A 119,623-nucleotide genomic window follows, 5' to 3' on the forward strand; every position below is an offset into this window, starting at 1 on the left:
TATAGTTTACTGCAGTTTTCGTCAGTTTTACTTTCCTGCCGTGAAAGTATGTTACTGCTGGAATCTAACATAGAATATACTGAAGACAGCTACCAAACTGTACAAAGCCACAGCTTAAGGTGAGTGTTTGATATCAAAAATGAAAATTCCCTCCCTGCCTACATCCTTGTTTCACTAGATGGTGCCATCCTCCTTTGGATACAGCCTAAGGGCTATAGATGTTTTTGATGATAAGGAATCCATGAAATTAAGTTATGGGTTATCTCGGAGTTAAAGGGGCACTAGGAAAACAATTTAGACACAAAACAGAAAAAAATTTACAAGGTAATTAATTCTCTCACAACTGATGTCTGTTTTTGCTTCTTAACTAAATTAGTTAGCTGTAAAGTTTGGGTCAGACAGTGATTTCTTCCTCCCAATCGAGCCTAACGCTAGTCAGCCATGAGCCTGTGGTAGAATGAAGGAAAACAATGAAAACTGAGCAAACTGGAGCTGCTGAATATCTAACACAGGCATAGTTTTCAGTCAGGCAAAGTTAGTATGTGCATCTGCACATACCTTTGTATGTATATTTCACCGAGACTGGAAAATGCCTTACAGGAATGTTCTGGCCATTATTAATACACGTTTCTGTGCCAAAAATAGTCTGAGAGCAATTATTTTGTCCAGCTGTCCAGAATATTCTAATACTCAAATCAATCTGAGAAAAATGCTTCCCTGTGAAACTCAACTCTACCGATCGTGGCTGGCGCTATACCCCATAGCCATCACACACTTCGGTCTCCACAAAAGGGCCACAAACCACATACCCAACACACACACAGTCAAAATGAGAGTTAACTCCGTCAAAAAGGACAATCTCCTGTATGCCTGACCCCCATTTCCTCTTCCAACCTCAACGTCTCAGACCGAAGGGGCGGTTTCATCATGTGGTAATTAATATTCTAGGGAAGAGTGAAGCATCAGGAAACAATTATTCAATAGTATATGGATGTAAATGCACACTGTGTCCACACAAAAACACATGCATGCACCAGCGCATATATATCATTGTGATCGACTCTTCCAAGCTCAGGTTACTCTTAAACATTTAAGGCAACTGGAGCAAACGTATTGGAAGAAAGATAAAATCTAAAAGCACCTAAAATAAATTTTTACTATACATTAGTAGAGTGAACAATTATAAGTTAACAGCATCTATTATAGTTTCTATTCTTATGGAACTAGAAAAGTCTATCATGTAACAGTTCCCAGAAGTTAGCACACACCGATGTAAAACATCTTTTAACAGCATATTAAGTTTCCCTGTTTACATCAAACAAGGGAAATAGAAAGTAAGCAAACTGCCAAGTTTCACAGTGAGCAGCAGTACTAGGGATGAGCCGAGAGGTTTATAGCCAGCAGGGCAATACATACTAAATATGATGATTATTGACAGATGGACAAGATATGACATGAAATGACAGTTACATGATACAGCAAGATACTGTATATGTACTGTATACTTTTTATGACAAATGACTTAATATGAAAAAACTGAATGAAAGAAGATAAGATTTGATAGCATAAACAGAGTGCTAAGATGTTGCACAACATCATATCACAGGACACAGCCTGAGTCACGGTTTGCTATAAAGTGACTCAATGACATATTCTGCAGCTACATAGTGCCCTCTAGAGTTTAAGGGACACCACAGAATAAGACTGAAACTACCACATATGTAAACTAAGTGATTCAGACTTATGTAAAACACACTGAATCGCCTTGATTTTGAAAGGTGCCATATAAATAAACATCTTTAAACTAGACTCTGTGTGCAGCAACATTAGTTGCTGATTTTTGACGTACATTAAACAGGGAGTGTAAATATGTATTTTTGTGGAAAAGCAGTGTTTAAATAGGCCCATAGATCTCAGATGTCATATTTATATGCTCCAATTCGGCAGTTTGATAGATTGCAAGGTGGCTTTCTAGTTAGATTCACACTGTGGAGAAACCACATGTTGGATCACCACCACAACTTTACGGCCCACTAAAATGTTCTTAAGCCAGACACTTAACCCACACATACTCACACATAAGACACTTTAGCTAAAACTAGAAGCATAAAATGTATATGCAAAAATCATACTGGTTATACATGTGTGGGGCTTGCATTAAATTACAGGTTATTTTTTTATAACTACAGAGCACATCTTGCACAGTGACAGGAAGGATGGGCAAGGTGGGTCATGTGGGGCAGCCATGTATTGATTTAAACCAAATGGATGCCACATTCGGGTTAAGCAGCCCATCCTGCTCCCCACTGGAGACTGACACACAACTCCTGTCTGTATCCATACTCTCCGCTGGCTCTGACCCAGTCTGTCTGGTAATTGGGATCAGATGAGTGGCAGCAAAAACGAGGCAACCTGGGTTCTCCGGGACCCACAGTAACCTGGAAGCATTTATTTTATGGAAAAGATGTTTAGTTAAAGTGCAGCACTGCGGCCCAGCCCCTCTAATGACTCTCCAGTTCTTTAGCCCTGGCCTGGAGACAGAACTATGTGATGGATATGACTGGTGAAACAGGGACACACACACACACACACACACACACACGCACGCACGCTTCCATCACCATGCGCTCTGATGGATATGACTGGTGAAAGCTCTGAACACTGTTTCCTGAGTCCTTCACTTCCTTCCTCCCAGGCCTCAGTCAGCCAAGCTCAGCCGGGTTTCACTAGACTCAGGCAGGATTGGATTGCAGATTAACAGGCTTCCTGTCCAATCCGTTGGCTACATTCATCTGCTTATCTAACGGTCACTTTTATTTATGAGCGAGTGGTGACACTATTGAGGATGAATGAGTCTATTCGGGATGGATGAGATCCTGGAAGCTGGGGGTGTGTGTTTAGATCTAGAATGTGACAGCTGTCTATTGTGGAAATAATTTAGGAAAAATTAAAAAATCTTATCCAAAAGAACGCTGTGTCCACGGGTGTCCACATGCATGCATTTTTTTTTTATATTGAACAGCTTCCACCAGCCATTCACTTGTGTATTATGTTTTTGCGTTGTTGAACTTGGGCAGACAGGATTTAAATATTCTTGAAGCAGCTTTTGTGCTGTATATTAACAAGCCATATTAAGTCCTAAATGTCTTTTAAAAAACAAACAAACAAAAATCTGCCAGTGTAGGAAAATATTCCCACTATACAAATTCAGTACAAACTCTCTTGATGCAAGAATTTTCAAGTGTCAAGTGTTTTTCTTTTCTTGGTTCTAGTGGAACCATCTGCCTTCTGTCATGTTTGAATAAACTCAATAGGATTTTTATTGGAAACATTTTGAATAATTCTTCAGCAGTGGCAGATTTTTAAAATGTGAAGAAAATTACCTGATAAACCACTTTTTACAATAATATATATTTTTTAATAATAATAAATTCAGCAAATATTTCACCTGTTGGAGCAATCACAGGAAACATTTCCCTGCCTGTGTTTGGTCAAAGACACATCCATTTAGTCATCTGAACAAGCCAAAAACTAAAAAGGACTGGATATTATTTTCCAAAAATACTGCCAGAATTTAATGTAAAATGGTTAATATTTCAACAAACAGTAGGTCATGCCAGACAGATTTTCTTTTCATTAGTTTTTCTTCAAGACTAACTCTTAGTACAAGTGCTTTTTTTAAGCGGTTTAGACACAGAGATACATTTCTACATTGAGTCCATTGTCATTTCCTCAACCATCCTATAACTACAGGTCTCCAACACCACCCTCCCCACACCTCTCATCTTCCTCCCTCCCTCTTTCTCCCTCTCTCCTGCTGGCAGCCCTTGATTACACTTGTCTCCTGGGGGAAGGTTTAAACTCCTCAGAGATAGTAATATCGAGGGCACTACTGGCTAGTCACTTCAGATCAGGGTGGGGGGAGGAAATGGCGACGGACATAAAGCTAAATATATAATTCCTCCCATGCCGGTAATCACGATGTCCAGACGATTTGAAATGACAGTTTAACCACTTTAGACTGAGGAACGCTTTGTTCAGATCTGAGAAGCAGGAGGTGTGTGTGTGTGTAAGCGTGTGTGTTGGAGAGTCTGGTTGGTCCCTGTGATGGTTGGGGAGCCTCCTTGTGGGTACAGAGGCTCTCCAAAGGGGCCCGTGTGGTCCTCTCTGGATGCACGTGTAGGTGGAGGGGGGCGCACGTTCCATTGGCTCACAGACCAGACAGGAGCAATTCTGTGAATGACTGACACGCCAAGAGCTCCGGAAGGAAACACTCTCGCTGCCCGGTATTAGTTTACCTGATTATTAGGATATCCAGCTTCCTCCTAAAATGGCCGCCCATTTCCCTGTTAGAGGCTGTAAGAGCACCCACCTGGATTAGTCCCAAACGTGGTCTGCATTACACCAGGCACACCAAGGCCTCATGCCACACAGCTCAACCAATTACATCTATAAATATTAATAGGCTAATCTGCACATATTCTTTTCCTCTGAGCTTGTTACTACATGACTGAAAGGGTCAGAGACACTCTTGTGAACATCAAATCCATTTAAATTTTAAGTTCAATTTGCATATTCAGAGATTTTTCGCTCTCAGTATGTCTTTTCCCCATCATCACATTGCAAGAGGAGAGTGCATTTTGTATTCACGCGCTGATTGGATCCTTGATGAGATCTTCAGGGTGGCTTCACACACTCTGGTGCTCTTTACACTCCAGAGGTGATGAGAAGAGAGAGAGAAGGAGGGGAAGGGAGGTTTGAGTGTATGTGTGTGTGTGTGCAGGATCGCTTCAATTCGTTCTACACTGAAGTGGCCTACTCTGTCGTCGCCCGGCTCTGGGGCCTACTCAGCGGTTCAGCTGAGCAACGCCGCACGGCTTTATGTTTAGTGTGTAATCACAGGCAGCACAAAGGGGGAGAGAACAAGCAGAGGGGCATCATATATACATTGTCTTCTATCTCACACACACACACACACTGTACAATATAATACAGGTCTTTCTGACATACTAGTATTAGACCACTGTCACAAGCTTCTCTCAGTGGATATGAATAATGCAAAGAACAGAAATATACATGAAAGGTAGCGATATGGGATAGATTGGAGAAAGAGGGTGGAAAGACTGACATGGAGAACACTTGAAGATCCTGAGTTTTTTTCTTCCACAGTATGAGATTCATGGCTGTATCTGATGTATTTGTGTTTTCTCATAACAGCAAAGGATTCTGTAAGCACACTGCAACAAGAATACTTCTGAAAATTCCCATATTGATGATTTAAAGTGAGACTTATGTAGTTTCTCTAAGACAGACTGTTTTTCATTTATAATACATTAAGGGGGTTTTCTACTTCACTCATAGTTGGTCTGGTGTGACCAACAGTTTACTATATGTCAGCAAACTTCAAACTAGATTTACATTTGCTGGGAATGTGAATTTTATTTGCCTCCAGGAATCAGACATTGATGTAAAAATTCCAGCTTTTTAAAGAGATTTTCCAAAGTTCAAAGCGTGTTAGCCTGGTTATCTTTCTTTAAATGCACCGGCGGTGGATTAAAGGCTAGACTATCAAATCAAATGTTTACTGAGCCAATTTAGACGTGCATATTATTGTGAAGAATCGCCAAAAGACACCCGCGAGCTTTCACACAGACAAATCTCTATTGCTCTTTTGCTCTCACAAAAATACAGTCATGCACGCAATGCACACATACGTACGTCAAAAGGCAGTGCTAGTAGTAGTAAACATTTGAAAGGAACAGGGGTAATTCACTTGATAAATGTCAACCAAAATGAAGCTATCAGCTGAAAGCAATTTCCTTGTGCTTGGCTGTGTTCTGCGCCAGGGACTTGGGAGATTTTCACCCCTCCATCGATCATGAAGCCTCTGTTTTAGGCCAAGGTACACAATGCCCTCAAATTGCTGACATATGGACCTAGAATCACCACAAAAACCTGCCATTTCCACCCTGCCCCTCCTCTGTCCCGACCCAGCCTCTCCTCTGCTAAACTCTTGTTTATCCAATGACTCTAGTCTGTTTAGGCCATTAAAGCAAAGCCATTCAAGGAGATCGAGGGCCAAGGCAAACGTAATAAAGCCACAATCTGTAGCGTGCAACTTAGCACTGCTGCCATGTACCAAAGATGATAACAACCACCATGAAATCTGCATCACCACTGTGTCAATTTATTTTCTTTATTTTAAAGAAGCCAAGCAGCATTTAGATAAAGTTGTAATTAGGAGTTTGCAACATTGCAGTGCTGTAATCAAATGTCTAGATGACCATATGACAAAGTGTGTGGGCAAACTTTTAAAATGAAGCCTGTTTGCCATGTGGGCTCTCTGATACCAGTAGCAGAGGAAGCAAAATAAATCATAAAGATGATGACACCAGCCAAATAATAGCACAGAAAACCTCTAGCTGGTTTAAACAATGCAATGGATGGAGGCAGAGCTATGTGTATGTGTGTGTGTGTGTGTGTATGTGTGTGTGTGTGAGTCACTGCGTAGGATTCCCATTCAAGCATTTCTTGTTATTGATCCGGTTTCAACAACTGCTTGTACTGCAATTTCTGATGGCGGCTTTAAAAGTGCAGCTATTTAAAGTCAAAATAGTCCAAGTGCACAACATTAAAAGTCTCTCTTCCTAATGGACAATCATGGTGCCAGCAGCCAGGGCCTCGAGGTCTGTACACAGGAAAAGTCCATTATCACTCCAACTAATGGAGCAGGAGGCGACTTCAAACCAAAAGTGGAGGAAAAAGAAAAGAAAACAACAGAGAGAAAGATGACGCACATGGTACAGAGCAGTGTTACTTTAATGGAGTCCATCAATAATACTAGATCCCCAACTATACCCTGTTTAAAAGCAAATAGTCATATTATCAATCTTAGACATAGGACAGAAATGAAAGAGCTTTTTTTCTTCTCAAGTGCATTTTTAACAGACTCAATGTGAAACAAATGTTTGGCAACACGCTAATGATATGTGTTTGGTAAGCTTCAGCGTCTCTCTCCCCCTTCTGTCTCGGCTTCACCCCCAGCCAGCTGACATTTCAGATGGGTGTGGTTGTTCTATAAAAACAGACAGCCATGGTGGCAAGAGGTTTGATTAGAAGAAGCACACAAATCCCATTAAAAGTTCATTTGTCCCCTACTCCGTGTTTGTTTGAAGACAGGACAAGAGTAACAAGGAAGGAAGAAGGTGGTTGGCAGTCTGGAGTTCCTGTGCCAATTTTGGTTAAACAGTGCAGTGATGAAAAGATCAGCAGTATCCAAAAATGGACTATGGGACCAAGACTTTTTCTCACTGTGACTCAGTCACTGTCCATTATCAACATGATGAGACTGACATGTTCCTTAATTTCTGTGTGTCCATCTGTTCTAGATTCACCTATAATAAATGAACCTGTTTGGTTCTTTTCCTTGTCACAGTCAACCTAAGAGCTCCTTGGTCTTTGCTGCGAGGTGTTTGTCAATGTCCACTGCGATGTTGTCTGCCATTTGCTGAATCTGTGAAGGCAGAGGGAAAAGGATTTAATAATTTTGAATAGTTTTTTTAATTTTTCAATTTGATTTATGAGTAATACCACTGTTGTGTTTTTTTCTTCTGTCCCGACCTGTTTTTCTACAAGCCGTATGGTGTCCTTGGAGTGTCCTTCCTTTGCCTTTTTGACCTGTGTGATGGCGTTAGAGCGGACTTTCCTCAGTGAGTCTTTAGCCTTGTTGCTGAACTGTTTGGCCAGCTTGGTGAGGTTTTCCCTGTGTTCCCGTGTCACTCTGTGCATGTAGGAAGGACATGAGATGGGAGAAAAGAAAGAAGACTGGGTAAGACAAGTAAATGGATTATACCAAGTAAGGGTACACACAGCTTCTTCCATGCTTTGTATGTTTCTGTATACTGCTATGTACAGAAAATACTAAACATAAAAACACAAATGTGTAGAAACAAAATGCTGAAAAAAAAATGTCCTCACTTGTGCAAATGGGGATGCTAAGTGCTTGTAGGCATGAAGTCTAATCATTTTAGTTCTGAATCGTACCAACCATCAAACAACAATCACTTCACGCGATCTTAGACCAGAGCTGAAACATCCGTCATCCCAACAACTCTGCATTCACTTTGCATTTGTTAATCACTCAGAAAATCCTACTTCCCATTTCACTCTCCCTCTTTGTCCTTAATTGGCTTTTTTTTTTCCGTTGTTTTTGCCTCGGGGACTATTTGCAAACAATCCAAGTGCAGCGTGTATTTACCGCAAACAATACGGCCTAATTACTGATTCCAGGGCCAATCAAGAAGCGCCTTCTCTTTGGAAATGCAAATGGAGACTTGGAGCGTGCCGAGACTGATTGCAGGGGGAAAGCAGTCTGACTCTTGTGTCCCTCCTCTGCCAGACTAACACCTGCTGCTCCATGCGCAAACACACATGCAGGAACTTACCGCAGATGCACATAAACACAGACTGCCACTTACACATCCACACGTGTGTACATGTAAAAAACATGCCGTATATACACACAGAGCGTTTTAGTAAGTGACGAATAGTTAAGTTGTTTGACTTGGCAAAGAGAAAAAAGAAGAGCGAGAGAGAACTATCCAGAACAGAGAGTGACCCACCCTCACATCAACACACTGGGGGTCTCTATATATCCACAGCAACAAATCTGTAGAAGACTAGGGGATAACAGGGTCAAGTACAAAAACATGATTAAGACGTAGTGTAAAGTTGACTATGACCATTTAAATAATATATTGATTATGATTTACTGATTAATGATTGTGTATAAAATGTCAAAATAACGTTAGATGTTAATGTTAAATGTCTGTCATTGGGAACAGGAGTCCAGGATTAATGAGGCACATGGTACAGAGGGTTAAATTAATGTCTGAATAGAAAATAAATCTTCATCTTATAAAACTTCAACTACATTTATGTCAGTTTAGTAAGTGACTTAGCACCCGTTTGTCTCAGAAACTAAAATTATGGAGAAAAAAAAAGTTGAAAGAAAAATTTGGAGAAAAAAAAAAGGGAAAGCACTAATAGGAGAAAAGTGTTTTGCCCTTGGGTCTGGGTCTGTGTGGGTCTGTGTGTGTATGTGTGTGTATGTGTGTATGTGTGTGTGAGAGAGACAAAGAAAAAAGACTCACTTGGGAACGGGCACCTTGATGATAGTCCCGTCTACTTCTGGGTTAAGGTTCATGCTACTCTCTCTCAGGGCACGGGTGGCTGCCTCTGTAGCCTGGGGGGACACACATACAGACACACAAACATCAGTGTGTTCTTGAGTCAAGCAGTGGTGTGAATGCAAAGCTACAAGTGCAGGTAGTGGCCCAGCTCCAGCTGGCAATCATTAAGGTGTGTGTGTGTGTGTGTGTGTGTGTGTGTCTGGGGACAACCATGCACTATGGAAGTGCCTTGGGCCACTGTCAGCGCTAAGCCCTGTGGGACAGGACTGAGAGGTTGCAGGGCAGGGCACTGACCCCGGTGACCTCACAGGAGAGTCTGCTTCTGCTTGTGCATGATACATGGATACACACATACAAATGCTCACACAAACACAGGGACATATGTGCTTTGGAGTTTGTATGCATGTGAATTTAACTTTGACATATGAACTTCCAAATAGGAACTCAGCTTTTTTCGGTTATTTATAAAAGAAGGCCTGTGGACATGAGATGCAAGAAAAAAGAGAGAAGACTGTAGGACAACTGAGAAAAAAAAAAAAAACACACAAGAGAGAAGGTAACAATCTTAAATGAATTATAAGGTATAATTTATATACACATCCATAACAGTATTTCATGGAAAATGTGAAATGGTGATTATCTGAAGATGCTGAATGTAATTACAGTAGCACTTTATAAATGTATTTGCTTTAACAAAAAGTATAGATAAACATTATTATATTGTGGTCTGGCATTGAGGACAGCTTATTACTTATGTGGATGTGTGATCTCCACTTATTTGGGAAAATAAGACAACACATTTAACAAATGAACACATCATAATTCACAATGATACTCCTTTATCACAGGTAATAAACCACCTAACCACTATGTTTCCTTTGGCTAAAAATGACATGCAATGCAAACAGTAGTGTTATTAGGACTGTTTAAACTAGGGATAAATGGACATGGATCACATATATTTGTGCCTTACGCTGCTTTTTTCATAGAAATCATGCTTTATTCTTGCCAAAATCTATCATGCATGAGACTGTATGGAGAAACAGCAAAACAATCTCAGGGAAAAATGCAGCAAATCATTTAATCAAAAGACATTTTCTTGAGAACACAAATGTGAAAATCTATAATCTATCTATAATCTATCTACAAAGAATAACTTTCCCACTGCAAATCTGTTCTGTCAAAACTATTACTAGCACTAAAAATTGCCTACTTCTCAGCTGTTGTCCCAAAAATGTTCTTGAACAACTTAAAAAAAAAACATGAATCTAATATTTCCCAACCAACATCTGTCATCTTTATAGAAGGACGGAGATAATCAGAGGGAAATGAAAAGAAGAGCATTATGTGCTTTGTGAGGAAACAGGCGATCCAGTGTCGATGTGGACACTGGCTGGAGAGGCAGCTGTGCTGTAAATGCTACATGTACTTGGAGAATATCAGTTAATTTATCAAATGGCTTCTTTGCAATTGCATTTAAAAGTTTATTTTCATTTGTTTAACAGGCCACGAGGCAGGCGGAAGAAGAGGTTTGCATGAAACTCAAAGGTAAATATTAAAACAACATTCACATGTGTAAAACATAAAGACATTATCCACCATACACAACAAAATCCCTCAGTGCAGCAAACCCTACATTAAAACCAGAGAGCTACAGTTAAACAGAGCATATACACAAGGGGGAGGAAGCCTAATCCTTTGAATTACTGAAAACAAAGTCGCACTCCTTTAAATCAATTCTGCAACCACATGACAATTCCCTTAGTTGAGCTTTACAATGTGTGTAAATGTGCAATGCTAAGAAAAAGAGCATATCATTTCCTCTTTTTTTTTAGAAGCCCTTTCTACCCTACTCCCTTTTCTCCACGGCTCATTCTGGCCTCTTCCGCTGAGGGAAAGGAATGGCAGAGAGATTAAAGGAATTTATTTGTGTGCATTAAATTAATTCATGCGGTTTCTTTTCCTTTGTTAGAATCATCCGGAGTGCAGGCCTCTGGTTGCTCTCTGAGTGTGGGGTGATAGATTTAGCCCATACCTATGTTTGATTGTTCTCAGCATCAAATTCATCACCGTTTCCCCTCTCAGACGACCACTACCGTGGTTGTGGAAAACCAAGCGGGAATTTTTCTGGAAAGCTTGGGCAGGTTCTGGTTAATATGTTAGAGAGGAAGAAAAATTACACTGAAGTTTCACATCAAACGCTGATGACCCGGTTCAAAGGAGAGTGGAGAGGAATGTGTGTGAGAACCTGTGTGTGTGTGTGTGTGTGTGTGTGTGTGTGTGTGTGTGTGTGTGTGTGTGTGTGTGTGTGCATGTTTAACAAGGGGAGTCCTGGAGAAAACATTTTAACAAGAGTGGTGTGATGCTTAAACATGCACATAGACACACTCTCACATGCTAATATGTATAATATGTAGACTTTACGTTAATTTTCCATGAGAATTACCCTTACCTTGACCATAAAGACTACTTACCTAACCCAAACCTTTACTCGAACCTCACCCTTACCTTAAACAAAGCCATCTCTCTAAAATTCAATAATATACATGCTGGAGATGAGCATGTGGTCCCTGATAGGAAGGCAGAGTCTCCACGATGTGAGCGTGTAAACATGTTTTGGTCCCCACAGTGTGAGGATTGCCAGGCATGCATACGTACCCACATTCACAAAGACATACACACACACATGCATAATGAATGAATGGAACACAATGGTAGGGCCTCCTCAGTGCATGGTAATGGATAGGTATCATTATAAGCCTATTAGCTTTGGGGACTGAGGACTCACCTCTATGTGGGACATGGGTAATGTAGGGGATGATAGGGTAGCATGTGTGTGCGTGAGTGTGTCTGTTGCTGTGTGTGTGGTCTGTAGTTGGAGATTCTGGGAAGCAAATACACTCACCAGGCAACTCATGTTGAGGAGTGGATTTACAGATATATGATGATGATAAATACTTTCGGTTTGCGTCCTCTTTTGTGATATGGGTACAAAGGAGAATGACGAGGTGAAACCACAGCCCTCGGTGTCACAAAAGCTGAACGGTAAAAAACAAATACAGTGGAGGAAGATGGTTCCCAAAATTGTTTTTGTTTTGAAACACAAAGGTGGCTCTCTAAGCTCTAATGGTCTCTAAGCTCTACCACTATATCAAGTGAGATTAAAGATTTAAAGATTTAAAGATTTTTGCAACTTATATTAGTAGCTCTACTAGCAGTGTGGCTTCAGGGATGGCAACATCAGTCCAAAATTATGGTCCAGATTACTGGATGAAATGACATGACTTCATGTATAACCATGCACATGAAAAAAAGAAAAACAGTTACTAACAGTTGTATCTCATGCAAAGAGGGAAAGATATGCAGAAGATGAAAACAAAGCGCCATGTACTTGTACTGCCGGTCAGCTCAAAGTGTAATAAGATCAAAGAAAACTCAGAGAGAAGAGAAACTGTGTAGATATAATTGTATAATTCTGCAATAAATGCTAAAAGAGCATATTTCAATTTTCCAGACCACCAGAAAGTCTGGTTACTAAAACTTTGCTTTGCCCCATGGACAAAATCTCTTTCAGGGGTTGTGATTAGTACCGCACTGGATCAGCTATGAAGGAAAAAAGGGAGAAGAGAAGAAGTGAAAAAAGAAAAATAATCCATTCCTTCCTAACCTGGGGGTAAAATGAGGTCATTTCCTATTCTGTGACAACTCACACGAAGACGCAACCACATCTCAGTGCATGCACACACACAGTTCAGATTCTTGTTGCTATCTTCTAAGCCAGAACAAAGGGCTCCCTGAGTGATCTATCAATTAGCATCTGAGACACAGTTGGGGAGAGAAAGACAGGTCAGGTTTCTTTTCCACAGAGTGATGTAGGATTCAAGTTCTGGACTGGCTCAACTTTCCTTCTGTGAGGACCATCTATCTGTCTGTGCACTGGATTATTTTTATAAAGCTTTCAGTTACTGTGTGCATGTCAGTATGAGACAAACAAATACTGGTAAGGACAGTCTGTACTCATGTGAGTGTTCTTGTGTTTTTATGGGTGTATGTATGATCGCCTTACCTCAGGGAAGCTGCTCATGTTGACCATAATGAGCTGAGGTGATTTCATGGAGATCTGACCCAGCTGGTTGAGAGGAAACTTTCCATCTTCAGTCGTCACCACAATGTGATCCAGAGCTCCTAAACAAATACGGATAGATGGAATTATTCATTTGCTTTATTTATTTTTCTACTTTGACAATTCAGACTATTAACTCGTCATGTGCAATGCAGACACCCTGACTTTATGCATCTATACATATATCTATCCAATATTAATTTCTAAACTGTAAACTGCAACAAATGTTTTATTTAGGGTGTATTTTACATTGATTTGAAGTCATTTTTCTCAGTTAATACAGTTTCCATGCAAAACATGTTTAGTCATTATTTGAAAATAATTCCATTTTTCAATTATGTCTAGTGTTTGAAAATTGCTGTTATATCTACAGTTACTGTCGATACAGTTTAAGGTAAAATATATTTACTCAGGTTTTAATTTATTAATCTCAGCGATCCTTATTTGTTGGTATCACCCCCAGTAACCCTGCATTGGTTGTTTTTCTGGTTTGATGATACTATTTCCATGCAAACTTCAAAAAAGGGAAACAAGCACTCAATCATTCAGTCAAACAGACAAATGAGCAAATAAACAGACAGACAGATGAATGTGCAACAGAAGCCACAATATGCATGAGTAAGGTAAAAAAAATAAAAACTAGAGAAAACTGTCCGGGTGTTAAGAGTTTCCATGATCTACCGTCTGCCTTCACTGTCAACACAGAGAGAAGCAGAGTTAAGGTTGCCAACATGAGCTGACTGCTGTCGCCCCCTCCCTCTAACGCTCACTTCGTCTCTCCATCCCTTTGCCCTTCGCTCCCTCTGCCTCTGCTCCATCTGGCTAACCTCAGACGCAGTTGTTTCCTTCTTCTCCACCTCTGCCTTACATCACTTGCTTACCCAGTGGGGGCTGTGCTGCTGCTGCTGGTGTGTGGAAAAGGGGACAAGGGGAAGGTTGACCAATGGTGTAATTTTCTCTGTGTGATCAATTTATCATAGGATTTCAAGGGCAACACACACACACGCACGCGCACACACGCACGCGCACACGCACGCACACACGCACGCACACACACACAAAAGGGGTCAGATATTAGATGTAGGAAAATAAATAAAAAATACAAGATTGTAATGATGTGATGAAACTGATACCCATTATTTAAAGGCTGCACCCCAGCTGAATCAGAGACATAGTGTCTACCTACCTGCCAATTATTCTGTCTCCCTCCTTGACTTCAAACATCAATTTTCCTGTCCTGTTGTCTCCTCTGTCTATATGCAGACACTTCATGCCCATATCTGTGACCTTCTGGCTGTCCATCTTTGTTACCTGTGCCTTGGCAATAAGCACCTACACATCAGCTAGTGTCTTAGGAATGCAATCAGACAGACAGCCATTTAACTAAAAAGATAGAGGAATAAAAGACAACACTAAACTACACATATTTTGTTTTTAATCTGAAAAGGATGCTATCCAGTTCTGAAAAAACAAAACAATCGTTTGTAATTTACCTATAGGCGAGTTCCCAGCTCAATTTCCCCTAAGTTTCCCAGTTTCTCTCCCATCCTGCCCTTCCTGTCACCTCTCTAATGTCCACCTGGCTACTGTAAGTGTTACAGCAGCACAAGATCACTGAAATATCAAAGGAATGCAGTGAAGTTATGCAGAGAGCTAAACAGACTAGTAAAAATTAACTTTAAAAATATAAAATACACAGAAAGAAATAGAAAGAGCATAAAATATACAAGAGAATAATAAATACTGTAATATGTAATACTACGCTTTGCTGTATATAACTGCGAGGTGCTGGTCATCGCAAAAACACCTTCGCTCTGCATCCACATATCTATAACTTATTGCTGTTTTACTAACCCCAAACATGTGCACACATACAGTATGCATTTATGGCACCAGACAACAGTACATACAGTCATCTCCTCACACACACATACTCGTGAGCTTAATGAGAGCCAGATGAGAGCTTCATGGAGCAAACACACACGCACAGAAAACACACACACACACATATTCGGACAACTGACGTCATTCCATTCCACCATCTCATCTCTCCTGTCAGCCCTAAGTCCTGCTGCCTCCCTGGATTACTGTGCAGCTGGACAGAAGAGAGAAGGCTGGACGCAGCGGAGTAGAGCAGTGAGGGATACACAGACAGAGAGCGAAGGCAGGGAGGATGACAGGATGGAGGGACGAAGGCAAGAAAGACAAGAAAAAAGGAAGGAAAATTGAAGATATGGAGGAAGTGAAGTAGTGATTGCACTTATTTTTCTCCCCGGTGAACACATTTTTCCCTTTAGGTTAGTAAGAAAATGTAATTCAAAAGTAAGACAATGATTAAGAACAGTATAGCATATAAAGTGGGGGATTGCTGGTTAAACAGGTAAGTAAATAATGGAGGGATAAAGGTAGGAGTTGAAGACAAAACCACTCAGAGCAAAAAAATTGGATAGAAAACAATAGTAAAAAAGTTACAGAAAGACACAGAAATTAATTGTAAAACTGGCTTGGTGCTTCTGTTGCCTGTATATTGTGTAAAAGCAAAAAATATTACACAGAATGCAGATCAAATGTCACAGAAAGGGAATTTTCATCCTGACGAGGAAAAGCAGGAGAAACTCAAGACACTTTTAGTTTGAAGTCTGATTCCAGCAGCTGCCTCCTCCCCAAGGAGCTCCCATTATACACCCCACCTCTGACTCCCCCGAGCCCTGCTCCCATTTGTTAGAACCCAGAGGCAAAGGGTCATGACCTGGATGTAGTTGGGGAAACAGAGGTCAAACTGGGGTCAAGGTAAGGTCACACTGGCTCTCTCCTCCCTCAGCCTTTAGGCACTTTGTCAGGGAGATGCAAACAAAGAGGAAGACTTACTGGCTTATATCCCAAGGTGGTGTCACGTTACAAAGGAAAACCTCATGCCTACATTACATTATGCACATGAATAATACACTTTCACACTACACTCTCCGAGTTACTTCACTATTATTAGAGTCGATGCACAATTCACATACCTGTTTGGTATTTTTAAAGTACAATTCAACTAGCAATGTCAAAGCCCCATGTCATACATAACCTCAGCACTCTGCATGTTTTTATATAATTAGGCCATGACTGTGAAAATATAATCAGAGGTTTAAAGGTGTTCAAAGGTGTTTTTTTTTTTACTGCCTTGCATGTTTTTCTTCTTTAATGATCAAGTAACAGCAGTAGGAAATAACTAGCTGAGTATACAGTCACTGACTGTATTATGCTGACATTTATTTCCACTAAGTACTAACTGCCCTATCTGGCAGCTTTTATGTTAACTTTTAACTGTTCTTTTTTTTTTCTTCCAAAAGTGTAACTAACTGCTAAATGTGTTAATAGTATTTATGCTTTTTGTGCCTTTTTAAGGAACAGTTCAGTGCTTAATTAAGATTGGGAATTGCTAAAAACAAAACAAGGGTGATGTAAGGGCAAACAAGTATACAAGGAAACAGAGAGAAATGCTGAATACCTGGCGAGGTTCGGATGCTGAGGTTGCGTGTGAAGTCATCTTTGAGCGTACTGAGAATGGTGGTCATATCCTCCTTCACTTCATCCAGATTAATGATGTCTTCCACAAGAGATGAATTGATATTCACCTTAGCTGCCTGTCCCTTTGCATTGGCTTGGAGGACAAAGACAGGGAAGTAAGGATGGGGCTAAACTGACAGACTCTTATCTAAGACAAATAACATCTAACCAAGTATTCCACATTGATGCCAAGAGACCTATAAACACCGTTTCTGATCTCCACACTGACCTTTTGCCTTCTTGGTGGCATAGAGCCTGGTGCATGCAGCAGGGTAGCAAGTGGTGTCAGGGCACAGCAGTGGTGCACTGATCCTAGAGGCAGCTAAGACGGGAGACCTGACCTGTCGCACCAGGGACCGACACAACAGAGGTCGCAGCAGATGGTTCAGAGCCATATCTGAGCATTGTTAGAGGAAGAATAGAAACATGGTGCCACTGACAACATATCTGATTAAATTTCACAGAATCATAAACTATCCACAGGTCAGTTGAAATCAGATGTAATGTCAGTTGTAATATATTTTGAAAATGAAGTAATAACTCATATCAGCCAGTAGGAGGTAGACCTACATCTTATACCAACATATAACTGTACCACAATCTATCCGGTGATGATTTGCAGCAAATGATAAAAAGAAATTACAGAAGAAAAGCAGTGCAAATTTTGCTTTGCAATGTCATCCACGTCTGTTTGCTGTCTATAAGAGTAACATTTTTCCCTAAAGGACCGACGTGTAAAAGCAAAAATGTCATCAAAAAAGTTCTAATACATCAGACAAAGCTGAAAAGCCCTGACAAAATAATTGCGGCATCTTGCACAAAGAACGTAAAGAATAAATAAAAAATATCATCACATTATTTTTCCCATTTTTTAAACTAACTGCTTGTTTGTCTAATGGCTTCCCTGCTTGGGTCACAACCTGTGCTTTTAACAGAATTTCTCAGACAATACAAATGCAGAGGAGGAAAAGAGGCCCTTCTAAGTCCAGTCAAACACCACTGTTGCCGAACTTCCTGCACTCAGCTGAACAGGCAACATTATATGCAGTTACACTTAGTCAAAGCCAGGTTCTTTCTCTTCCTCTTACACCCACAAATCTATGGGATAGATCTGCACTCAGCCCATGCACAGTTGTTTGAGCATTCCTAAAGGGGAACCTCCCATTCAAAAACAAACCAATATGAGAGTCACCACAATCTATACTATGGATAAATCACCTCCCACCTTGAAATCTGGCTCTCGACTGCAAACTGTTGTCACTGAACCACAGTGTATACACAAGTGGAGACAAACTCTGAGATATCTAAGCTTACAGACACACACACACTAAAGCCTGTCTTTCACAGTCAGTGGCTGTGAATAGCTCACAGTGTACTGCAGCTTGACTGACACCCTTTATTGTTCGGTGTCTATTTACAACTGTTAGCTGTGAGGAGAAACATACCATATTGCAGCATTAAAAACAGTCTGATCACAAACACAAGAACCTTTTTTTGGGAAATGGTGAGGGTAGAGAATTAATTTCAGTTTATAGCATAGCAAAATGTAAACTATAATCTGCTGGAAGCTGAAGATGTCTGTTCATCTAGGAAAAAGTTCTGGAGGAAAAATATAAAATCCCATTACTTCATTCATTTTTACATTTACTTACTGCTATTACTTTTTAAGCCAAAAAATGTATTGGAATCTGCCTTAAATCATAATTAGTGTGTAACTGTACATAGTCAACAGTACTGCTACTAGTCCCGTAACAATAACTCCAGATATTAACCATAATCCAAATATATTCCAGTAGTAATATTTAGGCTAGACCGTGGATCACCACCATCTACAGTACAAACACATAACAGGCAGCCGTGGCTGGCAGGTTTCCTGACATGCTGATATGACACGACGTACTGCGGCAGAGCAGATAGGCTCACATGTGGGATGGTGACAGATTTCTTTAGAGGGGACGTCAGGCAGAAAAGGTGGAACACAGGTGTTCAGTGGGATACTGTAGCCTCATATCCTGTAGATTTCACACACAGCAGCAGCTGCAGACACACCCCTGCTTCTTCCAGTGGCTGAAGCCATCTGGTGAGCCCGCATGGTTCCTCCTCTGTACACTTCACAGTAGGAGTAGAAAATACCACAGACAATGCTCTGCCTCATCAAAAAACCTGATCACACTGGGGCTGTGATGAATTATTTATTTTAATCGATGACTGACATCTCAATTTTTTTATGTTCAACTGATTTTGCTGTTCTGTTCATGCCAGAAGATGACAATTTATTATCTCAAGTTGACAAGTTGCTTTTTTTTGCCCAATCAAATGCAATAAAAGAAAAAAAAAATCATACCCTCACACTTTATTACATTGAACCTGTTGATGTTAATTGTTTTGCTTGGTAAAAGGTGTTTTTCATTGATTTCCAAGACCATGATCACTTTAATCTGAGACAGGTTACACTATGAACACAGTTTTAATTACACAACATATGTCATCATTTTCACTTGATACCGATTGATGCCCAGTGCATCTTTCATGTGCCTATTAAAAACCAGAAAATTGAAAATGACAATTAGGTTTGAATTTTTATCACTATACAAAACACTGAAAAAAAATCAGATGTGAAAACCTCATGTGATAATCCATGCTGAACAGATATTTAGCTATTAATCAATGTTATTACTATTAATATGTTATTAGTCTGTTTATGTCATTCAGGCCTGAAAGTGGCTCCAGGTATATTTTTTTAATTGATATTATTGAAAATTAAGAAAAGGAGTGGCTGTTGAGACAGACACTATATTACTGACAACACATACAGATTTAAGATAACTAGCTCAGAGTTTTAGTGAATGGGAGTGAAGTGGTGTGAAGGTCGGTGCGTGCGATGGGGCCGTGCGTGAAGCTTTTTCAGCAGCTTCTACACGTTACCACTGGCAACAACTGACATAAACCGCTACAAACGTAATGCTGCCATTAACTTCAGCTCCCGTCACAATCTTCGGCTGTAAACAATCACAAAAACACACGTACCTTAACGTCCAAAGTCCTCACAGAGACTCCTCAGCTTGCAAACATCAGGAGAAAGCCACATTGGACTTCTCGTGTCGTCATCATCACGCGCTGACTGTTAGTGACATCAGGGGAGGTGTTGGAAACCTTACACGGGTTTTACCGAATGAGCGGGGTTAGACTCGAAGTGTAGCAGCTGCAGCTGCCGGCGACGCCAAACGTTAAACCGAGCGCCTCCTCCGGACTCCGCAGGCAGCTAAACAAACCACAACATCACCCTGCGCCTTTGTTGTCAGACCGTAAACAGGTGACTGTCTCTCCTTCGGGATAGCAAAGCTGGTCTGCTGGTCTGGTTTGCAGAGGAAAATATTCCAACCAGCTTGAAATGATTAGCGTTAGGTTTTGACCCATCAGAGCCGTCCCTAAAGTGGGATCAGCAGCAGGTTAAGTCCAAGAAGTCAGTCGCCATCAAAGGGGAAGTTAGACCGACGAGGTAAGTTGACATTATCTGAGCTAACAGCTAGCAAGTTAGCAGTCCACTGGTGGTCCTACACGGACTGTGAGGCGTGTAGTGGGTCCATTTAACTACCCGTGGGTGAATGTGTTATTCCCTAGAGGACCTAGATTAGTTTTACCTCACACAATCGGCTCCACATTAACCAGCTGACACTGCGCGATGTGTCTGGCGGTGGGCCTGAGCTCGGCTAAGCTAACGTTAGCTAGTAGCAAGTTTCCTAAGGTTTCCTTAAAACATTTGAAATTTTCTTTAATATCCGTAATGTTCATAAGGTTAGTTCCGTTATACCCAACATAATCCTGATGGTTCCAGACATGGTTCCACATGCAAAAATGATCACGTGTCTGTTTATTTGCTTTGTAAGCCTAATTTCTCTGGTTTCCACAGAGTACACATGTCTTCTGCAGCAGAGACGGTGGAAAATGCCTCCATCCTTTCAGAGAGCGTGGCCCATGAGGGAAACCGCTTGTGGATAGGCAACATCGATCCCAAAATCACGGAGTAAGTTACAAGTTATAAGAATTAACAATAAATGCGTGTGTCAGTACAGAAGTGTATGAAGCAGGTGGCTGGATGAGCAATATAATGTTGGTTTTAGAAGAGGTATCTATTAGGGAGTCTGAATCTGAAGCAGTGCCTTCTAACTAGGCAGTGCATTATGTGTGCACGTATGATTGATTAACTTTGTGTGTGTGTGTGTGTGTGTGTGTGTGTGTGTGTGTGTGTGTGTGTGTGTGTGTGTGTGCCTGTGTCACAGGTTGAGACAGAGCAGACAGGACTGGGTGTGTGAAAGAGAGGCAGCGAGGCGTGGAGACCTGCTCTGCTCAGGAGCAGCCGTCATTCCTCACTCACCTGCCCTGTTTACTCTCTCTGTGTCAACCTGGACCTGACTGTGTGTGTCTGAGAGTGTGTGTGTGTAGGTGTGCTGAAACACACGATTGATGTTTGGGTGGTAGCTGGTAGAGGTGCAAGTTTCAACACACTGAAGTGTGTGTGTGTTCAGAATTAGTACATGTTACTTAACACATCACATCCATGCAGACATCCTTCACTTGTATTTGTATATAGGGGTGTGTGTACACCATCTGAAATCACAAACCTCCAAATGTGAGCGAGGAGAGCATTGCTGCGTACAATGTGATGTAGAGAAGGTAGTTTTTCAGGGTCGGGGGGCGGGGTGTGTTTCTGTGCCTGTGGGGGCTGCTGGAGATCGTATGGACTGCAGCTCTGGTGGGCGTCTAGACAGGCGTTTCCTCCCGTTCGTTACTCTGCTCTGCTTCTCCTTAAATAGCCCCACTACTTCACAGTGTGGAGGGAAAACAAGAGAAATGCCTATGGCTCCTGTTGCTGATTGCGAAGATTAATTAGCTCCAGGATAGCATAGGCAGTACTCCCTCTGTTTGTTTCAGCAGGCCAAGCTCAAGCTGCAGAGAAGGGGGGGGGGGCATGTACCTAAAATGCAAGGTGCTTATAATGAGTATATGAGTTTTTAAATATAAAATGCATAGTGAATAAAAGTTTTTTTTATTGCACAAGATGCTTTTGTACTTCAAGTTGTGGTGTGAGTCACTGAATTTGGACAAGTATTTTATTTTCTTGAGGGGTACTGTTTCATACTTTGTAATTTAGGAGCACAATTTGTTAATTTGAATATATAACAGCGTTAAATGGCTGTAATAATAATATATTTGTCCTCGTTTTGCTGATCAGTGTGTGTTTTGGAGGCATCCAGTTCTGCTCTGGTTGGTCAGGATGATGAAGTATTAGATCGATTAGGGTGCTATGATGTAAATGTGCTGCACTTTGATTTTGTGTAATGTGTCCTCTTGGAGAAAATTTTGGCCTATGTTATGCCTGATCTTGAGTTTCCTCATTAAAATGGGTAAAACCGCTCATCGGTTACAATTTCATGGTCATCACTGGAGCCAAATCTACCCCAAGAAGGAAAGAACTCCATTCTGACAAAGCTACAGTCCTCTGTCTCTTCCTATTTTAAATGCTCATTAAAGATTATTCATATTTAGTCTCATGTGACCAGTAATCATCCACTGTTGAAATTATCTTCCCTGGACTTCTCATAACTGATATAAGCCTCCCATCTACTGTAGTAGATGTAGTCAGATTTGTCATCGTTCCTTGCGTGTCTCCCACAGCAGAAGCAGGGTCACACTAGGTGTAACTGCAGCTTTCGACACATATTCATGTTTCTGTGCTTTTGGCTGCTCAGATAGGGAATTTCTCTATAGTGGTAATCCATCACCTTTCCCTCTTTGTTTTCCTTCGGTCCCTCTTGTTACACTTTAACCTATGTATCTGGAAGTTGTCATGATGTTTATTAAAGCACTTGAAACCATCATCTAACTCACATAACAGCTAAATTGCAGTTATTTCATTGCCTTGTCAGAAATCCCCCCTTTCCTCTTCCTTCTCCTCCCTGATTTTTGATCTTCTTCTGACCAAACCTTTTGTCCTGTCTTTTTTCTGGGCATCCCCTTCTTTTTTTTCTCTCTCTCCCTTCCTTCCTTCCTTTTCTCTGCTTCCTAGCTCTTGCATCAATCCTACCTGGCTTCTACAGCTCCTCTCTCCTTTTTGGCATCTCCTGCTCTTCCTCCACCTTTCACCTTGCCATCAACATCCCCGCTCTGAACTTTCCTCTCCCTGTCCCCCGCCTCCCCCTCTCTCCTCCCCTTCCTCCGGTGGTTTTTACAGCCCCCAGGAGGAGCAGTCCATTGTGGTTCACCTCACCAGCATCCAAAAATGTTCTTAGAGTGTCTGCCATATAATCTGTTTCACATTCACCTATATGCACCGACATGCAGTATGCATTTATTTGAAAAGTGAAAGTTAATATTTGATAGAGTTTTTTTTTTTTAACATAATTGCTTTAGGTTGCAGTGATTATCATTCTCATTTGCTGATAAGTGTTTCCGTGGTGCACAAAGACAAATAGTTTGGGTATGAAAGTCTTAAGAGTAATGTTATCAACTTTATTTCAATACAGGCTTTCCTGTGTAAAGGAACCTCGTGCAGGAAGAGTCACCTTCACATGGGGGGCTTGTAGGGTGTTGTCTGGGAAAAGCAGAAATTGTCCTTAGCCTGAAACTCTCCGGGGAGTCGTAGAGGGTGGAAGACATTAGCACAACCTGTATCTTAAACCCACACTTTACCATTCACATCCCACATTGGGCCTCATTCACACACAGAAAGGAACCCTTGCACGTTAACGTCATGCAGTCTTCTTTGTGGTCACACACAAACACACAAACCACTTTAGGATTAAAAATAACAGGCAAGTAAACAATAAAAGGCTGAAACATGAATTCCTTTTGTTATAAAAAAAACACCTGGGTTCATTCTGGGGCCTGGACAGTCACACACGGCAACAGCACTGAAACAGGAAGGTGTCTGATGATTTATTATTATTATTTTTGTGCATTTTTGCATGTCACTCTGTCATGACTTATGGGACACTTGAATAGAATAATGTAATTAGCAACACTTGTTCCTTTCCTGCTATAACAAATCATATTGTTTGCCTTTAAAAATGTCTATCACAAGATCTGTCAAACAAACGATGCCCGCTAAATAAATGCGCAGTAAGAAATGCAAAAGCCTGGTCTCCTTCCATTCAAGAACCTAACAAAGCATTTAAATTTTTTTTCACATCGGTCAGGACAATGATCATATGCAAAAAAACAATAATATTGCACATCGAAATAATCTCAGACACAAGAACTTTGATAAAATGGAAAAATGAAAAAGTGCCTGCTCCTCAGCACGTGTTGGAAACATTCACTCAGCACCTGGTTATCTGCAGGAATATTGTTGTGATGGTTCAGATAAACCCTGAACTCTTTGCTCTTTTCCACACTCTTTCCCGCCCCTGGCAACTAGTGGACAGTTACACGCACACCCACAAACACTGCACAGCTGCCGAACGATCACATATCTGTTCTATCGCGTATCATCTGCAGGCAGATCTACACACTCAGTGGATGTTGTTTGTGCAGAGCTCGGTGCTCAGAGGGGATCTGAGGCTTCCTCTGTTTTATTCCCTTATTGTCCTGCTACTGTATCCTCAGCATTGTCTCAATAAAAGATTTACTGTCAGTGGCCTGTCACCCCATCTGGCCTGCTGCTAAAAAGGTGTTAGGAAGAGAAAGCTGTCATTCTCATTAGCGCCACTTTAAAGAGTCACAGGCTGTCACGATGGCAAATACACTGTGGAGCAGACCTTGTAACTGTTTCACAAGGTCTTCTTACTGCTGCATAGTGTTGCTCATAATTGAAGTAAAGGACAAATTTAGTCTGATATGGAAACATTTTTACAAAATATTGATTTTTACATTTACAATAAATGCATTCTTGTTCTTTTACTCTTCATTCTTCTGTATTTGCCTCTTCTCACATTATTTCTCTTTTGCCAGGTACCACCTAGTGAAGTTGTTAGAGAAGTTTGGCAATGTCAAACAGTTTGACTTCCTGTTCCATAAATCTGGGCCTCTAGAGGGACAGCCACGTGGCTACTGCTTTGTCAATTTCAGCACCAGAGAGGTACATGCAAGTTTATATTTTAGATTTTTTTGTATTGGATTTTAAATAATGTGCTGCCACTTTTATATATTTATGTGTACTTTTTTAAACTGTGACCATGCTGTTTGTCACTAATTTTGTGAAACTCATGTAAACAATTGGAATGTTAATGGTAATTGATAAACTTCTAATTGTACTGACAAATGCATCTGTTAATTACTGGCAGCAACAATAACATTAGGTCCATACCAACTGTCACAACAGTGGTCCTAGGTCAATATATATTTGTTTGTTATATTGCACATTTATCCCCAACTTTGTATGCATTTCAGCTTCTTGACTTAATAGCATTGCATGGTGTGAGGTCATATGCACTTTTAAACCTTATGCATATGGGTGATTAAATTTGCACGTTGACTTCTTAGGCGCAAATATATTTTATCACGGGAAGTCCTTTTATCGTGTGGAGTAATGCCTCCTGTACTCAAACGGCACAACAAACTTTATGAGATGTCATCAAGAAGTCGAGACCTGATTGTACTGAAGTGGACCACATTTCTAAAACAAAAGGACTTAAAAGGAGCCCCGCTCAGCAAGTCCAGCAGGCAGTATTTGTTTTAGAGGGAGCCTGGGGATAATGATAAGCATCTAGTTTCACAGCTAGTGTCTATCAGTGCGATATGAAGCCCTCCCAGAAGGATTATACAGAGGAAGTGTGTGTTTATCCTGCACACTTACACACACCTAGATACTTACACATACATACACACACATATACACACACACATACACATACACATGAAGTACTTCATTAATGTAATTTAGCATCAAGGCCACTTACTCATTTGATGCAGCAAAACTGCATTTGGGTCCCAAACACACAACACACCCACAAACACACACATCAGTGGTGGCATATCTGCATTCAGAGTGGCACATCATCATTTATTATTGTTTGTGCCGTCTTTCAGTTGTAATGGCTAATGATTTAATGACTCTGGTGCAATCATCAAGGCTGATTTTTAATCACAAATCGTAAAAAAAAAATCTGTTCCTCTTTGTTATTATCTTTTCTTTTTTCATTATTGCTCTCTGTGAATATCTGCAGGAGGCAGAAAGGGCAATCCAGTGTTTAAACGGGAAGCTAGCTTTGTCCAAGAAGTTGGTTGTGCGCTGGGCACATGCACAAGTAAGGGTAAGTATACATAAACATCTATTCTATTTTCTATTCCAACTTAAAATTATATACGTCTTGAAAGCTAAATTGATTAAGGCTGCAGAATGTGGCCACCTATATAGGTTGACCTGCTAATATACATCTGAGCATTAGAAAAACAACAGTATTGACTTTCAGTGATTAAGAGAACAGTGTCTTCTGCAGCCAGAGACAGAAACAAAGCTACTACAGAAATAATCAATAAGTCATTATCAAGATAAGGGGCGTTTTTGACTGTGCCACAGCATGTGCCATTGGTAAACTATTTCCAGCATCTGTTGGTTTGCATTTACGTTACCACCGCAGGAGTGAGTGTACGGTGAGTAGTGGGATCCCAGCACAACCTATGCCTGTCTCTTAACAATAGACAACCTACTGGCAATGGGTGAAGGGATATCCTGTATAGAGACGAATCACGCCCTACACACACACATGCACACAAACACATAGTAGAGCAAGGTCAAGGTCAACCCTGCGCCTCTAAGACAACACATTGTCGGATAAATCTGAGTTCAGTCCACCATTCTGACCTACAGTAGTAGCTATAGTTATTGATGCTTTTATAAAACTAAAGTTTTAGATATGTCAAACATACCCCACTGATACTAGCCTGTCTTCTCACACTTGCCAGTGGCCTCTGTTCATTCCTAATATGAATGGTGTTTTCTCAAATTTAGTACAGTAGAAAAAAAAGTTGTCTGGTGTTCACCATGAGCTGCTTTTGATACATTTTTTTGATACACAGTTTTGCTGCCTCACTGAGCTATAGCACATTCACTGTATCTGTATCTTTGTCTCCTATATTAAAACCATTTGTATGGGAAGAAATGGGTTATCTTTCCTTCTGTCTCGGCGAGTGTGTCATCAACAACTCTGACGGAAAGTGATTTGATGCACGCCCTTGTGTGTTTTTGGATTTGTTGAGCGAAGAAGCGACTGAGTGGCAGGAGGGGAATCTGTCTTGTTGAATTGAATCTTGAATGTGTTTTTAGTTTTGCAGTGCACAGCTGGTTCTGTTAGGGCGCCTCTATTACGGATTGAGTTCAACTTTAATTTTACAGCCTGCACAGAGTTTTAGCAGTGGGGATTACCATACATATACAGTATAGCACCACAAACCCACACCTTTACCTCCTGCAGTCTGGTCAGCAGACAGGGCTGTCAGCATGGATTTGAATTTTGTTCTGGAAAACCACTTCTGGTTTCTGTACCTTCTTTTTGTTTTTGTTTTTTTTTTTTCATAAATTTGTTTGACTTGACAGTTGAGTTAACCCAAAAGAGTTGCATGCCGGACTGTTCCAGCTTCAGTCTCTCTGGACAACAGGATCCTTGACAGATGTAAAGAATGGTTAAATATAATGTTGCAACCACATGAGCCAGGTTTGAGCAAACGCTGCGCCACAGGAATATGTTTCTTCTTCCTCAGCATCAATAGCAGTAGCTCCATCCAGCCTGCTGTCAAGCTTCTCACTTGTGGACCAGCCTTTCTGGTTGGTGTCCCAGCTGACAAAGATGAGTCGTGAGATGCGTAATTTCATCCTTTTGACCTGCTTTAACAAGCTAGAGATGAATGCATTAATCAGAATTATTGTTGCATTGTTTGACACAGCCTATGATCATGGTCACTGCAGAGTAGCAGGGGGAAGATAAGGGGTTTGTGAAAGACATGAGCAGATTAGCTTGTAAACCTGCTACTGTCACCAGTCTTTATTACACCAGTAAAATTTAATGCAGCTTTTCCAGCAGTGCATCCAGGTCAAGTCCAGACAAATATGATTTTTTTTATTTTTTTATAGTAATCTTAGCTTCACTGACTCCAGCTCAGATGTGACATGTCGGGATAAGTGAGTCAGAGACAGTTGGTGTTGAAATCCTTGTCACATTTCCAACCTTACATCTTGACGTTATTACGTTGCTTTTACAGAGAGGCAATCAAGCTGATGAACGTTTAAGTATTGATGTATTCAGCCCAGCTCCTTACAGAGATCCATGGCTTTCCAATTTTACTATTTCAACAGCTTAACCACTGTGTCTTTTTTCATTATTGTCTTGTTTTATATATCAATACACATGTATTTTAGTCTCTTATGCATGATATTCACTTAGCAAAAATGAGCTCAAATTATTTTCAATATAAAAGTTCAAAATAGCCTATGAAAAACCTCTAACCTACAATATATAAAACCTTTATTTGAACCCTTATTGAAGGTTTTAAATGCTAAATCTAACTGGGAGACTTCTGTTGTGCGGAGGGTTTAAAATCTAAAGTCCAACTATTGGGCCACATATATGCATTCCAGCTACATGCCTTTAGGAATAGGTGGAAGGGAAGGGTCCTGGCTGGTGGAATGGTCATTGTTTTAGACCTATTCTTGGCTAAACATGTTATTTATTTCCTGGGACAATATGTAAGATTGTGTGTTTGTGTGTTCTTGTGTGCATGTATTTAACATGATGTAACTTCAGTAACAGTTCCACTACCTGCAAACCCTTTTAGATGATCTCTAAGCATCATATTCCTTGCAGGAATAGCTGCTGTTGTTGCATCAAGTGCTGGGCCCGCTCATACCTGTCATGTGACTTTTTCGATTTTGTCTTTTCTTTTTTCTCCACAGGTTTCAAGAATTCTGTGTTGGCTGGTGGGGATGTTTTGAAAGGAATGAGTACAGACATTGGTTGTAGCTCATCAGCTGCTCCCGCTTTATCCTCTGTTTGACCAGACATTTAAAAAAAAAAAAAAAAAAAAACGCAATGCAACAGTTTTAATAATGTTCATATTTGTGGGAGGACGCTGGAGCTGGCTCTCCGCAGAACTGCTGTTTGATGGTTTCTAAATGTCTGGCTGATATGATTGTTTCTTATTCACTGTCTACTTTTCTTCTATCCAGCACTCATATTCCCATTGACAGTGTTATGACTTTCACACAAGCCCTGTTTTTTTTGTTTTTTTTTTAAAGGAGCAAGTGATGCACATGTTAGTGTGTTTTTAGCTGGAATGAAAATTCCAGTGTATTATAATACTTTTAGATGCATTTTAATGTCAAGTGTGATGCAAGGTACAGTGATAGCTCCGCACAGGACAACTTCAATCTTTTACCTCTCACTGACTGTCTGCTTATGTTTTCCTTGTGTATTCCTGCTTCTGCCTATTGTTTTACTTTTGTTTGTCTTTCTCCGTCTGTCTGTCCATTCACTGTGTTGTGGGTCCTTTTTGGTTTTTTGGCCACTTGTGTCTTCTGCAGAGGTTTGAAGGTTTCCGTAATGACAAGACGATGCCTCAGAGCCTGGAACCGTCATGCAGTAACGCAACAGAGGAAGGATATGTAACAACCAACCATCTCAGGTTGGTGCCGAACACACACAACACTTTTCCTTTTCATTACTCACACATTTGAATCTGATTTCATTTCTATGAGCCAGACGCCTGCAAGGGGGAAACTGTGGGCTTGCAGTTGGACTTGTGTTCATCTGAGTACAACTGGACTAACACTTTGGTCCCAAAAACATCAGGGTGGAAGTGTTGAAGAAAAATTTAAACATGATCCATTTTTTTGTGGCTGAACCTGCAACCCCGCTCTCACATATTCACATACACACTGTAGGTATGAATGCGAAGCTGTTAAGGCCTCTTGTGCTGACAATGCCAACAGTCCGGTGTGCAACAAGCTATTGGCCGGCAGTGTTCTTCTTAGGAAAGGCTGCACACTTCGACTCTAGTGTAAACTTCAAAATCACTCTCTCCACACAGCACAAGAGAGGAAATATAACCACTCGTTTCTCCCTTTTTCCCCCTAATGCCTCCACTAGATGGTCTCTTTCAGTCGTTCTCACATTCACTCTTCTTCTCACCTGCACCATAATTTTTCTTACAACCTTCTCTCACCTGCTCCTTCAACTTGTGTTCCACTATTTTAATACAGGTATTCTTCGTGCAGCACAACCAGCAATCTCTTGCTTTTACTTTTTTTTTGGTTCCTTAATTTGTCTCTTGTAGTACTAAGAGGTCTAATACCTCCTCTTCTTTTTTCCCCTTCAGCCAGAGCAAAGATCTGTCCATCACTCAGTCAGTCCCTCTCCCTCAGTCCCAGCACTGGTATTTCCCCCTCACATTTCCTCTCTCTTCTTTTTCTTTTTTTACCCCCTCTCCAGTACGAGTGCTAAAATCCGCGCCATTGAGGCCAAGCTCCAGATGATGGAGGAGAATCCAGATGATGAGTACTCGGGCCCGTCGGCCTATGTTTACAACAAACCGCCAGAGAGGAAACGCTGGGAGCCCTACTCTAAATCACACCACAATAACCAGAGCAGGCCCTTCCGCAAGTTTAGGAGATGACCCCATCCTCCAGCTCATTCTGGAGATCCGCACCACCACAACTCAGCCCCCACGTACATGCAAACAGACTTTACACTAGATACGCTACAGGCTATACACATCCTATCTGGGGATAAAAGATTTTTGAAGTTGTTCAAAGTACTTCCAGCACCTGGACTGTTTTTTTGGGAGTAATCACAGCAACCATGATCAAGTACTTAAAGTGTTTTTAGTTATTTTGGGTTACTCATACAGCTGTGAGTCACGTGTAACACTGTAAGGAAAGAGAAATGTTATTATAAAGGAATTTAAATGCTGATTCTCTTACTGTTCATGTTTTTACGTTCGCATCATGTTATTTAAATGAAAAAAAAATGTTTTTTTGAGGGCTTTTCAGGACCTCAAGAACTGATTTGTCTTGATAGAGATGAAATGCCACAAGACACTTAGCAACACTTGCTATAGCTCCAGTTGGTTTGTGTAAGGTTTCTTGCTCTTTTCCTTTAAAAAATTATTTTTTATTATTTTTACTGCAGTCAAACTCTTTTTACTGACTTTTTTGTGGTGTGTAGAGTTTTGGTATTTCCCTCGCCACAGTCCCTTAATTTCAAAATATTAAATACAGCAGCTACTATGTGTTTTTGTGACGTTTCGTAAATTTCTCTTAATGTTCAGGGTTCAGTTCAGTGTCAGCAACATTTAAATACTCATACTCAGTCCACACTCGCTTACTGATATAATGATACCCGCTAGTAGGAAACCTTGTTAACCAGCTGCATCTCATTAATGGCAGATGGTTCTTTAGCATACAAATATAAGCAGAGCCACCATTATTCACTGGATCAAAACATGTATGCACTCCTAAAATATCACAGAAATGTTAAGGACTGCATAGAATCACTCCAGTGGGATAACTTTTGAATAATCTGAAAAGGTTAGTTATCAAACCATCCATTATGTTCAAAAGGCCCAGTTTTCCTTTTTTTTTCCACAGACATGAATGTTAAGTATTAATTTGTGTGCTGTAAAACAGTTAAATAATTTGTAGCTTTTTTTGTGTATGGGTTTAATGTAGAAAAATATTATTTTTAAATGTTAAAAGTTATTGTCATTATAGTAGACCACAATATTTTTTATGAGTTGTGTTTAATTTTTTTGCCCCCCCTCCCCCTCCCCAAACCCCAACTTCTTCTTTAGAAGTAAAAAAAAAAAGTCTGAATTTATTTTCGTTAAGAATATATTTGCCAACCAAAGGTTCTTTGCAGAGCAAATTTTTTTGGAAGAGTTCAGCAGGATTATTTAACTCGCATATTAGCTTGGATAACACCGCAGCACGGATGGAGATAGGTTAACTAATTGTACGAGATGAAATGAAAGAGCAGAATTTCATGCGCACTGAACAAATAAATCCTACCTCTCGACGTTACTGTGCACTTTTCATTTCTTTTATTGTTGGGAAATCAGTCACCTGCACGAGTCTAATGTGGGTCAGTCAAACTAAAAGGTTTGTGTATTTTTCTGTATTCACTAAAAGGCCTATGCGGTAAAATACCCGTTCATGTTGGTGAAATAAAGTATTTTATTTTCTCCCCTCTTTAGGATAATTAAGAGGCCTCCTAATGTTTGTGTTTGTTTTATTTTGAAATGAAGAAACCAGAATTAGATGTACAGTTAATTAAATCGTTATAGATATAGATTGACAGATTGATCTGAACCCGGTGTGTGGTCTAATCCGTGTCCTGCGAACGTCCTTTTACCTGAGCATTTAGTTTCATCTGCATCATCTGCTCTACTGATTTCATACATTTATATCAAATGTTATTTTCTATGTTCCATTGTTGTTGTATTTGTTTAATAGGCTTATTTGGTCTTAGACAATTGTATCAAAAATAATCGACTAAAACAACCCTGACTTTTCATAAATCTCTAGCTCGTCCTGTCGTTGGTTATTTTTTGTTTTATTTTTTAGTGTTTCTGCCGTGAAATAGTTTTATCTGCTTCACATTCAATGTGCGTGTGATGTTACATAACAAGCTGGATTTGCATATTATTGGATTATTCTAATAATGGAAACAAATTGTTTAGAAACTTGAAAAAAACGAATTAGACGTAAAAAATAGGTCGGAGCACGTAGCTCCACTGAAATGATTTAATAATAACATTGTAGGCTGTGGAACTGAATCTCTTTCTTTTTTTTATCCTCAGTGTTTTGAATAGTCTGTCGTCATTTTTTCTGTTCTAATATAGACACTGTTGAACCTGAATGTGAAGTCCAATCCCACTTTATAAATGGAGACGTTCATTAAAAAAAGTTCTATTTATACGCCCAAATATGAACGTTAATTACTGCGTTACTGCCTATATACAGCGCGCACCAGTTGTATATTTCTAGTAGCAAATAAATGGTAATTATATAAATAACTATAATTTAGCCACTTTTTTTTCCTCTGGCAGCCGAGGCTGAGATATCAAACATACACCAGCCGAGTTTGAGTAAGTTTCTGTCATAACTGTTCCAAACTGTGTCCACCCTTCTCACGCATATCAAACTCTTCCCTCTCCCTCCCCCTTTAACTATAAGGCAGGCCAGAGAGCCACACAAACTTTCACTAGAGCTCCTCGGAGACACTCTGGTTCTCAGCTTGTTGCGCTCTCGTCTTCTTTGCAGCCCCGCAGTCTCCCCCCTGCACCTATGAAGCGTCGGAGCAGAAGCTGCCAACCCCTCAATCTGATTCACTTCCTGTAGTCAGACTCCTTCCCCAAAGTGGAGAGAAAGGGAGGAACGGGGAAAGGGAGAAATCTTTCTGTGTTAAATCAGGCTCTGTGAGGAGCGGCAAGCAACTTCTCGTCTCCGCGCAGCTTCAGAGCTTTTTGTAGTTTATGTCATTGGACGTCAGGTCGTCTCCCGCAGCAGCTTTTCAGAAACGTTTTGTGCTAAAAAACCAAAAACTGTGCGTCAGTTACACCCGAATCCATGAGTGGTACGGATGGTATACAAGTTTTGACGCCCATCGCCGACTCTTCCCCTGATTCCTGGCACCGAGTTTGGAGACACTGTTCGCTGTGAGACTCCAGGGGTTCATGTACTGGAAAAATGAAGTTTTGTCCCCTCTGTCAGAGGGAAATAAGATTCTATCCGAAGGAATTCCCACGAAGCAGGTACTGACACTGTGGAAACAGCCGTGTCCAAGCTGCTACTTTGTGCGTAAAAGCTTCATATTGGAGATGTAAACAACGTACACACCGTTTGGGCCTTTACGGTTCAGATAGAACAGATTAGTTTTTTATGTTTTGAAGTATAACGATGCAGAAAGTGTGAAATTATTTCGATTTACCAAATTGTTCGTCTTCATCCTCGAGCTGATCTTCTGTTGCGAAGGCCTGAGGTTTGTTAGCACATCAGCTTCGTGTCTCTGTGATGTCATGAGAATCACTGCTTGTGTACTGAGATCAGCTGCACGCGCCAGCCGCCGTGAAGAGCCACGCGCCTCTGTGTTATGAATAGCGTGATTTGCGGTCCGCGAGCCTCTCCAGCGCTGCCAAATCGCCCGAGAAAAATTACATTTTAATTACAGCCATTAAAAATCAAATTTGCAATTCTTTGTGTGACCCGTTGCCTTTTTCTGATTGACAGTTGAAATTGACACTCCGGGTCCCTCTTATCCACTGCGTTTCAAGCTATTTGTAATTACAGGTAGTCCCCCCCCCCCCACCACCACCACCACCCGCAAGCCCAACCACCCTCCCCCCACACCCCCTCCTCCACTCTCGTGTCCTGGATTGCGAAGAAAATACTATTATTCTGAGAGGCATGGGTTAAGGGCAGGGAAAAATCAATCCAAACTGAAATAGCTTCATTAAAGTGTGCCTTTTGTTGCGGGGGCCCTTTTAACAGTTTTAACCGGGGTTTATTGTCAGGACTACTTTATATATGAGTAGCCCTGAAGAGCTGTCTGCAAATGCCTCCTGAGGATTTCTCAGCTGATGGTGAGACGGGGAAAGTGATGAAGACTCGCCGTTTCTGAACGTTGTCTTGTAGGTGATCTCCACGGAGCATCCGAGCACACCGGGAGCCTTGCGCTGCAGTGTGGACTCTAAACAGACACCAATGGTGAGAGCTTTATTTGTCTTTATGCTTTGAAAACGTGTGGATCGTTCAGTGCGCCTGTTGCGCGCTGAATATCACCGACTGGCCCGTGCTGGTCCAGAGCATGTGGAAATATTGTTCATGGTTCATGCAAATTTAATCTGAAATCTGTGAGTTTTGCGCGCAGTGCTATAGACTCCTACATCATGGAAATGGCGACATCTGCACGACGGCACTGTGTGCATGAGGACTGGTGTATGTGTGTGTGTGTCTGTATGTGTGTGTGTGTCTGTGTGTGTTACTGAGTTGTACTGATGCCCTCTTGCAGTCTCACTCGGACGGAGAATCCCAGCGGTCCAACATGGAGCGGGAGGACACTCGCTCTTCTCCGAGCACACCGTCCACCCCGTCCGTGTGCTCGCCGACCTCCACCACCAGCTCCGTGCCGTCCACCGGGAAGAACATGTGCGCCAGCTGCGGTCTGGAGATCCTGGACAGATACTTACTGAAGGTGAGAGGCCGACCGTAACCTTGGTGCTGCAAAAAGAGACTGGTTATTTTATTTTGGACGCGTCTTGTTTATTTTTTTGCTTTTTTTAACGTCGGCAATAATACAGACAACAAATTCCGTGTGTATACACAAGACAACTAAGAGCGAAAGAGGGTGCCATGTCGACTCTGGTCCTGTTTTGGTTTGGCCCTGCGGTATTTCTGTGCAGATGTACAGGAATGAACAGGAAAAACTGCACAAAACATAAATAAATGATTCACCTCTAACCATCTATAATTACTAAATAGAACTGAATACAGAAAATACAAAAACAACATATAACTCAGCTTATGTTTTAATTAACTTATGGCTGCAACACGAAAAAAGGTGAAACCCCTTAGATCATAACTCTAAATTTGGCCGATGTTATCTGCACCGTAACATTTTGGGGAAACAAAGATAATGCGGCCGCAGGCAGCAGGGATGTTTTAGTTCGTACTCATTCGCAGCCTGTCATGTGGCCTGAGCTCCGTCCTCCCACACAAAACAATGTTTAGGCTACGTGTTTTGTCAGGAAGTGTGAAAATCATTAGTCCATTATTTGACCATTGTCTGTTTTGTTCTCAGAGACTGTATAAGCGAAGGCAAAAACACCACCAGTCTAAAAAAAAAAAACATGTTAACTTTCAAGTTTAAATTAATTATAAGATCGAAAACATTTTATTTTGTGTGGACGCCTAGGCCTGCTGCAATATTATCTGTAGCCTAATTATATTATATTACTTAGCCTATCTCTTTATTCTTTTTATATGACTGAAGGGAAAACATTATTTTGTAAATTGTAAATACGTTTTAAAATTATTGTGTTAGAAAAGACAATTTCAGTATAACAATCCAAACTCCTCCGTGCAGCACGTTTTGTTCTTATTAATAATAAGCCTATTTCCTCCGCTGTAAATAAATATATCTATAAATAATAAATAAATATATCTATATGACTGTGAGAAAATCATTTTCTATTGATTTGGAGGAAAATGGTTAAAATAGCCTAAATTGCGCTCTGTTGGATGGAACATTTAAAATAGCATAATGGTAATGAGCTGCATTTTAACAAAATCACATTAAGACACAAGTGTTAACGTGGTGACGCCGTCTAGAGCTTTTCTAACTGTTTATAGACAGACCCCGTGAAGTTTCGCTGGAAATAACTGGGATAGTTTTGATTTTCATTTAAAAGAGAGGAGACTGTGCTGTCGTCAAACCTTCACACTGATTTCAGTAAATTCATCACTCGGGTCCACTTGTTTTTTTTAGGCCTGACAACTTTACTAGACGACTATTGCAATCAGTTAAAATAATCATAAAATGTTGGTTAAGGTCAATATTAATAAATTATAGTAGGTCTATATATAAACAATAGGCTACATGCATTTCAGTAGCAGTATTACTCGTTATAGACAAAAATTCAATTAGGTGGGACATATTAATTTCTGAAGCAAAATCAAAAGCGACCTTAAGATGTTACGTAAAAAGCGTTAGATCGTGAACATAACGTATTATAGGACCCTTTAAAACCAGTTAGGCACCACAGAACATGTAAATATTAAAATTAGGCCTTTACTATCGTAGAGAAAGTTACCTCTATGCCCATGATGACTATAAGCCTCATTATTGAGCATATTGCTGTAATAATATTCCCTTAATATTTAAAAGGTAATAAGCCTATGTATTACCGCGTGACTATAAATAAGACGAGATAAACGTTATTGACCCAGTTTGTGCGAGAGAGGCGCGGTCACTTTGTATAGGAGGCTTTGAAAAGTCCTCTTCAGTGTGTCGGTGTCATTACTCAGCACTTGAAGTCATTTCTGCAGAGGTTTGTCATCGGTGTAGTCTGACCCCTGGGTGCTGTCGCTTCACAGGTGAACAACCTCATCTGGCACGTGCGCTGTCTCGAGTGCTCCGTGTGCAGGACGTCGCTACGTCAGCACAGCAGCTGCTACATCAAGAACAAAGAAATCTTCTGTAAAATGGATTATTTCAGGTAGGGTAAGTTTATGACCGTGTTTTCAAAATACCACGTCTGCTCTGCCAAACTCTCTCTCTCCTTCTATCTCTCTCTCTCTCTCTCTCTCTCTCTCTCTCTTACTCTTATGCACACACACGCACGCACGCACGCACGCACGCACGCACAGTCCTTTGAGAGATGGATGCGGGTTGCCTCATGTGTTCTTGAAAGACCTTTTCAAAAACAGACAGTCTGTAACAAAATAAAAGGCTTTACCTACAGTGAACAGCTGAAAGACCCACAGTGTTGTTATGGCTAGCCAAAACACAACATCTCTAGTAACCAGGCTGCTCAACACAAAAAGCAAAGGAAAAAAACAACAACAAAACAATCGGACCACATAGCTTGAAAAGTTATTTTAAAAAGTTTAAAATGTGGTGGCATACTGTGAATTTTGGCGTTTCTGTTTTAACTGGCTTATTTAGACTAACTGTGATATTTTTATTATTATTTGTACCTATAGATATTTATTGGAACCATTTTAATTGGCCGCCACATGATAATATTTCCCAAAACCTGAGCGCTAAATAAACACACGCTCATCTCTCACGCACCACGTGCCACGAAGCGCGCGGTAACAGAAATGACCGGAAATGCCAGTTTGAGTGAGTAGTTGAAATTAGACTGCATTGCTATTTTCTTGCGAAATCAAAATGTTTAATCTTGGGAAATAACCTGGAGCTAAAGACTATTTAAACTCCGTGTCTCTTAAATAATTTGGAATAATAATCATTTTGATTTCCAACTTCACCTCGTTTGCATTAAATACATATTGTATTTGTATTTGCATGCAGCAGAGGTGGATAAATTCTTGGGTGATCGATGTGTCTATTTTCATTGTTGTTTTTCTTTCACTTTTTTGGAAAAAAAAAGTGTGGACTGTGACGTTTGGGAACCTGCATGAATCTGAAGTGTGTGTGTGTGTGTGTGTGCGTGCGTGCGTGTGTGTGTGTGTGTGTCTACATGTGTGGTATCCGAGGTTAAATGGGGTTCACACACCAGCAACAACGTATAGTAAAATTCTTTTCAGTAGCAGCTGGTGCATGTATTGGATGTGCACATGTCCATTTGTGCACATCAGTTTGTGTGTATGTGTGTGAGTGCTTGGAACTGAGAATGAGCTTTGGTGTTTGTCTGATCGAAACCCGACACCAAGCCTTCGCTCTGAGGTTTATAATCACCAGCAATTAGTTGTCCTCCTCCCCAGACCCCCAGGCCTCCAAGACCAGCAATTAGACTGCCCCAAGTGCCCGGTCAGCATGTTTCTGAATGGGACTCCTGAATGTGCAAACTGAAAATTCATAGATATACTTACACATGGGCACATACCTATGTGAAAACCTGAATATTAAACATTTATATACATATATTAGTAGGTATGAACTGTACATGCCTCCTTTTACAACTCAAAAGAATGTTCACACACTCGAACACGGACACAGCCGCCCACTCATAAACATACACTGAACTCTGTGTTTATTTATGCATGTCCTGCAGCTGCCAATCATTTTGCTCATTTTTTTTCACGAAACTGAGATTTTTGTTTGCTCTGCCACATCATAATAATATTTTACCTGATCCGTCTTCATCTAAATGCTGCTTCACCATTCACCCCTCTCACCCTAAACACTTTGAGCCATTATTAAGCATGCAGAGTCAATTTTAAATATGTCAGAGCGTTACATCTCCACAAAGACTAATGAATGGTACAGATGTAGCTGTCACAGGGTCTCATATTATACTCATCAGGCAAGCATACACTGTAATTATATGAAATACAATAATTGTGATTAAAAAGCATGTCTGAATATGGACGTTTCACATATATTCACACTGGTTATGTTGACCAAGGATTAAGGATTCAAAGTTTCAACATAAATTTCCAAAGGATTATTGGATATTAAAGACACACTACAGATTGCACATGTCCATATAGCAGTTTTAGGTCAATTTGAGTGCAGCAGTGAGCTAAATGTAATCTTGGCCACATAGATTTTAAAACCAAACTGCACGAACTAAAGACAGCCCCAGCTAAAGACATTTCTTCCTCACAATCTTGTTCCATGTTATGGTAAAATGTAAAAAAAAAAAAGAAATAAATGTTTAACATCTTAGCAACTGAGTTAGTTATACTACATACATGTAGACATTAATTAATCCCACTGGCCTTGCAATAGCAGTAACAACCTCTGCCCCAAGTGGGATTCAAGTGACCTGCTATGGTACAGCTACACTTAATTACTTTAGAAAATCTGGTTCAAATTAACCAAAAACCTAAAAAAACAAAACATTTTTGGAAAAAACAAAACAAAACTTTACTTTTACTTTTACAACTTTACATCTTTACAGTCTTTAGTTGACAAAGTCTCCTCAAACTTGAAATCCTTCACTGTCTACTTCCCTGGTTGTGTAGTTCCTGTTCCCTGCCTTTATAAGGCAGTATAGCCATTCACCTAAATACTATGATTGATAGATAGATAGATAGATAGATAGATAGATAGATAGATAGATAGTTAGATAGACATGACCAATTTATTCATTTGTATAATACTATATTTTGTGGGACATGCAAGTTGGAAAATTAGAAATTTGAAAAAAAAACCCAGCAAAACTTTGCTACACGATTGGGACCTGTACAATGGTCATCTTTGTAAATATAAACTGTAAATGTAGGTTTAGGCCAGATTTAAACTAGGCTAAACACCACTGAAAACCCAGATCCTCTAGGCTGGTTTTAAACCTCTGGAGATATTTCCTCATCTGTGTCAGCCTCTCATCTGGGTTTGGACTGACAGCTGCTTTAATGGGACGTAATAACAGGAAATCAGAGTGGGTTTCCCTCCATATATGTGTGTGTGTGTGTGTGTGTGTGTGTGTATGTATGGGGAGGGGGAGAGGAAGGTGGTGTGTATATGTCAGGGAAGGGGGTGCAGGTCCGAGGCAGTGCTGTGCCTCTCAAGCCCACGTTAGGCTTAGGCCTTAGGGACTTGCTCACTCACACACACACACACACACACACACAAACCATGTCTTTATCAGCCTCCTCTCCCCCCGAACCGTTTGCCTTGCTGCGTAGAAACATCATCCTTGTCCATGAGCTGCAGGCCACACAGGAAGCTGCATTGCTGCACTAATCAGGGGCACCCTGGGATCCTGACACTGTAACCAGAGTCAGTATATGCAGGGAACTTTATGGCTAAGATGTGTACATGTGTACAAGTCTCTTTGTGTGTGTGTGTGTGTGTGTATTGTAAAAATAATTACTAATCAACCTACCTCTGGTAAATGATTAGGTCTCCATGGCAACAAAGATGAGTAACAGGAACAGAGAGAGCGTGGGTTTTTATTAAGAGCTGACTCAATTAAAATTATAATAAGACATCTGTCACACATTTAAATAAAAACTACTCAGTAATTCAACAGACTATTCTTTATAACAAATCAGAATAGAGGCCCCAAAGAAAATCATCTTGGGTTACTGCAGTGTATTTCTAGAAAGTGAAACAACCCAGAATAAAAAAATGTCAAGATTTCTTTTGGGTATTTATTTTTTAGAACCTGCTAATATGCTAATATGGTTAAAGAAGTTGTCTGTAAAATACTCAGATCACTTCTCTTCCCCACCCATCTTAAATTTCTATATTTTGAGCCTAACATGAATCTCAACGCCTTATAACCGCACACTCAAACACTCTCCCAATCTCTCAGGACAAATCTAATAAGATTAGTGTATTCTCATAGCAAATCAGGAATAATCCAAAAAATGTGGACCTCCTTAAACCCCTTTTTTCAGCAGCAGGTGAATTACTGTACAAAAACTAAAGATTAGACAAAAGAAGGGGAGCAAATAGGAAAGGCCTGGGGGAAAGGGAGGCTTGCAGTGTATGATTTTCCTTTTTGTGAGTGATACAGTGGCCATGAGGATTGACGTTGTTCCAAAATAAACACCAGGTTTTTGGTACAGAGACAAAACAAAATACATACAAAAAAAAAAAAAAAATCTAGTAGGAGGCGGAGAAGGAGGAGTTTAAACAAGGGGAGATTTGCAGCTTTTCTGGGTTCTGTCTTAGAGCATGAAGCTGACAAGCTGTCATGCCAGATTAGCTCTAATGTTCCACAATGTTTCCCTCTTTACTGTAAAAAAAAGAGGCTGGAATTCTCCATAACAATCTGAAATGATATGTACATATCGTTCACTAAGCCATGGAATTGATTTGTCCCTGGAATGGCTTTATAGGGTTATAAGAGGTTTTTTGGTTAACTTGCACATATCTGTGACAACTTAAGGCCTCTGCAAGTGCTATGTGGGCCAACTTGACTTTAAGGTCACCACAAAGACTTTTTCTCATGCTCTTATTGTTTTAATTCTAAACTGAATTAGTTTGCTATGATGAATGCCAGGCTTGGTAAGATGCAGATGATACATATTCATTCGGTCGTTGCTTTAATGCAATATCATTTATTTATTTCTGATACTTAAAACTAAAAAGGTCAAAAAAGCAGATGCAGAATCAGACAAACTCTCAAACAGTAGGCATTAAAAAAAAAAGACATAAATATTCTCGGTCATACTACATGCATGAAAAACAAACCTCTGGCCAACAAGCTCATATACATAAGAAGGGGTAAAAGCTTGTGAGATGTCAGGGCTATAGTATGCTTTCATCCCAGATAGAGTGGACTTGAGTGCACTGATACGCTGCCAAACCCACTCACTTGGCAACCCTGCTCTCCTGCACCCCCATCCTCTTGCTCTTTCCCTGCCATCAGCGCTCTTTACATTGCTATTTCCCTCAGCACTACAACCCTCTGCCTCAGCCACTTACCCTCTCTCTCTCTCTCCATGTCTGTCCCTCTCATCCATGCCCTCACCAGTCCTTGTCTCCATCATAGCTTTCAACTAGCGACTGCTCTTTGAATTCAGCCCTTGTTTGTGATGTGCATGAGTTTTCTCTTTATCTCTGCTTCCTTTGCTAAAATAAGGCACAAACAACAACAAAACAAGTAGCTTCATGCATTAGTGACGTTGATGGAAACATTGAGTCGGCCCTTAGCCTTGATGTCTGGGTCAGTCCCTGTTGATGAAATATTTTCCAGTTTAAGCTAAAGCCAATTGTAAAATATAGTCCTAGCCTGACATAATATGCTTATTCTAAGCTTCTTGCCCCAGTTGTAAGATTGACATAATGCTTTCTATCAGGCTGCTTTAACATTCTGCCTCCTTCAGCTGAACTGACAGCTGCTGACCACAACATTGGCTCTTAACTTAACCATAACTGTCTCAAACTTGAGGTGTTTTACACCCAAAATGTGCTCTTTAAATTAGGAGCTTAAAGCCTTTTGATTCTTGTGTAACACCGGAAATTGGTGTTATATTTTATATATATTAAAGTTTTTTTGGATGTTTCTAGCTGCTCAGTGAACCCTAAAGATATTTTGCATGTTTTTTTTTTTGTTGTCACCATGAAAAGATCAAGTGTAAAAATCTATGAGTCCTATTAACAAGTATTTTCCCATATAGATTCCTCCACCATGCTATAGACCTTTATTGTTCTCCAAAAATATTAAAAACATCAATGAAGTATTACAGCACATTACCATGAACATGGGCACCGTTGTATATTTGGAGTTAGTTCTACCTAACTCCTAATGTAAATACTCCCAATGTGTATTACTCCAAACCTGAAGTAAGCTTTGTGTAAGCTCCAGGAAGGAATAAGCGTACCTATGGCTTCAAAACTACAGTACTTTTAGGAAATTACTTATTCTTTTTAAGAACAAATGACCCTGTTGCGACCCGTTTTTAAAGACATCTTTAGCAGGATTATTTGGTTATGTGCCACAGACAGGGAGAGAAATCATGGGATTGGCTGACAGCAAGAAACACATCATGTAAAACATGCCTTATCTTTTAAGAAAAAAACAAAATTTTATTCATTTATCTCTGCGAGAACATGAACATTAGTGTAATTAAACCTGCGTCTGCCTTTACTTCATCTCTGCCCTTTTGCTCTTCCACAACTGTGTTTTGTACATTTCTGTTCACAATTACATTTACAGAATTCAAATTTTTCAAATGAACAGGACAAAGTTTTTCCAGTTATTGATCTTTTATTTTGAGCTACTCCAACAAGTTGATATTCAACCTGTTCCCTGCTCAACCTCTGTCTGTAACTTTCTGTCCATTTAGCTCTCATCTTCTCACCCCTCACCCCCTCACATCACTCGCCGACCCACCCAGAACAGTCAGGTGGTTTACGTTTGTATGCCGCCTGACCTCACTGTTGCTATCAGTTACAGCAGGGAGATCTAGAGTGATGTCATGCAAGTCTTTCTTCATCTTCTACTAAACCACCCTGGTTTATGTATGTGCTGTGTGTGCGTGTGCAAACGTGCATATCTGTCAGAGTCTTCATGCATCAGCCAGGAAATTGCAGGTGTTGGTTTGTTTGCATTCAAGGCTCAGCTTGCAGCCACAGTCAGGAGTTTTTTTTTCTTTTGAGGGCCACATCCTCGTCCAAGGTTTCTTCCTTAAATCCTTTGAGTACTGCCAAAATGTTAAGTTTAAAAACACTCATTTTCAACTTCAGCTCACCTAAAATATTCTCAAAGATAATGACATCTGTGCATGTTGTATGTTTTAGTATTCTGTGTGTGTACTACCTGGATATGGCTTTGGGATAAAATTTGCAAGGTCACTTAGCTGCAATTGTCTCTGCCAAAATATTGCTTTTCCCCTACCTGCAAACCAATAATTCATCATTCTGTTTCTCTCTCCTGCTGCCCTTGCCTCTTTTTTTTCTCTCCCTCACAGTAGGTTTGGTACTAAGTGTGCCCGCTGTGGGCGGCAGATATATGCCAGCGACTGGGTGCGTCGCGCAAGAGGAAACGCATACCACTTGGCATGTTTTGCCTGCTACTCGTGTAAGAGGCAGCTGTCCACAGGAGAGGAGTTTGGCTTGGTGGAGGAGAAGGTCCTGTGCAGGATTCACTACGACACCATGGTGGAGAACCTCAAACGGGCGGCTGAGAGTGGTTAGTAGCAACATTTACTGCAGTGCTTCTTAGTGGTTCCCCAGATGTTTGCTCAAGAGTGTCTTTTCAAAACAGGATAACCCAAATTTGTGGATTTCAGTATGTTTTATATTATTCAGTTAATACCTTCAAATATAATCATTAAATAATTCAATTATTATTAATTGAATATTTTTGCATAGACTAATGTTAATATTTAAATGCCTGAAATCTATTATATTTGGTCTGTTTATTTTCCAGTGGTTCTGAAGTGTACACACAGGAATAGTAGGTCATATTACGAGAGATCAGGACTGGTGTGTTTCTCAAATGCTGGTCCCAAACTAGACAAAAAAAGAAAATGAAGTTCCCTTAGGATAAAGTAATTGAGTCCTGTGTTTTAAATATGTCTCTTAGGATGTCTGTGGCTGCTTTAAATTAAGATACAACTAACATGGTTTGCATCTGATGTTTGCTGCTATGTTTTTCAGGCAATGGTATCACATTAGAAGGAGCAGTTCCAACAGAACAAGACAGTCAGCCCAAACCGGCCAAAAGGGCACGGACATCCTTCACTGCAGAACAGCTACAGGTCAGACACACACATCCCACACAATTTAAAGCTCACTTTGTAAATTAAAACCCATGTAGAATATCTGAATCACACTCCATTACTGCATCAACCTTGAATATACTATTTCATGCCTTACGGCTCAATGTGATTTGGTAATTGTGTTTTGTCTCAATATGTAGATCATGCAGGCTCAGTTTGCCCAGGACAACAATCCAGATGCCCAGACGTTACAGAAACTAGCTGACATGACAGGCCTCAGCAGGAGAGTTATACAGGTCAGTACTCAGACATCCACACTCCTCTGGTGCTAATGAAAATTCTTATAGTAAAAATGAAACATGTATACAGCAATAATGGATAAAATCAGAAAAAAAACATCTGATGCTTATCAGTAATAGTAAAATGTATAGATTCTCATGATGTTATTATATTTTCATTTTTTTCTGTCAAAAAAAAAATCAGTATATTCTATTTAAATGTAGCTACATGATGTCTGGTTACATTGCGTCTTCATAGGTGTGGTTTCAAAACTGCAGAGCAAGACACAAAAAGCACACGCCCCAGCACAGTGGGGCTCCCCAAGGTCATCCCCAGGCCAGGATACCCTCATCCCTGCCCGATGAGCTGCATTACTCGCCCTTTGGCAGTCCTGAGCGGACGCGCATGGTGTCCCTTCACGGGTACATCGATAGTGAGTTGTACTTTACTATTGTGCAGCATATAGGCATGTAAAGCTTTCAACTTTTCCTTTAATGACTTTTGGATACTTTTCTAAATCAGCCTACTTTTTTTTTTTTTTGGTTTTTGTGTGTTCTTCAGGTCATCCCTTCTCTGTGCTGACCTCTCAGAGTCTCCCTCACCAGGCCATGTCATTGCCCCAGCTCCCCCTCAGTCGCTAGCACTCCACAATGACCCTAGTGACCCTCGATCTTCGAACCCTAACCTCTGATCTCCCATCACTGACGTCTGACCAATTGATCCAGTGGTCGAGCAGGAGCAAGCTTGGAGAAGAGACAAATCTTGCAGAAGCCCTGCCCAAAAATACATAGAGGAAACCCGAACAGCTAAAATACATCATCATTACATATTTTTTTTCTCTGAGGACAGGAAGCCCACCTGCAGCCAGTCTGTCAATGATCATGCAGCAATTATTATTGGCAGGAACTCACTGACTGTATTTTACACCACCTAAAGGACCCCTCATGTTTCATGTGTACAGCATCCTCCACACTACTCATCCACGACCTGATGTAAAGGTGGAAATAGTTTTAACGGGACGAAACTAATCAAGCAAGCAGGACTGAAGCCTCTTGAGAGCTGTCAGAATATTGAAGATAAACAAAGAAGGGAAATTTTAAGGGGGAACTGTCATTGTGGTCTAAGTACACACAATAGAGGTAAGACTCCTCCCTCTTTCCTCTCTAAGCAACCATGAAGGAAACCTAAATGAAAACAAAATATGTTCACAGTTGAAATATTTTCTTTAGGAATGACACAGTGCCCTTGTGACGTTTCAAAAAAACACTTCCCCAGCTACATTTTTCCACTGAAATGCCTGAAAGAATCTGGTAGCTTTTTGGTTAAAGAATGAAAATACTGTGTGCCTTATCTTTTCCATTATTAACAAAAAAAAATGCAGAGAATTCAAATTCAGCCTGTAATTCATCACCACATAAAGATTTGAGTGCATTTTTTATTTGACTAACAAAATGTTAAATTTTCCTTTGGTTAAAAAAAAACAAAAGAAACATCACAAATCTATTGTAGCATGTTGGCTACTTATCATGAAGGAAAACCACAAAGCTCAATGTCTGGGCCTGTGTATTATTAAATTAAGACTGTAACATTAGAAGCAGAAGCTAACAGATTTTAGACTGTGACAATTCTGTTACATACCGTTAAACTGACAGAGAAACAGAGGGAAGTCTGAGATGGGCATGTTAGTCAAATTACACATTCCTACAAAATCCAAGATGTTATAATTTACATATTTTCATATTTCCAAACAGCTGTGTTGTTACTTATTTATGACTTTTCATAAAAGGTGGGAAATGAAATACTGGTACAATTTGGACAATATGAAATAGACTGGGTTGTACATACCAAGATGTGTGTGTGTGTGTGTGTGTGTGTGTGTGTTTCTATGTATGTGTATGTATGTGTGTGTATTACTGGCAGGGGTAAAGAGTGTGCATCTGTATTTTAGTGCCATGGCCATTGTGTGAAGAACAGGATCTAACAAAACCTCAATGTCCTTGTATTTATTGAGATGATAAAATCCCTGTAAAGCACTTTTTTCCCTCTGAAATTGTTTTGTTTTGTTAAGAAAGACATGAAATAAAATGAAACAAAAAGTTTATTTGATAGACTGTGCATCAAAAAAATGTTTTGTGTACTTAAATGCAATAAAAAAAGAATGTGATATTTTTGTGGTTTTGGATCATTTCTGGGAATAAAATAATCGGCTATAAGCGGTAATTTGTTTTATTTTCTAAAACATGTGTGGCACAAAGCAAATAAATTAAAAAAACGACATAAAAAATAAAATGACTTGGCAAATGGCAAAAATATAAATAAAATCAATAAATACTGAATAATTGTATCTTTTATGTGTTTTTTTAAAAATCAAGCCTGATGTAGTGTCTCATCAATTCTTGTGTGTTTGGTTCAGTTATGTCTTGTTTGATGTTGTATGCATGTCTATGTTTCCTCTTAATTTAGTGGACAATTCTGTGCATAGTGTGTGTATTTATGTGTGTGTATCTGTGCACTTTTTGAAATTTGGATTTGCTGTGAAGCAGGAGGGGTGCATCATGGGAATTGTGCAACAGACTGCTGCCTTTAGGAATGATACATTTCTCAGTTATTGATGTTACTTTTGACTTTTAAACTAATGTAAAGTTGTTTAGGTGAGGTGAAAGGGTTTTATACCATAACAAATAACTTTCTAACAGTTTTTGGTGATAATACTACAAGAAAGATTTTGTCCAAAGCACTTGGTATTCAGACGTGTCCATTGTTATGTTAGTTGCACATTATCGATCATGTTTGGAACATGTATTGTGGGAACATGTATGCATCTCCGCTGATAGTCTTATGCCTTTGGCATGAAGACTACATGAATCCTTTTTACAGGTAGACTGGGAATCTCATGTTTATAATGATATTTTGAATATTACAATATATCTACAGTACATTTTGTCTATGCAGGGACATTGAATATGAATATGCATGTTTGTAATATATCCCAAAAAACATATCTAAACTGCATCAAAAAATGTGTACCATTGTGAACCAATGACAAAAAAACAGCAAAGGTGCTGTAGATATCTGTTTGGTTGCAACTAAATCAGCTCTGATTCAGGGTTCATGACTTGCAGTTTGATAAGGTTAAACCAATTTTCTTTCAGGATCAAGCTGTGTAAGACTTCTGTGCTGTAGGAAACTGAAACGTTCAGCTAAACACACAATCTAGTATGAAACAATACAGGAAACATAAGTTGTATATATACAATATAATATGCTTATAGACAATGCTGAATTCAAATATTACAGTATAATGGTACAACCAACAACTAGACACATTTTAAATCACTAGTGTGTTTAATATAAACTGGATGAAAGACTAGAGACTGTTTTGCACTTAAATTCTCTTTCTCTCTCCCTCTTATACAGTTATTGAAATGAAAATAAATGGTGAATGCAAAGGTTAAAACAGGAAAATAAAATATATTTGTGAGTGACCATAAAAAACCCAATATAAACCTAATATTTTGCTTTTGTCAAAGACAAGGCCAAAAATCAAGATCTTTCTTATAGCTGACAATGCTAAAACAGGACAGTTGTGAAATTATCAGTGGATATTATTGGGGTCTTCAGGCTTCTCAGGCTCAGTGCCAACAACCTCATCCTACGCTTTTCGACAAGTCCGCACAATCCACTCATGTTCTGTGTCATCTGTTGGAAAGATTTACAAGTGAAATGATTTAAAAAGTTAAATGATTGGGAATGTTTTTTAATGTTACAACACAAGTTTGGTAAAGTAAATTGTTTTTTTTTTCTGAATGTCTGACCTATGTTCAAATGAGAAGAAAAAAAAAACAACTTGCAGAGTGAAGTGTAAAAAGTGCACAGCAGGTTGCAGTTCTCATATTGTTGAACATCACTTGAAACGTTAAAATCAAATCTGTATTAACCGGTAGCATGCATAATTAAACCACAGGTCATTTTGTGTGTGAGGCTACAACAGTTGAAGTGCCATTCAAGTCTCGGGTAAATTTGTCAAATCAAGATAAGCCTGACAATTAGGAGAAAATAACTTCTTGAAGCCACTTCAGACACCAATAAATAATAACCCCCAAAAATGGACGCCAGTTCTTTTTAAACCAAAACGACTGCCAGAGGAGCTGATAATAAACCAGTTTTTCATTGTTAAAACTGAAACGAGTAGCTAATTGCAGGGGAAGTGAGCTTTCTCTGGAGCGCGCACAGCTGCACGCACTTGAGTGGCTCGTGGGCCTCACCCCCAGGTTCCACTGCGCGCGGGGCTCCATTGTACAGAGGAGCAGGTCTGCAGCTCTCGGACTGATTGTGTGTAATTGCCAGCAATGGGCGTCAACACTAACAGCCACTTCAGCTATAAAGCACCCCATTCCCTCTTTCACTCTATCCCCCTTTCTACCTGCTCTGATCTGGAGGTCAATTGAACATATCGGACATGCGGACAGCTGCCATGCAAACATTTCCATCAATCTTTGTGTCACACTTGTTACTGGGAAAGGTAATTACTGGAGCCTATATATCACTGTGTTGCCATGAGGCTGACCTCAGTTAACCACAAACCACAACCTGCTTTAATTATAATTAGATTGGGACATTTTCATATTTGCTGTAATTCTGCCCTCTTGAGATTGTATAGCAGCGTTTATCTCAGGATTTATGTCAAATGTAATTGCTGCACTGAGTGATTTCAGGGCACAGGTGGCTGGTATTTTTGAGTAATTCCATGCAATCTAAGGACAGCAGGATGTTTTTAAAATTTAAATTTACCAGTCAATACATCTAATGTACAGTAGAGACTGGGAATAGGTGGGTAGACAGCACAATGTAGAAATAAATGAATAAAATCATATTTGGTCAAGTACTATCACAAGCTAGACACCTTTCAGGAAATTTTTTTGCCTGTATCTTGAAATTGATATTCAGTGAAGTACAGCACAAACAAATACACCAGTATTCCTCACTGATACCCATCTCAGCTGAAGCAACCTGCATGGACAACCTTTGTGCAATGTACACAGGAGAGAGAGGGTGTGTGGAAGCGATAATGGCACCTTGTTAAGGTCTGTTTATCTTAATCCTTAAAATACACTCAGAGGGAAAAGTGTTTCCTTCCAGCCTAATAGCAGTGAATTAACACACACACACACACACACACATACACACACATGCTAACACAAACACACGTACTCACAAGACAGAAACACTAAGTTAATTAACAAAATAAACATTTGTTTTCTTCTACTATAGCGATTTCATGGATTTAATTTCTGCTGGGTTGGATGGTGAAACAGAAAAATGGCATCATAAAAGCCAGAAGAGCTATAACTCTCTGTGATGTCATCGAGAAACAAACTGAATACGGTGCACTGACAGTGGCGAGAAGTTCAAACTGAAGGATGCAGTCATAACATGCAGGGCCATTATATGCTAATAGAGACACATTTTGTGGTTTTCTAAGTTTCTACAGTAAAATCAAACTTACCTAAATGTGAAAGCTCAAGCAAACATTCAAATGTGAACGTTTAAGTCATCTGTCTCCAATTCACTGCAAACACAGCAGCTCTTGGTTTGTGTCTTGATGACATCATTGAAAACAGTGGCAGCTTTCTGGTTTCTACCTTTGCAGGAGAGATACTGATCTTTGAAATTAATAATCCATCTGTTACAGGATTAACTCGTGAATCCTGTTTTAAGGTGATTTTTTTTTTTTTTTTTTTTTGTCTCAAAGATGTACGACAAATGAGAGTTTCAGGAAAGGCAGTGTGAGGATATGTTCCACTCCCTAGGGCCCCGACTGATTTTATCTGTCTGTGAAACACCTCAGCTGGACGCGGACAGAGGGTGGGGCTGCGGTTTGGTCACCATGAGTGTTTTCCTTGGCAGAGGAATGTTTTCAGTGTGGAGCTCTTTCTGTGCGGACTTTCAAAGGGAAGCGGTTATTCCAGAAACAGGAAAGTGCTACAAACAATATGGCAACGCATGGCCCCTGCTGGAGCTGCCGCCGCCTCCTGCACCGCTGCTGAGTGTTGCTGCCTGTTGCTGCCTGTTGCCAAGAAAGAATATATACAACTATGTGTGTTGTGTGTGTGTGTGTGTTTGTGTGTGTGTTTGTTCATAATAATAAACTGTCCCTATGTATCTTTTCCCTTCATTATTATTTTTAAATTCCAATTTTACATACAGATACATACAGTAATAATGCAGATGTTTAATATTGTCCCTCCAAACTTAAACTAGCAACTAGCAAAGACAAATTAAAGTACAATTATGTGTCTCTGGATTTTTGGGGAAAGCAGACAAAAATAGCTTTCTGAGTTATTTAAATATTTAGCTGGTTGATTATGCGATTCAGCTGCAATCATTTCATTGTGTTTCAGTCTGCAGGCTTTATTCAAGCTGGGTTAACTATGCCACAGTGAGGTGGCAGCAAGAATTGTTTGCAAAGCTGTTGTATCATAAAATGCAAATCTTAATTCAATGTAATGCAGACATGAAAGCTCACACGCTGATCTCTGCTGACGAGGAGTATTCATGAAGACATAAAGCATTTTGTTAACATAATGCAACAGTGTTTAGTTAGTCAAATAAAGTGAAACGCCATCAGCTGCACAGATCATGTTTAAAATGATGCATTAGTCCACCAGCTCATCAATTATGCTAACCGTGAGAGATGAGTTAAAGAGATGCACAAATGCTTTGACTAACTGCTGTGCTAGTAAAGTAGAGGTTGAACATTGATGCAGAAGGTTGGGAAGAACATCAGCCAGATTATGATATTTGAATGTTCATCTTTCACTATATGCAATCACTCATCACTGACACACACCCACACATAAATACGGTGCAATGAGGGCGACACACACCCTCAGACATTCCTTTCTTTCCCTCTTCTGTATATTTCAAAAGATGAGTCTGTATCCAAATGACCTTTCTGACTCCTGCTGGTCATGCTGGAAACCCCTTCAGTTTGTGTTGTTCCAGTGTCTCCACACCAAGAAAGATGTTGGACCAATCATTCAGATTGTTTTCCAATAGATTGTTCAAAAACTCTACTCATGTCCACCATCCAAACCAGAATAAAATTGCTTTATAGGACAATTTTCTCCTAAAAAAGAAAATAGGAAATAACCCATGTCAGCCAAATGGGTTCATGTGTCAGTAAAGGAGGCCACTGGTCATTATTTATCATTTAAAAAGACTGCTCCCTTTGCTTGCAGTCATTTTTTCCCCCTCTAACCCTGCTCCTGCTCCTTGCCTCAAAGAAGTGAGTATAATCAAATATATTTTTCATGCAATCAGCATCAGTCTAGATAAAACAGGATGGGTATACTATGGCTCACTGTTAGTGATAGATTTTTGATAGGAGGGTCTCATTTAATGATCCCAAGTGACACCACTCCCTATTTCCTCTTTTATCCTTGGCACAATTCTACATGGTGTACCAGGATTCTTGACAAATCCCCCCATGCAAATAGAGTATACTATTGTGGGCAGCTCCTTGATGACAAGAAATCAGTTCAACTCCAAAAATAATCTATACCTCTTGGGGAATATTAGCAACAGATCCTATTGTTATGCTACTTGGCACTAGTCCAACATGGGCTGTTTGTCCAAGCAACAGTAGCTAAGGAAGGAATGAACCAGAGGTCATTCAATATTTTTTCAATTTTAACCAATGAGTACAGTTTGATATTTCCTAGCAATGACATTCAGTACAGGAGGGTAAAACCTGAATTATCTGTGGTTTAAAACAGTTCCATATGCATCATTTTTGCATTTTGTCTTTGTCTTCACTGGCTCAGTTTTTCCTTGTTCTGCATCCACCAGTTGTAACTACTACATGGGGAGCTCCTTCCTCTTTCCTTTTTGCAGCAAATGTCCCCACTGGGTGGGTGGGTCTTCCCTGTGTCCCATCGTCCTCACAGACCTCATCCTGGGCGGAAGCCAAGAGGCAATAAATTCTGTCTTCACACCCACTCTGACAAATGTGCCTTCACCTCCCAGGGATGAGAACTAAAGCTACACAGGATACAGGAGAATTCTTCTCAAGATTTGTGTACCAAGACAAGGAGATCACATAGATGGTGTAGGTGATATCTCTCCACTTGCATGTATAAAAGGCATTAATAGAGGCTTTTTCTCCATCTCAGCTATTGTTCCTTCTCACCCTTTCTTGTTCTTTCCTCCCCCCCTCTATCATTTCACTGATCAATACCAAAACCTAAGTGACACTGAACAACTTGCATTAAGTAAAGAATCACAAAACATATTTTTATCTTCTTACATATGGTGATAACATCTGGCAAGGATGTGGATCCTCTCCTTTATTTCTTTCTATCTCCACACAAATGTGAATGAGATTTCTATGGTTGTGGAACTAATCTGTATTATGTTGCAAGTAGCACATCTGAATACAAATATTCTTACCAAAAACAGACTTCCACCTCAGAGAGCTTGTAAGACATGCCTCAACTTATCATATCTTGACACACATCTGTATTTGTAATGTAAAAAGCAATCAACTCAATTTACATACAAAATAAAACAGATTCAGGAATCGTCATATGAGAATTTAAATCAAACTGGACTGGATCATACAGTCAGAACACCAGAAATTCTCTGATTTTAGTAATGCCTCCCATATTTCTGAAATTAAAAACGGCTTTTATAACATTTCCACACATCTAGTTTGTTAAGGCCTGCAGAAAATGCCCAGTAGTAAGAGTCTACAGCAATGCCAGTAACTCAGAAAACACCATGGGTTTACTCATTCATTAGCTGTCGAGAGATTTCAGTGATAACCAAAGTGGTGAACCAACTAACAGAGCAGGTGACTGCCATCGCCAGAGTGAAGCTGCTAGCGGGGCTAAAAATGGTAATGTCAAACACCCAATACAGCAATACAACTGGACTTCAGCCAAAAGCAACTTTGAAATTGTTAGGGTCATGGTTTCTTCCATGTGCATCCACACTGTCTTCTCTCCCAGGTACACAAAAAAAAATCTGATTCAAACCCCACTGCCTAATTCATGGTGTTGTGTAGTAATGTAACAGCATGGTGGGGAGACATGACCAGCAGAGGATGTCAGAAATCGGGAATTCTTATCTGGACACCTGACAGACTGCATTCACTTCAAATCAGGAGTTCCAAAACTGGGCACTCGTTCAGTAGAAAATGTGTCTTGAATTTTCCACTTCTGACAAATAACAAAGGAAAAAAAAACATTTGAAATGATGGCAATAGCCTATAGAAGCATACTTATGGGATGACTTGTAGTGTGCTTCCATCAGAGAATCCAGAGAAAATCCATTTAACACAACCCTATAGGGTCATTGTTATCAAATCCTTCCCATATGGCCACATTATACGCTTTAATGTATGCAGATTATTAAAACATGGGCAAAGACAGGAAGGTTCTGCATAAACAAATTCAATACAAGCGCTTCACCATGTCTGAAAGCAGCTTCAATCAGACGTCTTCTCTGTGGCCAGTTCTCAGAAAAGTCACATTGTTGAAAAGTAGACATGATTTTACACAGAGCAACTATCTCGTATGACAGGGCAACAACAGTCACAACACTACAATATGATATTACAGTAATTTGGATAATTGTGTAAATTTTAAATCTGGATATTAAAGTATATGCCTATATTTCCTTCTTCGTATATTCCAAAGTTTTCAACCAACAACTGCATCATTAATATGATAATAAGAGCCTACACTCATTTTTAAACCATTAGTTCAATCATAGGTACAATTTTCTGCCCTTTGTAAACACCCTAAAGTATGCATGTGTAACAGTATTCCTAGATCTGCTCATTATGTCTAGGAATATATCTATTAAAAACATGCTGCACTGCTCTATAAAGTTACAATGCAAATATATTTAATATACAGCAATCTATCATTGACAAGTATATGTAAAAACAAGTGTGCTTCATTTGAAATGTAAATTTGTGTTCATCTTACCTGCATTCCTGAGGAAGCTGCCTGTGTAGGCAGTAACAACTCTGGTACTGGGGTCATAGAAACCATCTCCACAATCATAACACCCATCAGGAATGACACGTGGAGGATGCAGATCAGTTATGTGAGATTCTCCTGTGTGGACCGAGCAGATATTTGTATTGAATTATATGCTTGTTTACTATTATTAGCTTTGTTTATTAGTGGAGCAGTGAGCAATGGTTAGCAGTGGTTAGTGGTTGATGGCTTCCACTAAATGTTAATGTCAGTTTAGTTTATCTATATTTTGGAGAAGTGATTGGTATAGACCTTGTTTGGGTGTACTGCAGGACGTATGCTTGCCAAGTTAATGGCTGTTACTTCTCTTAGTGTTTTTTAATTCCAGGCAACATGAGATGTGAGTATGTTTCAATGAGAGTGGGACAGAGATGAAACCTGACTGAAACAGCATATGCAAGAGCAAAAAATGAAGGCCAACCTGCAGGTCTGAGCCCATTACATAGCTCACTGTAGAAGCACCTGTCACAACCATCACAGTAGTCCCAGTCCTTTTCCTGGTACTGCAGACCATCAGCAAAGACAAATGACCCCTTGTGAGAAAGCACAAATGCAGAGCACAGTGAAATTTTCTTCCAGTTCTGCCAAATCTCAAAAATCTTTATGTCATTTGCCTTAAGGGCATGCATAAGATGTTATGACCGTCTACCACCCTTGTACAATGGAAGTAAATAGGATTGAATTTGTATCTCTCAAAGCATTATAAAAACACCAAAAAACAGTAAAAAACAATGACCTCACTGCTGACAGTTTTAGTGGGACTATTTCTTTGGCAGAAAATAGTTCAGTGGAAACTACTGAAAGCAAGGTCCTGAGGGTTATCTCATGTTCCCAAGATATGGTTTCTGGAAAGATAAGTTGCTTTTGAGGTTTTGAAATGTAACTTTTCAGTGCTTTAGGGACCTCAAAAGAATTCAAACTTTCCTCCATTGTCTTTGGGTTGAGGCATTGAGGTTTTGAGATGAATATCTGAAAACCTCAGTAGATGAAACCAAAATTGTCTGCATAAATACAGTGTACTGTATATCACCAAGGAAAGTGGGAAATATGTTCTGGTATTTTTGGCTGAACTGACACATTGAGTGTGTTCATTTGTATGAATGTGTAGGTTTTTCTGAGGAATGTTACAATAAAACTACAGAACTACATACATTGATAAGTAATTAAGTGTATTACACATAACAATATACTTTTCATTAATTGAAAACACCATTATTTTTGATTATATAATGTGGAGCTTTTTTATGAGAATGAAATAGTATTTCGTATTCATATTCATATTTTCCTCATCTTAACTATAGACATTTTCACAGTACAGAGTTGGAGAAGTACATGCAAGTAATAACAGTAACAACGGCTCAGCCATTGTGCTATTAGGCCACATCAGTGAACCTGCATACACAGTACAAGGGTCCTGAAACTAAAACACTGAATGTAGTGAGGAAAGAAATCTCAGCCTTGATTAAGGTTATTGAATAGCTACAATGGTGCTTTCTCTGCTGTGACTGCACATAACAAGGTAAAGAAAATCCATGCCATAACTAGGCATAACTACTGGTAAGGTTTGTCATTACTGCCCTCTTTTGTTTCTTAGCACATTTAGATCAACTTTAAATATACCAGTTGTAATATCCCACTTCAACCACAATAAAACATTATTGCTTAAACTACTTGAAACATTGGATCTCATCTGTTTAAATGTGCAACTCTTTAAACTACTTGTTAAATCTAATTAGTATTTATAGAACATGGGGATGCTAAAGACCTATATACTGTTGCAAATAAGGGATGCAGGCTACAGCATGTGCCATAAACTACTAGATAAGAATTGTTAAGGTAAAATTTCTGAGTTTATTGGATTCTTTGGGTCTGTTTTGAATAAAAGTAGGTTGTCTTTGGTTGGCATAGATGCAGGTGCAGGGCAGTCTGGGCCAAGATTAGTCATGGTTCAGAGCTGCTATCAATTCAAATGAACCGCAACTGCATTGATGATAATAATTGCAGTGATCGCTGTTGTGGCAAAAGCCCATGAAAGATTGCATCAGAGCAGGAGAAACTACAGCCTCATGCAGGAAGAAGGGAGAGAAACCTAATAACAACGACAATAATTGTGAGTGATTGCTAAAAGAGACCAGATGTAATATCAGCTATAACCAATGTGAAACACACAGCTATGCATGTGGATGCATATATTCTGACATGCATGCAGGGACACACACACACACACAGACACACAGCTCATCACCTGTTTAGCTATGCCATTTTCCCAGATGGCCTCATATTTACTTCCATTTGGAAAGTGCAGTACTCCTTTGCCATAGAACATCCCATCTTTCGTCTCGCCCACATACGTGGTCTCTGTGGGAAAGGTGTACTCTCCTTTTCCTTCCATCCTGGCAAAAAAAAAAGACATGCCCTGTTTGCTTTCCATAGATAGCGAACTATAAGCCACAACGTGTTGTGATTCATTTAGATGTATAAAGCCTGCTTCTACTTTATCAAACATTTTAGTTTACCTGCCATTTTTTGTATCTCCTTTGTAACTACTTCCGATGAGCTCCATTTATTTTGTTTCTGATTTCTGAATAGACAAACTAAGATGCACAGGCAAGCTTACCGTCACCATGGAAACGTGGCAACATACAGACAGACAATGTGGGGCATGGTTATAAACTTATATATATTTGTGATGTAAATACAACAGCTGTTGTCATGTTGTCACAACAATTTTGAAATAATATGTAATAAAAAAATAATAAATTACTCCAAATTTAAAAACTTTTCTTTACAGTCTATAAACTGCGCATGCACTTGCAGCAGCTTCGACTTTGTTTTGGCGCACTCTTTGTTGCGTCATCAGTACGCGCATCCCAGGCGAAGCAGGCGCAGAGCTGACCTTCTTTACGGCCTCGTCTCTCATCCTGGAGTCGGGCGAGGACCTTGAACGACTTAGAGTAGCGGTGACGGACTGTGTGAGAGTTTGTTTTATTGTACAGACATGCCCACAACTCTGGACGTTCCTACTTTGCAGGAGCTCAATGTGGATGAGGTAAGTACCCTGAGAAGTGACACGACGATATAACATGCTAACTAAGTAGCCGCTAACGCTAGCAGCTACAAGGCTCAAGAGGTGCCTGACGTTAGCGTGGTAGCTGCTAGCATTTGACATTGGAGTTATTTTGTGTCACAGCAATGAATGAATGTGACTGCAAGTAGCGAAGAGTTTCATGCTGGCATCTAGATAGCGTTAGAGTCAAAATATGTGTCTGAAATGTTATAGATACCGGAGTTTATTGGCTGGTTGACCTTGTTTTTGTTGTTTACACTGCATCTACACTGCATAATGTCTGCAGAAGCTTTAGCTGGCACACTGAACTTGTCCTTGGTTATAGCTGCCAGGTGTTATTGTCTATGGGAGCCTCAAGCATCCACTGTGTGCAGGTTCCTTTAAGGTCACTTGTGTGGTACATATATAAAAATGACAAAGCTTAGTGTTTTAACCTCCACACTAGGAACTTCATAATTATGTGCAGCTTTGTATTTGAAGTCTAAGCTGTCGTGTTCACAAACACCTCCCATTATATGTTTATTTCCATCATCAAGATAGTATGATTTTATCAACTACACTTTATGTATTCAGATATTCTGTCCTACTACACAATGTTAGACAAGAATTTGCTGAACAAGATGAAATTAATAAAATGAAATATTAAGAAAATATCTGACTTATTATGAAGGGAATAATAGACAGCCACACAACCCCACCGACTTGGCAGAATTCTTGTAGTCAAACATATGTTAAAGAGATGCTTTCAAGAAGAATAAATGCATATTTTATTGTTCTTTTAATGTCTTTAATGGGTCAGAAATAGAAATGTGGAGTTGCACATAAGCATAACCGTCTACCTAAAGAAATTATGATTTATGTGTTACTGTATCTTTTTTTTTTTTTTTATAAACTCAGTATAATTGTTATTCATGTGTATGTGTCGGTCCAGATCAATGTGTCATCTGCAGTGCTGAAGGCTGCTGCACACCATTATGGTTCCCAGTGTGACAAACCCAACAAGGAGTTCATGCTGTGCCGCTGGGATGAGAAAGACCCCAGGAAGTGTCTAGAAGAAGGGAGGAAAGTCAACGAGTGTGCACTCAACTTCTTCAGGTAACGCACATAAACAGATTTTATCTTTTGTGTGAAATATTACCGGTTAATTCACCAGATGTATCAGAGACAGTAAATGGGCACTAATGAGCCCAACACAAGCACATGAATAAACCCTGTACAATGTTGCAGGTTATTGCCAGAACCAAAATTCAGCAAAACAAAAAAATACAATATTTTGGTTAAATATTCAGTTCTGCTTTTCTGAGGTATTTGCTAGATGTTTGAAAAGTTGTCTGCTGACAATAGTCTGCTGTGTCACAATACTACTGTAGCAGCTGTTTATGATTTTTGATTCATTATATTATCTTATTGAGTCAGTGGTCTTAAAAGGTGTTTTTTTTTAATTTACTTTATTTCTTTTCTGGTTAATGAATAAGAGATATGTCTTCTAATACCTCATAATTGTGTGTTAACTCAAATTGAAATGAATATAAATTAACCAGTAGCAAAAACTTGTTAATTTTATACCATGAATAATCTAACTATAGGGCATATTGTGTTTATAAAAGTGTCACATGGGGCTGTTTGAGGAAGTGGTCTGGGATTTTTCACGCTGAACTGCTGTGTCTGTGTTTACTGAAAGTTGTAGTCTGGGCTTTGCCCATGCAATAACTAAGGTGCTTTTGTGTGTGCCTCTAACAAGTTGTGTTTTTGGATCTGGGGGGAAAAAAAAGCATGACCTGTAATTCAAAAGCAGAACCAACAACTGACTAAAGATAAACTGTGTGTTACTGTGTAGGAGTCTCTGTAATTATTGTAATGAGGAAAGTGTTAAGAAACTTTGTAATTACACCTGATACCTGGTTTGATTCTTGTGTGCTTCTGGCAACTGCCAGATGCCTTTAATTCACATGACCAGTTAAAATGGTCCTTATTATGTAAACCTGCTCGTACCTGTTTTTACTGGTGGAAAGTCATAAACCACAATTCAGTAAAAGGTCCTGACTTGGTTTGATGTCTGAATCTTCAATTTAAAATGGTTGTGCAAATAGGATACATGTAATTTATTTATGAATTCTTGCTCATGCATAATGACCAAGTGCTCTGGAGTATTTTACTTTTAGTTTTTTTTTTTTTTTTTTTTTAAATTTAAGTCTCTATTTGTACTGCACCTTGTAGGCAAATTAAGGGAAACTGTGCAGAATCCTTCACGGAATACTGGACCTGTCTGGATTATTCAAACTTGTTAGAATTGCGTCATTGTCGTAAGCAGCAGCAAGCCTTCGACAGCTGTGTCCTTGACAAGCTTGGATGGGAGAGGCCTGACCTGGGAGACCTGTCTAAGGTGAGACTTGTGAGGTAATGGCTGTGCATTCACAGTGGGAGAAGCTTGGTTGATGGGCTGTATTCTTGCTGATTGTGGGCTGACCAAGGGTGATTGATTGCATCTGTTTAGTGGACTCAGCTTTGAGCAGTCACATTATGTATTTTTTGTTGCTTTGAGTTTTCTTTTTATAAAAATGACATTTTACAGGGCTAACATAACTCACTGTTCTGTTGAGCATTAATTTGTTAGCGGCAGTCAAAGCAAGGCCAAGACCTGATCTTGCCAATAGCAATCTGGCCCATTTTTCTGTAGAATTAAAATACACTTATAGAAAAACCTGAGAATATGTGAATTACTGTAATCATCTTTCTTGCCATTTACACTTACTTGGTGGAGCTGTTGTTTGGGGAGTCAAGTCACATGAGCAGGGAAACAAATTAATTCAGATTTCTGTGAAAAATGTCCATGTTGATTATTCACACATTGGATGAGTTTCTGTGGTTCCTCAGCTCTATAAGAAATAGTTGGAAGATTTGAGAAAGAAGACAATGACCTGTTTAAATAGGAAAATATCTAATGTTGAAGAAAGAAAGTTATAAGGTTCTAACAGAGGGACAAACTAAAATAGGGAGGGGAAACTTGACCCAGAAATTATATAGAAGGTGGGAAGAAACTGGAGAGAGGGTGGATGATGTAATGGGGAAAGGGAAAAAATGTTTGTTTTATTGATTAGTTATTCTTTTAATATATGGTAAGCCACTGCTCTACAATGGGAAAACATGTGCATATTCTTTGGTTATTAGATCTGTCACAGGCCTGATCTGTTTTTAGGTTTTTAGATTTTAAGGTTTAGATTTTATGGTCTGTATATGTTGTGAAATAAATTCTGTTTCATGAAGAGTCAAGCCCTATATGTCTACCAAATATCCTCTCCTTTCATTTCAATGTGTTTACACTGTGTATCTCACAAGTTACAGCATCCATATTTGTCTTGTTTCATAGGTGACCAAAGTGTCAACCTCACGGCCCCTCCCTGAGAACCCCTACCATTCTAGACCACGTCCTGAGCCCAATCCGACCATTGAAGGTAAACTGGAGCCTTCAAAACATGGCAGCAGGTTATTCTTCTGGAGCTGGTGAGCCAGGCCCAGAAAGTCTGTCACCTCCCAAAGCCATGAGCTCTGTTTAAAAACAGTTAAGTTCATTTGACCATTAATAAATTAATGGTATTTTGAAACATTTAAACCTCAGGTGCATTGCACAAGCATTAAGGATTCTGGTTTCAGCACCATTATGTGTGTCACGTCTTGGGGTTGGTTTTGGACAGGGCTCATGTCCTAGCAGTCTCTGCCGGCAACAAGCACCTCTTTCCTGATTGATTCTGTAAATGTAATAACATGCTGTTATTGTTGTTGTCACAAAATAAAGAGATAAATTATAGTACTGAAATTTAATGTCTTTTTTTTAAGACTTTGTTTTCTTGAGATAGGATTAAGGTTTAGACATTACCTGATATTAAAATGAGCAGCTGCTTTATTTTAGCCAGAAAAAGTTTAAAATTAGTAAATTGTAGGCAACACCACCATGTTTGTACATCTGTGTTTTGTCAGTGTGTGCATTGTCACACTGTTGGAGGGTGAGGTTGGAGGTCAAGGCTCAGGGTCACTACCTGCAGCTAGAGCGGCTGCTTCTGCTTCCTCCTTTTCTCCCAGTTCACTTCCTCTCTCTGACCTGGACTGGACGAAGATGAGAGGACGAGCGGAGACATTTCGTAGATGCACAGTGAAGTATGTTGTTGTTACTGCTGGCACACGCATGCATGCGGTACTCATGACCTTGAATAGAAGGAGAAGCCAATTCAAAGACTCTGTCCTGTGGAACATAGAGAACTGTGCCAATGCACACGTGCACTCGTGAGCCACCGAGACATTGTCCAAAGTCAACGTTGAACTGTAATGTGATGAGATACTGCACATGAGCTTACCATAAAAGCTCAGAATAGCATGAATAACATTTGTCTAAACTCTGTAGTAGTAGTAGTATTGGTGAGTTGAATTGCTGTTCTATGAATACCAGGTCTTTAACCTCTGCTGCATGATTGATTAATCTGGGGACCAATATCAATGCAAGATTCACCACCCTACTCTTATTCACTAGCAGACATGTGGACCCAGGAATATGATGTAAAAATGTCTTGTAGTGTGCAAAAGCACAGGAGCTTGACTTGTAGGGGAGGTCATCAGTTATGTGTCAGTGTGGTGCTTATTCTGCATTGTTTTTAATGTTATCCCCATAAACTGTCTTTTTCCTACAGCCTGCAAATTCAAAGTCACACCTTAATGTCAAAAACAGCCATAATATATGTTTTTATTGTCTACAGTAGCTCCATGTGTGTATGCAGTGTGTTTATGTCTCCATGTTTCTATAGGGTGTCACTGCCAGTAGTTGCAAAAATCCCCTCACAAGGTGTGGTCTGGACCTGCAGCTTACACAGGAAACGCCTGACAGACCTTCTTCTGACCTGGACAGTGGGACAAAGGGAGGAGGGAAGGAGTGTGGACAGAGGGAAATATGGAGGATAAGGGGTGAGGCACAGACAAATAAGAAAATAGGGCAGGGAAATAGAAGATGGATGATTGGATAAAAATGAATGAAAAGAAAGTAAAGGAATGGAGCACACTTTAAAGCCTGGAAAGAAATTACAGAAAACAAGATAGAATTAAGGAAAAGTGAGATCCAGAAAGGGTAAGGTGGGAATGACATGAAAACACACGGACGGAGTGGGGGCTAAGAGGTTGTTCAGTGGCTGGCGGTGAGGCCCCAGGGCTCGTGGCAGACCCGTCTACATGCGACTTGCAGGAAGCAGAGGGTCATCGTTGTTTGACACAGCAGCGCCACAGGAAACGGGCTCTGGCACAGGAAAGAAATACAATACAGGGCTTTCACAAAGCTACAGCCCGCCTGGGAGCCGATGCGCTAAAATACTCAAACAACCTGGGTCGTTCATAACACATGACTGTCAATATTCCTATTGTTCAGTATCAGGTTTGACATAATAAAATGAATGTTTGAAGTGGTGATGAGCATCAACAGTCAAAGCTGGGAGATGTTTTTGTTCCGTCAGGGCCACAGTGTTTGAAATTGAAGATAGAGTTTGGAGTTTTGATTTTCCACTGTTTATTTCCACAAGCAAATTTGTAAGATCTGAAATCTTATTGAATTTCCATTTTCTGGAATAGATTATGAATGCATTACTTTTATTTTTATAAGTCTACAGTGCACTTCTCAATAAGCTGTCTGCTGCATCCATTCCGTTAAGAGCCCCTACCATGTGGGTGCATTTGGTTTGACAAATTCTGAAATGTAGGCCACATAGGTTTGTGTGCCTTTCTTGTCTTTTTTGCACTGTGATCTTTTAGACAGTACACGTTGTAGAGTGCTGCTTTCATGTCTCTTCTCATCCTCTCATACTGCAGTGGCTTTGAACTGGCAATTCATGCTCCAAGTACCAGTAGAATCTCCATGACCACCACTCATGAAGATTAATAATCTGAAGGCTTCAAAAGGTTAAAGTTTGCAAGGGAAAAAAAGACACAGATATTTGCAGATTCTGCATATGTTGTTTTGAATCTTTGTGTTATCTAAATAGGGTTATGCAGACATTTTACACAGGCGTGTTGTGTTGATTTCGACAACTTTTAAGTCCCTGAGGCCTTGGTCACACCAGCATTTTTTTGTGGACAAAACTCAGACAAGAAATAATTTAGTAAATTGAGTACACATTTTGAAATATATACAGTACATTGCAGACTATTCATTTTAAGAAGATTAGGAATTTTTGCATTGAGGTGAGCAGAAAATAAAACTGACCTTTTAGAGTCAATAAGACCAAGTTATCATTATTAGTTACCATTTACACGTCCTGCATATAGGGAGTCACATATTTGTCCTGATTTCCATGGGTGAAAACAGACCAAGCCTCTAAAGAGATGGCTGCTGAAAAGTGAGGGTTATCATTCACCTTTTTCTGAATTTACTGAAAAACAGTGAAAGTGGGTCAGGTTTTCCTAAAATCCTATAGTTTAAATTGCATCCTAGAATTACCAATTCAGATTGTATTTATCTTGTTTAAGGCTTAAAAGATTGTCTGGCTTTGCTAATATTAATCAAACTATCTGCAAACTCATTCTGTCTAGCTCTTTAAGTTAATCTAAGACTGCACTCTAGATGTCTGACTCAGAGATCTTCCAGAGAAGTCTGTTGCACATGCAACACTTTCCCTCCAAAAAAATCAAACACAAATTGCCTCAATTGAAATGCTAACAGTTGCCAATTACATTTATTATTGATAGATATTATAAAACCTTGGAATTATGAGTTATAAAGTCAGTCTAAGTTATTAACTGTTTTCTGTGACTCAGCCAGCCTGTAAGCAAAGGTGGTTACTGGATGTCCCGGTCCCCTGGTGATGTTGAAGATCCAGAGTACCCAGGGCAACTGTGGCACTGTGCATTCGGGTGAAGGTGCGCAGAAACCGGCTAAGGGCCACTGGACATCCCGATCCCCTGGTGGAATTGAAAATCCAGAGTACCAAGGGTGACTGTGGCACTGCGCATCCTGGCCAAGGTGCTCAAAAACCGGCTAACGGCCGCTGGACGTCTGGTCCCCTTGTGATGTTGAAGATCCAGAGTACGAAGGGCAACTGCGGCACTGCGCATCCGGGCGAAGGTGCGCAAAAGTCGGCTAACGGCCGCTGAACGTCCCGGTCTCCTGGTGGCGTTGAAGATCCAGAGTACCAAAGGCGACTGTGGCACTGCGCATGCGGGCGAAGGTGCGCAGAAACCGTCTAAGGGCCGCTGGACGTCCCAGTCCCCTGATGTTGTTGAAGATCCAGAGTACCAAGGGCAACTGTGGCACTGCGCATCCAGGCGAAGGTGCGCAGAAACCGCCTAACGGCCGCTGTAAGTCCCGGTCCCCTGGTGGTGTTGAAGATCCAGAGTACCAAAGACGACTGTGGCACTGCGCATCCGGGCGAAGGTGCGCAGAAACCGTCTAAGGGCCGCTGGACGTCCCGGTCCCCTGGTGGTGTTGAAGATCCAGAGTACCAAGGGCAACTGTTGCACTGCGCATCCGGTTGAAGGTGCGCAAAAGTCGGCTAACGGCCGCTGAACGTCCCGGTCTCCTGGTGGCGTTGAAGATCCAGACTACAAAGGACGACTGTGGCACTGCGCATCCGGGTGAAGGTGCGCAGAAACCGCCTAACGGTCGTGGGCCTCCCGGTCCCCTGGTGGTGTTGAAGATCCAGAGTACCAAGGGCAACTGTGGCACAGCGCATCTGGGCAAAGGTGCGCAGAAACCGTCTAACGGCCACTGGACGTCCCGGTCCCCAGGTGGTGTTGAAACTCCAGAGTACCAAGGGTGACTTTGGCACTGCGCATCCTGGCGAAGGTGCTCAAAAACCGGCTAACGGCCGCTGGACGTCCCGGTCCCCAGGTGGTGTTGAAACTCCAGAGTACCAAGGGTGACTGTGGCACTGCCCATTCTGGCCAAGGTGCTCAAAAACCGGCTAACGGCCGCTGGACGTCCCGGTCCCCTGGTGGCGTTGAAGATCCAGAGTACCAAGGGCAACTGTGGCACTGCGCATGCTGGCCAAGGTGCGCAGAAACCGGCTAACGGCCGCTGAACGTCCCGGTCCCCTGGTGGCGTTGAAGATCCAGACTACAAAGGACGACGGTGGCACTGCGCATCCGGGCGAAGGTGCGCAGAAACCGGCTAACGGCCACTGGACGTCCCGGTCCCCAGGTGGTGTTGAAACTCCAGAGTACCAAGGGTGACTGTGGCACTGCCCATCCTGGCCAAGGTGCTCAAAAACCGGCTAACGGCCGCTGGACGTCCCGATCCCCTGGTGGTGTTGAAGATCCAGAGTACCAAAGGCGACTGTGGCACTGCGCATGCGGGCCAAGGTGCGCAGAAACCGGCTAACGGCCGCTGGACGTCCCGGTCCCCTGGTGGTGTTGAAGATCCAGAGTACCAAGGGCAACTGTGGCACTGCGAATACGGGCGAAGGTGCGCAGAAACCGGCTAAGGGCCACTGGACATCCCGGTCCCCTGGTGGTGTTGAAGATCCAGAGTACCAAGGGCAACTGTGGCACTGCGCATCCGGGCGAAGGTGCGCAGAAACCGGCTAACGGCCGCTGGACGTCCCGGTCCCCTGGTGGTGTTGAAGATCCAGAGTACCAAAGGCGACTGTGGCACTGCGCATCCTGGCCAAGGTGCTCACAAACCGGGTAACGGCCGCTGGACGTCCGGTCCCCTGGTGGTGTTGAAGATCCAGAGTACCAAAGGCGACTGTGGCACTGCGCATCCGGGCGAAGGTGCGCAGAAACCGGCTAACGGCCTCTAGACGTCCCGGTCCCCTGGTGATGTTGACGATCCAGAGTACCAAGGGCAACTGTGGCACTGCGCATCCGGGCGAAGGTGCTCAAAAACCGGCTAACGGCCGCTGGACGTCCCGGTCCCCTGGTGGCGTTGAAGATCCAGAGTACCAAGGGCAACTGTGGCACTGCGCATGCTGGCCAAGGTGCGCAGAAACCGGCTAACGGCCGCTGAACGTCCCGGTCCCCTGGTGGTGTTGAAGATCCAGAGTACCAAAGGCGACTGTGGCACTGCGCATCCTGGCCAAGGTGCTCACAAACCGGGTAACGGCCGCTGGACGTCCGGTCCCCTGGTGGTGTTGAAGATCCAGAGTACCAAAGGCGACTGTGGCACTGCGCATCCGGGCGAAGGTGCGCAGAAACCGGCTAACGGCCGCTAGACGTCCCGGTCCCCTGGTGATGTTGACGATCCAGAGTACCAAGGGCAACTGTGGCACTGCGCATCCGGGCGAAGGTGCGCGGAAACCGCCTAACGGCCGCTGAACGTCCCGGTCCCCTGGTGGTGTTGAAGATCCAGAGTACCAAGGGCAACTGTGGCACTGCGCATCCGGGCGAAGGTGCGCAGAAACCGCCTAACGGCCGTGGGCCTCCCGGTCCCCTGGTGGTGTTGAAGATCCAGAGTACCAAGGGTGACTGTGGCACAGCGCATCCTGGCCAAGGTGCTCAGAAACCGGCTGACGGCCGCTGGACGTCCCCCCTGGTGGTGTTGAAGATCCAGAGTACCAAGGGCAACTTTGGCACTGCGCATCCTGGAACATAGATAAACATAAACTTAAGGGGACAACAAAGAGTTGTTTGAATTGCAATTTTTTAAAATTCTGCCTATTTTAATACTCTTTAGCAGTAATTCCGGTATATCATGTTAATAGTTCAATTTAATTAAAGTGCTATTAAAGTGCCTAAACCTTTGACATTCAGGAGAAGATCAGATATTTTTATGCAACTGGTGCATAACAATAATGGACTATTCTTTAAACTAGAGAAATCACCAGTGAACAGCAAATAACAGTCTGCTGAAAAAAAGCAGTTTGTTTTGCCATGAAACGTTAATATAGTAATATGATTGGCATTTTGGCAATGTTAGAGCTTTGTCAAAGTTATTACTAGACATTATAATGTAGAAATTCATCATTACGAAGACAGAGTGTTTCAACATGTACATATTGCAGCAAAGTGTCAGCAAATGTTACTCATTTTGTAGAACAATCATATTTTTTGTACTCCAACATATCTGATTGCAACTTGAAATGTTCAATTTAGAAGGCTCCCTAACATTTTTTTCTTTTGCAAATATATCCAGAATTTTATTATTCATTTGCCAAACTTTAACCTTGTAATGTTTTACTCCAGTTATTGCCCATAATATAATCCAAAAGTTTGTCAAGATTGGGTTTTTATGGTGGAGCTGTCCCATGATATGGGCCCTGTCAGCCCAGTGTCATTTACTTGGTAGAGGACATAAAACATGGTGTGTGTATGTATTAAATAGAAATATTTAAATATTTAGATGTTGACAGCATCTACTAAACCAACATAGAAACATTTATATAAAATCACAGGTATTTGTATTTTTCAGGTTAATTTCTATTTTTAACTGTGGTGGAAAATCTTTAAACCATGACAGAAGTTTAGATAAATAAATAGAGAAAAGGAGAAGAAGATAGATAGATAGATAGATAGATAGATAGATAGATAGATAGATAGATACTTTATTGGAGGCAGATGAAGGCAGTGCCTAAATAGGTTGACATGTAGTTTGAGCTGCATACACCAAACTTGGTAGGTGTATGGAACTCCCCAGTATGAACATTTTTTGCATATAAATTGCCATAGCCACGCTCAACAGGAAGTGAGCTATTTAGGGTTTTGTGTTTTCATACAAAACAATTTAACATCTTACATTTTTCATGAGATTTGTGTCAAATTTAGTATACGTGATGTCATCACATTACAGATGTCAAATTGCATTTTTTTCATATATTGAAATATGATGAAATAGCATTACAATGAATTTACACATTTCGCTGAATAAACAGGAAATGTGTCATACATTTCAAATGCATTTCTTGACAAACAACAAACTGATTACTGAGAATAATGACTATGATGATATACACACGTGCAACACGGCAGACTGGCAGAGCTGCCATGTGGCAAGCTAGCAATTAGTGCTTCCTGTGTCTTAAGGTGAAATTTGGCAGACTATCATTAGTTCTGTACATTTGATGAACATCCCATGTTGAGAGTGCAATATTAGATGGCAACATATCAGGACTATTTTGAAGTCTTGTTTCTGTTCACCTAAAGAATTTGAATACAATGTTTACTCTCTTTCTACTTCTTTCTTTGGTCTCCACCAACCACTGGAAGAAATAGGGAGCTCTTAAAAATTGCACACACATGCAATACACAGACCACAGGTCCTTGAAGCCCAAATCTGTATAGTGACAGAGTGACGGCCGTAACTTGTGTTTTGCATTCCAGTCGGACACGCTTCACAGCCGCTCTTTCATGCTGCAGTTTTGCCAAACACCTCTGAACGCCCTGTTTAAAATAACATTTAGCAAATTCTGAAGTCGTGAGGTGTTATTGGTCAAAGGCAAGACAGAGCAGGACAGCTCGTGCTTCATTGCACACTAATAAGGATCAGTCACACACTAGTGGATAGACAAAGAAATGACTCCTGAATGCAGATAAAAACGCAGAGCTCAAACACACACATTAACAGTAGTGACACATATTTTCCCACCTTTGCCTTAAGAGCTAAACATTTTAAATAACTAGTAAGACATGAGAGGGATTTTCTGAGGGCTTAACTAACTCTTGAGCCTCTTTATTCCATATGTTTAAAGATAAAACTCCAACCATTTATTTTCACTCAGTGTTTATTCTGTGGTATCTGAGTCACTGGACTAATGTGAAGTATGTGATGAAACTTGGTGTCAAAATGACGTCTCAGTCTCTTGTCACACAACTTAACACTTGATAAGTTCTGGGAGGCACATAGTACACTGTTTATTTGTCTGCAGGTGTGTGTGTGTGTGTGTGTGTGTGTGTGTGTGCGTGCGTGCACGCATAGATATCTGCATACAGTATGTGTTCAGCATGAGTATGTGATAAAGTGCTTACAGCCTTATGTTTGGGCATTTGTGCATTTAACTTTGAGTAAAGTTCATGTGTGTATGTGTTCATAAATTTGTATGTATGTGTGTGTGTGCAAATGCATGCGTGTGTGTGTGGTAATGCATCTCCTTCTGGACAGGCCTGTGTTTATCTTGGCCTGATCCCAGACCTTCATCACTTCTCTGCTGATAGCTCCATTCCTCCATCCCTCTGCCCCTCGAGCTATTTACAAGTCTACCGCAGACTGGCTTTTCCTGCGTGCCAGGATCCAATCCTTTTTGTCTCCTCTCCTCTCCGCTCCTCTCCTCTCCTCTCCTCTCCTCTCCTCTCCTCTCCTCTCCTCTCCTCTCCTCTCCTCTCCTCCATACTGTCATCGTTTACTTGATCTCAGATGTTTTGCAGTCCTTCCCATCAAAAATGTATTCCCTTTTCACTCTTCTTCTTAGCCAAACAGACTGAATCTAATCAAACTGGAATGTACAGTATACAGTACTCTCAATCCACGCATTACTTTCTGTTGTATGATTGTATGGTATACATGTGTCTTGCTATGAACCTTGTAGAGACAAAAATGTTAGTTAAAGTATTATTTATTTGTGTAGGCTCACGAACAACGTGATAAAGGCCACCACTCAGTTCCCATAGTTGATAATGATGCTTTTATACTAGTCTTTCTCTATCAACTTTTAATAAATCATGTAAAAAGAGTAATCAAGACAACAAACAATTTCCCAACAAAACATTTAAATTGTGTCAGTAACAACAGCTCTGTTCCTCAGGGTGACAACAATACTTAATTAGTATTTACACCTGTGCTTTTCAGGCTGGTATTCATCTATCTACTGCTTATCGTGGGGGGTTGGAGTCAAACTCATATTCACACCTATGGGCAATTTAGTCACCAATTACCCTAACCCCAACCTGCATGTCTCTGGACTGTAGGAGGTAGCTGGTTAATATGAAGTATGAAGTATTGAGTGAGTGATGTTAACTAGTCTTTTATGTGACTATTTCAAAATAAAATAACTTCTGTTATTCACAAATTGTAATTATGGTTAAAAAAAAGATTTGTGGTGACGGTTATTATTTATAATTTTGTGCTGTAGAGAAGTGCCTGCCTTGTTTACTACATCATAACTTGACATTTGACTGCAGTGCAACTCATAGACACACTGGGGATGCCTCTGTATTTTGCATTATATTTCTAACTTAATAACATAAGTGTGGTAATTGAATCATTGCTCAGTGTGAGCAAAGTTCAACACTATTTTAATATCATGTCATGACCACTACTTTACTCAAATCTCCCCCAAACCACCTCAGAGACACTTTCCCCTTGTCAACTCTTATCCTTCTGACAGATTACAGCATCAAAGGGACTTTTATGAAAGATATATCTATAAATACTGTATTTGTGCTCACAGTATAGAGACCAGCTGACATGCATTCACACGCAAGTGTACGCGCTGAACTCCAGCCAGCTGTTATAATGCTGCTAGTAGCCAGAGTTGACTTATTCCCATGCGCTGCGAAGCTGATGTTGCCCTAATGCTGTTGTGCTTGTGGTTTCTGCAAGGTATACTGAAACATTCCTCCTCTGTGCGCTCATCTAAACAGTGCTAGTTAAAAAAGACACACGGCGGCTTGGGCTGCACGGTTGTGGCGGGGCTCCTCTGGGTGGCTCCTATCTGACAGAGGGCTCAGAGAGTTTTGGGTTTCCTATGCATGTCAAGGTAGGTTAGCTGTTCTCAGTGCTGGGCCGCTCTGGGGCCCTGGTGGGCTATCAGTCACAACGCACCCTCCCGTCTCTCTCTCTCTGGAACCCCTTTTCTCTCCCTCCACACCCTACTACCACCCACCACCTCGCCTACACTGACGGGCTGGCTGTCTTCTGGCTGCCGTCCCTGGTTTACATGTTTTGCCCTTTTACTTTCCCTGTGTCTCTCAGACATTACATCCCCCTCTGTCTTGCTCTCCTTTTTCCACTCAGATCATAGTATGTCAGAGAATGGTCCTCGCTTGTCAAATTTAATTTTTTTCTCAACCCTATCATGCATTAAAGCAAACTTGTGTTGTTCTTGAGTCCACAATAAGCCACAGGGAGAGCTAAATTTCATTGCCGTAGGTGATGAGGCCATATTTAATCATGCTTTGCTTTTTTCTTGGAAACATCCTGCTTACTGAGGCAGTAGCCCAAGCATATATTTTCAGAAACAACTGATCACAGTGTATGTGGAATATATTTTTTATCCAATTAGTTAAAAGTTGTGATCCATGCTGAGACCAAAAATAGCAGATAAAATAACAGAAACACCACATTTCTCATCTGTTAGTCCTCTTTGCATTGTCGTCCAGTTTGGGTCACTGTGACAGTCCAGTCCTCCTATGTCTCCCATCCACACCTCAATGCATAAATAGTCACATCACTTCCAAGTTTATCTAGCCTGTTAGCATTCTGCACTAAACAAGCAGAGTTACAACACCGTTGCTTAATTATGAATGCAGGCAGTTTATGAGTCAAAACTAAAATAACTTTTTGCAGAAAAAAAAATAAACTGACAGGGATTTTTCCTGAGAGGAAACCTTTAGTTTACTATATGACATGTTTCTTAATAGTGCTAAAGTGTTCAGTGTTCTTTAAATAAACAATGTGGAGTTTTGCATAGTGGGGCATGAAAGAATGCAGGAGTCTTGCTGCCCCTCTCACACATGTCAGCAATTTGGCTGCCTTGTGTATTTTGGATTTTGAAAAAAAGGAACATTTCAAAGTAAACGAAAGAAGGAAAGTCTTATCCGCCTGGCAGCTGCGCTTCGGACCAAATTGCTTTCAGCTGATGCGCTGCAGCTCAAACTTGCTTGGGTAATGTCAAGTGATGCATTGCAATACTGAGAAAACAACACAGACAAAAAATAAATAAGAAGGAAAAGAAATGCTGGAAAGTTCCAGTGCTTATTCAGGCAAAGCCCGCAGTCCCACAAACCCCTCCTCAACAAGTAGACATAAACTTTTTTTATTTTTTCATGTTAATCTTCATTTAGTTGTGTTGAGAATCAGACATTACAGATGTTCCATCCATGTAAACAGTGCCTTTGAGTTTTACATTTTAATTCACTTACAAAGGGGCATGTATCTGAAAGAGTAAATACAAAAAACAACCAGTGGGGTTGGAGTAAGCAGTATTTTTCTTGATCAGTAAACAAATGTCTGGGAGAGTAGAGTGAAGAAAAGTATGGAAATTTAAAAATGATAATAATCTGAAGTACATTCGATAAATACCTAAATGAAAATCAACAACAGAGCACCCAAAAAAAAGCTCAGGACATGTTTGATAAGCAAAGCTGAGAAAAGTCCTCATATACAAATAATAAGCTCTCAACAAAGAGATAATGACAGTATATTTTATTTGACACACCACACTGTGAGTTAGGTGGCATCTCTTGCTACCTGGCAAACAAGGGATAAACCAATGACGGTGCAAATAAAGCATTAGGCATTTGTTTGACTGTCAGCGTGCAGGCATGGTTACACAAATACACAAATATTTCATTTTCCTGGACATCAATAAAGCACAGAAATCAAATCCATTGGCAACATAGTAGATTTAGATATTTGCCACGCAAATAAACAAGTTTGATGCTTTAGCTAGTGGAAGTAACAGAATGTTCAGGGGAGTTTTGAACATGCGTTAGTTTTATTACAGCTCATCTGTGGTTTAAAAAATGAGGCTCAGATTTTACACTTTTTTTACAGCTTGACGTAACAATGTTTCCTTGGTTAGCTCTTATATTACACCCAATGCTGTTGCTTTCCTTTATTAGATTATATTAGATACTGTAGGTAGTAGAGTGCAGAAAGAGGATGAGCGGAGACTGATTGGGTCTGACAATGAGGACACTGTGATTACATGGTCAGTATACTCCTAAGCCACCAAATACCCATTTCTAGCATTGTACTTTTACTGTTGTTAATTTTATACATGAAGCAATAGCTCTGCTGATGTCTGCTTCATGTCAGTGTTCTAGCTCTGACAAAATAGTTCCCCATAAAGAGTCACCACCTGCACACCCTTGAATTTTTGAGCAAAAACAACACACTACTTTTAACTTGTGAGAAAAAACAAAAAGACAAAAAAAGTTTTAAAAACCTTGATCCTGGCTGAGTAAAGTAACCAGGCAGCTCCGAGCTCTGTTGTGTGACAAGAACACAGCAGGTTCACTTGCTCGCTCCCAGCCCCAGCTCTGTTTACATTCTACTGGCAGGGGGATCTGGAAGTGTTTGGCTCGGCTCTGCACTCACTGGGAACTATCAGACAATTCACATTTTAAACTATTTTGATATCAGCTCTGTGGAGAGTTGCCGTTTCCCTGAGAACATGACTTGCCTCTGGGCTCTGGGGCCTGTTGCACCGCCAGAAGAATAAACAGAGAGAAGGGAAGAGAGGCGGGGAAAGACAAGAAAGGGGTGATGGGAAGAAAGAGAGAGAGCACGGTCAGTGTGTTCCTCAGCTTCAACAGTAAAAACAAATAAGTTAAAAAATTATAATCACGCTCACTTCTGCAGCTGCTCCTCAGAATCGTGAGATTTTGAGATTTTTTTTTGATTTTTGAGCTGAATCTAGCGTAAACAGACCATGCAGACTAAATCAGAGTTTAAGATGAGAGGCTAGAGCCCTCATATTGGTTGACTGATGGAAAAACAAATAGGCTATACTAATAGTATAAGAGTACAGAGATATCATATCATATTTGACTAGATGAAAATCATTGTGCAGCATATTTATGGGTCAAGCTTCTCTGGCTGGCTCTGGTGTTGAGGTTAGAGGTGTTAGAGGATGAAACCTTCAGCCTGTGTGTCTTTCACCCACTATTGATTAGTTAATGTGGCTAAACTTCATGTTAAATCTGTGATATGTGAAGATTTTGTGATTCAGGTGCTGAATTGTACTCGATTTAGTGGAAAATGAGTTTTAATGAAAAATTTAAAAAATTATTTCCGTTTTAGACTTTAACACTTTAACTACGCTAGATTTCAAAGGGAAATATTAAGGTTTTACTCCACTACATTTTTATTCAAAACCTATAGTTACTAGTTACTTTTCAGATTTTACATGCAAAATGTGATCAGTTTATGAAATTGTATGCTTTCTTATGGAATAAACCAAAGAAAAGACATATTCTACACTTAATACAATAAATCAATATGTCTGATCTTCTTCTTTTCTTTTCGGCTGCTCCCTTCAGGGGTCGCCACAGTGAATCATCTGCCTCCATTTAACCCTATCCTCTGTATCCTCCTCACCCACACCAACTATCCTCATGTCCTCTTTCACGGCATCCAAGAACCTCCTCTTTGGTCTTCCTCTAGGCCTCCTTCCTGGCAGCTCTAACCTCAGCATCCTTTTACCAATGTATTCACTGTCCCTCCTCTGAACATGTCCAAACCATCTCAATCTGGCTTCCCTGGCTTTTTCTCCAAAACATCTAACATGAGCTGTCCCTCTGATGGACTCATTCCTGATCCTATCCATCCTCGTCACTCCCAGAGAGAACCTCAACATCTTCAGCTCTGCTACCTCCAGCTCTGCCTCCTGTCTTTTTCTCAGTGCCACTGTCTCTAAACCAGACAACATTGCTGGTCTCACCACTGTCTTGTCCGCCTTTCCTTTCATTCTTGCTGACACTCTTTTGTCACACATCACACCTGACACTTTCCTCCACCAGTTCTAACTTGTTTGCACCCATCTCTTCACTTCTTTTCCACACTCTCCGTTGCTCTGGACTGTTGACCCTAGGTACTTAAAATCCTCCACTTTCTTCACCTCTACTCCCTGTAACCTCACCGTTCTACTTGAGTCCCTCTCATTTACACACATGTACTCTGTTTTACTGCGGCTAACCTTCATTCCTCTCCTTTCCAGAGCAAACCTCCACCTCTCTAGATTTTCCTCCACCTGCACCCTGATCTCACTACAAATGACAATATCATCTGCAAACATCATGGTCCACGGAGATTCCTGTCTAACCTCATCTGTCAGCCTGTCCATCACCACAGCAAACAAGAAGGGGCTCAAAGCTGATCCTTGGTGCAGTCCCACCTCCACCTTGAACTCCTCTGTCACCCCTACAGCACATCTCACCACTGTCTTACAGCTCTCATACATGTCCTGCACCACTCGAACATACTTCTCTGCCACTCCAGACTTCCTCATACAAAACCACAGCTCCTCTCTTGGCACCCTGTCATACACTTTTTCCCAATCTACAAAGACACAGTGCAGCTCCTTCTGGCCTTCTCTGTACTTCTCCATCAGCATTCTCAAAGCAAATATTTAATCTCTGGTACTCTTTCTTGGCATGAAACCATACTGCTCACAAATGCTCACTTCTGACCTCAGCCTAGCCTCCACTACTCTTTCCCATAACTTCATTCTGTGACTCATCAGCTTTATTCCTCTGTAGTTTCCACAACTCTGCACGTCTCCCTTGTTCTTAAAGTAAGTTAAGTAGCCCAGTCAAAAACTCTACTGCCACCTCTCCTAAACACTTCCATACCTCCACAGCTATGTGGTCAGGACCAGCTGCCTTTCCACTCTTCATCCTTTTCAACACGTTTCTCACTTCATCCTTACTAATCTTTGCTACTTCCTGCTCCACAACAGTCACCTCTTCTACTCTGTGCTCTCTAACATTTTCCTCATTCATCAACTCTTCAAAGTATTCCTTCCATCTTTCCATCACACTTGTGGCACCTGTCAACACATTTCCATCCCTGTCCTTGATCACTCTAACCTGCTGCACATCCTTCCCATCTCTGTCTCTCTGCCTCACCAACCTGTACAAATCCACCTCTCCCTCCTCAGTGTCCAACCTATCATACAAATCCTCATATGCCCTTTGTTTGGCCTTTGCCACCTCTACCTTCACTTTACACTGCATCTCCCTGTACTCCTGTCTGTTCTCTTCTGTCCTCTCAGTGTCCTACTTCTTCTTAGCTAACCTTTTCCTCTTAACACACTCCTGAACTTCCTCATTCCACCACTAAGTCTCCTTATCTGCTTTCCTCTTTCCAGATGACACACAAAGTACCCTCCTACCTGTCTCCCTGATCACTTTAGCTGTAGCTGAGCTAGCTAATTTTGATTTTTGATTGTTATTGTAATGTAAACTGAAACATTGACACATTACTGATAAAAGATCTAGTAGACTTTCTTGTCTTTACCATTTCACAATTGTAAAAGTTTGACTAATGAACCAGGCATCATTACTGTCTCAAGTTGCCTTGTGCTACCTTGAAATCTCTATGAAAGCTAACACACACACACACACACACACACACACACACACACACACACACACACACACTGTTAATTGCAGGTCAGCACCAGACTTATAGCCTTAAAATGCGGTTTACAGTATGTGCTATAATTGCTCATGATGCTTTTGACAAAACAAACATTATGAGCTGTGTTTGTGTAGTTTCGTCCATTCTTACACATGCATGAGTGGCTGCACATACACATATTTTGCTAATGCTAAAAGCCATAACAACCCTCTGGCCAATCAAAAGGGCCACCTTCTCCGCTTCAAGTTCGAATGACCTATTAGCCAAATGTGTTTATTCAGTATTTAGTCACTATTACCCTCAGTATGATCCCTGCACTAAAGGGCTAATGGCTGAAAATTTCCCCCCAGCCTGACTTCACCGAAAAATAATTGATCGCATGTGAGAGCAACTGGCACACGTTTCCTCTTGTTTTCCTTAAGAGGTGATATCATGTGCGCTGCTTGTTCGTCATCGAGATAGCATGATTGCTTCCGGTACCAAAGAAAGAAAGAAAGAAAGAAAAGGAGTGAGATGGATGAGAGGCCAGTGTGGTTCTCAGTGAGGCACTGTGGCATTAAATCACACATCAAATCATTTGGCGTTATCGCTTAAAGCCCAGAGCAAAAAAAAAAAAAAAAACTGTCCTCTGGAAACAAGCCAGAGTCAGACCATGATTTGTTTTACTGCTGTGTTTCAAATGCTCATTACATCAGCAGGAAATTGTGCTTTATCAAACACTAAACTAAGCAGATTAGTTTTTACCTCCAAAACATACCATCTTCTGGAGATAACATTTCAGCTTCAGGGATTGGTTGTTGTTTTCTAAAACATAACATGAGATTAAGGTTGTTTTAGGTGCTTTGTAAAGTGTGCTACTTTTTGCACTGCAGTTGGAGTTAGTCTCCCTGTGACCACTGAGACTAGATGGTCAACTGTTTCTACAGAGATTTCAGTTATTTCTTTTAAATTTGGACGAGTCTAAAAGCAGCACTGGCACCTCCAGTAATCAACACTGGATTAAATTCTTTAAACTGCAACTTTGGTGAATTCAGAAATGTTACACACACACACACACACACAAGGTTGTGTGTATGTTTGTTGTAACCACCTGGATATTCTGTAATATTGTTTGATCCTGTGTGTGAAATTGTGATTATTCATTGTGTCCACCCCATGTAACCCTATCCTAAGTTTGCTGTGTGTTTGTCCAACATGTGAAGGGACCTATGTATGAGTCTCTGTGCTGTGGGTGTATGTATGTATGTCTGCATGATGTGTGTGTCCCCTATATTTTACATTTACCTAAACTGCTGTTCTCTCTTTTTCCTGCTTGATTTTGACAAATTTGCGTTTCCAGGAAGCCTCTGAGGTCAGCGTAGCATCTGTTGCTGCTTAGGTCCAAGATGCAGTCATGAGCACTTACACACACACACACACACACACACACACACACACACACACACACACACACACACACACACACACACACACACACACACATACCCACATACACACAGATGTGCATGATGCAGGAGCTGAGCTTTTGTATAAGTTACTGAGGAACTGAGACCCAATCAGACATGAAGGCGTGTTTAAAGTTCCTAAAGTGACTTTAAAGAGGAGACTAGACCCCCAGATTTAATGGTCACATTAAGAGGGTGTATATGGAGGAAATCAGTCATTATTTTAAGGGGTCTAAATTGGAGTTATACAATAATTTTGCATACTAACTTTGAAAATAAGGGATCCCCTTTTATATAAAAGAATATTAGAATTGTCTCATTCTTAAAATGAGGTCTCTCAAAGTCAAAAGAAAGCTCTGACTTCATGTTGTCTTTCTTTGGTATGTATCAGCTTACTGATATGCAGGTTTTTTATTTCTTAGAACCAAAACGAACAGTAGACCTGGATGGTTGCACTCAAGTTTAGCCAAAGCTGTCCACTCCATCAGCCCTTCACCGTCAAGGGTTTAACTCTGTCAGTTTTTATTGTCTTTCACTCACCTCTTCTCCCACAACCACATTCATGACCAAACATGGCCTGATCCTGTCAAAGTGATGCTTCAGCAACAGCACAGCAGTGGAAGCAGAGAAGAAGATTATTTTCCTCTCATGGTTTGGGGAACAGGATATAAGAGACACTGAATAGTGAGATGAGAAAAGCCAGACATCGAGAAAAGAAGGAGGAGGGTTTCTGTTCTTGGTTTTTTCTGAAGCCACAGGAACTGGGCTTCACAGCCAAGTCCCCGAGCAGAAGCCACGTAATCTCAGCGGGTTAAATAGAACTCTGAACTGCAAATTGCAGACCTCTGTCTCGGTATGTAGAGCGGTCTGGATTCAGCTTAAACCTCATGTTCATTTCTTCACAGTTGTGCAATGATTAGTAGCAAAATTTTAAAACATGCATATTTAATTTAATTTGATTGATTTCACTTGATACTTGATTTTGCACATTTTACCTGCAGATAAAGAGAATATTCATTTTGCTTTACAACTGCGCACATATATGAATATTTTACATTTGTTAAAACATTACATTACAATAAACAAATACTGTGTCACAGTGGCCTTAATTGTTTTTATTTCTTATTTCTTCTTATGTTCTAATAATTATTCTGTGTTGCACACTTACCATCTCTTGAATCATCCACCACTCACTGTCCTAGATGCTATTTAATGTCAAAGAATCCAAACAATAATATAGGAGATGACTAATTTTCACCTGGGTGTCTTTACATGCACCTCGACAGAATGTGAGCAGCCATTAGAGGAGCTGCAGCTAAAGGCGCTTTTCACATTGGCTCCAACATTTATCAGTGGTGGTTGGTTTGTTCTGGTGGATCAGCAGAAGGGGAAACAGTGCGGTGTCCTGGTGGGGTCTAAGATGCAGAACACATAACCGCACCATCCCTGGTTTGGGTTCCAGCTGGAGACTTTTAGCATACGTTTTTCTCTCTGTGTTGCATTACATGTATCCTGTCAAAATCTACTGTCAACTATACAACGAAGGCAAAAACAGGGAGGGGAGCCAACTGTGAGGGCCAGAAGGCACTATAAAGCCGAGTATGTCCTCTTGTACCATCTATTAGAATAATTGCATGTATTTAGAGAGTATGTGGCTGACCTTTAAACATACAGTACTCTACAAAATATCGCATAGAAAAACAAAGAAAATGTATTATTTCCCTGTGTTTAGTCTTTCTGCTGAGCTAAACTATCTGCATATTAGTTGTGGTTTTAAAGGCCTACAATGAATCTCACATAGCATCTTTACACTTGCCCCCCATGTTGTTTGCTATTGGACTGCTGAGCTCTGCTGCAGTTTCTGCTGCACTGCACAGAGAGAAGCTGTTAAATTGTTAAGATGCTGCCCCGCAGGGTAACGAACTCGCCGTGGCCTGCCGTGTTAACAGGACAGACGTGTTAGAGGAGCGAGGACCACCCCAATGCAGCCTCCTTCAACAAAACTCAACCAGATGTGTAATGAAGGCCAGCGTATGCATGAGGATGGTGGGTGTGCATGTGTGTGTGTGTGTGTATAGCGTTAATCATTCTCACCTGTGTCACAGTGGGTGCTAGTATCATCGTGTGGAGGCTAATGGATGCAACCCAGCGAGACTCTGTTAGGTTTGACCAAGCAGCTTTTGCCTGTCTCTCTTATTCTGCCTCCCACCTTGGTCTTTCTTACTTCTAGTGTCATGTCTGCAGATCTTACATCACCTCACCCTCCACTTTTCTTTTTGTTATTCAACATTTTCTATCTGCGGTGCTTTAGGTTCCTTTCCCCCTCGGGGCTTACATGAGGAATTCATTTTCATATTCCCTTTCCATAATTTCTTTTCTCCTAAAATCCACCTCAACTGACAGCTCACTTTCCCACTTCCCCTCTGTACCTCCCACACACCTTCTCCTCCCCTTCATCCCCTCACCCGTACCTTACAGATGTTGTTTTGGATTAGTCAAATAGCTCCTGTCAGATCCAGTGATCCCTCTCTTTTGCCACCCACAGAGCTGCACTGCACACACCACTCACTCTGTCTCCACCTCAGTGTCTCTCTCTCTCTCTCTCTCTCTCATGCACGTGCACACAAACTTTATGATGTTTCTGACAGGTGTGGGTATAGGTGGCTCTGTGGGCAGGGCCATGAGGTTGCCATGGTTTCACAGGGCTCTACAGGTTTTCTTCTTTTCAGGTCCAGGAAAGCGCGACAGAGCTGGTGTACCGCTCACAACTCTCTGCAAAAAAACACCTAACTTGTCTGGAATTCACCTTACCTTTCAACCGCTCTTCTCTTCTTCTTCTTCTGTCTCAAGGAGTCATTTCACAACCAACTTTAATGTTTTTCTCTTTTTTTTGTGGAATTTTAACAGCTGCAGGTCTGGTCATCCACACTGGGCGAGACAGACTGACACTGAAAAGAGTTTTGACATGATGATGGCAAGAGTAATAGTGTTATTTCAGTCATTTGGAGAAAGGAAGTTACCGTGTGGGTGCATGTGTGTGTGATAAAGAGTCTAGTTTCAGTAGAACAGCAAAGATATGCATTGGAGCAGAATTGGGAGAGGCGCTACATAATAATTTGACAGCAGCCTGTCAAATCAGTGATGTTGTTTCAGTGATTACCGAAATAGGTTGTTTTTAGGTTTGTGTTTCAATGAAACCATATAGGGGTGTGGTGCAACCATAACAATGGTGTAGCTGTATCTGTTATTAGTGAGTGGCAGAAAGCTGTCTCCTCATCTAAATGTTATATATTTTAAGGGGAAACACAAATATATTTGGTTTTGGTTAATAATGTAGTGATTTGAGTTTTCTGCAGTGTGTTGTCATGTGACATCTGCAGCATCTTTTCCTGTCCAAACAGTCTAGAAATGATGATGGTTATTGATTAACTGCAGGCTGTACTTACACACCCTGGTGTGCATGTAAAATCAGCATGCGCAACTGAAATGTTAACACGTTGACATTTTTGCATGTACTGTGTTTGCCATTGTTCACCATTGTAGCTTACTGTGTTAGCTTGCCAGTTTGTTAAATGCTACTAAATACATAGTACAGCAAAAAAACTTATGTTATATGGTTTACATTTTGACATGAACATGAAGTGTTGAAATTTTGACCCAAATCCTCAGAGTAACAAGCTCATTTCTGTTTTAGGGGACGAACACGGTCTCATTTTTACCCAAATAAGCATTTAACTATTCAACAAGACTACTGTCTGCTTTGTTTCATGGCTGCACATATCAAGCAGCTATCAGCTGGTAGCTATCAGCTCGTGATGACCATATAAATAACTCATCAATCACACACACACACACACACATTCAGATTGATGTGGTGGCTTTAATCAGCTACAAAGGTCCATGCCAATGAAAAGTATTTCTATCTATTTAGGAGACACTATTATAAAGCTATCAGAGTTTTACACGATGGATGTGTGTATGTGTGTGTGTGAGAGAGAGAGATTACTGAGGTCATGTAAAATTTAGATTGATATTCAAGGTTTTTGATTTATTTTTTCTTTTTATGATCTTCAAATAAATCTATGTTAGACCACAAGACCCATTTTTCAGGTTTTGTCCCAAGAATTTTCCTTGATAACAGATTTCAGTGGTAATGGTAAATTTGTTCTTTGTTAACCAGAGACCACTAGAGATCTTCTTCAGGACCTTGTGTGGTGCTTAACCCCTGCTTTATTTTTAATATACATGTCCATCTATAATCTCACCATTGAGAAATGACATTAGACTCAAACTGGTTTACTAAACTCCCTGTCAGTAAAGAACTGAATTTATGGCAATGACATCTTGCTTTCTCTTCTTTTTCCTTTTCCTCTTCCTTCTTTGCCTCCTCTTGGCCTAGTCTTGCCATCCTGATGTTTTCTCTCCACTAAGCCCCCCTGCTCTGTGTTCTCCACCAGCTGAGGACAAGATGCGACCTCCTCCTCCACTCACAGGCTTCCTCTCTAAGACAATGGCAGGGCAAAGGAGCCATATCTGCACAGAGGTGTGTGTGTGTTTGTGTGTCCCTGTTTATTTGCAGATGTACTTTTGTGTTTAAGTGCATTATAAACTATTAGCACCATCTATATATTTCCATGTTTTTCTATGCATAATAGTGGGGTTTGATAATAATTGTGGATTTTTAAAAAACAAATATAGGAATTGTAGGTTTTTGGTGCAGGAAAGAGCATCTCTGTCATTTTAAAGCAATAGAAGATTGATAGCTCTACTGCAATCACACAAATAAACACACACATGCACTCTTTTGGTACTCACTGCTCCTAAACCATTGCTTCAAGAAACTCCCTTCCTGCTGCAGTGCTGGCAGAAACACACACAAACTGAGTGACATATCCCCCTGGACTCACAAGTCATCAGGATAAAGTCCCAGTAGTCATGCATCCTCTTTTCAAAAGTAAGGGTAAAAAAAATGTAAATATATAAATAAAGCGCATGGGAGCCACCGGGGACAGGATACAGGAAATAAAAGTGAGAGGTCTTGTGTGTCCACGTACAAGCTGTCAGATTTATTTATGAGTTTATGGTGGTGAGAAGAAAAGTGTCAGGTGTGTGTCTCCCTCGTATATCATATCAGCGACTTCTATTATGGCAGCATATGACATGATAAAAATGTCACACACAGCCATAATGCACAGCCATTTTCTTGTTGCAAAGAAAATGATAGCTCTCCACTGTCTTGTGTTAGCTTATAGCCTGCCAACTGTTTGTAATCTCTGTGAGACAATAGCCTTGAGTGGCAGTGTTCACTTATAGGGGGGGATAATAATCTTTCTTTCATGTAATGCCCACTTCAGATGGGCAAAGATGTCACAGCCACTGCCCCCCCCCCCCCCCCCCCCGTGAATGTAGACAGTCACCTCCAGATAAAGGTGATATAAAATACATGAGATTATGGTTGTTTCATTGAGCTTTTCCTAGAATTCGCTTTTACAATGTAGTAACAGTCAATCACCTGCATGAAACAGCCTAAATATAGGGTTTAAGACTTGTTACACCACTACCCGCAGCCATGGCTTGTAATTGAAACTTTTCCATTCTGTTTTTTTCAAATGCTTTGGCTGCTGAGGGGAGATTGGCAGCTCTGAGTGGCCAGCAGATGAAGCGGCTGGCGCGCTAATGAATAGAACGCTGATTGCAGGATCCCCAAGATGCAAATTATCGTGCCTGCCACCCCTGACGACCGGCAATTACCGGGCTGCCATGGCGGACGCCTTGTGCATATTCATCGCACCCGCTGGGCATATTGATCAGCAACTTACTTGAAGCAAGAAGCATTGAAATGTATCATGTTGCTTTAAAAAAGTGCTCTATCTTTTCTTGTTGTCAGAATTGGCACAGTAATATCTAGTAGGACAAGCCCTTTAACTGTAAAGAGTATTTATTTTAATCAGGCTCAGGTATAGGCTAATTGCTAATATATCACATTCAAGAATTAGTGACCAAAATGTCATTCATCAAAGAATGGCCTTAATTCAAATATTAGTTCCTGCTTTTATTTTACCTAATTAACTGCACTTATAGGTCACTGACCCTAGTAATGACGTTCAGTTTTAACATTTGTATTTATCTTGACCATTTTTTAAAGATTTTGTGTAATAAGACTTGTCTTATTTGGATAACAGAGGACAAAATTAGAATACAAAACTGAATGCATTTTTTTAATTTTACTGCTACTTAAAGTTTCATTTAGTTTTACCATGCATTATTTCTATATGTAAATTGGTATTATGTAATTATAGTAACAGCTGCTCATTATGGACTGTGTTAAAGAGAAAAGTATTTTTCCTGTTTTCATGCTGCTAACACACACCTACACTTGATTATTTCAGCTCAGTATTTAACCCTCAGTGTGACAGCTCATTTTCAGTTTCAGCACATATAAGTTATATTTTGTAGACACACACACACACACACACACACACACACACTCTCACTAAGTTCAGACTTCAGAAAATGTAATATGAATATGAAAGGGCTTTTCTCAACAACAACGGAAAAACACGAGTGCTGCCAGTGGTTAATGGGACCAAATGAACGAAAGCTGAGCAACATTGGATTTTGAGCTCTCGCCCTCAAAACAAACATCCAGTGATCACATTAGCGATGGGACACAGAGCTGTATCATTACTGTCTTTTGTGTCTTGTCTGGTTTAGAGCTTCAGCCTCAGTCATTTTAATTTGGGAAAATTGTTTAAAAAACATCATCTTAGTTTCTGGGCAGTCAAATTTTCTAAATCATTTTTATTTTTTATCCTAGATTCATTTCTGTAGGCTGCCAGTACCCATCTGGTGTAATGGACAGAACAGACCCTGCACCCCACAACTGTCATCAGTCCTCAGCAGTATGAATTCTCACAATGGGAGTTCCTGGGAACACTTCAATAACAGCTACTGCCAGGGTGCCACTGAGCAAGGTACAAAACCCACATACTGTAACTGTTAGTTGTGAGTGCCTGAGCTGTCAGCAAGGCTGTAGTTGTACTGCTAAGCAGCTCCCAAGAGTGCTTCCCTCCCTCTTTCTGCTGCTACTTCCCCAGGCTGTGAACAGTGCGTTCTTAGCCAGCTTTCCTTCTTAATAAAAGTTAACACATGCATATTTGGGGTTTTCTGTATTTGTAAGACCACTTGTTGATATAATGCATTCCTTACTCTGCTGTCCCAACTTTACCATCACAACAAAATTTCAAACTCCAACCCCTCATCCAAAGTTAATTCCAACCTTTACCCTAAGACCAAGTCTTAGACCTCATAGAGGCCTTTGAAGTTATAATGACTGGTTGAAATGTCATCTCAGGGATGGCATCAAACTAAGATTGGTCCATACAGCCGCAGAAAGGCATGCACTCACACATACGTACTATTTCTCTTTCAACTGTTCATACACTCACCAGCTATGCATATAGATGCATATCTTAAATATTACCAACCCTTCTGATAATAATCTCCTCACAGTTACTGAGTGGTCTGGTGTGTTTCCGTCACACAAAAGCAACCTGCACTCTGGCAAGGGGGGGAAACCCAAATGGAGGAGGAAAAAAGAAACTGATATTTAAAGCAGAAGAAAAGAAGGAGCGAGTGCAGGTGCTGACCTCCAGAGTTGCTCACATATGTCGTTATCTGTGTGTAATTTTGTCGCTGCAGATTCTTATCTTCTTATCTGAGAACAGCGGTGGACTGAAGTCCAACCATGAAACAGTGACTCAGGGCCCAAATCGCATCAATCATGGTCTGGAGTGCAGCGGTGCTTTGAGTTTCTTAAATTGGTGCAATAACAAATCTACTTCCATTGGTTACCTTAGATTTAAACTCTTGATGGAGAGTTGTGAGAAACGAAGCAGAGGCAGTGAATTAATTGTAAAAACACAGAGTTGAAAAATAAAGAAAACCGACTTTGCATGCCTCAAAGATTTTACTGTAAGATTTTCTTAGTAATATATTTTAGTGTTAAAAAATATTATGATTGCATTTCTTGTTTTAGAAATGAAATGAATGACATCAAAATTATTCATAATTTGATTCATATTTTCTCAGCCCTCATGTCAGATAGATCTCAGTATTGGTCAAATATGTCTGGCCTCCCTCGTATCATCTCACTTTGCCTCCATCCATCACATCAAGGTTCAAACCAATCTGAAGAATAAAATGGTTTATGACATTTTACCTTACTTCTGATCTGCAGTGAACTTGAATTATCAAAGAAGAAGGTCAGTTTTTTTTCCTAAACAACTGGAAGCTGAAACACTTTTCCAGTTTTCAACCTTATTTTCTGGGACTTAAAATTTTATTGATCAGGGCAGTAATGAAAAATTGTGGAATGAACTTAGTCTGTTTTGCCTGCTTGCTCATCTGTGACTGAATCTGTCTGTCTGTCATACTCTCCGTGTGTCTGTGTTTGTTTGTCTGTATGTCAGCCAGCCGACAAGAATGCCAGCAAGCTCTGCCAGCAGCGCAGTTGAAGCAGGAAGCAATCACTTCAGGAGTGAAATGACTATCGAGAGGCATCAGTCATGTTCATGGCCAAAACAGCGAGGATGTTGCACGGCCTGATGCAGGAGTCCTTCGTAGTTTATTTCTCCGTGAAATCGTTGAATCCTTCTAGAGGATTTGAACAGATCCAGCTAATATAAAGGCACCATGAAAAATTACACAGTCACTTTCTACAGGAGATTTGGTATTTATATATTATTATATTTGCTATGGTTGTCATATTTATATATTAGTGCTTTGTTACAGTTACGTTCCTGCATTGTGCATCATCATCATCTTGAACAGTTTTCCTATTCAAATTGACTGCTTATTTAAAAAAATAAAATCATAAATGATTTTATATTGTATATATATTATATTATATTATATTGTTTATATGTTATGTCCCAACGTGTTATGCTCATTTCAGTGGGAATGTCATCCCCACACTAGTTTAAGGTAAGCTCAAATATTTTCTGTTCTTTATTATTATTTGAGATTATGGAAGTGATGACCTGGCCTGAATGTGCTGTTCTGTCTTTGGTGTGTGCAGTTTGCTGGTCTGGTCACATGATCACTTTTGACAGAGGTCGTGAGGGGTCAAGTGGGGTCATGGGTAGTATCCTGACATCCTGCCAGTCTAATCACCTGTTTATTTATTTAACAAGCAAACTCTGATCCACAATGACTGGAGGACTAGTGAGTCAGAAGAAAGAGAGAGCGAGAAAGTGAAAGTAGAAAGGTTGATTAAGGTTCAACTTGATCATGATTGATCTCATGCAGAGATGTGTGTCTCAGAGTCTTAGTTAGTTTTAGTACACATTGCAGCCAAACACTCAAATAGGATTTTAAATCCCAGTGGCAATCCCAACGTGTTCAAAGATACCAGATATGTCAGGAATTGAATACAGATTTATGAAATGTGGCACAATCCATCTAGAACAATACTATCATTTAACAGTGCAGCTGTGAATGTTTTTGGGTTGGAGATTTCACATATTGGGAAAAAACAGTTGTAGAATAACACAGAATATATTTCTGATATTGTAAGATGGGGAATAAGATGACTTTAATAACAAACTACTGAAGAGAATCAATAAAACAATACTAAACATTATGGGTTTGGAAATCATTCAGTCAGAATAACAAGGACTGTGTAGTACTAGCACTGTATTACCAAAGCTTATTGCTGCCCTCTTTTGGAAAGTGCTGGCGACAGTTTTAGTGTACACTTAGCTTGTGCTTACTAGTCTTCACCACATAGGGGTGATAGATTACAGCCGTAGCAATGGAGATCTTTGACTAGTGAATGATGTGGTCTGACAGGAATATGCACTAAAGTATTAGCAACATTTTTAACAAGCACAGATTCAATTCCGTGGAATTGCAGCAATCAAGCACATCTAAAACGTTTTTTTGTGGTTTCTTTGTCCCTTCCAAAATTGTTATTGATATAATATGATCACTGCAGGTATAACAATATATACCTATCCACTTCTCATGCACACAAACATAATGCAGAATGATTGTTGATGTAATGCAAATAATTCTCAAAGACAGAAATATTTTCATTTCACTTAATATTTGAATGTGATAACAACAGATACTTCACCCACACATTTTTAGTATTACATGTATGTTTTTATTAGACTTTGCATGCACAAGGTCACAGGGGTTATAGTCAGAGTGCAAATGAGACAAACTAGGGCATCGGCAGTACTCACTTCCTTCATGGGAAAATGACTCTACGCATGACTGTGCAAATGGAAGTAAATATTAAACACAGTAACATCATTTAGTCTTTTTACACTGTGATTTTCTCCAAAGGTGACCAGGTTAAATAACCATACACACACACACACACAAATACATATATATATATATATATATATATATATATGTATATGTGTGTGTGTGTATACACACACATTTTTGTCTGTGTGTATATTTTGAAGCTGCTTAATGACATAGTGCATTTTCTATTCCTGTACCCCAACCTTGGCCATCATAGCTAAATCCCTAAGCCTAACCTCTACCTGAACCCTGACTTAAACCTAATTCTATATTTAACCCTAAAACAAAGTCTTAACTCTCAAATAGCCCTTTAAAGGAGTGTCAGAAAGTAGGGACCAGAACTAGGGCCCATGGTCTAAAACGCAAACCTGTCCTCATACTGTTGACATTGGGAGTACACATATATTTGTGATAGTAAATGGATGATGTAAACATTAGGTCAGCTTAATGTTTTCACTTGTAGTTTAAATAGAACAACCTCATATTTAGTCACAACTTTATTAACACTGTCATGAACATATTTTTATATAACATGTAATATAGTCTACATGCATACAACCTACACCATGTTACACAGCACTTCAACCAGCAGGTTTTCTTTCTCTTAGTGACTTGTTGAATATTTTATCTCCACAGGTAGAAGGAAGATCAGGTTACGGCAAAATGTGTGACTGCGGTACAGGAGGGCTCCAGAGGAGTGCAGGTAGGGCTCATCCAGATGTAACCAGTAAAGGGGTGGCCATTATAATGAGATATTTAATAGTACAGATACATGAGAGGGCATGCTTTATTGTGATTAGAGATGCTGCTAGGTGGAAGGTACAATCGTTCTCCCTGTGACAAGCGTATGCTGGTAGCGTATCCAAAATTGTATCATGTTGTAAGCATTACATTTTTTTGTATTTAAAGCTGCACAAACAATGGGAAAAACAAAAAAATGTGTAATGTGAAAGGGGTTCCTCATAATGATCAATCAACAGAGAGTTATTGTTGGGTGAGTGTTGAGGGTTTAAGTGTCTTTCAGCAGAGGTTGGTGCTATAACTTCACATTTGTCTCAAACTATATCTGTACTCACTTTACATATGGGTTTAATGTGCACAGAGGAGCATGAGTTTGTGACATCGCAACTACTTTAGACACCAATCAGGATCAAAAGGTCAAAGAATAAATCTGACAGAAAACTGACATCCCAATGTGAGCATAGAGTAGCTCAGCAAACAACTACATCAGCAGTAAGGTAATAAATAAGGTAATAAACTGCATAATACTACAGTTTCACTACAGGACTCATCTGCATCCGTTTATCTCAAGATCTTCAGGTGCAATAAACACACCTCCTCAGCTCCTCCTACTTCCTGCAGAACTGCATATAAGCTCACCTGTCGCATCAGCAGTTCAGAGCCTCCTGCATTCCTCTGGATCCTGCCTGACTAGATCTCAAGAACATCCTGGTAGGTTTGATGTTTTTAGACTTCTTAAAATATGGCATTTATTAATGTATTATTATTACACTCAACATATATAAGTGTTGCTACTTCTAAATCAAAATTATGAAAGGAAACTACTCTCTGCTCAAAATCCAAATTATTACAGAAAGAAAAACCTGCTGCCATCAGCCTCAAGCAGTGAATCTTATTTTGTTCAACAATTTGTCACCTAGGAGTGAGACGATATTAAAAAGAAAAAGAAATGCAAGTCATTTTCCTGTGGAACAAAGTGCCTCCTTGTGACACTGGAATTCACTCAGAATATTTTGCTGATCATTTTCCCAAGCTCCGTCTTTCATCTGAACAAGGACCGTCTGTGTCCTGCTGGTGTGTATCCTTTGTAGTGTTGTGGGAATGGTGTTGCGAGGATCAAGTGACAGAGAGAGCGAGATAGAGAGAGAGAGAGCTTCCATTGACTGCTTATCTGCCACTGAAACTCTGTTGAGAAATACACACACACACGCACACACACACGCACACACACACGAAACCACCTTGCCTGTCCTAGTGTATGTTTGATATCCAAACACGGCGTCACGCTTGACGTTCAGGTTGAAATGTGAACACTTATCAAATGAGCTTTAAAACAAGGGAAAATGTTGTCAAAGTATTTCTGTACAGTAGTTATGGAAAAACAGCATAAAAGTGGATTTAAAGAAAATATAAATTCAAGAATCTAAATTTTTCATGCAGAATGGGAACTTTTTAATAGCATTTAATCCAAAAGAATCTAAACCTTTATGAAAGATATAGAGCAACCTTTCATCTCTGTTTCTGTTTTTATGAACCTTCCTCTGTTATTTCCTCTTAAATCCAAAATGAGTCCTATTATCATAGTAATAGGCTACATAAGAGCGTTCTAGGTCCCAGTGAGAGGCTCTTCTTCGACCCAGGGTTGAGCTTTAGTCATTTACATTTTGATTTTACTAACCTGTATTTCAGTAGAGCTGAGGATGACAGACTGAAGTGGCTCTGACCATAAAGTCAGTCTTCTCTTCGATGCAGATGGTTAGTCTGAATAACCACTAGCATGCCAGTACTCCTTTCATCATTTTCAGTGGGTGTTCAGTGGACTTGAATATTAGGCCCTACTTGTATTTCTGGCCAAACTGCTAGAATAAAACATATTTTCTTAAGGGCCACAAAAGAGGTTTTTGCAGTCAGACTGAGTGTAACAGTAGCTTTAAATGACTGCAGCAGTAGTTTTAATCACCTCTTTTCCTTATGAGATCTGTAATATCAATATCCATCCACTCTCTCTTTAGAACCCAGGAGAGCTGTAATAGGTGTAACATCTGTGAATGTGCTCTAGTTCTGTTTCTCTCTTTATGTCTTGCCTCCATAGTGTCTTTACAAGTTCTCCAACAAATCACTGTCTAAATCCCAGTTTCCATGCATTACTCTTTCTGTCTTCACAGTCGTCCACCATGGCCTCCAAGATGTCAATGAGGAGTTTCTCTGTGAACCGTCAGCCCTCCTTTTCCAGTCGTTCTCTGATGGACACTGGCCGCGCTCGCTCCCGCGCTTCAGTCTCCTTTGCAGCAGCCAGTCCGCTGACCCGTTCATCTTCTATGGGCCAAGATCTCAATGGACCAATCAGTCTTCAACTTAATGGACTGCACGGCAACAGCACCAATGAAAAGGAAGCAATGCAGAGTCTCAACAACCGTCTGGCCAGCTACCTGGACAAGGTCTGATCCATTACACACTACTACACTTGTTGGTCAGCGGCCAAATGGGTATTATACATCTTTGATTGGTACCCTGCAGACAAGGAAATGATACAATAAGCAGCTGAAACACTTTGTGACACAAATGTCTCTTTCCCTTTGTTTTCCTCCAGGTGCGGTCACTGGAGCGTTCCAATGCAGATCTGGAGATGAAGATCAAACAGGTGATGCTTGAGCGCATTCCCAAAGGTCATGACATTGATTCCATGATGGCCCAAGCTCATGCTGTCGAGCAAGAGGTAAGGCTGCGAAAGAACGAGCAACCACAAAAACCTCAGACAGGTCGACTTCAATAGCCAGATTCAGTTCAGAGCCCGGTGTTATGATGACTTTGGTATTTTACATAGACAAAGCATTCATGCAAATACAAAGATGTGTAATGTCTTTTATAAGGATGTGTGGCACAAATGTAGAATTTGACCTGTGTTTGATGTCTGAGTTAACTTGTACCAGACTGAGCTGGAAAAGTTATTATTTTACCTTTTGACCAAATCAAGTAGTTACAGTTTAATGAAGCAGGAATGTGAAACTTTATTCAGAACAAATTCTAGTAATTCTGGTACATATTATCAGTACTGTTTTATTATCACAGTGTAAACTTAACACGTATAAAGCATGAAATGTAGGAAAATGTGTTGACATGGTCGATTTCAGTGTGGACACAGACTTTAATGAAGGATGCTGCGTGTCTAATTTAACACTGTTACCACATTCATCTTTGTCAGATGAGGAAGAAGACCTTGGAAAATGCTCGTCTCATGTTAGAGATTGATAATGCTAAACTGGCTGCTGATGACTTCAGAATCAAGTGAGCAATTAATGATTATCTTTTTTCATAAATGCTTTTGCTATAAGTATAGAATTTGTACTGCTGCAACTACAGTGCTAATTTCCCCTTTCCTTCAATGAAGGTGGTTAATTTGGTGGTTAATAACCAGCTATTAAACTCCAGCTTGTTCCTCAGTGCAGTAAAATTTGGACTAAAAATTATGCGTAGAAATGTCACAAACAGAGCAGCATCATTACAAAAGTTTGTTTTTTTTTATACATAAAATGTTTAGTTTCTATCTGCAAACATATCTGAGATTTAAAATGTAGATTTTAATAGTAAAAGCAAAAGTAAAGTGAACTATCATCCCCAGACTCACAGTCATATACTGCAGGCCTGTTCTTTGCTATATTTCATACCTTTGCAAGGTGGGAGACAGAGCTGGTGATGTGTCAGTCTGTGGAGAGAGATTGTGTTGCTCTAAAGAAGGCCAAGACCGACCACGAGCAGATCATTGCCTCTCTGAGAGGAGATCTGGACAGCCTCAAAGAAGAACTTTACTTCCTCAAGAAAAACCATGAGGAGGTAAGTTGGTCACTCCTGCACTACTGCAGTTCTTTTACCCCTCTCTATTTCACAACATGTTTCTTGATATTGGGACTCTCCCAATTTGGTGGACCTCAACAGTGTTTTTAGAGCATAAAGACAAAGACCTGTAGGGAGGGGGAGCAGAGAGAGAAAGAGAGAGGCGGTCCGTTGGTTACTACAGACAAAAGGAGTGGGTAGTTCTTGTTTCCGCTGCCTACTTTTTCTGCCCAATCATCCCAGGTGTCCTAAATACTGTCCTCAGGGGGCGAAGACAAACTAACGCAGTGTCTCACCTCTTACTGATTTAAGATGTAAATATCAATATGCAGATCTACTTCTTTAAAGATATTGGACAGTACAATAATATGGTGCAAAGACAACTGGTGTTATTTTGCCTCTTTGGAGCCTCTTTGTCCTATCGAGTCACGTCAGTCCTTTATGTTGAAACTATATGTTTTCCCCTCTGAAAAAGAAAAGGGGCTCTCTGGGGGTTAGCTGAGAAACTAGATCACACAGTTTTCTTTAATGTGTCCCCTTTCCCAAGAAAGGATGCAATCTTTTTACGTAAAATAAAGCATATAACTGAATTTTATTGTCTAACAATACACACTTGGAAAAGTGTGTCACAATATATATCTAGTAAATTCATTCAACAAACTGCATGTGACAGGATACATATGTCTCAGAGGGGAGAGAGTGAAAGAGAGCCACCAAGCATGCATGAGCAGGAGTGGGAATGCATGTGTGTGTGTGTTTGTGTGTGTGAGCTGAGAGCCCAGTGGTAAGGTGAGCTCTGCCCTATAAAGTATTGATGGAGGCCTTCTAAATAATAAAGAATACCCTCACATCCTCTCTGCGACCCTACGGTGTAGGATTCACAAAATTGCTCCTGGTTCCATATGGTGCCTGTTCAGACAGATGTTACACACATTTACAAATACAACACAGACATGTACATGAAAGTAGTGTGTATTTACACATATGGTACAGTTTTTGGTCAAGTTTATTTAAAGACAACACAGTGAAACCATATGTTTTTTCTACACCAAATGTATAAACTGCTTCTCCTCCTGCAGGAACTTGAGCAGATGAAGTCTCGCATTGCCAAAGATGAGGTGAATGTAGAGGTGGACTCTGCCAGTGGGCCGGAGCTGGGTACTATTCTGTATGAACTGCGTTCCCAGTATGAGGGCATTGTCAAGAAGAACAAGGAAGAGGCAGAGCACTGGTACCTCAAGAAGGTCAGTGGAGAAACTGAACAGAATTTTCTATAATCAGCCACACTTAAGTTGCAGTTTTTGGCAAACAGTTTGAACCAGACCAGATAAAGTTTTTTATTGTCCTCTTCTCCAGCTGGAGACAGTGCAGAACGAGGTGAAGGAGAGCAACGAAGCTCTGAGAGGAGCCCAGAGCGAGCTGACCGAGAAGCAACGCTTCCTGCAGACTCTGGAGGTGGAGCTGGAGAGTCTGCACAAACAGGTGGGGAGCTACACCTGAGAAAAAAGGTGACAAGTAGATCAAACCATTTCATGTACAGACACAGACACCAAAATGACGCGTCAATATGCTGCAGGGTCTCTAGGTAAACAAGATGGCTCCATGTTTAGGTACAAAGCAAATGCGTGAGGTTTCATATCTTTTGGCTGCATGAGAATTAAAAAAGATTAATGCAGAGATTAGGAAACTGAAGGATGCGCTTGTGGTGACAGAAGGGACTTTACGTAACAGTGGAAAATACCATGATCATGATTCAGTAAGTTACCTTTTCATAAAGCCCTAATAAATTATGGGATTGTGTGTGAGTGCTAGTTTTATAAGGAAGATCCTTACTGAAGCTCAGATTCATTTTCAGTTAGATCTGTTTTTAATCTGAGCGCTTCCATGCCACTGTATCATACGAGTGCCTGGGAAAAATCATTTTATTTTTCTTTTTGGTAATCCTGTGTTGACAGTAAACATGTTCTCCCACGCTGCCTAGTCATTCAGTGGCATACTGGATTTACTTGCTGAATGGTATAGGGTGAGTTTTTCTGGTGAGATGGCTAATCATGTCTGAGCAGCAATTGTTTGCTCTGGATTTCAAGCCCGTGGCAGCTCACTGGTATTTGCCCCTGATGGTTTGGGAAGCAATTTCAGAATTAGGGGACATTCTTCTGGTTTGATTTCCACTGCAAAGCAATTTACGCGGAAATGGAAGGAGGAAGAAGGGCTAGAACATTTTCTACCAACCAAACTAAAGTGTCACATGCACACAGTCACAATAGAGCCAGCACAGTACAGTCACTGTGATGATGGACAAATGTTAGGAATTACATTTCCTGATTTGGACAATGATTATTCAAGTGTCCCATTTCACCAGGTGTTTAACTTATGACCTGATTTCATTATGATTATTATTAAAACGGCACTATGGTAACATTAGACCCAGGTATGCGGGTTAGGCAGGTTGTTATTATTTTCACTTCCTCTCCTCAGATCACTGCACTGGAAACTAACCTGGCTGAGACGGGTCAGAAATACTCTGCTGAGATGGAAAGGCTGCAGGTCACTTTGAGTCAGCTGGAAGATGATCTCTCCCAGCTCAGGCTTGACATGCAGCGCACCAAGACTGACTACGAGCAGCTCCTCCGCATCAAGCAGAACCTGGAAATGGAGATCGCCACCTACAGACGCCTGCTGGAGGGAGAGGAATCGTGAGTGTTAAATAGTCTAATGAAGAAGTAGTAATCATTAAATTCATTAAAGTTAACTGAATTTTCCTTAAGGCTTTAAACATGTATAATATTAATACATGCTCCCTTTGTTACCCAAAATGGACTTAGATAAGAGTTAGCTTTACCATTTCTGTACTGATTGAACACAAGAATGAATATCTGAGCTTTAGAGTTTTTGGTAATTAGATTTTCTTACCAGTCTAACTGGTAATTTCCCAAAATATTGAACTATTTCTTTAAATGCATTCATTTTGTTTTCTAACATGTTTTCTTTCTGCCCCTCAGAGTCAAAGAAATTCCTCCACCTCCAAAAAGTGAGTCTTTGCTTTTTGCTTTTCAGCTGATTAATAAAATCAGTGCTTATGTCAGAACATCACAATAACAACTAACAACAGTTCATGGAGGTAAAGAGTAACTAATGCAGCTACACAAAAGCCAAGCCTTACATGGATGGATTCACATGTGAACGCGACACAGTGTTGTTTTGACGGAGATGTATATTCTTTCACACACACCCAAGAGGCCAGTGACTAATGATGACAACACAAACATCATTATCGGCTCAGCTGTAGCGATAAATGTGGGCGTGAAAACGTTTATCTCAGTGTTGAAACTTACATTTATCCAACTGACTGACGCTGCTAAAACAAACTGAAAGCTGTTTTTCGAAATGTTCATATTCATAGTCATATTCAACCCAAGTGTTTTTTGTTTCATTCCAAATCATCTTTCTTTTTTTCTCACTTCTGTAAATCCCATATTCTGATCCAATATTTTCTCATTATTTTCCAATATTTTCATTTTCATTTTCTCAATTTACTGTGTCTTATTTCTTCTCACCCAATTTTAATTAAGATTTTTTTCTGTTTTGTCATCTCATTGTTTCTCACTGTGCAGAGGAGCCAGAAGTTCGCACCAGGAAGATCGTGAAGGTGGTGACTCAGACAATGGTCAATGGCAAAGTGGTGGATGAATCCAGTGAGGTGGAGCAGATCGAGGAGTCCAAGAAATAGAAAGAAGACTAAGGACATGAAGATAAGAATTTAAAAAAAAAACGACACAGTAAATCACAAACACTAAACAATGAGAGAGAGGAAAACATGAATAGGTAGATTTAGTGTCAGAATACTACACTGTGCTGTGGAGGTGAAACATCAGCATCATTCATTCTCAAAACAGAAAAACATACTGTTTTTAAAGGAGCTTTTTTGGGGCGTGGGGGTCTGCATTACTCAGCTATAAATGTTTTGTATTTTCCCAAGTGAGGGTACAAGCTTAACTACAAACAAATATGTCCCATATTGCTGTAACTGTGGTAGCTATGCATGCTTAATTCTTAATTCATGCTTAATTTTTGAATAGATGTGTGTGTGTAAGGAAATGACTAACCATTCCTAATTCTTTACTAATAAAGTTATATTTATTTCTTAGCGTGGTGACGTTTACTGTAGGAAACATAATGCCTTTCCTCCATTTAATTTAAATGTCCTTTTGCTCTTTTTGTTTGTAGTCTGTTGGAATAAAGCAATTCATCCATTACATGTTTACTTTTTTATTATACCAATATGAATAAACGTTTTAAGATGATTTCCTCATAGGGTAAAATGATAAGAAGAAAAATACTGCAGTAAGCTTTTTGACTAAAGCACCTCTCTCAGTTAAGATAACAGGAGCTACAGTGATGGAATGAAAGACGATATCAAACCAGACACCAGAATAGATAAAAAGGCGACACAGTTGCTTTAAACCGTAATTAGCACTGTGGGTAAGGTGTCAAACATCCCCACTGTTATTATGAGGGTGGACACATCTGTTTTTGAGGAGGAAATTCCTGTAATGAGACAGATTGTAAAATAAAGTAATTCACTGACAGATGTTATTTGTGCTTCAGCTGGATGAGGCAACTGAGATTTGTGTCTCCGCTTTATATCTAAGAGAAGTTATCCAACGTGACTGACAATGCCTTAGCTCACCTTTGTTTTTAATACACGCAGGGTTATCTATGAATTGCTTATATAGGCTAAAAAAAACAGCTGCAGACAAAGTGAGACTGGCATCTTAGAACTCACCAATTTTAAAGCAATTTTATCTTACAAAAAACAGTGTCTTGGTTTGGATTGAGGGATTAAATGTGAATCCTATAACGTTATTGATGCCACAGCCTGATCCTAAAGTTTACAGAGCGCTGACAGATTTGTCTGGATTCCCAATCGATCATCTCTCATAAAAACAATCAGGGAGCTGAGTCAGACAGGAATCCAGTGGTGTCAACAAAGTTAGTGAGCAATTTAAAACCTAGACATTTAGATAAACAAACAAAACAAGACAAGGGCTACAAGAAATGCCTTAAATAATGATCATATTAGAGATCATAATAAACAAGAGCGTTCATTTATTGCCTAATATTGTTACCATGTATTCAGATTATTGCATGAGTAACATGTTTATCCCCATGTAAAATACAGAAACTCACTCCTGAAACATGCACAGCTCATGTAGCATATAAGTCTTGGAGACAGAGGTGAACAATGAAGTATTAAAGAACTGTTAGCTTTGCAGCTGTTTAATAAAGTCCTCTTCCCTGTACTTCAGGTGCTGTAGGTCATGGAAGTTATTTTAATGGTCAGTGCATGTGTGTGTCTGCAGGTGGCTGTCCGTCTGTTCAGACACAGTGGACGTGTTCAGTTTTGTTTTGGTGGTGTCGCAGCTGTGGAGCAGGTCTATGGAGCCCAGTCCACAAGCACAAGCTTGTTCGTGATTTCCCGTTTCTTTCTAATGACAACAGCTAGAGTACACAGCTTCTTTCATTCCTGTGAAAGAAACCCAGAGAGAGAATAACGACAGAGATGAGTAGGCTCATTGGATTAAGCGGTCTGGTGATAATCAAAAACAAGCACACTTCCCCTTATTCAGGTACAGATGCGGTGTTCAGGCACAACTTGGAAAATTATATTCCAGCATGGTATGAAAATAAATTTAAATGTAAGAAAAATTCCTTCTAATTTGCATACTGGCTTGAGTTTCTTACAGGTTGCATGAGACTATGACATTGTCCAGATGTGAGATTTCTGAGTTATATTCTTAGCTCTGGCCTGTAGTCTATATATGTGAAAACAATCTGGGTTTTTTATAGCAGGTCTGGGTCTTCTCTGAATGTGAAACTATATTAAACAGCTTTATTTTTCCTATTTTCTTCTCTTTTTCTTTCAAACTAGTGCCTACTATATCATATTTTGTTTAACTTGGTCTTGTTCTATTGTGAATTATAAAATTTGGCAAAATAATATACCCTAGAATAAAAGACAATAAAAGATGAAAGCATGATAGGATTATAAAACATTGTTTGGATTTAAGCTTTTGATAATTAATGATGATCTAATTTCCACTAAGGTCAAACAGTCGATCCCATCAGAGTTAAGTTAGTTTACAGGCAGACTGACTCTGCTTTGGCCTCATGTCCCTTTCACACTGAGCATACAGAGATTACCCACAATCCCCTGGCTACCGCACATTCCCATTTTACATTTTTCCAAGCAAACCCATCTGCCAGTTTTTTTTTAAAGATGTTATTATTACCCAAAAGAAGGTTCAACTCGGTAAATCTTGAGTCCTGAGATGTTTGAAAAATAAGAAAGCAGATATTCTGTATAATACTCTTGAACTCATGGAAAAATTTGACAGCCTTCCCTGTCAACATTTTATTGAACACGTGAGCATCAGCGTGCTGCTTTTTGTAACTTGTAAGCATAGAACCAGCCATGTTTCCAAACCAAGCAAGATGTAGCTGCAGAAGCCACCAGGTATGATCCTTGACCACCTGGAGCATGTGAAGTGGCCTCATGGTTGCGTTAACATAATAGGACTAAGGTCTTTAAACATCAGACCATCAGTAAGCCCATTACTTCACAGTGTCTGTTGTGTTGGGTTTGGCTGCATTTTCTTGGGCTCAGGAGGGATCACAGCCACTTACAAGGTCAAAGTACGACGTGTTTTTCAAGACCGAGCTGCAGACCAATACATGTATGCACATCGGCTTTGTTTCATATGCTGTTTCACTTTTTTATGTACTTACAAATACATGCTTAGAAAGTTAAATAGCATGCTACAGCTTTGTTAATGCACATAATGAAACAATTCCAGTAAAATTTGTTTAGAAAAATATTTTTTATTTTAAGTGAGTCACTTAAAACCCCACAATAGTGACATTTTCCTTAGATGAACAATCAATGGGCATAAGTGACTGAAGAATAGATGCATAAAAAACAGATACAAATCTCCAAAATCTTGAATTTCTAGTTTATCATGCAGGTTTTTTTTGTGTATACTTCTTTTTTCTACTTTTTTCCTGCTCTTATAATTTTATTTATTGTATCTGTCTATTTGCTCCACACTATCCTTCTCACATACACAATATACACATCTCAGTTTTTTCCCTGTTCTTGCTTTCAAACCTCTGCAGCTAGCTGGAACATTCTCTCACTCTCCCTTCTCTTTCCCTTCAGCAGGCTCCAGACTGGAGGACAGGTTGAAACTGTCCGGTCATGCAGATATCGTCCTGTTTCTGACGGACGACACGCTGGATGGCGGGAGGCAGGCCACGTGGGTTCCTGGAGAAGACGAGGGCGTAGCCGTCATCGCAGCTACCATCGTCCTTCAGGGTGCGGCAGGCGTAGGTGATGGCGTAGTTATCGTAGTCTGTGTCAATCACCCAGTAGTTGTCACCTGGGTAGAAAGAAAAGAAGATAGGCTGTAGTTGAGTGTGTGGAGGTGTGAACAGATATAAGAAAGGGGATTATTTGTGCAGAGCTGACCTCCACTGGACAGGTAGCTGGCCAGTCCCTGGTAGTTCATGAACATCTTGCCAGGAGTGGCAGGGTCAGGGACAGAGTACTGGGCCGCCATATCAGCACACACAACCCAGAAGCTGCAAAATGATGATGCAAATATACGTGTTGACATCTTTATAAACTGCAAAATCAAATTTCATTGCCTCTTTAATAGGAATGTGTGTAAACCCCCAAAATTCAAATAACATCATAAAGTAAAGCCTGCACATTACTTTTTGTTTTACTATTCCTTTAAAAGAAAGCCTAGCCTGCTTTCAGTCCAGTCTACAAGTACTTACATGTATAATCAAGCTCACATTCCTTTGTAGAAACCATCCTCTTGAACCAGCATTTCTTCCTACTCTGCCACAAGCCGCAAAAAACCCAACTTGAAGCTAATGCCCTTCACAATGTGATTCTAGAAAATTATACTTGTTCGTATCTTAAAACTGAGCAGAACTTGAGCACCTTTCTTAAATTCTGACCCAGACTGCCCTCTCCTCCCCCAGATCTTAAGGAGTCTTTGTGGCTAAACTGACCCTCTGCCCCACCCTGGAGGGGGTTTACAGAGGGGTGAGGCCATCTGGCTTTGCTTAAGTCCAGTTATATACTTTTATCTGTAGATAACGAGTGAAATAAGGCAGAGACGATGTTTATCATTCCTGTCAGTTCAAAAAAATCTATGCCCAACTCTCAGACTTACCCAAACAGAGTGACACGTCCTTTAGAGGAGGCTGTCATGGAGCCATCATCATCAATGGTGTATTCGGCCGAGATGTTGTCCTGCAGAAACAGACCTTCTGGATCTTTCTTCTGTAGTGCGTACCATTTGCCTGCATACTGCAAAGAAATGCAAAGAAATTAGAAAGTCGGGAATTGTCATGAACACTCTCATGTTTGTTGTGTATTTTGAAGACACTCACCCTCTTGGGGTCAAAGTTTTCTTTGACTGTGAAACTGTCAACGATGCAGGAGGTAGACAGCCCTCGCTCTATGTAGGACACCAAGACCAGCAGCAGGACCAGCTTAGAGGATGCCATTCTGAAATATATAAATATTATTATCTGAGACAAAACTTTGTATCTTTGGGTCTCAGGCCAATATAGTCCAACAACCCCCGATCTCATTTATATTAATATTACAAATGCACCAATAATCAACAGTGTGGTACCATTTGACATGAGAATAAAAAGCTACTTTGAATTAAATGCTCAAACGCCAAGAAAATGTCAGAACACAGCTTCAGTTACAGCCCATTGATTCTGACATTTGTCATTTCAACAGTTAACAATTACATTAATTACATAATTCTGATAAACCATCCCTAAGATAGTAACTACAAGTTAAAGAACATAATTTTATTAAGTGTCTTACCTGTTATGGGTCAGAGTAGAAATGGTAATTCAAATTCTAGCAGTGTATGTGGTTATCCAGCAGTCTTCTGTCTGAAGCTGCCTTTATATACGCACTCCACCGCTAAGCTTATGGCTGATTTTCATTGCTTGGGACTAAATAAGGTGCTTAAATCTAGAGGTAATCCTGTTGGGTTGAAATCCTTACCGTAATCTGGCTTCCATGTTTAAACCTTAGATTTATTTTAAAAACAATTAGACCTTTATATAACTGATCAGAAGCACAATCAAACTATCACCTGTGCACTACGGTTGACAAATGAGCTGTAACTGTGTGTGTATGTGTGTGTGTGTGTTCAAAATGCAAACCATACAAATAGTGATTTTATTAAAGTGGCTAAAATTTGCTATTTTGTAGTAGGTGACAAAAGAATAACTAGAACCCAATTTATGGAGTCTGGGTATTATTAGACACTGTTGTGCTTTGTTGTCTGGTGTTTTACAAACAATATGAATATCCAAATCTTTTAATAGACTCTCATATATAACCAGTGAAGATTACATCAGTGTTTACCCACAGTCTGGGGAAATCATGTGGGTTTAAATGTTATCTTCATCTTTGTTTATCAACATCCTTTGACAATTTTGAGCTTAATTTAAAATAAAAACATATTTTAAGATGCAGATTTATCACAGTAGAATATACCTATACCTATATACTATACCTCTGTTTTATATGTAGCTCTACAGTTGGCAAGGTATCTTGCTGCAATAAACTTAATTTAGCCTTTGGAGATCAGGGATTTGAGTCTTAGTAAGGTTATTTTTTGTGTTACTGTTGTTATCTGCCCAGGTGGTGGAGGAGCTGTTATCTCACTGTGGAGCAATGGGGATGGAGACAGCCAAAAGCATTGCTGACTCAGCCATGTTGGAGGTCTGGAATATGGAAAAAAGCATTTACATTCACACAAATACATAGTCTGAGGTTTTATACAATTATTTAAAAATCATTTTGTAAATGCATCAAGATTAGCAACATCACACAAATATTATCAGAATGAATTTGGAAGACAAACTGTGACAGTTTCAGATTAGAAAACAAAAACATTCATTACTATTTGAATTTGCAAATTATAGAGACGATAGTTTTCACATACAAAACAACAAATTGAAAGTTATCACAAACTGTTCGCAACAGAGAATTTTATCCAATCGAGTCTATAACAGGACCAGATACTTTAAGTTACAATAGAGTTAAATAATTTATCTGGTAAAAAAAAAAAAAAGTTAATTATTTCAGAAGTGAAATAAAATGTGAACCCAATTACCCATTATAAAAAAGGTTTTTCCAAAAATCATATAGAATTATGAGGCTATATGTTTGCACACATAATCAGTTAGGCACATACACATTCACTTTCTCTCTGTTGCGATCTTGTGAACTCTCATATACTGGATTACCTCCAGTTACATGAGATTACTGCTGACATAATATATCATGTAATAACATTTGAAGGTGACTTTCTGCCTGTGCACTTTCTGTTGTTGGTTTGTTTTTTCAGCTTAATTATTGTATTGTAAATTCTCAGGAATAAATTGTTCAGCAGACTGCAGCCTCCATAATGATAGTAAACAATCTTAGTGAGGGTACAGCCAGACAAGCCAATCAACACAACCTTTTCCACTACTTTTTCCACTGGCTGTGCTGCTCAGGACTATAATCCTATTGCATGTACTGAAATGGATCGTTAACCAAATAGATGTAGATTTCATATCTAAATTTTACATTTCTATATACACTAACTTACAGGTATTAAAATCTGGAGATTTATATAGGAGCATACAAAAAAGCCATTCATCTATTTAGAAATCTTAAAAAAAGTTAAAACCAAAGTATTAATTTGTGTCAAAGTCATTAAATGAGCCACAATATTTAAAATTATACCAGAAATGATGCTAAAATTCTGTAACCATACAATGTGTTCATTCTTAGGTTATTTTACTGTAGAAATCTGGTGATTAATGATGAGTATTTCTCTTACATCTGTAAAGCCATTTATATAACTCGGCTTTGATCTGAAGACACATGCGAGAGCAAAGGTGGTTTCATCAGCGTAACATTCGCCAAGTCTCAGGTCATGACCATCAGCTGATTTTGATTGGCTGATAACTCAGACAGACAGGGGGCAAGGCTGAGACACCCTCTGCTGAGCTTCATTACTATTGTGTTTGTATCTATTTAAGTGCTGTCACGTTCAAGTACTGGGCAAACATCCGCTGCTTAAAACCTTGAGCTTATAGTGTACATCCCATTGACAAACCCTGGAGACTTTTCCTGGTATTTGGGTTTGCGGCCCTATGTTTGGCATGCGTGAAAGAAAAAATGAGTCATGAGTTTCAGGAAACTTTTTTTTTTCATCTGGAAAATCAAACAAACAAAACAATGTGTATTTCCACTGGGATGAGTTCTTGGTACATCCAGACAGAGCCTCCCTCTTTATCAGATAATTGAATATTGCCATAACCCTACAGTAGGTTAAAGTAGGTTAAAGTACCAAACATAACTAGCAACGTTTGCATCCAGCTGGGCAGTTTTGATGCACAGTTGTTTCCCATTTACTGCCATAATAAAGTTCAAATAAATGATGCTGTTATTATAAAGTGATGAAATTACATCCAAAATAATGAATTACCAGGAGATTAAGATGTCAGTGCAGTGCATACTTTGTAGCATATGTTTGGATTGTCCATATTATTGTGTGCACGCCCACGAGACAAAATCCTGAGAAGACGTCTAGTCAAGCAAAACAAGTCAAAACACTTGCATGGACCTGAGGTTGTGTGAGGACTCTCATGAGTACAGGGTCTGCTGCCACCCTGTGGTGCATGTCAGTACTGCAACTAGCAGATAGTAAGTGAAGTACCTAATTGTTGCTTTTAGGATACCAAACAAATAAGGTAGGACAGTTTGACAGGCTGAACTTAAGTCATATTCCAAACCAGCATTTTTTATAATAAAACAACATTTCATAATAAAACACAAGAAAGGATGACTTCACAGTACGAACAGGAGGAACGATGCTAGGGAGTGCACTGTTTTGGTCCAGACTGAAATATCTCAACAAATATTACATGGATAGACATGAAATATTATGAATCCATGGACTTCCCATTCTCAAGAATCTTTTTTGGTACACATTTGCCCCAGGTCTTTGGTCTCATCTCCAGGCTTTAGCACAATCATTACCTGTCCTGACTACACTCCCCTGTTTCCAATTAGTTTCATCAAGTGCCGTTGCATTCAAGCCAGAAGGTCACATCAATGTCTTGTGCTGTCCCTATGGACTCTGGCTCTGGTCAGTAAGCCTGTTTCTAGGTTCTTGCTGTTTATGTTGGTTATGGACTTTGTATTTTTGTCGATCTGGTTGTCGTGCTCAGTTTGTCTTTAGTCTTGCTTAGCATAATTACCTATCCATCAGCTCTTTAGAGAGATTGATTTTGTTTTGGGGTATTTATTTTTCCTATTTTCTGTTGAAGGTTTTCATGTTGGTGTTAGTACATTATTGTGAGACCTGCCTTTTCTTGTTTGTTTCCTTAGCCTTTTTTCTCCAATGTAGTCTGGTGATCACCTTCAGGTACTCGTACCAAGCTCCCGTTATGGACTATACTAACTACTGTATGTATCTGCCATAATGTCAAGTTACATTTTCTCTAATAATTTAATAATAATCTATTTTTTTTTGTACTGACTTTGGTGATCACGTGACCTTTTCCTCCTCAGGTCAAAGTTTTAAATCTGTCCATTAAATACAAAACAAATGACATTTTATTAAGACCTTAGCTGTGCTTTTTGTTTGATAAATGTGAACCTGCTCAGCTAAGGAGACCCAATAACTGCCCCACACCGATGGCTGTTCAGATGACACTGAAATGCTACGAGACCCAACAGCTACACATCAAATACACACTCTCATCAAACTGACCAACCTGAAGTCGTCCCTCCCTGTCTAACAGACACTCTCAACCTGCTGCATTCTATTATGGTGGAAGCAGATTATCTATTTGACCTTTTGTTTAAGGTGTTTATGGAACCTTATTATACATTAGTCAGGAACTTCCTGCTCTGAATGAAAGGATTTATTTTTCTATGGGAGCTCTTTATCCACATTGTCTCTATATTTTTTGCTGACAGTACTGTCTAAGACTAGTAAAAAGTAATATTAATTTAGTATTTAGCATCTAGCTGGCATCGCTCCCTTAACACAGTCAAGCAAATCTTATCTACTAAATCGAATGATACCAATTATTGTTGTGGAAACTTCAAAAGGCACTGAAAGGCAGCGTGTGTAGACTGCAACAAAGACTGCAGGTGAAGAAAGACGCAGAGTTTGGGTGCTGAGATAATCAGCTAGTGTCCTAACTAAATAGGGCTTATGCCAGAGGAGGCCTTGTTTAATAAGGTCTTAAAGAGCTTGTGTGTGAGATAGTATACTGTGAAGTAAACAATACATAACTACATAACACACACAGTGAATAAAAGCAAAAACATATGGATGTATATGCTTTTTGTACCAATTTGTATAATATTCTGTACATTCTATAGATATAAGAAACTTGGGTTAATAACATTACAGAAAAGAATTGCACCTCTGTCATATGTCTGTATTTACATACTGGGCATTACATATATTTAATTTTTAGTGCAAAAACTGAGCAGCATTTGGTACTACAGTATTAGATTTTGATCTGTGTTGTTATAAAGGTTTTGAATGTACCAAAGCGTACAGGGGCCGGATGATGTAGCCCACATATTCATTACTAGATGATCAGCTGACGAGTTTAGCACAGGCAGATCCCTGCTAACCTTCAGCCCTATCTGCTGATGACACAAAGTGTTTGGATTCAGCCCTCTGCCTTCTCCTCCGGGCTCTCCCTCACTCATCCCACTAATAGATTTTCTTAAATGTGCATTTGAATGTGCCCATTTATGTTTTCCTCATTTCTGTGTAATATCTGGGTGAGAGCTGTTTTTTAAATTTTCTTTAAGGAATAAACTAATAGTGATGTGCATTGTTTTGTTTACTTTGTCTTCTATTTCTATTCAGAGAAGGTGGAGGGAGCTCATCTAGAGCAGTGCTGGACTGAGTGGGGGCTCTACTGCTGAGCTGAAGAGGAAGAAGACAGGAACATTTGGGAGAAGAGGACAAAAGAAAGAACCATGGGTGTGCAAAAGGAAGATGTGGAAAAGTTCCTCAAAGAAAACCCTGCATTTGCCAAACAGTACTTTCTCAAGAAGATGAGCCCTGCCGCTATTTCAAAAGTGTCAGGACTCCGGGAGAAACAGATCGATTTCAGCCAGTTTCAGGAGCTCAGTCAGGTAAATTAAATCATTTCAATCCTTCTTCAGGAAGAAAACAAACTTACCCTTATGTAAATCTAGTCATATACATTGTCAAACTTCTAAATGTATTATGAAAGTCCTAATCTTCAACCACAAATGAGTTTTTTTAAATAACTTTTTCGAGGTTGAGGAAAGCCAGCTCATGTATGACCTCATCAAAGACATGCAGGAGAACATCAATATGGAAAAAGTGGTTTTCAAAATCCTGAGAAGAATCAGCGCACTCATCCACGCTGACCGCTGCAGCTTGTTCATGTACCGGCAGAGGAACGGCATTGGAGAGCTCGCCACAAGGCTTTTCAATGTCAACACAGAGTCAAGGCTGGAGGACTGTGTGGTGCCACCAGACTCTGAGATTGTCTATCCACTGGACATGGGAATAGTCGGCCATGTGGCCCAGACCAAGAAGACTGTTAACGTGAAAGATGTCAGAGAGGTAAGGGAGGAATATACCAACAAACATTAAGCCTCCACTTGGCATGATTATGAAATCCTGTGTGGACAGAGTGCAGCTGTAAAGCATGTCTACACTGCTGTCTGAGACAATGTGATTAGTGACACTGTCACTAGATGATGCCACAGCCTTCAATTTTAAAGTGTTACCTATAGTGGCCTTAACTAATAATTAAGTGTTTATCTTCTTAACAATTAAATCTTTATCTCATTACAACCAGGCCAGTTTTTGACGTCATCAGAGTAGCACTGATGTAAAAGTGATGATTTTCACTTAACTCATTAATTAAATGTGGCCCAGTCTGCCCTTTAACAAGGGGACTGAAGGAAATGTGTCATGCACAGTTACAACTGTACTTTTTAAGTAAAAAAAAAAAAATCAACATCCATTAGATCTTATGATTTTTGCATGAACTTGATGACTTCTGGTATCACAACAAAAGCCAAGTTTAAAAACCGTTTGTGTAGCATTGCCATTCACTTTTCTTGGGAAAGTAAAAAATATTATTAGTATACTAATTATTAGTACAAGTGTTACTACATACATCTGAACATTTGTATTGTCACGAGCATGCCCTTAATTATAATATGCTTACATTTCAATATTAAGTACTGGTTGTTTGTAGATGAGTAGAGTTAGTAGTGTGTACAGTATCTATTCCTGACAAAGTGAGGGTGTAAATCCCCTGTCAGACATAATCCATTTATTTCCAGATCCCATCAGCCTCTGATCTGCCTGTGGATTAGGTGCCTCTGGCATTTAGTCAGCAGGAATCTAAAACAGTACTGTGTGTTCATAAAATGCATTTGTATAAAGATTTTCAAAGGACAGGCAGTTCAGACAGTTTTCAAAGTTACACAAATAATTTCATGTGGTGGCCTTTTAAAATAAGGATTGTAGTTTTAATGATGGAACCAGCTGGTTGATCTATGCCTGTGGGATGTTTTTCTTTTGTAAATCTTGTAAACCTAACTAATAATTCATTTATTAATAATAGATTTCAACTCAAAACCTAGACTTATAAAAAATTTTAAAGTTTAAGTAAATGTATGCCTGAATAATACAACTTTGTAATACTAATTTGTATGTTGGAGCAACATATTTTGGAACAAACTTCTTTTACCAATCAAACATTTCAGATATGTAAATTAGTTTGTGCACAGTGACATTGCTGAAAACCTTTGCAATATTACTGAGAAATTGATTAAAAAGACATATTTCCTGCCTTTTAGAACCAGTACTTCAGCTCATTTGTTGATGAGCTCATGGATTACAAGACCAGGAACGTTCTGGCTACGCCCATCCTCAATGGTAAAGACATGGTGGCGGTGATCATGGCTCTAAACAAGACCACCGGACCACACTTCACTGCTGAGGATGAAGATGTGAGTCACAACATCAGCTACACAAGCACCAATGCACAAAGTGTACACACTCAAAGCCCATGCAGCATAAACCCAGAACACAACCACATCAAACCAGACTGTATCCTATAGGGTCACAACCTACATCATCATCATCATATGTCATAATGTATAAGATGTTTTTAACAGATTAGATGGCTTTTGTGATGCTCTCATTGCACTTTTTCTCTCGTATTTAGCTTTTTTTGAAGTATATGAAAATTGCCACTTTGAATTTGAAGATCTACCACCTGAATTACCTCCATAACTGTGAGACCCGTAAAGGACAGGTACCAAGTGCATTAACCTGCATGCATTCTGATAGAAATCACCCTCAGCACTACTTATTCAGCAACTACTGCATTTACTCTGCATAAACTGAATGCTCCATGTGGCTATTATGAGTGTGTTACCTTTCCCAGGTGCTGCTGTGGTCTGCCAACAAAGTATTTGAAGAGCTGACAGACATCGAGCGACAGTTTCACAAAGCCTTGTACACAGTCCGAGCCTACCTCAACTGTGACCGCTACTCTGTTGGTTTACTAGACATGACAAAGGAGAAGGTACTGTCTGTCTCTCTTTCTCCTGTGATAGCCCACATTTTGTGCACTTATCACCATAAATTTACTTATGTTTTTCCTTCATTCCAGGAGTTTTTCGACATCTGGCCAGTGTTGATGGGAGAGCAGCCACCTTACTCTGGCCCTGTAACTCCTGATGGGAGGGTACATTCATTTAACTGGTTAATCTAACATTATTACACACCTCTTCTTGGAAGTAGATAGCTGAATACTTGGTGTCCCCCCCTGATCTTTTTCATCTCTAATTTCTGTTTAATTTTTCCTCCAGGAAGTAAATTTCTACAAAGTGATTGATTATATATTACATGGAAAAGAAGACATCAAAGTAATACCGTAAGTACATCATTTTATTATTTTTAAATTTGCCTTAATCTGAAAATCATTTTATCCATTATTTTTAGATTGAATTTTTAAAAAAAGTTTAACCTTATATAAATACTATGTAGATGTGTTTTATATTCAAAGCTATGCTCAGTTTTACTCATCTGTCACACAGTAATCCACCTGCAGATCACTGGGCCTTGAGTAGTGGCCTGCCAACTTATGTTGCTGAGACTGGTTTTGTGAGTTTTTTTGTTTTTTTGTTTTTTTGTTTACACAACATGCTGGTAAGTCAGTTAGGACCACATTAAAGAATCTGCTCATCTTACCCCCTGTTATTTTCCTGCTCTTTAGATTTGTAACATCATGAATGCCGCAGCTGATGAGACATTCCAGTTTCAGGTATGATACTAGAAAAAAACTGACAGGAAATGATATGACCAGCCCATGGATTTCACAGAAATTCATTCAGTATCACATGTTATGACTTTTTGTTCCAACATTGCAGACTGAGCCGCTTGATGACAGTGGTTGGACCATAAGAAATGTTCTTTCGCTACCAATTGTCAACAAAAAAGAAGAGATAGTTGGTGTGGCCACTTTTTACAACCGAAAAGATGGAAAGCCTTTCGATGATCTGGATGAGCAGCTCATGGAGGTAAAATTATTTTGTCATGTAGTAAATAAAGTGCGATGAATATATACATTGTAGTTCTACATCATACAGGCCTTCTATAGTCTCTGTGATACAGTCTATCTTGGTATAACTAAATCCTCTCCTTGTAATACAGCAGATATTGTGCTGATCCTGATCTTCTGCTGTTGATTTCCCTGTTTCTCAGGCTCTGACCCAGTTCCTGGGCTGGTCAGCTTTGAACACAGACACTTACGACAAAATGAATAAGCTTGAGAATCGGAAAGACATCGCCCAGGACATGGTGCTCTACCACGTCAAATGTCGGGACGATGAGATTCAGAATATCCTGGTCCGTAACTTCATAGCTCTAAATTTAAACTTTATCAGCTATTCCAGTATGCACATAGCACATTCAATTTTATCTTGTATTTATTTATCTTGTCTCATTATTCTTGTCACTTGACTGACTTGTAATCCACTTCAAACTGTGATAAACGTTGTCCCAACAGGCACCAGAAAAGGCCCAGTATCCAGCTGATAAAAGCCTAATTTTATTCAGTTTCTGTTCACTGTGACCTTTTCACTTCTGTACTTGCTAATTATTTAAATAAAACAAACAGTACAACCTCAACTGTTTTCTCATCTCTCCCAGAACACCAGGGAGGTCTATGGCTGTGAACCCAGAGAGTGTGAAGAGGATGAGCTCCTAGATATTCTGGTAACAAAATAAAAGTATAGTTTGCACATTTGTATCCTAAGTAGCTTTTGCCATGAGTCTGTTGTGTAGGCTACTTTGTTGTATCTAACTTTATCTTTTGTTCTGTTCATTTCTACTTAGAAAAAAGACTTACCTCCACTGATTAAGAAGTTTGAGATCTATGAGTTTCGATTTTCGGATTTAAACTGCACAGAGATGGAGCTGGTGAAGTGCGGGATACAGATGTACTATGAGGTTGGGGTGGTCAAGAAGTTCCAGATCCCTCAAGAGGTGACCTAGACATACAGATAAACACATAAATACAAGCAGTGTATCTTCATATTCTGTACAAAATGTTTAATTCCTTATTTGACAATCTCATTGTCTACAGTATACATGATTCAGAGGTTCTTCACTCTTTTCAGGTGCTGGTTCGGTTCATGTACTCAGTCAGCAAAGGCTACAGAAGAATCACCTACCACAACTGGCGTCACGGCTTTAACGTGGGACAGACCATGTTCACACTATTAACGGTATTTTATGCATTGGTCTATTTACAGTAGATGCTATTTAAATTTCTTATTCTTTCTTACTCTACTGTTTTATGGACTTTGTGTATTTCCTTTGCTTGGAATATTTTGTGCGTCTGTGTGTGCCCAGACAGGAAGGCTGAAGCGATACTACACTGACTTGGAGGTGATGGCGATGATAACTGCAGGATTCCTCCATGATATTGATCATAGAGGGACCAACAATTTGTACCAAGTCAAGTAAGAGCTGTTGGGAACACATCTGTTTTTAGTAAAAACTCAACTTCTAGCTAAATGTGCAGTTTAAAGAGATTTGTTGAGACTTTTTTCTGTCTCGCAGTTTAATTTTCAGATTGTCCAATCAGCAATGATTTCAACATCATGTCTGGTTTTATTGTCGCCAAAGTCACATTATTTTCTGTGGTAATGTCATATGAAAGACCCATAGCTTTAAGATGGTCTACATTAATGTTCTACTCATACTCATGTAAATCAGAAACATGAATCAGTCTAATTTTCACAGGATTTTAAGGCTGTTTTCACGTGTGCCCTTCAGCCGTGTGAAAACCTGGCAATAATGCAGCTTTAATAAAATCAGGTGTGAGGTTCACTGTAATTCCTTGCAAGCAGATTTTTCTTAGTTGACACACGTGCAGTGAATAAAACATTTGGCTACCTGAAAGAAAAAAAAAATAGTTATCATTTAACCTCGTTTAATCCAGCTGACATCTGAGGATTGTTATTCATGCCAACAGGTCTGGCAACCCTCTGGCCAAACTTCATGGCTCGTCCATCTTAGAAAGACACCATCTAGAGTTTGGAAAGTTCCTCTTGGCTGATGAGGTGAGGAAGAGGATGTGAACTAGAGAATAACTGATATCACTTCCTTGTTGCATTAGCTTTGACTGATGCCCACCTCTCTCCTCTCACCTCATCTGCAGTCACTGAATATCTACCAGAACCTTAACAGGCGGCAGATGGACCATGTCATTCATCTCACAGATATCGCCATCATCGCCACAGATCTGGCTCTTTATTTCAAGTTAGCACAGTCTCATTTGCTTACTCTGTTGACTTGTTCGTTCCTTCATTATGCTCCTCCTCTTATATCTACACAGTAGATATACAGTGTGCTAGTAAAATAGTTGTTCTCCTTTTCTTAGGAAGAGAACAATGTTCCAGAAAATTGTGGACCTTTCACAAACGTATGAGGATGAGAAGAAGTGGGTCGACTTCTTGTCTCTTGAAACAACCAGAAAAGAGATTGTCATGTGAGTACAACAAGTCTATAGCTTGTTCTATGTTTCTTGACATTTCTCTGATTCTCTTCCTCTTAACCATTTCAGGGCTATGATGATGACCGCATGTGACTTGTCTGCTATCACCAAGCCTTGGGAAGTGCAGAGCAAGGCAAGGAGCAGGGAAATTGAATAAATTAGCACATCACTGAGAGTTTAGGAGCTTCTTCTCTAAACAGTCTGACTGTGTGTGTTTATCTTTTAGGTCGCTTTGCTTGTAGCAGCAGAGTTTTGGGAGCAGGGGGACCTTGAGAAGACAGTACTGGAACAGCAACCCATTGTGAGTTTAATTGTTCGGTGTATGATATACCAAAGTCTTTGATTACAAATGAAAAAAACTCCAAATGATTTGATTTAGTCTCATATAAAACAGAGAAAAGCAGCAGGTCCTCACACTGGAGAAGCGGCAACAGGATCATTCCTGACATGTTTTTGGTTTGTTTTAAAATTGAAATGATTAATCAATCTGTTAACTTTACCATCTCAGGCAACAATACTAAAAAAAATCATCAGTTGGAATGTAAACACATATTTTAATAATTTGCTCACGTGCTTGAGTGTCAAATGGGATGAGTGTAAGTTGTAGTTGCAACAGGGCTGATGTAGAAACATACACTCCAAAACCAGAAGCATTAAGTCTTTACTGCTCCTTAAGCAGCAGCTGATGAGGACGACACTGTCCTGAACTGATGATGTGTACGTCAGGGCTACAATCAGTTTCTGTTTGTCCCAACAGCCAATGATGGACAGGACCAAGGCAGCGGAGCTTCCAAAGCTACAATGTGGTTTCATTGACTTTGTCTGCACGTTTGTTTACAAGGTAATGTTTTATGTTGCACACTTACTGAATTAAATTGCTCCTTTTTTCCAGTTCATCTTTAAGGCAATCGTTTGTTTAGTATGTTTTGTGGTGATGTGGGTATTATTTATGTAATTCTCTTTTTCTTTGGAGCGTCAACAAATTTGATCATATTACCTCACCTGAACTGTTATGTTTTTTGTGTTCAGGAGTTCTCCCGCTTCCACCCACAAATCCAGCCCATGCTGGATGGCATCACAAATAACAGGAAGGAGTGGAATTTTAAAAAAGAAGAGTATGAAGCTAAACTCAAAGCCCTTGAAGAAGAGAAGGCGGCTAGAGAGGCAGCTGCAGCCCATAAAGGTGCAGTAGTTCTTTGTAACACTCACACAACTATAAGACGTATTAGGCGTAATGATATTTTGCCCAGTCTGACAGCAAAAGTGTGGTGGTAGAGCAAGTACGAACATCTCAGGGAAACACTGAACCTAAAAAGTTTAAATACAATAGTAACCATGTTATGTTTAAACAGAGAAACAAGAGAAAACAGCTAAAAGCCTTGTAGATATTGCATAAATGTAGATGTTGCTGATTCGTAAATGTATTGACTCTTGTCTGATGTAACCTTTGCCCACCAGCTGCTGCAAACAACCCTAGTGGTGGAGGCTCCAAGACCTGCTCAGTGTGCTAAAAACTCTGCACATGAAGGAAATGCACAACACATATCAAGACAAAGTGACTGAACTGTCTGAGGAGCACAGCCAGATAGTCAGTCTTACTGAACAAGGAAATAAATGTAGAAAGGTCAACAAGCGTGAATGTGAAGTCCTGCGGTGAAGAAAAAAAGCAAAAAAAAAACAAAGACTCCTCACCAAAAGAAAAATGTCTTATCTTTAAAATACTCTAACCATGTGAGCTAAACAGATGAGGGCAGGACATCCATCGGGAATACATAAGGAACAAAAAAAATACAGCCAGTCATGATTATATCTAATTCATGTTATATTAAGGTAAAACTGTCTGTCACTTTTTTACTCAAGTTTTCTCTCATCCTCACACAATACAAATGAATGCATATTTTGAGGAGCAATATTACTTAACTGTATATTGTACATTAATGTAATTTTTTAGGTTTTCGAAATGTAAATTCAGACAATAAGTGGCTAGAATTAAAATATACAGGGTGTCCATAAAGTCTCTTAACAGTTTAAAAAAATTATTACAAAAGCAAATGACAGACAAATATGTGGAAATTATTTCAAAATGAGGAGTAGATATTGTTTTTTTTTTGCCTCATGTAATAAACCTCTATATGGGCATTAGTTGCATGAAGCACATCAAGACGATACTCGATTTTTCTTGCCATGTTCGCTGTAGCATAGCCTCATCAATGGCGGCAATGGAATCACTGATATTTTGCTTTAGATCAGTGATGTCCCGTATCTTTGTTCGATACACGATATCTTTAACATAACCCCATAGAAAGAACTTTTATAACCACTGAGTACACAGAACAAATCTGATTAAGATATCTCATCAATTGCCTTTGTAATATATTTTTTAAATTGTAGAGACTTTATGGACACCCTGTGTGTGTGTGTGTATATATATATATATGCATACTGTACATATATTCCAAAATGATTTCATGTTCACTGCTTCCAGTCACCGTTTACAAATGAGTCTGTCTATTTTGAGTGCAGAGAGACAGAGATAGATGAGGCTCTAGTAAAAGATGCAGATTTGTCAAGTGTGACTATTAAAGCAAACGCATAGAAATGTAACCTTACTGTCTGCAGTCAAGGCAGTAGTTGCTTACTCATGATGCCTTTACGCCGTACACACATGGGAACGAGTAGCTGAGAGAATGTTAATTTTTGTGAACATACAGTTACAAATGTCTTCAAAGTCAGTTTCTTCATGAACTTTGTACAAAAATTCAAAGGCTCCAGGGAAACAGTTGTTTGAAATGGTACAAAGGAACAACTAAGCCTCCTCTAAAGACTTGTAAATATTTTTCTAGTTGAAATATACATGCTCATATTTTTATTAGTCAGTTATTGAGATTTTCAAGCTGTAGCAAATAAGAAAGCAAGTTTGTTTTCCCCTTATTTCTACACATGGAAAGAAAGTATGGGTGTTTCAGAACTGAGTTGAATTAGGCATAACATGTAACTTCATATGCTGCTAATATAACATTGTTAAATAGGCTGTATGATCAGTTTTTTATAGCTTGGCTCTTTATGTTTTCCACATGTACAATGACCAAATAAAGCAAATGTATTTTTATGTGGTAACTCTGTGAATTAACTGTCTGTGATACAGAAATTTACCTAGAGACTAAACTGACTAAATTTATACTAAGAGTTGGGCCAAAGTTTGGTAAGTCATGATTCACTGGCTGAGCACAGCCACCACTTCAAAAAATAACTTTAATAGACATGGTCACCAGCTTTAGTTATTAAAAACATTATTGTATTATATGTAGCAACATGTACTAAAACCGGAGAGACAATCATAGTTGTAGTAGCATGCACTTTATAATGCAATGCAGCGTAATAACGGCTATAGTATTTCACAACACACAAGATTACTGAGGGGACACTTGTGTCCACACTGCATTTTCTACTACTGGCCCATGACCCCAATCCTGGGATTGCTGCTAAACTAGGCCAGGATTACACCCATACTCTCGCCCCAGGCTCATCTCCGAGGTACACACACCTGCTCTAGTCACAGTGTGCTGTCTTTGAATGACTTTTTAAGAGACTGTTTGAAAAAGTATACCAGTATTGAATATGAGATTTTTTTTCTAACTGATTTATTGTGTATTTTATTATGAATTTAGGCCTCACATAAACCACAAACGACTCCTCAGTTATTACATGGGGAAAAAAAATTGTATTTTATTGAGTTTAGAACATAACACTGGTCCAGGGTTAGTTCATTTAAGGATTGTGTCGGAATTTGCTGCAGAGAGATGAGAGAAGAATAAGGAAAATTAGTAAATATGAAATTTTCATGTACCATAATATGCTGATATGACTTATGTCTTATAACCAACAACAATGGCTTTTTTTTTTTCTTAGTGACCTCTCTGTGTGAGTATGTCTTTCTTACCTTCAGACAGTTGTTTGTAGATGCGCTCCTGCTCCTCTCTGGCCTTCTTCTCTGCCTCCTCGACCCTCCTCTCCTCCTCAGCAATGGGTTTTAGGTATTCTGAGTGAAACCAACACAACTTTTATTATCTCAACATGTTTATGTTAGTTTGATGCTGTGTTTAAAATATTCCACTGACAACTGGGCGTTCAATAGAGCAGCACACTTGCTTTAAGTCCTCTCGTTGAACTGCCCTTGAACTCTGCACATTGGAAGAAACACTTGATGGCGCATGCGCGGACAACTTACCAAACCTCTGTTTGCCATAGACCACACCGATCAGCAGAGCAGACCACCTGGCCGTCTGAAATAGTGAAAAGGTGATTCAAAACGTGTTAAATAAAGTCAGTCACGCCGATAACTCTGAAGACTGTGAAAGGCAAAGTTCAGTTTTCCCTTGGCCTTTCTGCCAACCCTGTATTAACGCTCGTGATGTTCCTAGATTTGGCCTGAAAAGACACAACGTGATAGCTAACGTCAGCTAATTGTACTTCTACAGATAATAACGATAATCACATCAGCATGGCGCGGCAAGTCCAGATTTTAAGGCGTTAAACAGAAAAAAACGTTCATCTGGTAAAGACTCAATGTCACCACCAGCAAACACTGTAGCTGACAAGCTACGAACGCAACATTAACAGCCTGTTTGCCAATGATCGCACGTCTTAAGAGCACGGTCTGTTTTTAAGTTCCTTTAGATTAAGAAAATTACATATAATATCAAATTATTTGGGTTTCTACCTTGATGAGCGGCGACACCGCGACTGGAGGGACCATTGTGAAGCGAGGATGAAACTTCCGGGCAGAGCGGAAGTTGTTGTTCTTCTACTTCCTCGCCTTGTTTTTAATTTGGTGGTACATTTTATTAAATGTGTTAGTTTCATTTTTACTTGACAACAAAACAAGACCTAAAATAACAAAAAACAACCATTCCTGAATGGACCCACCCGTTTCACGATTTTCTTTCACATTTAATGTTAATGTTATCATGTTAGCAAATAAATGTGCTATTAACAAATTCACCAAATAAATAAATAAATAAAGGTTTCAAATATTTTTTAAACCTTTATTTATTATGTATTATTATTTATTTACTTATTGTTTAAAATATTTTTTAAACCTTTATTTCAACATAAAATGTTAAATATTTTTTATTTCCTTTGTACACATTCAAAGCAGAAGCTTTTCCTTATTTTCTTGAATTGATTCATTGTGTGATGTTCATGTCACTAATGTCCTTTTCTGCTGCCAGGCCTGCGGGTGTGACTTAATACAGCTCCTATATCAAGTGTGGCACCGCCTTACCTGTGCTCGTTTGGTGAAAATATGTAAGTGGAAAATTTGTATAGTTGGGTTACTTTTGTCATTTATCTTTAGTACTGTGTAAATTACAAAACTCATAGTAAACATGAAACTAATGAAATCTTAATGATGGTAGTTTGCTGTTGTAGTTCCTGATGGCTGCCACTAGATGTTACTGATGTCCTTCTTTTACAAAAACTGCACAGAGGAGACTAAGATTAGAAGTTTAATTTTGGCAATTCTAAATTTGTGTATCTGCAAGGGGCAGCAAGTGGATTAGTGGTTAGCACTGTTCCCTCACAGCAATATGTTTCCTGGTTTGAAACCCATCAGGGGCCTTTCTGTGTGGAGTTTACATGTTCTCCCTGTGCTTGTGTGGGTTTTCTCCAGGTACTCTGGTTTCCTCCCACAGTCCAAAAACATGTATGTCAGGTTGATTGGTGACTCTAAATTGCCCATAGGAGTGAGTGTGAGTGTGTGAGGTTGTT

General features: G+C 39.9%; 8 protein-coding genes across 14 annotated transcripts; 5 read left to right on the top strand and 3 right to left on the bottom strand.

Moving 5' to 3' along the window:
- Window positions 1-6,801: 6,801 nt before the first annotated feature.
- mrrf (mitochondrial ribosome recycling factor) lies at window positions 6,802-19,981 on the bottom strand. Of its 2 annotated transcripts, XM_026298143.1 has the most exons (8): window positions 19,894-19,972; window positions 18,790-18,975; window positions 17,096-17,263; window positions 16,808-16,960; window positions 13,258-13,376; window positions 9,153-9,244; window positions 7,621-7,780; window positions 6,802-7,513 (listed from the first exon to the last, which is right to left on the bottom strand). In XM_026298143.1, the coding sequence occupies exons 3-8, from the start codon at window positions 17,259-17,261 to the stop codon at window positions 7,436-7,438; spliced, it is 768 nt and encodes a 255-aa protein (XP_026153928.1). In that variant the 5' UTR covers window positions 17,262-17,263; window positions 18,790-18,975; window positions 19,894-19,972; the 3' UTR covers window positions 6,802-7,435. The 2 variants fall into 2 exon arrangements, with proteins under 2 accessions (XP_026153928.1, XP_026153927.1); XM_026298142.1 differs by lacking the exon at window positions 18,790-18,975 and having other exon boundaries at window positions 19,894-19,981.
- A 112-nt stretch (window positions 19,982-20,093) lies between these two features.
- rbm18 (RNA binding motif protein 18) lies at window positions 20,094-31,876 on the top strand. Of its 2 annotated transcripts, none has more exons than XM_026297356.2 (6): window positions 20,094-20,365; window positions 20,777-20,890; window positions 24,817-24,943; window positions 26,031-26,117; window positions 29,381-29,481; window positions 30,288-31,876. In XM_026297356.2, exons 2-6 carry the CDS (start codon window positions 20,784-20,786, stop codon window positions 30,469-30,471), a joined length of 606 nt encoding a protein of 201 aa, XP_026153141.1. In that variant the 5' UTR covers window positions 20,094-20,365; window positions 20,777-20,783; the 3' UTR covers window positions 30,472-31,876. The 2 variants fall into 2 exon arrangements, with proteins under 2 accessions (XP_026153141.1, XP_026153142.1); XM_026297357.2 differs by having other exon boundaries at window positions 20,098-20,365; window positions 26,031-26,111.
- Window positions 31,877-33,074: 1,198 nt separating this feature from the next.
- On the top strand, window positions 33,075-46,412 carry lhx6a (LIM homeobox 6a). 4 transcript variants are annotated; one of them, XR_003295090.2, is made up of 9 exons: window positions 33,075-33,609; window positions 34,490-34,561; window positions 34,866-35,048; window positions 36,950-37,071; window positions 43,910-44,130; window positions 44,601-44,701; window positions 44,863-44,958; window positions 45,220-45,374; window positions 45,503-46,412. XR_003295090.2 is itself a non-coding variant. In XM_026298225.2 (9 exons), exons 1-9 carry the CDS (start codon window positions 33,532-33,534, stop codon window positions 45,580-45,582), a joined length of 1,128 nt encoding a protein of 375 aa, XP_026154010.1. In that variant the 5' UTR covers window positions 33,075-33,531; the 3' UTR covers window positions 45,583-46,412. The 4 variants fall into 4 exon arrangements, 3 of the variants coding, with proteins under 3 accessions (XP_026154010.1, XP_026154011.1, XP_026154012.1); XM_026298225.2 differs by having other exon boundaries at window positions 45,200-45,374; XM_026298226.2 differs by having other exon boundaries at window positions 43,913-44,130; window positions 45,200-45,374.
- A 1,771-nt stretch (window positions 46,413-48,183) lies between these two features.
- On the bottom strand, window positions 48,184-57,631 carry morn5 (MORN repeat containing 5). 2 transcript variants are annotated; one of them, XM_026298228.1, is made up of 5 exons: window positions 57,507-57,631; window positions 57,236-57,383; window positions 55,412-55,523; window positions 54,937-55,068; window positions 48,184-48,640 (listed from the first exon to the last, which is right to left on the bottom strand). In XM_026298228.1, the coding sequence occupies exons 1-5, from the start codon at window positions 57,551-57,553 to the stop codon at window positions 48,594-48,596; spliced, it is 486 nt and encodes a 161-aa protein (XP_026154013.1). In that variant the 5' UTR covers window positions 57,554-57,631; the 3' UTR covers window positions 48,184-48,593. The 2 variants fall into 2 exon arrangements, with proteins under 2 accessions (XP_026154013.1, XP_026154014.1); XM_026298229.1 differs by lacking the exon at window positions 48,184-48,640 and adding an exon at window positions 53,974-54,162.
- Window positions 57,632-57,858: 227 nt separating this feature from the next.
- ndufa8 (NADH:ubiquinone oxidoreductase subunit A8) lies at window positions 57,859-61,865 on the top strand. The gene is made up of 4 exons (XM_026298363.1): window positions 57,859-58,039; window positions 58,989-59,152; window positions 60,275-60,440; window positions 61,425-61,865. Exons 1-4 carry the CDS (start codon window positions 57,989-57,991, stop codon window positions 61,560-61,562), a joined length of 519 nt encoding a protein of 172 aa, XP_026154148.1. The 5' UTR covers window positions 57,859-57,988; the 3' UTR covers window positions 61,563-61,865.
- A 28,556-nt stretch (window positions 61,866-90,421) lies between these two features.
- Window positions 90,422-97,433, top strand: LOC113125102 (keratin, type I cytoskeletal 18). Its single transcript, XM_026298409.1, has 10 exons — window positions 90,422-90,538; window positions 91,993-92,265; window positions 92,418-92,543; window positions 93,030-93,112; window positions 93,502-93,658; window positions 94,738-94,902; window positions 95,015-95,140; window positions 96,137-96,354; window positions 96,661-96,689; window positions 97,273-97,433. The coding sequence occupies exons 2-10, from the start codon at window positions 92,002-92,004 to the stop codon at window positions 97,386-97,388; spliced, it is 1,284 nt and encodes a 427-aa protein (XP_026154194.1). The 5' UTR covers window positions 90,422-90,538; window positions 91,993-92,001; the 3' UTR covers window positions 97,389-97,433.
- Window positions 97,434-100,834: 3,401 nt separating this feature from the next.
- Window positions 100,835-102,241, bottom strand: rbp4l (retinol binding protein 4, like). The gene is made up of 4 exons (XM_026297854.1): window positions 102,125-102,241; window positions 101,905-102,041; window positions 101,187-101,299; window positions 100,835-101,097 (listed from the first exon to the last, which is right to left on the bottom strand). Exons 1-4 carry the CDS (start codon window positions 102,239-102,241, stop codon window positions 100,874-100,876), a joined length of 591 nt encoding a protein of 196 aa, XP_026153639.1. The 3' UTR covers window positions 100,835-100,873.
- A 5,530-nt stretch (window positions 102,242-107,771) lies between these two features.
- Window positions 107,772-115,365, top strand: LOC113124571 (rod cGMP-specific 3',5'-cyclic phosphodiesterase subunit beta-like). Its single transcript, XM_026297562.1, has 23 exons — window positions 107,772-107,930; window positions 108,079-108,390; window positions 109,641-109,793; window positions 110,012-110,101; window positions 110,234-110,374; window positions 110,462-110,536; window positions 110,661-110,725; window positions 110,889-110,955; window positions 111,068-111,115; window positions 111,222-111,371; window positions 111,556-111,699; window positions 112,003-112,068; window positions 112,189-112,338; window positions 112,473-112,580; window positions 112,708-112,817; window positions 113,333-113,420; window positions 113,519-113,619; window positions 113,741-113,848; window positions 113,924-113,987; window positions 114,081-114,155; window positions 114,612-114,695; window positions 114,884-115,037; window positions 115,313-115,365. Exons 1-23 carry the CDS (start codon window positions 107,772-107,774, stop codon window positions 115,363-115,365), a joined length of 2,565 nt encoding a protein of 854 aa, XP_026153347.1.
- The last annotated feature ends 4,258 nt before the right edge of the window (window positions 115,366-119,623 follow it).

Source organism: Mastacembelus armatus, chromosome 12 (assembly GCF_900324485.2).
Source record: "Mastacembelus armatus chromosome 12, fMasArm1.2, whole genome shotgun sequence".
NCBI lineage: Eukaryota > Metazoa > Chordata > Actinopteri > Synbranchiformes > Mastacembelidae > Mastacembelus > Mastacembelus armatus.

Bases quoted from the DNA above. Each gene is read 5' to 3' on its own strand.
- mrrf (XM_026298142.1), bottom strand. From the start codon at position 17,261: ATGGCTCTGAACCATCTGCTGCGACCTCTGTTGTGTCGGTCCCTGGTG. The intron at 16,961-17,095 runs GTCAGTGTGGAG...TTGTCCTCCAAG, and splicing joins TGCCACCAAGAAGGCAAAAG to CCAATGCAAAGGGACAGGCA. The intron at 7,781-9,152 runs GTGAGTCTTTTT...CTACATGCACAG, and splicing joins ATCAAGGTGCCCGTTCCCAA to AGTGACACGGGAACACAGGG.
- rbm18 (XM_026297356.2), top strand. From the start codon at position 20,784: ATGTCTTCTGCAGCAGAGACGGTGGAAAATGCCTCCATCCTTTCAGAG. The intron at 20,891-24,816 runs GTAAGTTACAAG...CTCTTTTGCCAG, and splicing joins ATCGATCCCAAAATCACGGA to GTACCACCTAGTGAAGTTGT. The intron at 24,944-26,030 runs GTACATGCAAGT...GAATATCTGCAG, and splicing joins TCAATTTCAGCACCAGAGAG to GAGGCAGAAAGGGCAATCCA.
- lhx6a (XM_026298225.2), top strand. From the start codon at position 33,532: ATGTACTGGAAAAATGAAGTTTTGTCCCCTCTGTCAGAGGGAAATAAG. The intron at 34,562-34,865 runs GTGAGAGCTTTA...GCCCTCTTGCAG, and splicing joins ACTCTAAACAGACACCAATG to TCTCACTCGGACGGAGAATC. The intron at 45,375-45,502 runs GTGAGTTGTACT...TGTGTTCTTCAG, and splicing joins CCTTCACGGGTACATCGATA to GTCATCCCTTCTCTGTGCTG.
- morn5 (XM_026298228.1), bottom strand. From the start codon at position 57,553: ATGGAGCTCATCGGAAGTAGTTACAAAGGAGATACAAAAAATGGCAG. The intron at 55,524-57,235 runs GTGATGAGCTGT...CTTTCTCACAAG, and splicing joins AAAATGGCATAGCTAAACAG to GGGTCATTTGTCTTTGCTGA. The intron at 48,641-54,936 runs GTAAGATGAACA...TCTTTCCAACAG, and splicing joins CAGCTTCCTCAGGAATGCAG to ATGACACAGAACATGAGTGG.
- ndufa8 (XM_026298363.1), top strand. From the start codon at position 57,989: ATGCCCACAACTCTGGACGTTCCTACTTTGCAGGAGCTCAATGTGGAT. The intron at 58,040-58,988 runs GTAAGTACCCTG...GTGTCGGTCCAG, and splicing joins AGGAGCTCAATGTGGATGAG to ATCAATGTGTCATCTGCAGT. The intron at 60,441-61,424 runs GTGAGACTTGTG...CTTGTTTCATAG, and splicing joins ACCTGGGAGACCTGTCTAAG to GTGACCAAAGTGTCAACCTC.
- LOC113125102 (XM_026298409.1), top strand. From the start codon at position 92,002: ATGGCCTCCAAGATGTCAATGAGGAGTTTCTCTGTGAACCGTCAGCCC. The intron at 92,544-93,029 runs GTAAGGCTGCGA...CATCTTTGTCAG, and splicing joins CTCATGCTGTCGAGCAAGAG to ATGAGGAAGAAGACCTTGGA. The intron at 93,113-93,501 runs GTGAGCAATTAA...TACCTTTGCAAG, and splicing joins GCTGATGACTTCAGAATCAA to GTGGGAGACAGAGCTGGTGA.
- rbp4l (XM_026297854.1), bottom strand. From the start codon at position 102,241: ATGGCATCCTCTAAGCTGGTCCTGCTGCTGGTCTTGGTGTCCTACATA. The intron at 102,042-102,124 runs GTGAGTGTCTTC...ATTTCTTTGCAG, and splicing joins AAAACTTTGACCCCAAGAGG to TATGCAGGCAAATGGTACGC. The intron at 101,300-101,904 runs GTAAGTCTGAGA...ATCATTTTGCAG, and splicing joins GGACGTGTCACTCTGTTTGG to CTTCTGGGTTGTGTGTGCTG.
- LOC113124571 (XM_026297562.1), top strand. From the start codon at position 107,772: ATGGGTGTGCAAAAGGAAGATGTGGAAAAGTTCCTCAAAGAAAACCCT. The intron at 110,102-110,233 runs GTACCAAGTGCA...TACCTTTCCCAG, and splicing joins GTGAGACCCGTAAAGGACAG to GTGCTGCTGTGGTCTGCCAA. The intron at 112,581-112,707 runs GTATTTTATGCA...GTGTGTGCCCAG, and splicing joins CCATGTTCACACTATTAACG to ACAGGAAGGCTGAAGCGATA.